Consider the following 116,171-nt stretch of genomic DNA (forward strand, 5'->3'; position numbering starts at 1 on the left):
AACAGCAAGAGGGATTGCTGCGCAGCGAAAGCAGCAATCCCTCTTGCTGTTCTGGCTTCTGGGATAGCTGCGCAGCCTGCATTCGCTCCATAAGACGCACACACATTTCCCCTTGCTTTTTAGGAGGGAAAAAGTGAGTCTTATAGAGCAAAAAATACGGTAATCTACATCTCTTCCAATGTCTGGTTTGATCCTAATTCTCACATTTTACTCAAGTGCTGTTGTTGGGGGTTTTTTGTATCCACAATCCACTCATACTTTTGGGGTTGTGCACAGGTGTAAATCATGTGGCCGTTACAAAACAGTTTTGCAGCATATGGTTATTTTGAGCTTGTGGTAAATACCTTAGGGGTGTGTAGCTACAAAATGGTGTTTGATGTGTGAAGTGAGCTTCCTAAAAACAGTGAGCCCACCCAGGAATGGCTGTGGGAGGGGACACTGTTTTTTGCAGTTCAGCCTACATAATCCTGGTAAGAGAATATTGGCAGCAATGCCATTCAGCTGTTTGGGAATTGGATTTAGTCTCTAAATCTTTCATTGAGAAAAGCAATGACAAACCTTGACAAACCTAGACAGCATCTTAAAAAGCAGAGACACCACCTTGCCAACAAAGGTCCGTATAGTCAAAGCTATGGTTTTCCCAGTAGTGATGTATGGAAGTGAGAGCTGGACCATAAAGAAGGCTGATCGCCGAAGAATTGATGCTTTTGAATTATGGTGCTGGAGGAGACTCTTGAGAGTCCCATGGACTGCAAGAAGATCAAACCTATCCATTCTGAAGGAAATCAGCCACTGGAAGGACAGATCCTGAAGCTGAGGCTCCAATACTTTGGCCACCTCATGAGAATAGAAGACTCCCTGGAAAAGACCCTGATGTTGGGAAAGATGGAGGGCACAAGGAGAAGGGGACGACAGAGGACGAGATGGTTGGACAGTGTTCTCGAAACTACCAGCATGAGTTTGACCAAACTGCAGGAGGCAGTGGAAGACAGGAGTGCCTGGCATCCTCTGGACAACAGTCTTTCGTTCCCCAAAACAGCAGGCTGGTGCCTTTCTCCTGACCTGGCTTGAATTGGAACAGCAACCCGAGCTGCAGCGTGTGAGGATTTGTGTGTTTCTGGATCAAAGCCTACAGGTTTCTTTTGATGAAGCAGAGACCATGTTACTTCTCGCTTTCCTTTAAATGTCAGCTTTCCCATGTTCTCCAAATGACCGTGTGCAGCCTTCTCCAACCTGATGCCCTTCGTTTCTTGTTGAAATCCAACTTCCATCAGCCCCACTCAGGGAAAATGGGAGATGTGGTCCAAAACACCTGGAAGACACCAGGTTGAGAGAAGAGTGACTCTGTGTAATGTTCCTAGCTGAATGAACTCTGTTGGATAAGCTTTGTTTCTTGAAGTACAAAGAAACCTTTTTGAAACATTAGGGACAGTTCTGCTGAAAGGAAGGAACCAGGATCGCCTTTTCTAGGAAATGTTGCAAGAGCTCTACCTGCTGCAATCAGGTGCAGATAAAGTCATAAGTATTTCCTCTTTGATGGGTGCCTGTGAGCTTCAAGGATGCATCATAATTTTAACAGGGATGACTTACTTAGCACTTACAGACGACAATTGTTGCTGACATCAGTTCGTAAGTTGCTATAGCAGCTGTTAGCCAGAGCAGTCAACACCTTCCCCAAACACATAAGCGATGTTCCCTGTGGCTTATTCCTCTCCCGAAGGCATGCCACAAGGCAGTGGAGGTTTAGGGTCAGTTTTCCTTCTCCTAGATTGGCGACCTCCCCAGGTTGACGAGCCACATCACTTCCCCCTACCGCACATGCAGAAACTGCTTTCTTGACTGTTCGGCCTACTAGGTAAAGGTAAAGGGACCCCTGACCATTAGGTCCAGTCGTGGCCGACTCTGGGGTTGGGGCGCTCATCTCGCTTTATTGGCTGAGGGAGCCAGCATACAGATTCCAAGTCATGTGGCCAGCATGACTAAGCCACTTCTGGCAAACCAGAGCAGTGCATGGAAACGCCGTTTACCCTCCCGCCGGAGCAGTACCTATTTATCTACTTGCACTTTGACATGCTTTCAAACAGCTAGGTTGGCAGGAGCAGGGACTGAGCAACGGGAGCTCACCCCATCACGGGGATTCGAACCACTGACCTTCTGATCGGCAAGCCCTAGGCTCTGTGGTTTAACCCACAGCACCACCCGCGTCCCGTTGGGCCTACAAGTGGTTGCTCAATCTGCCAGATCCTGTTTACGCATGCAAGGAAAGTCCCTAACTCACCAAGGATTTGAGACCAATCATCTGATTTAGCTGGAGTCAAAGCTGTTTCCTGGGGTGTGGCCACTGTCCCATTCTGACAGCTTCTAGGAGCCACAAGTGAAACATGAGTGGGGACCATAGGTGAACAAACTATACCAAAAGGAGTATGACATGCCCTCCACCAGAGTTCCTACCCCTCCCCTAACACTCCGTACACCCTGTGTGAAATATATATATAACAAACTTGCAGAAGCCCATGTTTCCATGTACTTGGGCTTCTGCAAGTTGGACCTTATGAGCAGTGCTATTTTTCTAGAAAAAGAGGTGCCGGAACTCACCATGACCACCTCCCTTGTTCTCTTAGAATGCCAATGGCGCCCACCTGAGAGGTGCTGGAACTGAGTTCCGGCAAGTTCCGGCTGGGAAAAAAGCCAAGTAAAGAGTATGAGCTTTGTGTGACATCATCATAACTAAGGTAAGCTGGATGCCTCATCCCATGATGTCAGGAACCAGACTAAAGGGTATTGCTCTGAGGAAGAATGGTGGGAGCACCCCTCTCCCTCTGCTCAAGGGCCTAATCTTGAAGCTCCTCTGGAGCAGGAGGATAGTATCGACCTAGAGCAATGGTTCGCGGAAGGACACAGTACGGGAACTGACAGTTGGGATGAGCTGGGAGAAGAGCAATCAAGGGGAGAGGAACAGGAAGAGAGAGAGCTGGCTGAATCTCCCTCACTAGAAAGTATGCATCCCAGGAGCCCAAGAGCCAGGCGTCTGGATGGGGCAGCCTCTCAGAAGGCTCAGGGGTGGAGGGATCACGTGGTGAGGAGACGGGAAGACGGAAGTAACTAGAGGGAAGTGGGAGGAACTCAATTGGGAGCACCTGCACTGTGAGAATGGATGCTGGATGTTTGTGCTGTGTTCAGTAAACCTCTCTGTTGCTGCAAAAGACTGCTTTCGCTTCGTGCTGTTATCTACAGAGAGGCGGAAGGTAAGCCTTGACACATAAGTAGAGTAGATGTCCTCCTCCCTGTTAAGTGGGGAGGTTGCCTCTTGGAGGCAAGATGACTTACTTGCCAACCCTGCAGAATGAGAAGAGCTGGGTGTGTGGCCACTGTGTACAAAACCTATTATCTCTCCATCACTTGCCATCCTGTGCTGCAATCGCTCAGGTGATAGCAGATCATTGTTTCCAAGGGAACAACACAGGGCGACTTGGCTTTCTGTCATTTTTATCCTGATAATCAGCCTGTGCTCTGCTGGCTCCAAAATCAGTTTCATTGAAAGTGCTTTGAGGCATGTCCAGCCAAGTGTCACTATGTCTTAATTTTAAGACATGACTGCCAAGAGGTGCGGCTTGGAAACACAAGGAAGCCCAAGCAAATCATGCTATATTACACAAGTTTACGTTAAGTTACAGCATGGATCAATAGCTTTTGTTTCAATGGAGTCATCCAGTTGCTTCTTATAAAGATTTGTATTATTAATATAGGATTATGAATGCATTGGTAAGATTACAAAGCTGACTGAAAGAACCCAGTTTGACTTCGTAGTCAGAACTGGCCAATTGTAACTGACCCTGCCATTAAATCAATTTTTAACACAGCGCTGCTCCTGCTTCTTGTTTTGAATAGTTTTCAGTGAGAATGTGAGACCTACATCAGCAAAAGTGCTCATTCAAATTTTGAACAGGATTAACCTGTGGACCTTAAGATGTAGATAATTTCAGCAGTATGGGTCACTGTTCACTCCCAATGCATTCTTTATTTTCTTAGGAGGAAAAGAAGGGGAAGTCCAGTCATGTAATGCTGGATACCATCCAAGGGGCATAGCCTTCTTCTTCTCCTCAGTATAACATTATTTGCCACTTCTTTTATTGGGGTGCTGGGCTCCCTCTGAGACAACCTGACCCTGCAGAAAATGTTCTCTGGGATCTTGTTGGCCATCTTTAGCATGGGGCAGCTGCAAAAATAGATGAATGCAGTCTTCTGTTCCACCAAGCGAGATACGATGAGACACTATTATGGTGATTTGGTCTTTGATAATATTTTGGATTTTTTTTCCAACAAAAGTTCCCCCTCTGCAGAGGTGACAGATTCAGAGACTGGCTTGTGCATCCCTAACGTTCCTGCGACAGCAGCAACCCTCTGTCCCGTGGGCTGCCCTACATTTGCTGTATCAAGGATGGGTGAATGATGATGGTTGTATTTTTATTCTTTGTAACCAGGCCGCGGGTGGTACTGTGGGTTAAACCACAGAGCCTAAGACTTGCCGATCAGAAGGTCGGCGGTTCGAATCCCCTCGATGGGGTGAGCTCCCGTTGCTCGGTCCCTGCTCCTGCCAACCTAGCAGTTCGAAAGCACGTCAAAGTGCAAGTAGATAAATAGGTACCGGCAGGAAGGTAAATGGTGTTTCCGTGCATTGCTCTGGTTCGCCAGAAGCGGCTAGGTCATGCTGGCCACATGACACGGAAGCTGTACGCCGGCTCCCTTGGCCAATAAAGCGAGATAAGCACCGCAACCCAGTCGACCACGACTAGACCTAATGGTCAGGGGTCCCTTTACCTTTACCTAACCAGGCCATCTGATTGGATTGCTGCAGCCACTCTGCCCAGTTTCCAACAAATATAATAAAACATCAAAGACTGAAAATTTCCCTACACATTATCCTGCTGGTCCAGCTCTGGATGCTGGAACCAGTAACTCCAAGATCCCCACACTCTCAACCTGTCTCAGGTTGCCAGAGGCATTTTCCTGCATTGCAGTTGGTTGGGCCAGATGACTCTCAGGGTACCTTCCATCTCTACAATTCTTCGATTCTCTCCGCTACCTTAATTTGAATATTGCTGTTCTCACCCCCTAAATAGTACTGCTTTTCTGTATTCCAAATATCAAAAGTCCCAGTACAGTAATACCTCGGGTTAAGTACTTAATTCATTCTGGAGGTCTGTTCTTAACCTGAAATGGTTCTTAACCTGAGGAACCACTTTAGCTAATGGGGCCTCCCGCTGCCGCTGCGCGATTTCTGTTCTCATCCTGAAGCAAAGTTCTTAACCCGAGGTACTATTTCTGGGTTAGCGGAGTCTGTAACCTGAAGCGTATGTAACCCGAGGTACCACTGTACATCTGAGGAAATGAAAGAAATGGCAAGAAAATAAGGTACTGACTAGGAGCAACTCCATACGAGAGAGAGGTTTCTCAGGGACAGCGGAGGGAGAATAACATTGTGAGCTCGTATAAAGTTCTCTGTAGCTGCAGAAAAGAGCACATAACACATCAACAGTTTGTTCTGTGCTCATGATATTGTTGACCAGATTTATCATAATCTGAAGACCAAAATGTAGATACAGTGGTACCTCGGGTTAAGTACTTAATTCGTTACGGAGGTCCGTTCTTAACCTGAAACTGTTCTTAACCTGAAGCACCACTTTAGCTAATAGGGCCTCCTGCTGCTGCCACGCCGCCGGAGCACGATTTCTGTTCTCATCCTGAAGCAAAGTTCTTAACCCGAGGTACTATTTCTGGGTTAGCGGAGTCTGTAACCTGAAGTGTATGTAACCTGAAGTGTATGTAACCCGAGGTACCACTGTACTTCAAGAGGAGAGCTCCTTCTGTCAGTGGATTATAACAGATTGCTAATTATCTGTATTTAACACATGAATGCCAGCAATTACTACTTCCTTGGCCTGGAGGATGTGAGGTTGCCAGCAAGCTATGCAATGAGGCAACGATGATTGGTACAAACAATAGTGAATACCTATAATCATTATTGTGTTAGCGTTTTAATGGCCATGGATGGAAGGCAAATTATGAAAGGGGTCTCCTGTCTTACCAACAGAGGAAGAGAAGTGATGCACAACGTAGGAATGTTCATCCTATTTCAGGGTTTGTCCATTTCCCTCCTCATCAAGGATATGCTGTGGTTCTCTAGAGATTAGCAGATCAAGTTGCCTTATATCTTGTGGGATAGCTCAGACAGCAGAGCATGAGACTCTGCATCTCAGGGTCCTGGGTTCGAGCCCCACGTTGGGCAAAAAGATTCCTGCATTGCAGGGGGTTGGACTAAATGACCCTCACGGTCCCTTACAATTCTATATTATCAGATCACTGGTCCACCAAGGCCCTGTGTTGCTGCACTGACTTTTAGTAGTCCTCCAAGGATTGGGGGAGACGGCCGGCGATTCTTTCCCAGCCCTATACAACAAAGGCTACAAAACAGAAGAGAATAATAAAAAATCACAAGAGCATTCACTTTAGTTTCCGTGCATGTCCCTTCATAGTCAATACTGGCTCCCCCTTCTCACAGCTTTATATATTTCACCTGGGAAAACAGGTTTAAAAAATAGTGACGAATGAAGAAACAATATGGGTAAGATCAACAGGAAATATTTGGGATATAGAACTCCTCTTGCGGCGGGGGGGGGGGCAATTATTGAATGTGTTAATTTGAATGGAAGTCAAAAACTCTGTAGCTGTCAATAAGGGATTAAGATCAAGACTGAATGTAATTGGATTAATTACCGTAAGACTCGGAAGCAGGATGAAATAAAATCATCTCACCTTGAAATCTAGCAGGCAGGAAGTCATGCAAAACGTATAATTGGCTTTATAATTGATATATATTTGAATTTGAATTGTAATTTGACATTGGTAAAATGTGGTTTATATTGGATTTTAATAATATTTATAAAATAAACAAATAAATACAGTCATACCTCAAGGTTAAAGTTGCTTCAGGTTGAGCGTTTTCGGGTTGCACTCCACAGTGACCCGGAAGTAATGAAACGCATTACTTCCAGGTTTCGCAGCTCGCGCTAACGCTCAAAATGATGTCACACGCATGCACAGAAGTGGTGAATTGCGATCCGCGCACACATGGGTTGCGTTCGCTTCAGGATGCAAACGGGGCTCCGGAACGGTACCCGTTCGCATCCAGAGGTACCACTGTAATAGTGAACTACTGCTATGGAAAGAAGAGATGGAAAGTTCCTGCTATTTCTCCCTCTCTCTTCCATAGCAACTTGGGTGAGAACAAGAGGAAGGACTCCAGTTGTCCCACCTGCCCTTACAGCCTTGACTGGGCTGGCCCTACTATTAGGCAGAGTGCAGTGACTGATGTGCTTGGTGGGGGAACTGGGTAACAATAGCAGCTCCAACCACTGCCCCCAAGCACCTTGAACTCGCAAGCCCTGTGCCCCCTAAACTAGGCTGCTGGCCTCAAGTGTTGATCTCAGTGCTGAAGTTAAGATTCAATGGCTGGTTGGGTTGCAATCTGTATGTGGACCAGGAAGGGGCTCCTTCTTATGCTTTGCATAAGACACCAAACATCTTGGGCGGCAACTCTCCAAAACCTGAAGAGTTATAACCAAGCTTCCTGAGCTTCTCTGAGCTGTTTGTGCAGGGAAGTTGTAGGAAAACAGAAGACCTGCTTGCATTTGCAAGAGAGAATGCCACTTGTCGCTCAACTTTTATTTCAACAGATGCCAAAAGAATTGCATTTAATCATATAAAATCTGAACAGTACAAAAGGAATATTTTAAAATCAGCATATGAATAATAATACAAAAGTTGATCATAACATCGATGCTGGTGTTTTGCTTTGGATTATTACAGACGTAAGAATTAACATGCTGGACCAGGCCAAGGTCTACATAGCCAAATGGACTGTTCCCACTGGGGCTGTCAACAATCCAGGGGGAAAAATGGAGCTCTCCTCCCCTCTTTCTGGCCACTGTTGCCAAGAAGAGAATAGGATGGGTAGCTCAATCAGTTAGAGTGTGGTGCTGATAACTCCAAGGCCGCATGTTTGATCCCCGTATGGGACAGTTGCACATTCCTGCATTGCAGAGGGTTGGACTGGATGATCCTCAGGGTCCCTTCCATCTCTACAATTTTATGGTTCTATGTATTCAGGGACAGGTGGGGGGTGAGGCTAAATAGCAAGTGCTGTCTTGTGGAGGAAGACCACAAAATTCCCTTTGGACATTGCTGAGGATTGCAGATTGAAGGCAAATAACGCAATGCAGGCATGTGGGAGGCAAAAAGAAGAAGTCATCTCTTCTGTGCTAGATGGCTGGAGTGAGCAAGCAGCAAGGAAGAGGATGAGGAACAGAGAACGAGGCTCAGGTAAGGGGCAGCCAGCCAGTATTGCATTTAGATTGCAGAGCCAAATGGATTCTAAATTCATAAATCTGTGCTTCGACAGCTATCATGATTAGTGTTACATGTGAAACATCTTTCTATCGCTAACGGTTTTTGAACACTGGCACAGAGTTGTAAAATGTGACAAAACATTTGCAGCTTGGGACGATCCAAGGTCTTGCCAATAGCTGCTGGACTAGATCAGTAATTTAAGGACAGCAAAACCATGGGAGAAAACATTAAGAGAGTAATGTGATTAATTTGGGGGTTGTCATAAATTAAATATATGCTGTGCTCCAGTAATTGTTCACTGATGAAAGAGCTCCCTAGCAGAACTCATGTCAAGAATGTGACCACAGATTGTGTTCTTCCTCTGAAATGAATGGAGCAGTCTGCAGAGGCGAGAGATCTGTGTTTATCTCCAATGCAGCCCACCACACAGGCACTGCAGTCTTAATCAGACATGCATTCCAAAGCAGCCAGTAGGGTTTACTTGCAAATAAATGTTTTCAGGGTTGCAGCCTCAGCATGGTAGAATGAGCATGTTGATTGTACTTGCATTTGTCAAGTTAAAGGGAGTACTAACGGAGCCTCTGTAGTACTTAGAATTTGTCTGAGAGTGAAATTGTAAATCCAGCCTTAAATTTAAAGTAACAGAATAACTGATTAAGATGGCATCACAAAAGAAGGGGGAGAGTTTCCCTTGCCGTGGCTTGAAAAAGAAACCCTACCAATATCCAATTGTTGATCAGGTACGTCAAAAATGGTCAGGACTAAAGATGCATTTCATGTCAACACACTCACGTACTCGCACCTGCCATATTTGGCTTCATTTGTAAATTAGTTTCCCTTAGAATCATTATCAGACAACTTTCATGATCAGTGTTGATGCCTTTCAACAAGTAGTCGGTACATCCAGGTAGACAATTGCACAGAGGAGGTTGGAAATTTCTGTCTAGGTAGAAAAAAAAGCAGAAGCCATTTTCGTTCTTCCTCCAAATGGGAAACCGATTTTAAGACCTTCCAATACCTATAAGCAGAGCTATTAAAAATGCCAGGTTGCCACACAGGTACAGCAGCAGCAGTATCACTTCACTTTTCACCTAGAAAGGAAACAAAATTAAAACAATGAAAATTCTGCTTAACAGTTATACGTTTTTGAATTTTATTTCCGCAGTTTGTACGCAGCTTAATCACAATCTCTACGTGATATACAGTTTGAGATCTTCCATGAGAAAGATCTGTTCACTATACAGGGGTACCTCAGGTTAAGAACTTAATTCGTTCTGGAGGTCTGTTCTTAATCTGAAACTGTTCTTAACCTGAAGCACCACTTTACCTAATGGGGCCTCCCGCTGCCGCTGCACAGCTACTGCGCGATTTCTGTTCTCATCCTGAAGCAAAGTTCTTAACCCGAGGTACTATATCTGGGTTAGCGGAGTCTGTAACCTGAAGCGTCTGTAACCCGAGGTACCACTGTATTCCTTTTGAACGGCTCATCAATGTTCATAAAAAAGAGAGAAGACCTAATAACTGTGGCCTGGCAAGTTTGTCAACACCATCTGGCTGCTTTGCCCCCTTCCTGAAGCAACTTGGCTTTTTTAGGCTTCCTCCAGACCTTTTTTTTGGGGGGGGGGTATTATTCTACAAAATGCCATTGATGCAATAATACTGCATTAGTGGTGGATTTATACGGGTCTGTCCACATGCCACTGCACATTATTAGTTTTTCTGTGATGCTGCCCCAATGTTGTTGGATTATTGCTGTCCGGAAGGGCACTCCTGTGCTATAGCGCAACAAAAGCAGGCCAAATAAATAAATAAATACCAGAATATTTGTGATTGCAAGGTTTCAACAGGAAGTTACAGGATATACGACTGGAAACAAAGTAGTATAACTGCCCCCAAACTTTTGGAGCTGCACATATAAGCAGTCCAATACTCTCATGAGCACAAATCATAATGCATGCATAATAAAAATAATGCCTGGAGGGTTCCTTGAAGTGGGGCGGAGGAGGACCGGGACCCCACACATATAGTTAGCTAGCAACATTTTCAATATTGTTTGGTTTTCCCAATAACCTTCTGGTTTGGAGCTTCCACACAAGTAGAAATCTAAGAAAACAAAACACTGATAATGCCTGCAAGAACAAAAAGATTACCTTGGTGTTTGAATCTTCATACATTTCTGTAAAATACAAAGCAAAACAAAAAACAGGAATGTTATTAATTCTTACTTGTGTGCTTTGTTAAGAAAAGCTTTCTAGACATAGATCCGAATCAAGCTTCACCTTTCTTTTTCAGCCACAGAGTTACATCCATCAGGATAGCAGCTAAGACTTCCCAGGCCACAAAGCCTCCCATTGTTTTAACCATCCATTGGCTAGGAGAGCTGCTGAGCATTCGCAGTCCCAGAAATATGGCAGCAACTGAAGAAAGAAGAGGTGAGACATTAGACCTTTCCATGATCTGGTGCTTCCAAGTGGAAACTTAACGCCACAAACAGGTTGCTTTAGCAACAGGGTTGGGACGTTGTTGTTTTTAACATCAAATTTTCCTAGCAAAGATAAAATCTGAATCAAATGGGGGGGGGGATTTAGGGGCGGCATATTGGCATCCATGACATTGTGTGAACATTGTTGCATGAATGAGGAACACTGACATCCACAGCATCTGGAAGCACCTACAAACGCATGTGGAAAAATAGCCTGTTGGAGACACACTGGCTGGTTATTTTTAATAAAAAAAAAACTAGGCGTAATATTCAATACATTTAGTCCCCCAGCTACAGGGGGCAATGGTACAGGAGAAGTTTTATCACCACCCCTATCGGGTTCATAAAGTGTCCCTGAAATCCTGCCTCCTTGAATTTTTATATTTTGGGTAGTGTTCAGCTAACACCTTGCGCACGTGGAATGACTTCCGCTTGCACAGTGGGAATGTTTCCACCTCTCTCTGTGCATGCCCTGCACCCTCCCCAAATCTGCTTGGGGGGGGCATTGTGAGAAAACTCCAGAACAAAATTAGGAGGCCCATTCTACAGGAAAGGGCACAAGCCTTGTACAAGCAAAAGGTCTTCTACACAGGCAAAGAGTGAGTTGAATACTGCCCTATAAACATACATGGGTTTTTTTTACCACTTAAAACTGTCAGGCCTTTCTATAGTCCGAAGATTCCTCCCCAGTCTACAGAATTTGCAGGACTCCCAGAAAATAAGTCGTAAAAATACAGTTATACCATTATCTCTAATATGGGTATACAGTATGTCCTCTCTGACTTTTGCAAACGTTAACTTGGAGCCTTTGCAACAGAAATGGCCCACTTGTACTTAGGTTTCTCTGGACAATGCAAAGCTGGAACCTTTCTTGTTCAAAACAAAAACAGATTCCCTGCAGCCTGATTTTGAACAGACGTGTTTGGAGCTAAGTCATGCCGAGTTTTGCTTATGTATATTACCTGCTATTGTGTTCCAGGTATCTACCTATTGCTGGAGTTTCTCAGTATGTGTCCTTAGGACTAGGGTGTTAACATTCCACTGCAGCTATCGGCCTAATTTTACTGAGGTGGGTGGCATCTCATTCTGTGCCGCATCACCTTAGCCTTGCGCCTTTCTAGACTGCCTTCCGCAATGGGAATCGAGCACCCTACTTGTAAGTTACAACAGAAGCACCCATCCACTTACCTGCCAAAACTTTGATGACTAATGCGTTTAGCATGTGAAACCAATTAAAAATAAACCTCCTGTTGGTGCAATGCAAAACACTGTTAGATATCTTTGCTCTCCCAAGGAGTAAACATCAGCTGGTTACATCATGCCTACTCTGTCCATTGCATTCTCCTCGTGGCGGAGCAGACTTTGAGAGGGCAGTAAGGTTCAGTTCCACTAAATAGGAGGTGGAGAACTCATCTAGCACACATATGGCTGCCACTGGGGGAAATGGAGCACAGCCATGCTGCTGTTAGCCTATTGAAACATGTTCAGAGGGCATGTGCCACTGACTACAAATTGGTGGGGTGCAACAGCAGCGAATGCTGGTGCCTTCAAGTTCTGCTTGAGGACTTCCTATAAAGTATCTGGCTGGTCTCTGCATGAAACACAATGATGAATGAGATGGCTCTTTATTCTGCTCCAGCAGGTCTCTTTTTATGCACACCAGTGTATTCAATTCACATTCCAGATTTGTTTTCTGTAAGTCCTAAAGGCACTGCACCAGAGCAAAGCATTATCTTTCCCAAATGCAATAGGGGTTGGTTTGTTTTTACCGTAAGCCAGAAAACAACAAGGCACTGGATGTCGTCAACAACAGTGGGCCTAGCTAACAGGCTTGAGTTACACAGCAGTGATTCTGACAATGCTGTCAGAGGGGGGCAGAATTAAAGCCACTTATAGTACATCTCACAGGGAGAGCGTAAGGGAGAGAGCATGCAAGACACCTACTAGTCCCTCTTCCCCAACATACATATGCATAGACACAGAGAGCTATCACACGACTGGAGAACCTGTGGCCCTGTAAACATGGTTGGACACCCAACTGCCATCATCCCTAACCACTGGCCATGCTGACTGGGGCTGATGGGAATTGGAGCCCAAGAACTTCTGATGGGTCAAACAGATTCCCCAACTCAGATTCACCTTCCACATTGGATGCCAAAAAGATCTTGCAAGCTGGCCACCATCCATGCCCTGTGCCAGGAATTCCATTGCTACTCCTGGCACACTGCACAGTGGGCAAAATACAGAGCTATGGAATCAGGATCTCATTGTTATCTAGTTCTAGAAGTGCCAAGGCCTTGCCTTCAGCCCCATTAGCTTTGCCTAATCCCAGATATGGTTGTGAACTGGTTTTGGTTGTAATAAATAACAAGATGAAAGGGGGAAAAAATATTAAAAGATGATCCAAAAAGAACTCCCTTAAGAGAATCAAGTCTTTTTGTCTTAAGACAGTTTTTAAAAGAATATTCCCCCCCCCCAAATTAAAAAAAATAATTCCAGTAGCACCTTAAAGACCAACTAAGTATAAGCTTTCTAGGTGTGAGCTTTCATGTGTATACACATTTCTTCAGATACTCTGAAACGGAGGTCGCTACAACCTTATAACTGTTGATGACTGTTAATGATGGCAGTTGGTTCCACAGGGAACGGCAAGGGATTTTTGAAGGGATAGATGACCAAAATTAGCTTTAGCGTGTATAACGGGACATGAATCCAATATCTCTATTCAGACCAGGTCTCTCCATAGTTTTTAGTTTGGTAATGAGTTGTAACTCAGCAACTTCTCTTTCAAGTGTATTTCTAAAATTCTTTTGCGATAAGACAGCTACTTTAAGATCTTGGAAAATGGAAGTGTTCTCCTGTTGGTTTCTCTGTTTTATGATTTCTGATGTCAGATTTATGTCCATTTATCCTTTGGCGTAAGGATTGTCCTGTTTGTCCAATATAGAGAGCTGAAGGGCACTGTTGGCATTTGATGGTTTTGGTTGCTCAGTGGCTATGCAGGTAGCTCACAAAACAGGTGCCAGAACACCCCTAAAAGGTGCCAGAACTCCGTTCCAGTGAGCTCTGGTTGAAAAAAAAGCTCTGACTATGAGAAATAAATGGCTAAAAATAACACTTGTCTGTATTTACAATTTTGCTCAGCACAATTAAAAATCAAGAAAACCCTGTAATTTCAGTGCTTCTGAAATGATAATGGGAAAGGGTAGCTTCTGCGAACCTCACTGAGATCTTACGATGAATATATTTTTACTCTGCCACAGGCAGTTCTGAAGTAGCTAGCATCCAGCTGTCACTGTGCTGAGTTACTGATGACCAACACATTGTGGTATTGCAGCTCAGAGCCAAAGCAGCTTTTTGAGGAAGGCTGTTCTGCCCATTTAGCGTATAATGCTTCTGCAATTCAAGGAAGCATTTATTTATTTTTTACCTCATTAATTACATTTGATGTACTGACCGGTTATCTTGAAGAGATGGTCGGAAGAAAGCTATGGCTGGTTGAATCAAAGAGATAATCATGACAATGCATCCAATAACAGCATGGGCTCCTGCACGCTGTCAGAGAGAAAAGGGTATGAGTCCTATTTACACTTTGCAAAAGCCACCTCTCCTTTAGAAAAGGCTGCATCTTAATTCTTCTTGTAGGAAATCCTTGTTCGCATTCAATGTCCTTGCAAAGGGACCGTGGGGCAGCAAAGAACATTGTATAACGAAAAAGGAAGCTGCCACCCATAGGTAGAAGTGTTCAGTCGGCTATTTCTCTGTACAGTCACTCAGGAAGGTTTGACATCTCTTAACATGCCACCATTTCCGGGGCATTTTTAGATGACATTTCCTTTTAAAAAAACCCAACCACTATTACTTAAAATTTAAACTGCAATCACAAAACACACAATTACGAGTAAGTCCCAATGAACAGTTCAGAAGCATGCTTGCTTATGAGTAAATATGCAGAGGATTGTGCTGAAAAAAATCCAACACTTTCTGCACCCTCAAGATACCATGTGGGTCCCTGCTGCTAACTCAGAGGTGTCTTACAGTATATGTGTGTTGCACGTCTTGTTGGCTTTGGCTATAGGCTGCTGGCAATCTGCTTTGGAAAGGGGTAGCAAATTGGACCCTGCTCTATCATCAGCCTCCTTCATCACCCTTCATCAAAGTAAGTTGTTCAGCAGGGATCTAGGCGCTGTAGAAATCAAGGAAAGCTAAACTTACTTCACTCCACCCATTTGCTGCCACAAAGCTTAATATGAAAGCGATTGCCGTTGCCACGACAGTTAGCAACATCATCAAAAAGTGGATCTGAAAGGGAAAAAATGTGCTTAAATTAGATTGCAAACCAGCGAAAAGTGAAGGATTAACTGGTCTATTGCCATTATATAGAATAGATATGTATAAAGCCATTTTTATTTTTTATTTTTAACCCTCATTCCCCCTCACAGAACAGCAGTTCTCAAAGTGGTACCCAGGATTCCTTGGAAGAAGCCATGACAGTTGAAAGTTGAATGTTACTGCCTTAAATATATAGTACAGATGGGGAAACAGTCTCTCAGTGGCCTTGGTTCCTTCTTTAAAATAGCCAATTCACTTTCACCATCTACAGGCAGCACAGGGTAAGACTCAAAAGTCTGAGGGCTTCTAGAAATCTGGGGAAGGATGAATCTTCCCGTTAGGGAAAATTGCAGCAATAATGATGAGTGCTTTGCCAAAGATACTATTTCTATTTCAGAAATAACAATATATCCTTCAAAAAATGGCAAAAAGATATTTCAAAATTTATCTAGAATGGGAAAAGACCAAGGATAAAACATAACATACTAACAGACTTAAGAGACAGAGGAGGCTTTTCTCTCCCAGATTTGAAATTGTATTTTGAAGCAGCATGTCTTGTATGGATAAGGGATTGGATAAATTGGAAAAAGAAGAAGAGTTAGAAGTTAGAACTAGAAGGACACAACACTAGATTTGGCTGGCACTCATATTTATGGTATGGGAAAGGGAAAATACATAAAGGTTTTTCAAACCATATAATAAGAAAGTCATTAATAAGAGTGTGGGAAAAATATAAAGATCTGTTAGAGTGGAAAACACCATGGTGACTGTCACCCACTGAAGCATTTTCACTTAAGTCGACCAAAAAAGTAAGCTGGTTGACATATAGAGAGTTGTTAACAAAAGAAGGTAAACTGAAACTAAAAGAGTATGATGAGCTGAAAGACTATTTTCAAAGTTGGTTACACCATAGGCAATTAAATGAAATTTTTAAGGAAGACAATAAAAAGGGGTTTAGTTATACAATCTCCAGATTTCAAAAAGAAATAGTGGAAGAGAATGTTAAATTGTTTAAAAAAGCATATAGTATTTTATTAGAGTGGGAAACCAAAGATGAAGAGGTTAAATCAGTTATGATTAAATGGGCTCAGGATGTGGGACACAACATCCAATTTGAAAGTTGGGGGAAATTATGGAAAGTTGATATAAAATTCACAGATTGCATACTATTAAGAGAATTACATAAAAATGATGTATAGATGGTATATCACACCAGTGAAAATGGCAACGATATTTAGGAAAGAAAATAACAGATGTTGGAGATGTAAGGAAAAGGAAGGAACGTTTTATCATATGTGGTGGGAATGCAAATGCATTAAAAAATATTGGGAAATGATATACAATGAATTGAAAAAAAATGTTTAAAATGAATTTGTCAAACACCCTGAAGCCTTTTTGTTAGGTATCTCAAATCAAGAGCTACCAAAAGAAAAATGGACATTATTTACATTTACATTTTTCGCCCTGTAGGGCGCACTTTCCCCCCTCCAGGCTTCGGGCTTCGCGCAGCTCTCCGCAAGCCGTGGGAGAGCTCTGTGAAGTCGCACAGCTCTCCCATGGCTTGCGGAGAGCTGCCTGCACCCAGAAGCCTGGGGCGCACTGAGCTCAGCACGCCCCAGGCTTCGAGCTTCGTACAGCTCTCCCACGGCTTGCGGATAGCAGCCTGTTTTGGGGGCTGGGGTTGGGGGAAGCTCGGGCTTCCCCCACCCCAGCCCCGCGCCTGGGGGGGAAAATAATTTTTTCCCCTTTATTTCCTCCCAAAAAAACTAGGTGCACCCTATGGGCCGGTGCACCCTATGGGGCGAAAAATACGGTATGTATGGTACAACAGTGGCAAGAATCTTGATTGCACAATATTGGAAGATGGAAGAAATACTATCAAAGGAACAATGGCAAGAAAAGTTGATGAACGATGCAGAATTGGCTAAGCTAACAGACAAACTACGAGAGAAGGACAAAAAGGACTTCAAAAGAGTCTGGGAACCATTTACAGTTTATTTGCAGAAACAATAGAATGGACTGGATTCACTGGCAGGATTTGAATAAACTTTCACAACTTCATTTGAGTAACAGATATTTTAGAGAAATGATAAGGGATTTTATTTTCGTGTAGGAAAAGCAGGATACGATAAATAAAACTAAATAACTCAGCAGAGGGGGAGTTGAGGGAAGTCCAGAGGAGGGGAGGGAGAATAATTGTAAATAACATGATGAATGAGATTTGTATCATTAATTGTTATAAAATTCAATAAATTAAAAAAAATCTGAGGGTTTATCCACACCTCCATTTGCTCTGCCTCTTTTCTCTGGAGAAACAGTAACTTTAGAGCAGAATCAGAACAAATGGCAGTGGTTGGATTGTGGTTACTGCTGCTGCTGCATTGAACTCAGAAAAAAAAACCCTGAAGATGTGCACACACTTCTATTACGATCTGTGCAATCCCAAAGCTTGAATGCGATTTCGCCAGCTGAAACTACTCTAGTCCCCTGTTTGTAGGGGCCAACCTAACAGTCCTCTCTACCCAACCATAGATCTATTAATGTGCGTACCTGAAACCAAATATCTTTACCCAAGAGAGGTTTCTTGATGGATTTCTTCAAGTACCTGGCAAATATCATTCCCACACTGCCTGTGGTCATCCAAGCGATCAACATGAGGGCTCCTTAGAACAGAAGCAAAGAAAACACATGGAGACAAAGAAAAACCAAATAATCAGTGGCCTGAGGAGCAGCAGCTCCATGGAACTTGCTTCAGCTGCTCCCTGCCAGAAAATTACAAGGTTTTCATTAAGTGTTCAAGAGTGTGGGGGGGGGAGTTTTCCCTCCTCTGTCCCAAACTCCTATCCTTTTGTGTTCTATCTTTTAGATTTTAAGCATGAAGGCAGGGGCCATCTTGTTTCGTGATTGTTGTGAGTCACTCTGAGAGCTCTTTTCCATTGAAGAGGAGTTGCAAGTACCTCAGATAAATAAGTGTACAGTGTGTTGTGTCTCACAAACACATTGGTATGCCCATCATTCTTCTACGCCAAAGGAACACAAGAAAAATAGAACATATATTTACTAATAAAAATAAATATATGTTTGGCAAAACTCTAGGAGCTATTCTGGAAGATGTACCATTTCTCTAGTAAACTGACATGTACTTTATTTTGTTTTTACAGGCAACGTAGGGTACTGCACCACCCATGTTTATAAGGGAAAGCAGCTCTCAAATTACTCAGCAAGCAGCTCGATCCTTAGTAGGAAATGGAAAGAAGAAGGTGTCCCAGCTAAAGATGATTGGCAAGTTAAATTAATGGAATATGCTGAAATGGCAAGACTGACATTGAAATTAAGAGGAAGAGACGACAACGAGTTTAAAGAAGACTGGAAGGACTTTGTTGCATATATACAGAAGCAATGTACACAGGTTAATACATTAGCAGGATTCTAGAAATATTTGTAAGGAAATATGAATGGACAATAAGTAATTTTAATGATTTTTAAAAATTAAAATGGACATGCAGGATGATGATAAATTGGGTCCTCCCTTAAAGAGGGCACATGTTGCGGTGAGACCTGGCAACCAAACCCTGTGTTGTGGGTGGGTTTAATTGAATAGCCACAACACCCAATTGGTAGGTCCCTTGATGCTGGGTTTAATCAGGCCAATGGGATGCAAGCTATATGGATCAAGGGACCTATATATACCCATGCACGTGACCCAGAGCTTCCTCTTTTGGCGTGTGCATTCGGAACACCCGCCCACCTCTCCCTATTTCGGGGGCTTTGTGCTTGACCTTGCTATGGCATCGTGTGTCGTCTTTCGTTGGGGCAGGGGCACGGCAGGAATTTTCCCCACTTGGCTGATTGGCTGTTGCCATTTGGGTTTTGCCTGCCGCGTAGCAAATCGTCACAACTTGTAAGGCTGCGGATAGGCTCTGGTTCAGGTGATAGGGATGGGAGAACGCTCTCGCCATCCGTATGTGAAGGGTATTCCATTAAAGGAATCCAGGGACTCAGTGGTTTGGTCAACCCCTGAGAGGGGGTTGTGCCCATGCCTGAGTCCAGGGGGACTTTTGGGTGGCGGAGTTAGCCCGATTCCAGCTTTCCGACTATCCAGGTGTTCACCCTTGGCTGACCTATGCTGGAACCCTGGGTCAGCGCTACCTGCATGGCAGGGAGCTAGTCGAACCAGAGCCTATGCAACCAATCACTTTCTGTAATCAATAAAGTTGTGGCCTAAATTCTACCAAAAACCAAAACCAAAATTTGAGTCATGTGTGAATTTACTTAGGCGGGAGGTTTCTGGGTCTGAACACGCAATGGGTGGCGCTGTGGGTTAAACCACAGAGCCTAGGACTTGCTGACCAGAAGGTCAGCGGTTTGAATCCCCGCGACAGGGTGAGCTCCCGTTGCTCGGTCCCTGCTCCTGCCAACCTAGCAGTTCGAAAGCACGTCAAAGTGCAAGTAGATAAATAGGTACTGCTCCGGCGGGAAGGTAAATGGCGTTTCCGTGCGCTGCTCTGGTTCGCCAGAAGCGGCTTAGTCATGTTGGCCACATGACCCGGAAGCTGTACGCCGGCTCCCTTGGCCAGTAAAGCGAGATGAGTGCCGCAGCCCCAGAGTCGGTCACGACTGGACCTAATGGTCAGGGTTCCCTTTACCTTTATCAGAACTTGAGAGGAGGGACAAACAAAGACACAAGGCAACTAATCCATCCCCGCTAAACTAGGCTCACTTAAACATGTACAGAATCTATCCACAAGACCAAGACCCACCAGGAGCATCTCTCACAGGAGGTACTGCAAGAGGTGGAATGGAAAGAAGAGACTTTGGGACTCCACTCTCAAAACAGTTACTTACCATGAGCTTTGATGATCAAGGGTGTAGAACTGGTGCCACCTACTGCTGCAAAGCTTGAAATGTTCACCTTCTGATCAGTAATGAAGGGGGTCCTGGGATGCTTCCGTATCGTCCCTCCAAGTGTTTTTGTTTTTTAAAAAAAGAAGAAGAACTAGTTATCACAGGACCTCTTGCTATAAAATGAATTCCTGCTTGTACAAAGCTATCGACAGTATTTAAAAATCAACAGGTCTCAAGTATGCAAGAAGGTTCTGTACAGGCAACGTTAAGGAAGATGACTGGGTCTTCCAAACTTAACACAGTATCATAGTAAGGTAGATAATACTGATAATGCAAAACAAGAATAAAATCTTCAGGAGAGGAACCACATATGGGCACCCCAGCCCCAGGCTACAGGTGCTAATATTTGCTTCACTAAGCTATGGACTATTTCCAAAAAATATCCAAAGTTACATTTAGGGCAAGTGTGGAGTATGGTTTTGGCACCACCACACTCTCTGACGTTTCCATTTCCACAACTCAAACTCTTTATACTTTTCAGAGCTGGTAAACTCTGGGTAGCCTAGAAATTTTGGTCTAAGCATGATCAGCTTTCTAAGAGAAGCACTGTGCACGAACTACGTAGGTACTGACTTGTATGTTAACCAAAACTGTGTTTAAATCTTCAGTTATGAGAAGGCAAGGTTATTTATGATTCGGAACGAATCATAAATTGTTCTTGTTTTTAAGCTAGACTTTGTGCTTTTAAAACCCCAACTTTGCTTGCATCTGATGAACCCGACCATCTCCTTAACCAGGGGCGGCCCTTCAATGAGGCAAGGTGAAGCCATCTGCTTCGGGTGGCAGATCTGTGCCCTCCCTGACCGTGGCACCACTGCCAGCTCCACCACAGTGCTGCTGCCCCCCTCACCTGCTGCACCCGAGTTGCCGACGCTGTGTCAGGGTGCCGTTGCAGTGGTGGGGTTGGCGATGGAAGCACACATGTGACAGCAGGGGCCGGGCAGGAGCTGGGATCAGCAACAGGGCATTGCTGGGGCGTTTTGCCTTCAGCGGCAAAATGGCTCAGGCCAGCCCTGTCCTTAACAAGGCAGTGGTAGTTCAGTTTCAAGCCTAGGACCCTCGTACCTACGGGACCATCTCTCCCAGTGTGCCCCACAGAGGACCTTAAGGTCCATAAATAGCAACACCCTAGAGGTCCCAGGCCCTAAGGAAGTTAGATTGGCTTCAACCAGAGCCAGGGCCTTTTCAACTCTGGCTCCGGTCTGGTGGAACGCTCTGTCTCATGAGACCAGGGCCCTGCAGGATCTGATTTCTTTCTGCAGGGCCTGTAAGACAGAGTTGTTCTGCCTGGCCTTTGGCTTGGAGTCAATTTGATTCCCTCCCCCTCTTTCTTTTTTCCTTTCTCCTCCTGTGATGAGGCTGCATTTTAATGTTTTTAATGTTTTAATGTTGTATTTTAATCTTGTTTTTAAGTTGTATTCATTCAACTCATTTTTATTATTGGTTGTTAGCCGCCCTGAGCCCGGCCTTGGCTGGGGAGAGCGAGGTATAAATAAAAATTATTATTATTATTAGTAAGCCTTACTTCAGATTACCATTCCACATATGGTTTTGCATCCTATCCTCAAGTCAGCAGTCCATGGCCACTGAGCATGCTTACCCCAGCAGGTTGTTTGCAGAGGAATCCCCACCCCTTGGGCTTTTTTCTAAAAGTTTTCTGTTCTTCTACAAAACTTAGCATTCCACCCAAGCTTGCTGGTAAGTCCTGTTTCCTTCTTCTTCTTTGCATAGGTAGGTTTTTTTTGGGGGGGGGTATATGAGCAACAACACTCACAGTCTGAGGATTAGGCAACAATCTAAGATCTCTTTGCATCTTATAACATGTTTTGGTTGGATACCATTAGCATTCTAAGTATTTGCAGACGATACTGGAGCGATACAAGCCTTCCAGCTATTATAAGTAAAGGCATTTGCTACAATTAGGCTCTTTAAGCCTTGAGCTCCAGAATTCTGTATGCGGTTGCTCTTGTAAACACTGTCCCTATTTCCAGTTTCTATGTGGAACTCACCATCAGCGTGCGATGGCCCAAAAGCCAGAAATATGTAGTACAAACTGTCAGTGCTTCTTGGCTGTGTTGATATGGGGTTTCTCGAGATGAAAGAACACCTGATAATTCCCTCGCTGAAGGATGTTGTCAGAATGTCCACGTTACCCTAAACACACACACACACACACACACACACACACAGCAAAGTTATCAGTCACAGTCATTTTGCCCATTATACATAAAATTATAGAAATAGACACAGTAGTAATTCATAAACTGATAATAATCAAGTAAAATAATGTGATGCTATTATAATATCTCTGCCTTTTCACCTAATTGTGGAGATACAATCCACAATTGTGTGTATCTACCTTCTTCCTATAAGAAAGAGCTAAAAAGGGATGAGTTTATACAAATCCAGAAGATTCATCATTATTGCACCTCAACCCCCCTGAAAAGAAAACCTATATTCTCTCCCATTCTTTGAAAAACCCGCCACTGCAACTCAGGAAGAAAAGGCACTATTCCCTTGTGCTTTTCCAGTTTGACTAGTTTGACTAGCATTTCCAGCATCAGACAAAAGGATCGAACTCTGGATGTTTCTGGCATAGGCTTCAAGCTTACTGACTTCCCTGAAAGGGATGGTCATCATCTAATTTTTGCCCTATTAAGCAGAGATCAAATCTTTTCAGCCAATGGGCCTTTAGATGTTGTCTGACTGCAAATCCCACTGCCTGCGGCCAGTGTTTGCGGTCTGGCATTATGAGGAACTTGCATTGTTTATTGTCTGTGGATATATTTTTTTTATGTACACCACATAGAAATACGAATTAAGTAAGTGGTGTAGAAATGCCTTAAATAAGGACAACTTTTAAAATTATCCATGGCAGCTGGGGCTGAGGAGAGCTGTTGTCTAATAAGAAATCATGGGGCACAGGTTTCCCACACCCCTGATAGTTTCACACCTATCATACTTTTAAAAAACAGAGGTAGCAGAAGACATTTCCAGTACCAGAGGCCTTGGGCTGGGACGACTACGTCCAGTTGAGAAGGCGTGTTGAACCTCTATGCGATCTGTTCCATTCTTACCACAGATATAATCATCATCATCTCCCTGGGAAAAGATACACAACAGTCTCCTGTTATTCAGAATGAGTGCATGCTATATTTGTTTATTCTAATGTTACTAGCCCACGGGAAATCTGCCAGTTTAGCTAAGGGGGTACCCTGGAAAGCCACTGCCATTCAGCGAAGAGAAAACTAAGCAAGATGGACCAATGGTATGATGGTATTTGGCTTCTTACTATATTCCTACATTCATGCTTGCTCTGGGGTCCATAAATGCTCTATGCTTTCATAACCACAGGGACTGCTTGTTAAGTTGGTGGTGAACATATCAGACGACACAGTGATTCTTCAAACAGCTCTTGTTTATTCACAGGCCAGAACAGAACTGAACTGAAGGGTTCAGCCAGCCTGCTTATATAGAGCTCCACTGCAACGCAACTGTAACACTTTCTGTAACTATCCAATCACTGAACGTCACTTTCAATCCCTTATTTGCATATGTGAACCTGAGTGAAAATATCTACAGTGTCCCCCTGCTGGCCCAGGGTGAGAACTTCAGTACATAACACTGCTGACTTTCAGCGACATGTAACGCAATACAAATAGTTTTTCTTACTTGTTTTTTTTTTAAGGGTTGCTTAATGTTTAGGGTTTTTTTAAAAAAATAGCGCTTTCAATTTTTGCAAGAACTAAAATCTTGCAAATTTGTATGCAGAATCAATGCAATGTGAACACCTGTGAAATTCTGTTGAAAACGACACAATTTTAACTTGTTCCTCTCTTATTACCTTTAGCTTTACCTTTGTCATGTTTGCTGCACCTAGGGCTACATTTTTTAAAAAAATTATGACATGGCTGCAAGCTTTGTACATTAAAGTAATATAGTTAGACCCTAAGCATCTTTTTTTAAAAAAAATTAAAAATCATTCAGTATCTCACCATTATGGTGTCATCAGAAAAGGCAATGGCTACATATCCGTCTGAAAGTCCACTGATTTCAAATTGGAAAGCATCGCTCCCTAATGCCGCGGATGACATGAAGTAACAGTTTGGGTTGCTTGGGCTGCAGCCTGCAGGGTTACTGAAACAGAACTTGTATTTGCCACACCCTTCCTCTGTGGAGATCTGCAAGGAAGAGTAGATCCCATCAACCATCAGCAATAAACATGGCTGTTAGTTATATCCCTAAAATATTAATTCCACCTCTAAGATAAGACTATGTTCGCCTGTCTAAAGGTACATGATAAATAAATAGAATCCTGTTTGAATGTGTATTCAGGGGTACATGTAAGTCCCAGGTAAGTCGATAGATTCATTGCAACCGCAATGAACACATTACACACAAGAGACACACACCTGGAGTGTATAAATGCTGCCAGGCCTTCTTGCATTTGTTTTTAGCATGATTTCGATACACAATCCTTGTGTCATTTCCACTGGAGGGATTCTCAGAGTTTGCCAAACTTACAGCACCCTTTAGACAGGCGAACATAGTCTTATCTTAGAGGTGGAATTAATATTTTAGGGATATAACTAACAGCCATGTTTATTCCATACATTACCTGGAAGCAAGTCTGGGTTTCGGACACAACAACTGTCCTCTCCAAAAGAAACATATTCAGGTTACATCTGACATGGAAGAAATGGGCTTGGATGAAGCGGGAAACAAGTCGCGTTAAAACAAAATGCAAAGCTCAAACACTTACTGTTGTGGAGGAGGAGGTCTGTGAAAGAAAAGAACATTGGTTACATAAAAAGTGGTTAAGGAAAAGGAATTTACTTCTCAGCTTTTCCGTCAAAAATCCTCGGAATGAGGAGGAGATTGTGAGCTATCTATATTGTTTTAATTGTTGTAACCTGCCCTGCCAGGAAATAAATGTCAGGGGAGTGTGTATGGTGTTAAGTTGTGGGTGAACATATCAGACGACACAGCGATTCTTCAAACAGCTCTTGTTTATTCACAGGCCAGAACAGAACTGAACTGAAGGGTTCAGCCAGCCTGCTTATATAGAGCTCCACTGCAACGCAACTGTAACACTTTCTGTAACTATCCAATCACTGAACGTCACTTTTAATCCCTTATTTGCATATGTGGACCTGAGTGAAAACTATCTACAGTATCCCCCTGCTGGCCCAGGGTGAAAACTTCAGTACATAACATAGGGCACTTGTTACTCTATATGTCTGCATTGTCTGTATACATTGCTGGTATTTGGCCTTCAGAGATGTGGGTTACAGTCAATGTAGTTTTCAGGCCAAAAAAAGGTTGGTCTCCTTTGTGCTTATGTGTGTGGTTTTTGCCCCCTACAGTTTTCAGCAATAGAATGTTTAAACTATTGACATGACCTGGTAGTCCTTACACCAAAAAATAAAGTTCTCTAAAAATAGTTTAAATTAAATGCACAGTATTATTATTACATGCTTGTAAAACAAGGTGGCCAGTAAACCAGATTAAAACTTACTGGAACAAGTGGTGAACTGGAAGACACGAGAACTTGACTTTGAACTTGAGTCCAGAATACCGAAAAATTATAGACTGCTGTTGCTCTGAAAATGGTGGAATACACAGCATGTAAATAATTTTAGAAAGCATTGACCAGGTACAGCCAACCAATTCTTCCAGACTGCACTATTCCATTTTTCAAATATAAAATTTGATTGATTATATAGCCTGGAATTTGTGAATTTAACAGCTTCAGTCTACATTGTTAATACCACCGCCACCCACCCTTTACCCAGGGTGAGTTATAACAACTTAAAACTCAGAATCAAAAACAGTTAAAACAGATTAAAGTCATGGGAATTATGCATGCTGCTTATTGTTTTCACTGCAGCAGTTCCCCGTGTCAAAGAGCCAAGCCACAGTGAAATTTAGAAAAATGCTTGGCCCTTCTGCAGCAGACACATGGATTCTTGTAGCCAGCAGGATGTAGGCTTCCTAGTCTAGTATACATTTACAACCATAAAGTAATTTAAGCCTTTGGGGGAAATTAAGGCATTAAGAAGTGCTGCTCTATTATACAGAGAAAACAAGCCTGTACCTGAACTCAACATGCCCTACACCAGGAGCAGCAATCCAAATTGCTGTTATGTTTTGCTTCTTTGCCTTGTTTGTGTGACTCAGGGAAGAATTCTACAGTGGAGGGGAAAGACAAAGAAAACCTGATGCAGAAGGAAATCAGGCACATTTCAGATGCTAAAAACAACTCAGAACAGTGGGCCCATGGAGTCCCTTGAGAAGCTGGGTGATTACAGAGAACCATTCCCCACCACCACCAACTTTCACTGCATACCCTTCAACTGTCCCAATTTGAGCAGGACACCCTAGGCTTCTGATTGGATCCGGAATATCCTGATTTTGGTTCAGCTTTCTGGTGTGAGTCAGCCGAGCACCGGACCAAAAGATGCTTGTTTTTTTATCTTGATCTCTGGTGCGAGTCAACTAACTCCTGTGAGAGATCAATATTTTTTAAAAAGAGAGTGTCCCAATTTTGATTAGCAGGATGTTGGACAAACAAGAACCATGCTGGCCTTGTAAACAAAATACAGTGGTACCTCGGGTTACATACGCTTCAGGTTACATACACTTCAGGTTACAGACTCCGCTAATCTAGAAATAGTACCTCAGGTTAAGAACTTTGCTTCAGGATGAGAACAGAAATCGTCCTCTGGCGGTGCGGCAGCAGCGGGAGGCCCCATTAGCTAAAGTGGTGCTTCAGATTAAGAACAGTTTCAGGTTCTAAGAACGGACCTCCGGAACAAATTAAGTACTTAACCTGAGGTACCACTGTAATACTGATATTGGGGTGATGGGGAAGTGGAGCAGTCTGGCTGACGGTCTGATTAGTCACACTGGAGGAGATGGGAAAGTGTCTCCCACTCCTCTAGGAACACAATTTTACACCCCTGCCAGTGGTGCAAAGATGGGGATATTGTGGCCCTCCAGATATTGTTGGGCTACAACACCCACCACCCCGACCACTGGCCATGTGCTGGCTGAGGGTGATGAGAAATGAAGTTCAGCAGCATTCAGAGAGCCAGAGGCCCCTTATCCCTTATAGACAACAAAGATACACTCTCCTTCTTCCCATGGGCTTGCTCTCCTGTGGAACTGGAAGGGGAGTATAAGAGTCTCAGAGCTGCTGGGTTGAGGACTACAGTCATACCTCGGGTTGAAGTAGCTTCGTGATAAGTATTTTCAGGTTGCGCACTGCAGCGACCCGGAAGAAGCGGAGCGCTTTAATTCCGGGTTTCGCCACTCACGCATGCGCAGACGGTCAAAATGATGTCATGTGCATGCGCAGAAGCGCGAGTTGCGATCCGCAGATGCGCGGACATGGGTTGCGTTCGCTTCTGGATGCAAATGGGGCTCTGGAACGGATCCCGTTCCAGGCTGCGCACCTGAAGGACCAAGTGCGCAGCCTGGGAGTCATTTTGGACTCATAGCTGTCCATGGAGGCGCAGGTCAATTCTGTATCCAGGGCAGCTGTCTACCAGCTCAATCTGGTACGCAGGCTGAGACCCTACCTGCCCGCGGACTCTCTCGCCAGAGTGGTGCATGCTCAAGTTATCCCCCGCTTGGACTACTGCAATGCGCTCTATGTGGGGCTACCTTTGAAGGTGACCCGGAAACTACAACTAATCCAGAATGCGGCAGCTAGACTGGTGACTGGGGGCGGCCGCCGAGACCACATAACACCGATCTTGAAACACCTACATTGGCTCCCAGTACGTTTCCGAGCACAATTCAAAGTGCTGGTGTTGACCTTTAAAGCCCTAAAGGGCCTTGGCTCTGTATACCTGAAGGAGCGTCTCAACCCCCATCGTTCTGCCCGGACGCTGAGGTCCAGCTCCGAGGGCCTTCTGGCGGTTCCCTCATTGCAAGAAGCAAAGCTACAGGGAACCAGGCAGAGGGCCTTCTCGGTAGTGGCGCCCGCCCTGTGGAACGCCCTCCCATCAGATGTCAAAGAGATAAACAACTACCTGACATTCAGAAGACATCTTAAGGCAGCTCTGTTCAGGGAAGTTTTTGTTGTGTATTGAGTCAAAGGATTTTATATCTGTATTATTATTGTCTGTATTTGCATTAGGGTAAAGTAACTGCCTTTTGGTTCCAGAGGGTACAGCTACTATTGGTTCATTTAAGCTACTGTATTTGGATCCTCTGTCTTATTGGTTTCCTCCAAAAGGCAGGACTGTGATTGCCTGATATTGTTCCCTCCAAAATGTATCCTTTCTAGCTAGTTCCCTGTCCCTATAAATGTAGCTCTCCCCTCCTCAGTTCTCAGTCTTGTTTGCTTTAATAAAGAAGTGTTACTACAGAACTGTCTCCAGCATATTATGTCAAGAGAGCTGAAATCACAAACCCCACGTCACAACAGTTTTAATGTATGACATCTTAGTGTAATTTTGGTCTTTGTGGAAGCCGCCCAGAGTGGCTGGGGAAACCCAGCCAGATGGGCGGGGTACAAATAATAAATTATTATATTATTTTTATCCAGAGGTACCACTGTAGAGCATTTTGAGCCCAGGAAAGAGCATTGGTGGTTGGGGGGGGGGAGAAAATATCCATCTCTTTCTACCAACTGAGGCTCATTGCTGTGATTGCAGCCCTGTCTTCTTCCTTCCTTCCAACCACATGCATCATGGCTAGGGTCAAAAAGAACCATGAAAATAGTTCTGTGCACCCAAGACACCTGCAGAGCTGCTGTTTGCCCAAGTAGCATTCCCCACTCCACACCTTTCACAGCCAACTGCATTTGAAAACAAAATACACCTTTAAAACGTGTGGGGAATCTTTTTTGACCTTCTAGAAGCCCCATGCCAGTCGTGGGCAGAGCAGGAGACAAAGGTGGGCAGAGCGATGAATGTCTACCATTGTAGAGTAGGCTAGGCTCTGCATTCACGCCTCTCTGTCCAGACAAGCCAGAGGCATTATCAGATTTCAAGGACACATTTCAGCCAGACAGAAATACTCAAGGAGGGGGTAGCCTGAGGAGAGTCCTGAGAGCCAGATAAAGAGGCCTTGGGAGGCCTAAAGTTTCCCATCACTGTTTTAAAAGCATATGTAGTAGGATATAGCGTGGGATTAGCTCTTCAGACAAAAAAACAGACTATCCCTGATCAACTTCAAGGCCATAGGATAGTTCCCTCAGTGTATATGAGTCTCTGCTCCGCAACCAAAGCTTGTTTTTGCATCGCAAAAGCTACTAACAAAAGAATTACCCAAGCCACACAAGTTACACATACCTGAATGTCGTTACATGCAAGGCCTTGTGAGTTAGGGTCTAGGATTCGAAAATGTCCCACAGCAACATTGCCTCCAACTGCTCGGGCCTGGAGTAAAAATCCCTCAAAACTGGAATCGCCGCTTGCTGTAAGAGATACTGAGCAGGAAAGATGTTGTAAAAAGTGTCAGTTTAAATGTTTTGCCACAACAAATATTAAGGGGAAAAAACAACAACAAATGAAAGTGCATTTATTACTACCATCACTTCAGTGTGAGAACCTACAAGGGCTGTGTACACACACCAGGGTGTGTCCCACCGATCTGATTTTAATTTGTGCACTTTTGTATACACCCGAGTGCTTTCAATTCAAATCTATCTTGATGTTTCCTGTCCACATTAGTAGGGTCTGCTTGATGAAATGTATTTGTGTTCTGTGTTGTTCTCCCCTGCCTTAAATGACTTTTCCTCCAGTCCCCCAAAATTCCAGACTAGGGATCTGTACTCACTCAACTATCTCTATCTATCTAGCCAGTGCATTTTTCTGGAGGAATGCAGGGGTACGGCATACCCCTAAACATTTTGTGAATCTTTGTACTTTAGTCCATTTACTGTATTTTTCCCAATTTGAACTGTAAAATGGTGATTTTCTTCAGTCAAAATGAGAGTACCCCTAAACATTTTTTAAAGAAAAAAATGACTATCTATTCATTCATCCATCCAAGACCATATAACACTGGTCCTGAAAGACCTACATTGGCTCCCAGTACGTTTCCAAGCACAATTCAAAGTGTTGTTGCTGACTTGTAAAGCCCTAAACGGTCTTGGCCCAGTATACCTGAAGGAGCATCTCCACCCCCATTGTTATGCCTGGACACTGAGGTCCAGCGCTGAGGGCCTTCTGGCAGTTCCCTCACTGCAAGAAGCTAAGCTACAGGGAACCAGGCAGAGGGCCTTCTCGGTAGTGCCGCCTGCCCTGTGGAACGCCCTCCCATCAGATGTCAAGGAAATAAACAACTATCTGACTTTTAGAAGACATCTGAAGGTAGCCCTGTTTAGGGAAGTTTTTAATGTTGGGTGTTTATTGTGTTTTTAATATTCTATTGGGAGCCCAGAGTGGCTGGGGAAATGATAATAATAATAATAATAATAATAATAATAATAATAATAATAATAATAATAATAATCACTACTATTATCTGTCTCTCCCTCCCATGCAATATCACAGTAACAAACTATAACCAAAGCCCAAATTCTGAACACATTTGAAAGTGGGCAAAATGGTCTCTTTAAAAAAACCACACACCTTATTTTTTTTATTTACCACAAAACAGCACCCAGCCCCACCAGGTAGAAAGCCTACTAAGTACTGCCTCTCTAGGCTGGGCATGCAGAGATATGAGTATCTCTGATCTCCAGACCCTCCCTCCCACTACAGTGTGACTCAGAGAAAAACAAACTGTACATTTCACAGACAAGCACACATGGCAAAGTACAAAAACATGTCTACTTTCTTTAGAGCAAACTGTAATGTGATTGAAATAGGAAACTCTTTCCATTGGACAAAGAATCCTTTTGTCTCTCCAGTGACGACTAATCCATGTGATCTTGCTGGCAAAAGATGACACACTTATAGCAGCTCTGAGCAATGATCCAAAAGGATCTAGCATGGCATTCAGCTGCCCCCCACCCCGCTCCAACAATCATTCACAACAGACTGAGATTGTCAAAAACCGAGAATCTAATGTGAAAGGCTACAGCAAAATGGGGGGCAGAGGGCAGGGAGGCATGGCATCAGTGCATATGCATGCACACCCACAGAGCAATTTGGACCCTGTTCATTTCACATTTGGGCTTAAACCAGGGATAGAGAACTTGCTGCCCTCCAGATATTGCTAGATTTTAATTCCCATCAGCCCCAGCCAGCATGGCCAATGGTCAGGAATGACGGTCACAGCTAGTTATGGAGTGCAACAGATTGCCCATCCTTGGCTTAGAGATAAAAAGTTATTTAACAAAGGTTTGATGTTAAGCAGAGACATTGGGCGGGGGGGCAGGGAGAGTGGGAAGGAAGCACTTCCTAGAGTGGACCTTTGACATCACTTTTGGTTTCCATCGCAGTCAACAAATGGTTCTGAATTCACCTATAATTTCATCTCCTGGGGCAAATGAAGTTTTGGAGGTGGAGATGGCATATGGCGGTGCAGAGTTCTGTGCAGTGAGTCCGTGTCCAGGAAACATAGAGCTACAAGCCGCACTGATTTTTCCATTTGAGTAGCCGAGGACTCTTGAAGAAAACGCTCCCCATAAAAGAAAGAAGCTAGCCAACTTTTCCATCTGTGAAGAAAGCAAAACATTTGAAACATTTAAGTGAGGATAACAGACGATTGTACAAGCAGGCTTAAAGGCAAATGGGGGAAGGATATCTCAATATCCTCTGTTACGGAGGTGGAGAACCTGCAAGCATGGTCAATGGCCAGCGATGATGGGATTTGTAGTCCAGCCGCACCTTGAAGGCCACAGGCTCCCCAGCCCTGCTCAGTTGCTTAGACTTTTGCAATAAAATTAAGCTTAAAGGAAACACACTTTCAGATGATAAGCCACAGAATAACACATTACTTCAGACAGCATATATTTTGCATCCATGAAGATGCAGACAGCAAATGCCTATTTATAATGATTCAGTCAAAGTTAGGCATTTTTACTCTGTTATAAACCGCTCTGGCATTTTTAAATTAGATGGAGGCATAGATACATTTTAATAAATAAAATCAAAATGTTAGTGTACTAAAATTATATTGTTGTTTCCAGTGGGGGAGTTAGGCATGTACTTAAACCTCTGCCCCTAATATTTTTAAAGTTTTAAAACTAATTAGCTTTGGATGACTCAAGATGACTTGCAGTTTTCTCAAATACCCAAGGAAATTCCTGGCAAGTGAAGTTGAGTAATAGTAATAATAATTTATTATTTGTACCCCAGCCACTCTGGGCGGCTTTCAACAAAGATTAAAAATGCATTAAAATGTCTCACATTAAAAACTTTCCTGAACAGGGCTGCCTTCAGATGTCTTCTAAATGTCAGGTAGTTGTTTATCTCTGACATCTGATGGGAGGGCGTTCCACCAGGCCGGCGCCACTACCAAGAAGGCCCTCAACCTGGTTCCCTGTAGCTTAGCTTCTCACAGTGAGGGAATCGCCAGAAGGCCCTCGGCGCTGAACCTCAGTGTCCGGGCAGAACGATGGGGGTGGAGATGCTCCTTCAGGTATACTGGGCCAAAGCCACTTAGGGCTTTAAAGGTCAACACCAGCACTTTGAATTGTGCTTGAAAACGTACTGGGAACCAATGTAGGTCTTTCAGGACCGGTGTTATATGGTCTCGGTGGCCGCCCCCACTCTCCAGTCAAGAGACCAGGGGAGCAATAATGCTATTTATGTAGTTTTCCACTGATACCAGAGACAAGGTGAATTACAGCAGCAGCCACTGTAAATCAGAGCAGTTATTTAGCAAGCTGGAACAAGCACATGCATTCATAGAGCAGCACACTGCAAGCCTCTGGGTGCAAGAAGCAATACACAGTGAGCCCAAAAATCCAAACCTTCCACCATGCCAATGAATTATTTTGGCTATTGTGCTGACATGCATCGGGTGGGGCTGAACAGGCAACGAGGTGGCAACAATACACTATGCACTAACTGATTTGCTTACTCCAACAACAAAGTTGTTGTACCTGGGAGACTGTCCTATACATTGTCATTAAGACCACCAGGGTCAGTCCTGCTATTAGAGTGATGAAGCTGCCTCAGGTGGCAGATGCAGGGGTTGGCAGGAGCCCCCAATTCATTTCTCTGAGTCCTGGAAACAGACACTGCTCATTGTGTGGGGAGACACCAGCAGCTGGGTCACCAAAGCAGAGCACGGTGAGGTGGCCAGGAGGCTGTTTTATTTCACAACATTTATATACTACTTGATGGTAACAAAACAATAAAACTAAGAGTGAGAAACAGTGAAAATCAAGCATTTAAAACTAAAAATAATTCAAAACCGCATTAAGCTAGAATTAAATAAAACACACGACGGCTTCTACATGTCAGAATAGCCTTGCTTGAACAAAAATGGTTTTAGAAAGTCCCAAAGGGAGATACAGTGAAGGCGCACATGGTTGAGGTCAATGGGCAGGGAGTTCCAGGGTAAAGGAGGAGTATAATACGGCAGGGTAAAGAAGGAGTACAATATGGCAGCTGCAACAGGGCCAGTTCTGCACTGTGTGATGGGTGTCCTCTGTTTTGGGGTTCCCCCCCCACCAGCATCCATAGGATGCCATTGTCCGCAAAACGTCAGTCCGTATTTCCCTACTCCACCCCCGTTTAATCTGGATTTATTACTTTTTCCAGGAAAAAAATCTAAATTTCTTAAAAGCTTGTTGCCAGCTACCCCTTTGGAAAAATGTAAATGACACTTGACCATGTTAGGTCTGCTGTCTGGAAGCCTGTATAGTCTCTGGGTACTCCTCACCAGGCCTGCCATAGATGTTAGCAAATTTCCACATTACACAGAATTCCAAGAGTGGTGCAAAGGTGGTGATGTCGGGGCTCGCATAGGTGCACCAGTAGATGTGCAAGATTGGCTCCATCAGCATATCATCACCGCCCAGCCCCATCCCACAGCTCACACGCAGCTCTTAAGTACGTGTGGGTGGTTCTCTTCTTAAACTTATCAGCTTTCAATTCATTCAGCATTTTTCATTGTTTCGGAGATTAAGACTTCAGGAATAGAGCCAAACCACTCCTGGCCGCACGTATCTCACGTAACCCATGCAGCCTTTTAAAATAAATAGCCATTTTTCTTCCAATTAAAAATGAACTTTGTCACAGGGTTCTTTTGCCTATTGATTTCTGACACATGAAAGTGAAACTTCAGACAAATATGAGAGCAAATTAAGGACCTGGAGGTTAGGGTGGGACAAAGAGAGAAATAGGGGAAATAATAATAATTTTCAAGTTTGGCATTTTTAAACTAAGGATGACTATTCAAAGCTATCCATAGTATCCTGGTCTGTCCTGCTCAATACTGTCAACACTGACCATCAGAGGCCAGGAGTGGGCAGCTGGAAGGAGCAGTGCAAACTCACTTACAGTGGTACCTCGGGTTACATACGCTTTAGGTTACAGACGCTTCAGGTTACAGACTCCGCTAACCCAGAAATATTACCTCGGGTTAAGAACTTTGCTTCAGGATCAGAACAGAAATCACGTGGCAGTGGCGCAGCAACAGTGGGAGACCCCCATTAGCTAAAGTGGCGCTTCAGGTTAAGAACAGTTTCAGGTTCAGAACGGACCTCTGGAACGAATTAAGTACGTAACCAGAGGTACCACTGTACTTGGCTTCCCAATGTGGAGATTGCTGCTGCCAGTAAAGGAAATGACAATGTCAGTGTGGTGTAGGCACAACGGCGGAGTCAATATGCAATTCCCTGTGTCCACACCTCACTGAACTCCCCACCTCTCTGCTCTCCCTTAAAGATAAAGGTAAAGGTAAAGGGACCCCTGACCATTAGGTCCGGTCGTGACCGGTTCTGGGGTTGCGGCGCACATCTCGCTTTATTGGCTGAGGGAGCCGGCGTACAGCTTCCGGGCCAGCATGACTAAGCCGCTTCTGGCAAACCAGAGCAGCGCACGGAAACGCCGTTTACCTTCCCGCCGGAACGGTACCTATTTATCTACTTGCACTTTGACGTGCTTTCGAACTGCTAGGTTGGCAGGAGCAGGGACCAAGCAACGGGAGCTCACCCCATTGCAGGGATTCGAACCACCGACCTTCTGATTGGCAAGCCCTAGCCTCTGTGGTTTAACCCACAGCGCCACCCGCACCCCCTGCTCTCCATTACCAGCAGTGATTTCTGTGCTGGGAAGCTGAGTAAGAAGCACTGCTCTGCTACACTGGCAGCTACTGACAAAAACTCTCCAGGGTTTCAGACAGGGGTCTCTCTCTCTCTCTCTCTCTCTGCCCTACCAGGTCATGCCAGGGATCGATCCTGGGACCTTCCACATGCCAAACATTGGTTCTACTGCTGAACCTCAGTTCTTCCCTTTGCAGATAACTCACCACAGAGCTTTTAGATCATTGATGTCCCCTCTCAGATCAGATACTTCTCATAGAATAGAATCATGGAATCATAGAATCATAGAGTTGGAAGAGACCACAAGGGCCATCGAGTCCAACCCCCTGCCAAGCAGGGAACACCATCAGAGCACTCCTGACATATGGTTGTCAAGCCTCTGCTTAAAGACCTCCAAAGAAGGAGACTCCACCACACTCCTTGGCAGCAAATTCCACTGTCGAACAGCTCTTACTGTCAGGAAGTTCTTCCTAATGTTTAGGTGGAATCTTCTTTCTTGTAGTTTGGATCCATTGCTCCGTGTCCGCTTCTCTGGAGCAGCAGAAAACAACCTTTCTCCCTCCTCTATGTGACATCCTTTTATATATTTGAACATGGCTATCATATCACCCCTTAACCTCCTCTTCTCCAGGCTAAACATGCCCAGCTCCCTTAGCCGTTCCTCATAAGGCATCGTTTCCAGGCCTTTGACCATTTTGGTTGCCCTCCTCTGGACACGTTCCAGTTTGTCAGTGTCCTTCTTGAACTGTGGTGCCCAGAACTGGACACAGTACTCCAGGTGAGGTCTGACCAGAGCAGAATACAGTGGCACTATTACTTCCCTTGATCTAGATGCTATACTCCTATTGATGCAGCCCAGAATTGCATTGGCTTTTTTAGCTGCCGCGTCACACTGTTGGCTCATGTCAAGTTTGTGGTCAACCAAGACTCCTAGATCCTTTTCACATGTACTGCTCTCAAGCCAGGTGTCACCCATCTTGTATTTGTGCCTCTCATTTTTTTTGCCCAAGTGCAATACTTTACATTTCTCCCTGTTAAAATTCATCTTGTTTGTTTTGGCCCAGTTCTCTAATCTGTCAAGGTTGTTTTGAAGTGTGATCCTGTCCTCTGGGGTGTTAGCCACCCCTCCCAGTTTGGTGTCATCTGCAAATTTGATCAGGATGCCCTTGAGTCCATCATCCAAGTCATTGATAAAGATGTTGAATAAGACCGGGCTCAAGACAGAACCCTGTGGCACCTCCACAGAGGCAGTTCAGAGATACCTACAAGATGCTGGGTGCTATGTCTCTCAGTGATTTCCACAGACGAGCCAGTTCTGGTTTAAGATCTACTATGACCAAATACCCTCTTTTTTAAACCACCCCTTATGAAACTGCTGGACCTTGTTAAGTGTTAGTAATACCCGAGGCACTCACCTGCAAGTCGATGCATTATAAAGGCAGATATCCATCACCTACCTTTCACCTATTCCTAAGAAGCATCTCTCTCCCTAACACTTCAAGATTTAAACTTTAAGTGATACCAAAGTGCTCCTTCAACAAAGCCTAGTGTGATTTGCTCACTGTTCTTCCACTCTCAGTAGGGGCACTTAAAGATATAACCAAAGCTGCCCTTCGTTCTTGGAGAAAGGTAGAGGCACAAATGTAAGATACACATAAAGTGATAAAATAAGTAGCTGCTACCCTATATGTGTCTACTCTGAAGTACGCCACAATGAAGTCCCAAGTAAGTACAGCAGGCGTAGCCAATACTGTGCTCTGCAGTTTTTGTTGGACTGCAATTCTCATTATTCCTGACCATTGGTCATGCTTGCTGGGACTGATAGAAGCTGTAGTCCCACAGCACCATGAGGGCAAAGTGCCTGGCATACAGGATTACAACCTTAGTTACCTGAGTGCTGGTAGCATCCATTTATTCCCCCTAAAAGAGTGCTGTGTTCTTTAATGCTTGGTGCTATGGGTAAAACCTCAGCGTCTAGGACTTGCCGATCGTATGGTCGGCGGTTCGAATCCCCCCGGCGAGGTGAGCTCCCGTCGTTCGGTCCCAGCTCCTGCCCACCTAGCAGTTCAAAAGCACTCAAGTGCAAGTAGATAAATAGGGACCGCTTTATAGCGGGAAGGTAAACGGCGTTTCCGTGTGCTGCGCTGGTGCAGGCTCGCCAGAGCAGCTTCGTCACGCTGGCCACGTGACCCGGAAGTGTCTCCGGACAGCGCTGGCCCCCGGCCTCTTAAGTGAGATGGGCATGCAACCCCAGAGTCGGTCACGACTGGCCCGTACAGGCAGGGGTACCTTTATCTTTACCTTTATGCAAATACAACAGAACACACAAATCTGACCTGTAATGAAATTAGCAAAATTAGGATTGGGGAACTGGGAGGTGAGCAGCATAATATAGATGTGTCTGCACTGGAGGTTGTAAGGTGTTCTGAATTCACCTTTAAGAATACAGTGGTACCTCTGGTTACGTACTTAATTCGTTCCGGAGGTCTGTTCTTAATCTGAAACTGTTTTTAACCTGAAGCACCACTTTAGCTAATGGGGCCTCCTGCTGCTGCCGTGCCGCCGGAGCACGATTTCTGTTCTCATCCTGAAGCAAAGTTCTTAACCCGAGGTACTATTTCTGGGTTAGCAGAGTCTGTAACCTGAAGCGTATGTAACCTGAAGTGTATGTAACCCGAGGTACCACTGTATAAAAAGAGCCTACGCACTCTCCCAAGTTGTGATTCCCTGTACTTCAACAGTGGAGGCATAACAAAGTCATTGTGGCTAGTAGCCACCAATAGCCTTACCCTTTTAAAGTCATCCAACTCAGTGCCTATCACTACCATTTCCTGTGGAAGCAAATTCTAGACCTTGCATTGCATAAACCACTGCTTTCTTTCATTAGCCAGGTACAATTTTCTCCACCTTGAAAGAAATGCAGCACTAAAATCATTGAAGGGTGCATTGAAGGCAGGCACAAACCTAGCACACTTGCCAGGATCGAGGCAGCGAGCCACTGCTTTTGCACGAGTAAAGCTACAGGCCCCAGCTTGGCCTCGTTCACACAACATTTTCAAACACATGAGCTCAAAGGAGCAAAGCTAACAAATCCCACATGCCAGCAATCTATAGGTATATAGTGAAGAGGCCAGTAAAACTGCATCCAGAGGTCCAACACACACCTCTCATTCTCTGTCTTGCTCCCCACTTCCTACATCCCATTAAGTGCACAGCTAAGAGTTGTGAGGCAGGCAGCCCATTCAACAGGTGCAGTTTTCATCAACCCCAAAATGCACTGACCGGAAAAGCTTCACCTAGTGAATATCAGGAATATAGGAAACTATGTTCTCCTCCTATAAAGATCACTGGTGCATTAGTGGGCGGTAGGTATAAAAAGGTTGACTACCCCTGGTCTACACTGACCGGCAGCAGCTGTCCAGAATTTCAGACCAGAGTCCATGGGCGTAGCCAGGATTTTTGTTTGGGAGGGGGCAGGCCTTTTGTTAGGGGAGCAGACCTTTTTTGGGGGGGAGAACCTCAGTTAGCTATGTATTTTTATTGATTTATAGGGGGGCAGCTGCCCCTCATTACCCCCCACCCCCTTGGCTACACCCATGCCAGAGTTTCTCTCTCAGCCCAACCTGGACTGAACCTGGGATGTTCTGCATGCAAGACAGACGCCCAAAGCTTGCCAACATTTCAGTCTCCAGCCCTACCTGGCTAGGTCAAGGAATGAACCCGGGACCTCCTCCTACGCGAAAGATGCAGCCGAGCAATGCCTCTTCCTCGAAGTCAGCTTCTTGAAGGCACAGGAGCCTTTTAAGACGGAAAGCGTGGCAAACTTAGGCGCATTCCGAATATTCCTGCTGCGGCCACTCCTCCTCGCCTTCGCTTCACCTTTCTTTGCAGCGCAGCCTTGGGATCCTGCGCACGAGTCGCCTGCCTGACCGCTGGATGCAAAGTGGAGCCTTTGCGCTCGCCCCTCCCTGCCTTTAAGACCGCGCCTGGGCCCTCTGCTGGCCAAGGTGGGCCACTGCCTTTCCCGCCGAGCTTTGTTTATTGCTGTGACCCGGCAACACGCGCTTATCAATAAGGCGCGCGGGGCGGGGGTGCCTTTATCTTCACGGCCACGCGGGAAACTTTAATTAGACATAAAGGGTTGGATCCGGACGTCAGCTGAACTTGGGTCCCCTTGAGTTCAGTGGGTCAAGTTAGTCGCGAAGAAAAAGGGAAGGAATCGAGATGTTGCTAGACCCACATTGAATGGTCCCGGAGACATCAAGTCGCGTCTAGGCTAAGGGTGCAATCCTAACCCCCACATCGTGTGTGTATTGTTGTTGTTGTTGTTGTTGTTGTTGTTTATTGAATGTATAAACTGCCCTATATGCAGGGGTCTCAGGGCGGTTCACAGAATAAAATCAAGATATAAAACCACAAAATGCATAATAAAAATAAAAACAACAACCCAATAGCCCCCCCCAAAAAACACATTTTAAAAGGGCATAGGGTGTAAATCAGATCAACCAAAAAGGTAAAGGGTAAAGGGACCCCTGACCATTAGGTCCAGTCGCAGACGACTCTGGGGTTGCGGCGCTCATCTCGCTTTATTGGCCGAGGGAGCTGGCATACAGCTTCTGGGTCATGTGGCCAGCATGACTAAGCTGCTTCTGGCGAACCAGAGCAGTGCACGGAAACGCCGTTTACCTTCCCGTCGGAGCGGTACCTGTTTATCTACTTGCACTTTGACGTGCTTTCGAACTGCTAGGTTGGCAGGAGCAGGGACCGAGCAATGGGAGCTCACCCCGTCCCGGGGATTTGAACCGCCAACCTTCTGATCAGCAAGTCCTAGGTTCTGTGGTTTAACCCACAGCGCCACCCGTGTCCCTCACAAAATACATAATAAAAATAAAAACAACAACCCAATAGCACCCCCCCACACACATTTTAAAAGGGCATAGGATGTAAATCAGATCAACCAAAGGCATGGTTAAAAAGGAATGTTTTCGCCTGGCGCCTAAAGGTGTATAATGAAGGCTCCAGATGAACTTCCCTGGGGAGAGCATTCCACAGATGGGGAGCCACTGCAGAGAAGGCCCATTCTCATGTTGCCCCCCTCTGCACCTCTCAGGAGGCACACGAAGAAAGGCCTCAGAAGATGATCTCAGGGTCCGGGTAGGTTCATATGGAAAGAGGCGGTCCTTGAGGTTTCTCAACATGGTTTTCTCCCCACGCCAATCTCCACCAAAGAATGCTACCAGTTGAGGAGGGGGCTTCACCATGGTGAAGGAAGGTCCCAGTGCCACAGCAGTTCCCCCTTTAGTGATAGCCAGTGGGGAGCCTCAAAGCAGAGATTTTCAGTGTAGGGCACTTCCACTGCCATTCCCAATGAAGTTCACTGTTACCTTGTCCAAGTTATGAAAAATATAAACAAGGGGGGGGAACACATTTGTCTTGGGCTTGTGTTGTACACGCTCCACCGATATGTGAATGGCAAATAGTTCCACAAGGACTTTTGTGGTTCGTGCAATTTGCCCCTACCCTTTTAATATGCTTGTTTCGTCCCACTGCTGTGAGGTTGGGAAATATTCCATTCCTTTTCTCCTCTCTACCCAACCCTCAGGCTTCCTTGCCTGACCCAATGTGAGGTAATATAGCCTTCCATATGCCTAATTACTTCCACAATCAGGATGTTTGTCTAAATCCTACCATAATGGGCAAGGGGGGGATTGCTCCCTGCCCCGGAACCATAGCCTCAGGTTCACAGCTTTCATTTCTTTTGAAAAAGTAAGTTTTCAGCATCTGTAGAATTCAAGGTGAGGCGCAATGTACAGGCACTACAAGTCTCATTTTTGTTTTGTTTTGTTTAAGAAGCTAGCCCCCTTTGCAGTGTTTCACTTTGCTCCCCACCCTCATCCACCCACCAAAAATTCCTGTGGACACCCATGAAGACAGTACAAATAGCCCACAATTACACTCAGCTGTGCTTTTGGAAGCTCCTCTCAGTCCTTCTAAATGTGGTATAAGATTTCTTTCTGCAGTTTAAAGGATGGGGCTTTAAAGGACACATATGCATTTTGGATAACGTCACATGAACATGAAGTAAAAACCTAGCACTGGAAACGCAATGAGTGCATAGTAAAATAGGACTGCAAACACAGTCTCTGAGAACACATGCTCCGAGGTGAGCATTCTCAATTGTTCTCTGGTGTCGGAGATGTCTGTTCAGGAGGCGCAGAATCAGCTGCATGGTTATTGTTAAGTTGTGGGTGAACATATCAGACGATACAGCGATTCTTCAGACAGCTCTTGTTTATTCACAGGCCAGAACAGAACAGGGCTGAAGGGTTCAGCCAACCTGCTTATATAGAGCTCAACTACATGGCAACAGTAACAACTTTCTGTAACTATCCAATCACTGAACGTCACTTTCAATTACTTATTTGCATATGCGGACCTGAGTGAAAACTATCTACAGTATCCCCCTGCTGGCCCAGGGTGAGAACTTCAGTACATAACAGTTATTTGCTCAGCTAGTTTGCTTCTCCCATGATAGCTCCCTGAAGAGGTTCAATACAAGCATGGATGGCCACCACAGCTCCTGTGAGCAACACAGATGCTTTCCCATGTGCCCAAACAAGCCTTCGGTTGTGCATGCTTGTATGTGCTCATGGTTACAATGTGTGCACAATTGTGGAGCATCACAGTTTACAGATGTTTCCAGTGGGCCCCCAAAAGTAGGCAAGCCCTGGTCAGGAAGATGTTTGCTCTTACAAACTGGCCCTAACATTCAAGTACAGTGGTACCTCGGATTAAGAACTTATTTTGTTCTGGAGGTCCGTTCCTAACCTGAAACTGTTCTTAACCTGAGGTACCACTTTAGCTAATGAGGCCTCCCGCTGCCGCCGCTGCACGATTTCTGTTCTCTCTCATCCTGAAGCAAAGTTCTTAACCCAAAGCACTATTTCTGGGTTAGCAGAGTCTGTAACCTGAAGCATCTGTAACCAGAAGCGTCTGTAACCTGAGGTACCACTGTAAATATGTGTGTCTGTGTGTGTGTGTGTGTGTGTGTGTGTGTGTGTGTAGATGTATAGAGATGTATATAAATACATGTATATAAATGTATTTATTTAGTTATGAAAATATTTCTATATATTTTATAAGTGTAGGATTTGGGGGGGGGGAATCAACAGATTCTTTTCCCCCCAACTATAAATGAGAAGTTTTTGTTTTTTTAAAAAAAGAACTGTATATTGCACAACCTAAAGAAAATGTGATACATGAGTGAGTGAGGTCCAGGATAGCATGAGCAGGCTTCCCCTTCCTCCTGCAGCCCCCACAATCTGCTCCAGATGATTGAGAAACCTGCTAGATTGGCTTTTGCGCCTATGGGGGTAGGGTAAAGATGTGTGGAGAAGAGAAACCAGAGGTTGTATTGCACAAGTGGAATTCCATTGCACAAGTGGGGAGACGTCACCGGATGCTACCCATAATTAGGAATCTCAAAAACAGACAACTTTTGACAAAGTGCTGCAATATACTTGGTGGTGGTGGTTGTTTTTAAATGAATAACAATAGAGCAACAACAGGGATTAGGGAAGAGTATAAGAATATCCTGTCCAGTCCAGCATTCTGTTCCCATTGTGGGCACCACATGTCCATGCGAAGCCTGCAAGCAGAAAATAAATGCATTAGCTCTCCCCGCAACCTGGACTCTATGGCAAGCGATATTCAGATGCATGGTGCCTCCAGTTCGGGAGATCATATTCATCAAGGTTAAACAACATTTGTCTAATCCCCTTTTAAAGCCATCCAAGTTGGCTTGTGGTTGCAAATTCCATAGTTGTGACTATGTGCTGTGTGAAGTGGTACTTCCTTTTGTCTGTTCTGAATCTTCTAGTATTCAGCTTTGCTGGATGGCCCCAGCTTCTTCTAGTATTTTGAGAAAGGGAGAAAAAGGCCTCCCTATTTACTTTATCCACAACATGCTTGGTTTCAGACACATCTATCATGTCCATCCCCCGTTACTCACTCCCCCCCCCAAAAAAGCCAGAAAATGTTAGGATCTTTCTTCATGTTCCAGCCTCATGATCACTGTGGTTTCCTTATTCAGAACCTTTCCAGCTCTTCAATACCTTGTCTGAGATGTGGCAATTAGAACTGTACACAGTATTCCAAGTGCGCTTGCACATGGTGAGATAACATTTCAGCTGTTATGGTCACCTAGAGTTTTCATCTTATCAAAGCACCAACATGAACAAATGAAATAATCAACTCTTGAAAGATTAAATATCCCTTAATACAGATGTAATGGCATTTATTCCTAACCTACCTGCATGCTTCTATAACCCAGAACTTTCCAAACTTTTCAAGTTGGTGACCAACTTTTTAGACATGCATCATTTCCCGACACAGTAATTCAGTTTTCCTCGCAAACCGGAGGTTAAATTACCCTTTTCCAACCCTGGGCAGATCTCAGGGAGCATTCTTGTGACACACCTACACATTGCAGCCGACACACTAAACATGTCACAACACACGGTTTGGAAAGCTCTGCTATAGCCAATGGCCACAGTCCTACTCAAGGTTAGGTACAGGGATACGTGCATTTACTTCAACTGGCTTAAATGCATCTACCGCTGTATTGAACTGTGGCCAGTATAACCTCAGCTAAACTCCACACAGTATGATTTTGCTCTGCAGATAAGCATTAGCAACACCGCTGAAATAATTAACCTTTGTGCTAGCTATAGTATGGCTCCAAAGTAAAAATAGCCAATCAGATCTGCAGTACAAACACATCATATTTTGAATCAGGCAAATCAGCATATTCTCCTGCAATGCTGAAGGTGTAACTGGCTAATCTCACTTTTGAGTGATTTATTGCACTGAGATAGTGGCACAGTTGGATATGAGACCAATCCATATTCTAAGTGCATAGAACAAGCACGGCTTATATATCATCAGCGGACTGAAGCCACTGTGTTCTTTGAGACAGAGCCTAGGACTCACCAATCCGAAGGTCAGTGGTTCGAATCCCTGTGACGGGGTGAGCTCCCATTGCTCGGTCCCTGCTCCTGCCAACCTAGCCGTTCAAAAGCATGTCAAAGTGCAAGTAGATAAATAGGTACCGCTCCGGCGGGAAGGTAAACGGCGTTTCCGTGCGCTGCTCTGGTTCGCCAGAAGCGGCTTAGTCATGCTGGCCACATGACCCGGAAGCTGTACGCTGGCTCCCTCGGCCAATAAAGCGAGATGAGCACCACAACCCCAGAGTCGGCCACAACTGGACCTATTGGTCAGGGGTCCCTTTACCTTTACTTTACCTTTACCAATAATAACGTGGGCATATATTGGACCACGTGAGCTCTGACTGTTTGTGTCTCCTTGCCAGAACTGGTCTAGGAGCTCAATTCCACTCCTTTGTGACCAGATTCTCCCCACAGGAAAATTGGCTTTGTTGTCAAGCTGAAATGAAGACATTCCTTGACTGGACCACCCTGCTGAAGGTAGCCTGGGAGCATTTCCACTCTTCTCTATTTGAATAACATTGCACAATCATCACACAAACATAACCTCCCTATCGGACTCTCTCATCTCCTTCCATCAATGAAGGAAGATAACAACATTGCAACCTTCCCTAGATAGAAAGCGACACAGTAAAAAGCTCCTCCTAATGCAGACTGAGTCTGGTTCATGGTAACACACCGACACTCACCCAGCCCTCCTTGCCCCATCTTTATTTGCGTTTCCATAATAGTTGAATTTGGCCTATTGGTAGTAGAAGTGGAGAAAGGGCTGTAGCCCTTGTGCCCCCTTTTGTAGGCTTCCCAGAAGCATCTAGTCAGCCAGTGTTAGGAACCATGATGTGGGAGCCACCAAATGTGCCTTGTTGGGCCTGATCCACTAGGGCAGGGGAGCAGAAACATATGGTTTTCTTATATGTGCTGGAACAGGCTTCCTCAACCTTGGCCCTCCAGATGTTTTTGGCCTACAACTCCCATGATTCCTTGCTAGCAAGAGCGGTGGTCAGGGATGATGGGAATTGTAGTCTCAAAACATCTGGAGGACCGAGTTTGAGGAAGCCTGTGCTGGAAGCTGCCCAGAGTGGCTGGGAAAACCCAGCCAGATGGGCAGGGTATAAATATTATTATTATTATTATTATTATTATTATTATTATGCCTCTCTGAGCTGAGGCAGGGACATGGAAGAGCAGCAGGGAGGCGACTGCAAAACACCTTCGCTAGGAATGCATTTTTATATTTCAGAGAAATATCCAGTACAGTGGTACCTCAGATTAAGTACTTAATTCATTCCGGAGGTCCGTACTTAACCTGAAACTGTTCTTAACCTGAAGCACCACTTTAGCTAATGGGGCCTCCTGCTGCCGCTGCGCCGCTGCTGCACAATTTCTGTTCTCATCCTGAAGCAAAGTTCTTAACCTGAAGCGCTATTTCTGGGTTAGCGGAGTCAGTAACCTGAAGCGTATGTAACCTGAAGCATATGTAACCTGAGGTACCACTGTATACAGTATAACCAGTGCTTTTTGGGCGGGGGGTACACAGGGGCACGCATACACCTAAACATTTTGTGAATCTTTGTACTTTTGTCCATTTACTGTATTCATTTTTCCTGATTCGAACTATAAAATGGTGATTTTCTTGAGTCAAAATGAGAGTACCCCTAAACTTTTTTTTAAAAGGAAAAAAAAAGAGCACCGAGTATTATCGCTGTTAGGCAAGAGCAGAAGCTGTCCACTTCGGTCTCGAAGCTAAACGCTCTGCCTACGCCTTGTTTCCTAAAAACACATTCCCGATTTCCTTCCAACACTCTCTACCCGCGCTGAAGAGTTCGCTAAAAAAGACGCGGAGGAGGAGGGAGCCGTGTCTCTCTCTAAAAATAATCCCTCTTTGTTCACCCGCAGACAAGGCACTCTCGCGGCCCCGTGTCCTTCCGCACGCAGCTAGAAGCGGGCGGGTTGGTTGGCTGGCTGGCTGCCTCTTGCTCTCGCGCTCCCTCGCCCCGCCCCTCGCCGAAGGTGATTCGGCGCGAGGCCGGGGCCGGCGCGTGGGAGGGGCCGCCGCCGCCGCCGTTGTTGCCGTTGGAAAGCGGCTCCTTTTGTGTTTTCCCCCACAATGCACCAGCGCCTCCTCCTCCTCCTCCTCCGCGGGAAAGCAAAATGGCGAAGGGCTGCGGTGGAGGCGAAGGGCTGCCTGTGAGGCTGCCTTGAGCTTCGTCCTCGTCCAGCCCACCCCCCTCCCCGGTCCAACGGCCCTATAGAGCTCCCCAGCACCACCCCCGTGAGGCGGTTGGTTCGCCGGCCGGCGGGAGGCTTCTCTCGGGAGGAGCGCGTTGAGCTCACTTGATTTCCCTGTATGAAGCGGGTGGCCCCACCGGAGAGACCGAATGAGGTGGGTGAAGGGAGCGGGGAGGGGGAGGGGGGTCCCGGGAAGGGGAAGGGAAGCCCCCCCCCCCGGCTGGCGCAGGGAGCGGGAGAAAGAGCTCGGCTCCGTCTCCCCTCCCCTCCGCGCCCTCAGTTTCCTCCGCTGGCTGGATTTCCTTTCTCTGTTCTCCCCAAATCCGGTTTTGTTGGGTGGAGGGAACCGACATCACGAAGGCCTCTCTCTCTCTCTCTCCCACCCCCACCCTCCACTCCGACCTTATTTTTAATTGTGCTTTGATAAAAGAAGGCGGGGAGGGGTGTGTTTGGGTAATATTACTGGCGACAGAAAAGCTGCATTTGTGGGTTTGAAGAGGCTTCTGGTTGTATTCCCCCTCCCCACCTCCCAACCTGGAGACCAAAACAAAGGCGAGGGCCTCCCGGGTGGGGGTGGGGAAGAGGGTGGCACTTTGATAGCTCGTGGCGACCTCGACTCCCAGAGAACGGGGAAGTTTCCTGGCTTTGTTGATCCGTACCTATGAACGAGCCGCGGCGTTTTGTTGTTTTTGTTTTTTTTTTTTTGTTATGATCGTCGCTCTTTGCCTGTGTAGATGTTTATGTGGCGTTTAGAAAATGAGGGGGTCCGGTAATTTTAGACTCTGGATTTGCAAAAAACCAAAACCCAACAACCCCCAATAAAGATGGTATTGCATATTATTTCAAAGGGGGCTCGTTACTCTCCTCCTTCTCTTCATCTCATGTTTATAGTTTTAACACATTTTAGCAGCCCTGAGATAGATAAATGGCCACACACACAGTGAGTCTTCTAAAGAGGTCCCGTGGAATATGTGTACTCTGTATCCGTGGGGCCTCTTTTAAAGGACTCACCCTGTGTGTGTGCGTGTGTGTGTGTGTGTGTGTGTTTGTGTACACATACACACATGCTTCTGATCATGCACAGAATTCCATGCCTTAAATAATTAACTGTGGCCATATAGGTTGATAGCTATATAGGTTGGTAGAGCACGAGACTTTTAATCTCAGGGTCATAGGCTCGATCCTCATGATGGGCAAAAGATTCCTGCATTGCAGGGGGTAGGACTAGATAATTCCTTGTAGTCCCTTCCTACTTGTGATTAATTGCAATTTCTGTCCAGCTGCTGTTTGCTTAGTGGTCTTGGTTGATGTCCTTCCGCTGTCACTTAACCGCTATTGCAATGCATTTTATGTTATTTTTTTCCTTTGATGTGGATAGCACAGATTACATTATTCTGGTTTTCAAATGTTACTGTGCCACTCATCTCAGTGTTTTGGTGGTTTGTTCCTTATGTGAAAAGCAGGTTCAGTTCATGAATTAAATTGAGGGTGTCCTTTCCTTTGGGGGAAAATCAGTTTTACAAGCTTTTAACTCATTTCTGGGATGCTAAATTCTCCACTATGACTGCCAGCCTCTCTTTAGAATTCCTGAACTCCAGGTGCTCTTGTGGCAGTATGGTGGAATTGGAGCAGCAGTGTGTAAGAAAACTATCTTGAGAAAGTCCAGATTAGTGGGGCATGGCAACCCTCCTGGTGAACAAAGGTAATAGGTGTATATATATCCCACCCTTTCTCTGAGGAGTTCAAGGCAGCATACATGGGTCTCTCCACACCCTTTTATCCTTGCAGTAACCCTGAAGATGGTTAGGCTGAGTAAGTATAGTGCGATCGCATCTTGCGCAGTGGGTACGTTTTGGGGATGGTGCGCATACACAAAAATACATATACAGTGGTACCTCGGGTTAAGTACTTAATTCGTTCTGAAGGTCCGTTCTTAAACTGAAACTGTTCTTATCCTGAAGCACCACTTTAGCTAATGGGGCCTCCTGCTGCTGCCGCGCCACTGGAGCATGATTTCTGTTCTCATCCTGAAGCAAAGTTCTTAACCTGAAGCACTATTTCTGGGTTAGCGGAGTCTGTAACCTGAAGCGTATGTAACCCAAGGTACCACTGTACTTTGAACCGCTTCGATGCAAGCAATCTTACCTTCTGGACCTGATGCACCAAATGGGTCTTACTCCAGCAAGCAAGGCAGAGCGCTTTTAAGTTGTCAGTCTTGCTTACCAGACTCTGGGAGGCTCTCAGAAGATCTCATGAGAGGCACCCATAGCCTGGTAAGCAAGACCAAGAGCTTAAAAACTTTCCACCCTAGGAAAACCCTGTGCAAGAAGAGCTTTTAAGCTCTTCAGCTTCCATGCATTTACATTGTGTGATTTCAACCAGCTGGCCTTCAACTGCATAAAGCTGAAATTGCATGTGTTAAATGTGTGTAAGTTGCAGGTTACCTGTACAGGCAGTCATTGTGACAGCCCAATGACCAAGCCTCCACTAACACTATACAATGAAAAATGTCAGTTATTCTTTGGTGAAGAAAAAAAGAGCCAGTATTGTGAAAGAGCAACATATCTCAACCTTGGGGCCCCAGATGTTGGACGACAACTCCCATCATCCCTAGCTAGCAGGACCAGTGGTCAGGGATGATGGGAGTTGTAGTCCCAGCAACATCTGGGGACCTAAGGTTGAGAAAGGCTGGTTAGAGGTTAAGAGTAGGAGGACTTTGGAGAGTTGGATTCAAGTGCTTCTTCAGCTGTGAAGATTACTGGGTTCCCATGAGCTAGCTCAGGGTCAGCAAGGTTTACCTTGCCTTGTCCGGTTCACTCCAGTGGAGATCCCACCGTGGGCCGGATTGTGCACGTGTGTGAGCGTGCATGCGATTTCCGGCACCGCGAAAATGAGTCCCCACACCGTGTTGCACTGGTTTAGCACAGCGTGGGGGCTCGCCAAGCGGGTGGCTCGGTTCGAGGGCAGCTCATGGGCCAGTTAAACAACCCCCATGGACCACTTGTGGCCCATGGGCCTTAGGTTTCCTACCCCTGGACTAGCTAGTCACTTAGTCTTCGCCTAATTTCTTCACAAGATTGTTGAGAAGAAGAGGAGTTTGGATTTGATATCCTGCTTTCTCACTACCCTAAGGAGCCTCAAAGCGGCTAACAATCTCCTTTCCCATCCTCCCCCACAACAAACACACTGTGAGATGAGTGGGGCTGAGAGACTTCAGAGAAATGTGACTAGCCCAAGGTCACCCAGCAGCTGCATGTGGAGGAGCGGGGAATCGAACCAGCCATGTAGGGTGCCTTGAGCTCCTTTCAAGAAATATAGTATATAATTAATTGATTAAAAAATATATTCCATATAGGTGTTATTTATCTACTGGAATGTTTTGGTAATCTCACTTGATTTAACAAGTGGTTGTGGGGACTGCAGTCTTACTGAGGGCACATTAGCATGGGACTGGGTATTGGGGAAGCATATTTTTTTCTGATATATTAATTGGTATAGTCAAGGTAAGTGAACCCCTGCATTGTCTACAAAAAATGAAATAAATTGTGGATTCAGTGATAGTAATAAAATCAACACATGGGAGCTTGGTTGCTTGTGAAGCCCACAAACCAGGGGTAGCATAGCAGCCTCAGACTTCTGTGTAAAAAAGTAAGGTAGTCACTTCCTACAAAGTTCATTGCACAGCGCACAGTTCCTTACCCACTCTATTTAGTTGTTTACACATTTATTATATCACTTTAACTACAGTAACCTCTAAGTAGTTTACACCCACACTGTCCTTGTTTTCCACTGAAGGGTTCTAGGTGGGGGTCTTCCTAGCTAGAATGCACACAATTGTTAGAACTAGAACTGCCTGGGACTGAACATGTTATTTTACATGCAAAAACATGAAATGTAATACAGCCTTTTTGTGCACATTCAAAGAATGTGGGCCGCTTTCAGACACAGAAGAGGGCAAAACAGGCACGGCAGGCTTATGCTCACTGTGGTGAGTGTAGTGGTGGTGTAGTGGTTAAGAGTGGTAGATTCATAATCTGGGGAACCGGGTTCGCTTCCCCTCTCCTCTACATGCAGTTGCTGGGTGACCTTGGGCTAGTCACACTTCTCTGAAGTCTCTCAGCCCCACTCACCTCACAGAGTGTTTGTTGTGGGGGAGGAAGGGAAAGGAGAATGTTAGCCGCTTTGAGACTCCTTCGGGTAGTGATAAAACGGGATATCAAATCCAAGCTGCTGCTACTACTACTACTACTACTACTACTACTACTACTACTACTCTTCTTCTTCTTCCAAGCACAATGACATATGAATGAACCTCACTTTTCAGTCCAAACTTTGGAAAAGGAAAAAAGAAACGCTCTACTCTGTTATCTGTATGTTTTCTTTATTTTAACTTGAAGACTAGTGGGCAGGTTGTTCCAATCCTCAAAATCCCTTGTGCTTCTTGTTGAAACAAGAGAAGGGTCTCCAGCTCTTATCTAAGCCTTACCTCTTCATTGAGGCATTGACTTCCTTCTGCAGAACAGAAGGATTGATGATTGCCATGTTCCATTCCTCATTACCTCACAGCTGCTTCCTGGCTGCTGTTCACATTCCCTGGAGCATGAGAAGTGGTCATTGGTGGCCAGTTAACATCTCATCTACCTTCAGTAGCCAGCGACCATTTGCATGGCAGACAAGTTGAGTCCCCATCACTTCTATATCATACAGCATGTAGAGCGGCTTCATTGCTGGGTCCTCATTATTAAGCCGTTGAAATGGGACTCTGAGCTAGCCCTACTCTGGAAGCAGGGCTGTGGCATCCTGTAGGTCTACTTGGAGTCCTGTAGAGTCAGTTGCAGCAAGCTCTTCTCAGAGCAGCGGCAACTCACAGAATTTTAACCTTTTCCTGCTTACCAACTTGCTCGAGCAGAAGAATACGTGTGGGAGCAAGCTCAACTTGCTTTGTGCAGTGGCGCTTCATCATCTTGTGTGCACAGTGTGAACATGTGTAAGTCTCAGTCTGCTGCATCTGTGTGTCGTGTTTTCTGATAGTTGTGGTGTGCAGAAAGGGGAAGTACCACCTTCTGGATTACCAGCATCAGTTGGTGGCAGAGTAGGAGGAAGTGGGGGTGGGGGTGGGGGTGGGGGAAGACCGCTTCTATTGCCATAATCTGCTCTAGACTTTGCCAGCTCTGTTTCTGCCCCCAGTTTAGTCTTGTCTAGCTACCTCTGCAGTATTTTACCATTTCGCCTCAGTGTTGCACTATTGCTCTTGTGGTTTGTTTGCACTGAGCTGAGAGCTAGATAGCAGTATCACTGATCAGCTGTGAACATCTACTCCTTATGCACTTCTTCCAAGCTACCAACCTCTTCCTGGTGCACTTCTAGTTCCATGTACATTTAGAAATCGTATGTACGTTTAGAAACCAATGTAACCAGCTTTGTGTTTTTGTTTGGAGAAAGTTGGGTATATATATAATTTTTTGTAATTCAGCCAGTTATTTGAGATCTAGATGAATGCAGATATATATCAACTGTGGGAGCAGAAGCCCACTTCCCTATGTGGATTTCCTATAGTTTCGCCTTCCATCACTAAGAAAGTAATTGCGTATTAAAAGGAAAATATTCTCTCATGTCATTGATGGTATGACGGAAGATTACCTTTTTTACTACTGTTTTCATAAGCATAACACTTGACGAACACAAAAACGTTGTCATAATTTGCTTATTTTGGAAAACGATTATACAAGTATTAGTGGTATATTGACTTTTCTTAATGATGACATTGCCTTTTAAAATTATTGGGGTATATTTGGGTATTGGCAACCAATTCAAGTTTGTAGTATTAGCATAAATTTAGAATTGCAGTTTGAATATCCTAAGTAGCCATGACCAGTGGATTATCACTTGGTAAAAAAGTAAAATGGGCCTTCTTGGTGATAGCACCCACTCTCCAGAACGCTGTCTCCCAGGTAATTGGGATGGAAGCAGCAATGATCTCTAAAACATATTCATCAAACCTTTACTCAAAAGTAGACCCATTAATTTCAGTGTTTGTTCTGAATAAAACTTAGCTGAATACCACCCTATATGTTTATCCAAGCTTTCCTGGACTCTGATTATTTTCTTTTTCTTTTTTTCTTTTTTAAAGTGGTTTTCTGCACTGCTCAGTTTTATTTGTGATACATGTTTTGCTTTTTTATCTAGTTTTTAGGAATTTTTAAATTGAATTTTGTGTTTTTATGTGGAGTGCTTAAAATATTTTTCCTACATTAAGTGGCCTAACAATTGTTTCCAATGTTACTCATGATATAGACATATTTCAGTGTGTCTGCTCAGAGTTTGATTAATGTTGGGTATCACCAGGTTCATTGATCAGCATATTTTTGTTTTAAATGTTGAAATTATAAGTGTTGAGTAGACTATCATAACCCAGATCTAATAGTTCTTCAAAGTAACTGTAACCAACCAAAACAGAAGTACGTTGCCTTCTACTTTACAAGTCTACTGCTACTGTTGCAACAGATTTTAAGGTTGCCATCTTGTTTGTGCTTTGGAGTAAGTCTCATTGGAATCAGTGGGATTCCAAATCAGTGTTTCTGGGAAATGGGTTATCTGTAAGACGGCAAACATAAGCTTATTTACTGTGGAGCAAGCCCCATTGAACACAGTGGGACTTCGTGCAGTCATACCTCGGGATAAATATGCTTCAGGATAAGTATTTTCGGGTTGCGCTCTGCAGTGACCTGGAAATAACAGAGTGCACTACTTCTGGGTTTCGCCGCTCGCGCATGCGCAGACGATCAAAATGACATCATGCGCGGAAGCGGTGAAATGCGACACGCAGTCGCGTCTTACGTTCTATTCAGGATGCAAACGGGGCTCCGGAACGGATCCCGTTTGCATCCCGAGGTACCACTAGTGAACATGAGTAGGATTATAATAATGCTAATTTTATTATTTGTAGCATACCCGCCTGACTGGGTTAACAGAACATTATGTTCTCTTTTAACACAATTATGTACTTGTCAAAATTAAGTTGTTGTGTTGTGTACAGCTGGTTTTGGGGGCTCTTCTATCAGTAGACATTTTCAATGGATGAGTTCCATCCCTCTATCCCAGGGTTCCCCAGTGGTTATAGGGAAGATGAGGCTAGCCTAATTCACTTATTAAAATTTGGTAGATAAATTATTGGGTGCAGGGGGACACCCTCTTTCATTAATACCACATTCTCCTTTTCACTGTGTGCTGAAAGTTGGAATTCATGGTTTACCTGGCACTGCATCCATCCCAAGATTTAGAAGCCAAGAGCAGTGTTTGCTCTATTTCCTTACAACTTTTTGTAAGTGCCTTGGTTATGGTTTTGTGTTCCGATGTGTTATGCAAATACTCGTTGAACAAGTACAACATCGCACTTGCAGAGTGAAAGGAAGCATTTTGCATTTGTTGCTGTACTGTAAATAGAAAATTTAAAATGACACTGGTTTTTATCATTACAAATGGCACCAAATGACCATTTTACTCGTTAGTTGTGCAAGTAATTCAGAGGATTATATTGACAGTAGAAATGGCAGAACTCTGATGTTTACCACTCAATCTTGACATCCAGGAATATGACCTACTTCCCCAGCCCTGTATTTTGATATTGCAGTAGCTACAATTCCCCAGGAGGAAGGCTAACTTCACCTTTCATATTCATATCTCAGATTTTTCTTCAGATAAGTTCTGTTTTCAGTCCCACTCCTATTTTGAGTACTCCCTTTTTATAATAATAATAATAATAATAATAATAATAATAATAATAATAATAATATCTTTATTGTCATTGCCCCCTCTCAGGGACAACGAAATTACTTGACTGCTCCATAAAAACACTAATTAAAACAATACAGTATAGTACAGCAAGGAAGATTAGATGACTTTCAAAGTCCAGGCTTCCCATTCAGGGCCGAGATCGCTCTGGAGAAGAAGCTGTTCTTAAGACGGCTCGTTCTTGTCTTCATCGTCCTGTATCTCCGTCCCGACGGCAGGAGCTCGAAGAGACAGTGACCAGGATGCGATGGATCTTTTACTATGTCCAGTGCCTTCCTATGGCACCTTGTGGCATAAATCTGCTCTAAGGTGGAGAGTGGGCAGCCAACAATGCTCTCTGCTGCCTTAACAACTCTGCACAACCCCATCCTGTCCTGGGTAGTACAGCTTCCGTACCACACACATAAGCCATAAGTGAGCACGCTCTCAATGGCACAGTGATAGAAGGCAAGCAGCAGTTTCTGCGGAAGATGGTTTTTCCTTAGAATTCTCAAAAAGTACAGTCTCTGCTGTATATTTTGTATATTCAGTATATTAACTTAATTAGATTGTATTTATTTGCATTTTGGTGTCACATGGCTTGTAGTTTTCTGATGGCTTTTAGCTGGAGGGTTGCAAGGTGCAAAGAGGGCTTTATATTTTTACTACAAGAAGAAGAGCAAGTGACATATTATTCATATTAATTCTACATTTATTTTTGTTCTTTAGAGACTCTACGGGGGTGGGTAATTCAGTGGTCCACAAGCGGTCTCCTTTACGCCGAAACCAAAAACCACCAACGTCCTTGACCAAACTGTCCTCGCGGGATGGACAGAAAACCAAAAAGCCAGTGTGCAAATTCGAAGAAGGTCAAGATGTCCTAGCTAGATGGTCAGATGGCTTGTTTTATCTTGGAACTATCAAAAAGGTAATTTGTGTCCAACAGCCTTGTAAAATGATCATACTTCTGAGGCTGTGCCACCTAAACACTAACATTTATTCTCCTTTTCAGATAAACAAACTTAAGCAGAGCTGCTTCATTATATTTGAAGACAGTTCCAAATCCTGGGTTCTCTGGAAGGACATACAAACAGGCAAGAACCTTACTTTATTTTTATTGACACTATGAAATTTCAGACCTCATCTATTTCCAGTCTTGTCCCAGTGAGAGACCCCATGGGAGGGAACAGAATAAAGTTAAAGGCTTGGTCAGGGAGTTTGCGTTAATAGACACTTTAGGTCCCTTTTTGACAACTCTGCATTGATCTTGGATGGGCAACATTTATCAGCATGGCCCTTAAAGCAGGCATAGGCAAACTCCAGCCCTCCAGGTGTTTGGGACTACAATTCCCATGATCCCTGACCACTGGTCCTGTTAGCTAGGGATGATGGGAATTGTAGTCCCAAACACCTGGAGGGCCAGAATTTGCCTATGCCTGCCTTAAAATCTTATCTCCTTCAATTTCTTATGTCTATGCTGGAAGCAAGACCTGGCTGAGCCATCTGTATAGCAGTGTCCTGTTTGAGGAACTTCCCCAGGGAAGTGCATCTGTTGCTGTTTAGATGTAAACAGCTGGCCCCCAAAACATGATTAGCTATTGCAATCATTTTTACACTGGTCATCATCCTGAGCTTTTATAGGAAAGAGGTGAAGAGGGTGATGTAAAAATGAATTTCATAATAACATGTAGTTTTATTCCGCGAGCTGGCTGGCGGTGCGTAGCTTCTCTCTCCCCCACCCCAGCTGCGGGCAGGAAACACCTCCCAGATAGCTTCCCACTTGCTACAGCATTGAGGGAAACCACACTTTCGCCAACCGGATGACTGACGTTGCCCTGCTCCCCCCCCCCATGCCATTATCGGTGTATTGGATGACCCCAGTTTTTTGATGTGATTTTTGAGTCAAAAAACCTTGTCCAATACATGGAAAAATACGGTAATACAACTGGTATCCATTTAGTCTATGTATTTTATTTATTTAATGTAAACCATAACATTTTATCTTTTTAGGAGCTACTGAAAGTGGGGAAATGGTCTGTACAATATGCCAGGAAGAATATTCAGAAGCACCCAATGAAATGGTTATTTGTGATAAGTGTGGTCAAGGTAAAGTGAACTTCTTAATGTGCAGAATTTTTTAAAAATTCAGGATTGTATTACACAGTGTCACTCAGCTGATGGCAAGGGTTCCATCAGCAAAAGAGGAAGGGGATTTTATCTATTTATCTATGTATCTGTTTATTTATTTAGCCAATTCACTATTCCCTCTACAGCCTTTCATATGCTCTTGAAGCTACTCCACAGGTTCCCTTAAAATTCTGGAGCAGATTGCTGGAGGCAGGGGCTTGCAGAAAATTGCTCCCCTTCCTATTTTGCTGATGGAAACCTTACCATCAGCCGAGTGACACAGTTAAGTTAGTGCTGTGTCCACTGTAAGTACACGGGGTGAGATCGAGTGTTGTGCCAGCAGACCTGACAGGTCTTCCTCGTCCTTCTCTTCCCTTCTCCAGCTAGAGGGTCCTCTAGCCCTTCAGAGCAGATTTGGATGGCAGAGGTGTGTGTGTGGTGTGTAGGAGAGGAATTGGAAGTTCTCTTGTAGGTCTGTTACATAAGCAGGCTGGCACTGTTACATGTTGTCCCGTTGATACGGTTGTGTACATATGGGATATGTATTGTACCTCTTGACATAAAATACATTTGAATTATAATGTAAATCAGAAGATGGATTGGGTTTTCTTTATTGTCACGTGCCATAAAGGTTAAGACGGCAAGGGTGTTTAGTAACCTTAGAGTAATAAAAAATTTAAAAAATCTTTTTAAATTCAGGTTATCACCAGCTGTGTCACACACCAAATATTGATTCCAGCGTGATAGATTCAGATGATAAATGGCTTTGCCGGCAGTGTGTCTTTGCAACAACAACAAAGGTAGGTTAGTTACTTAGTGAAGTGACTACAGTTTAAATTTGAACTTGATTTTGTATAGTAGTGGTCGCTGCTTCAATCTGTTTTATTCCAGAGAGGTGGCGCACTTAAGAAAGGACCAAATGCCAAAGCACTGCAAGTCATGAAGCAGACATTGCCTTACAATGTATCCGACCTTGAATGGGATGCAGGCCATAAAACAAATGCCCAACAGTGTTATTGCTACTGTGGAGGTCCTGGAGAGTAAGCATGTTGAAACTCTTATGAAAAGATTTTCTCTCAGATTTATTGCTGTATATTCTATTAAATACCAGTAATCTGTATGAGATGCTGTGTTCTGTTCCAGAAATATTATGTATATATTTATAAGGCAATTTTAGTACAGTAATGGCCATTGTATCAGCGACCCTAGGCTTTCATTACACTTTCTGTTCAGTTTTAAAGTCTGCATTCATAAAAATAGGATTGTTAAGCTCACGTTTCTACACGTTTAACTTGGGAGCAAGCCTCATTAAACACATTGGGTTGTATTCAACTAAGTCCTACTTGGAGTAGAGCAGATCCACAGAAATTAATGAACCTAGGGTTATGTTGATTACCTTAAGTGAGTCTGCTCTGAATAGGACTAGCATTGAATAGCACGCAGTGGGAGTTACTTTCAAGTAAACATGCATAATATTAAGCCACACATTTTCAGTTGGAGTAAAATTATGATAAAATTTCCTTCAGCTTTTTGCCCGCTAAGTGTCACTTTTCCATTTACTGAAATGGAATCGATTTCATCCAGATCTGCCATGCAGAACAGGCTTCCACTCATCACCTTTCTTTCTTCCCACCTACAGCCTCCTATGGGCCCTCAAAATCTCCTACGGGAGGTTGGGGGATTCTCCAGAGCAAGTTTTTTTGGGGAAGGGCTGCAGTGAGAAGGAGAGAAAGGTGAAATCATGTTCTATGAGCAGAAGTCTGTTTGCACAAATTTGGATTCTGCCCCATGTGTTTGCACTTCAGTAGGGAACATGTAACACATTCCAATTCAATTCTTTCCTTTCTCCCTTTCTGTTAATGAAGCTGGTATTTAAAGATGCTACAGTGCTGCAAATGCAAACAGTGGTTTCATGAGGCTTGTGTGCAGTGCCTCCAAAAGCCAATGCTGTTTGGTGACAGGTAAGGTGTATTTTCTTGATCCTACTTGTGTTTGTCAGGGTTTTATTCTGGGGGGCAGGCCAGGGGGAGAGACAAGGAAAGAATGCATTTATACCTATAGCATCATAATACTATTATTTTCTGCACACTTGCAGTTATGACATGTGGTGACGTTCTTATTGCTGTTCTTTATTAGGATTGTATTAGTCTATATTTTTATTTGTAATTTGTTACAGAAAGACAGAATATAACTGTCCCCATTTACCTAGCTATGTATTTAGTTAGCTTGTATAAATAAAGTTACCTAGATAAAGATTCAGTTATCTTAACAATTATATTTATAATAACCGCTTGTTATGCAAAAATTCAGTTATCCAAACATAAAGAATTATGCCCAAAGCTCACTATAAACGCCACAGATTCAGATATCCGAACAACCTTTTCCGTGCTTTGTTGGTTGACTGCAGCCATTTTTGGGCAGAAACTATGGAGGGAGTGGGGAATGAGACAAATGAGAGAGCAGGAAAGATCGGACAAATCAGTTTTTCCTTTGTCTCTCTTTTGCTGGTTGGCTGCAGGCATTTCGGGAAGAAACCATAGAGGGTAGGTGAAGAGGTCAATCAGATCCAGATTAGAAATGTTCCCATAAGAAACAATATTGACTTGTTTTGTGAACGCTCACTTAATGAACAATTTTCAGGGAATGCATTGTGCTTGGTAACCGGGACTTGCATGTATATAAAACAAAGGAAGCATTTTAAGTTCACAAATCTAGATAACTTTATTAATTATTGGATATGCTACTAAGTAGCATGTATTGGCTCCTTTGGGCTTTGAAGTCATAGACATCGTGCAAAGTGAATATGTTGCTACAAGTAAGTACCTTCTCAGCAATTACTTTTTTTGTTTATTTTTATTTTATTTTTAGGTTTTATACATTCATTTGTTCAGTTTGTAGTTCTGGACCAGAATACCTCAAACGTTTACCCTTGCAATGGTAAGTACAATGTTGCACTGGAGTAAATCATTCAGTAACCTAATAATTCAAAAGGGACACGGGTGGCGCTGTGGGTTAAACCACAGAGCCTAGGACTTGCCAATCAGAAGGTCAGTGGTTCGAATCCCCGTGACGGGGTGAGCGCCCGTTGTTCGGTCCCTGCTCCTGCCAACCTAGCAGTTCGAAAGCATGTCAAAGTGCAAGTAGATAAATAGGTACCACTCCGGCGGGAAGGTAAACGGCGTTTCCGTGCACTGTTCTGGTTTTCCTGAAGCGGCTTATTCATGCTGGCCACATGACCCAGAAGCTGTATGTCGGTTCCCTCGGCCAATAAAGCGAGATGAGCGCCGCAACCCCAGAGTCGGTCACGACTGGACCTAATGGTCAGGGGTCCCTTTACCTTTTAACCTAATAATTCAGTAAGTTGTTTATAGTTGGTTCTCATAACGTGCCTTTCGCTAATGTTTCTGGGGCAAGGGACCCATTGACTCATGATCAGGCTTCTAGGGGTCAGATGTCAAAGTTGGCATGGCCAAGGAAGGTGCAACAGTTTTAAAGGTTTTTCTAAGGGACATATTTGGGGATTTTGTAAGGTCACAAAAACGTTTTGGCAGCACAGAATTGCAGTAGGGTGCACATGAGAGTGGTCAGTTAAAATACTTTTTAAAAAATGGGTTAAGGGAGGTGACGTTGAAGGAATGCAAAAAACTGGGTATCGCAGCAGGGCACAGATTAGCTACCCTTGCTGTAAACAAAGCACAAATAGTCCTCTAGTAAGTTTGTGAACAATTACTGTTATTAGTGTATTCTTCCTCTCTGGCTTCATATTGAGAAACAGAAATAAAATGTCTAGTAAGTGGTCATTCTTAACATATAATAAAAAGGTAAGGCTGTTGTCAGTTTTCTTGGTCACCAACAGGTAGTGCTGTGCTGTGAAATATGGCATGACAACAGACTTCTGCAAGCTGCTAGGCCATCATATCATTGTTGGAGGGTGAGAAGGGATGTGGTGGAGAGAGAGGAAGGCTCTCCAGCTGTAGTCCTGTTCTTCTGTTGCCCTCACTTCCTACCTCTTCTGCTGAATCTCAAACAGTGTCATTGGTGTGAAGCAGGCAGTATGAGCAGGGGAGGGGAGAGCAGGGAATGGAGAAGGGGGGTTGTCAAGGGAGCGGGAGGTAGGCCTGTCTGGCAGGCAAAGCAAGCTGGGGCACGGCCCCAGTAGTTTATAAAGTTGTAAAGTTCCTTAATGTAGCACAATAAGCTGACTGATTTATGAAGAGCCACATCACTACTTTAGCCAGGTGGGGTTCATACCTATGAAATTTTTTAATTTCCTAATTGTTTTTATTAAAACCTTTTGAATTCTAGGGTAGATATAGCACACCTATGCCTTTACAACCTAAGTGTTATTCACAAAAAGAAATACTTTGATTCGGAGCTTGAACTCATGACATACATTAATGAAAACTGGGATCGACTCCACCCTGGTGAGGTAAGTTGTTGAAATGCTGTTGGTTATCAGGTCAAATTATTGTGGTCAGTAGACTTTTTAAAAATGGGTTAGTCTATTTACAGACTATTATCAAGTGTATACAATTCCTCTTCTAATGAAATGATAGCTGGTTTTCAGAGGATTACATTAGGGTTGTAAGCGAGGGACTTGAACGTGCACACCAGTAGCTACAAAAGGCTGTCATTTAGCACATTAAGCCATAGTTTAAAACAAACAATGGTTTAATGTAAATGAGCACTATGTTGGTGCAGACTGCCTGAGAGTTCCAGCCGTGCTCCTCCATTGTGGTTGCTGCACCACAGACAAAGCAAACCAGAGTGTGTGATTTTTTTCTCTTCAACAAATCAAGAATGGTGACCAAGGATTGTCCTTGGCTTACCACTCATTGTTTGTCTGGAAAGAAACAAGTGTGTTTAGACAACATTACAAGCCAAACACTGCAGGAACTTTGCACTGCTCATTCATAGTAAGCCACAGTTTTAAACAGTTGGTTTAAACTGATTGTGGTTTCATATGAGATGTGATCCAGGCCAGTAAGAAGCTCTTAGTGCAACTTGTGGACTGCATTGTGGCCTAATTCCACCCCCACCTTTCCCTCTTCTGTAATTACCAGTTGATCAAGCATTGTTGCCCAATGTGTTTTCCCATCATTGCACCACATAGCTGGCTGCTCTTGATGTATTGTGTAATGTTGATTTTTTGCATTGTGGTTCTAGTTTTGTTTTTGATGTTACATTTCTGTTAGCTATCCTGAGCTCTCATGAAAGGAAGGGTGGGGTATAAGGGGGAGGGGGAGGTTTATGAACGTGATCAAGTCATGGAAAAAGTTGTAATACCGGTTACAGAAAAGAGTGAAGAGAATTCAAGAAAGTCAGTGCATGAGTTGGTGGCAGCCCCATGGAATCATAGGGTTTTTTTTGCAGGTACAGCCTGATTTCCTTTATGCACAAAATTGAATGGAAACCATGACAGTGGCCTGAAACATAGTTGTACAAGATGACAGAGATCCCACGGCACTAGTAGAAAACCCCACAACTCCTTTATTGCATTTATTTGTGTAAAAAGTGTGCCAAACAAATCTGGCATCATTTTCTGTGCACTTACCTCTAATAAAAATTATTAACTCTATTTGTAAAATGCTTCTTTTCCTGTCATTATAATGATAGTTGAAGTAAATTCAGTACCAAAAATAACAGGCTGGTAGGTGATTACTTTTCTCTGATTTCACCTAATTTAGAAAAGATTGAGGATTTCAAAATTATTTTTAATAACAATGTTTTAAAAATTCATAAATGCACCATTAAAAAAACGCTGAGATGGAATAATGCACTATGCGTACAATCTCAATGAGACTTCATTCTCCTCTCCTCCCTCTGTAGCCCATCACACTCCAATATATCAAACAAAGCAGCTAAATAATGGAATGGTTAGTCAACAAAAGTTTATAGCTGATTTTTAAAAAGCAATCATATTCTAAATGTATTCCTTTCATACTCCTGTCATGTTCAGTTCCAGCATTTCATTAAAATGCAAGGAATTATAAGTCTAGTTCTGTCAAAGCTATTCATTGTACCTGATACAGAAGTAGCCTGTTGGTAATATGTAAATAAAATAAAGCATGTTATTTTATTAACATTTATTGCTTTATTTTATTAATAAAACACTCCTAAACATGAATGCTATGCTTAGTTATTTGAACAGATGTGGAAGTTAGGAATTCCCCCCTACAATTTCCGTACTATCTTGTTAGGATGTTGAAGTTAATCAGCATACTACTTTTTCAAATTTCATTGTCTTAATAGCCAAATGCAGTAGGTATTCTAGAATATTACTCTAGAATTCCTAATGCATGTAGGAATTCTAGAATACAAATACACTTTGTCTCTTTCAATGGCTGAAGGTAATAATTGTGATTAGAAGTTTTACTGTAACTTTTAGTAGGTTAAATCACTTCTTAATACTTTACAGCTGGCAGACACACCAAAATCTGAAAGATATGAGCATGTTCTGGAGGCATTAAATGATTACAAGACTATGTAAGTTGATAGGGTTTTTATACACTTTTCTCTTCTTGATTTTGTTCTGAGGTTTCTTTGAATGATTCCCTAAAAACATGTCCATGGTAGCAGCAGGAGGAGGCACTTCAAAATTGTTTAAAGTCAAATCTGTAGTTATTGAGATACAAGTTAGGTGTTTAGCTGTCCTTTCGCTGCATTGGAAGGGAATTAAAGAAGGGACATAATATTGGTACTAGTAAGTTAAATTGGGGTTTATGTGTATATTCAAAGAAACACTTGTAGCTTCATGTTCTGTGTTTAATGTTTAACAATGTAGGTTTATGTCTGGAAAGGAAATAAAGAAGAAAAAGCATTTGTTTGGTTTGAGAATTCGTGTTCCCCCTTGCCCCCCAAATGCTGCTTTTAAGGCTGAGAAAGAGCCTGAGGGAACTTCACACGAGTTCAAAATTAAAGGCAGAAAGTCATCTAAACCTGTGCCTGATCAGAGGTAAATCATGATTTGTTCTCTATTGGAGTAAATAAATTATTTGGCAAATAACTGGTAAATGCATTTCCTGATACTTTTAAGTATCCAGATATGCAAATATTTATTAATTCCAGATTAATTACCACTGATTTCAGTGGCAGTTTGCAGGAATTATTGGGGCGGGTGTTTTCTGTAGGATATCTTCAAATAGCACTGGTTAATATGTTACACTTTCTCTTTGAAACTGAAGTTTTGCTTAATAGAATTAGTTTCGGCCTAGAATATTAACTGTTGTGTATAAGCTAATACTATAAAATGTTGCTTTATAGTAATAATCCTTATATAATAAGCAAATTAAATCAATTGGTTGGGTTCATATCTGCTCAGAGAACAAAATGTCCCTCCTGAAGATGTCCTCCGTGGAATCTGCAGTATTAGGCAACAGTTGCCCAGTCTTAAATTTCTGTTTCTTGAGCAAAGTGACATGAGACATAGCATGTTTAGTGGTGGCAACCTGCCTATGAAACTCCTTCCCAAGTGAGATTCAGTCTTCCTCCACTCTAGAAGGTGAAAGACAATTTTATTTGTCCAGGCTTATTAATCATTGGATAAATTATGGTGCCGCTGCTGCTATTTTTCTGTTTTACTATGACTTTGTGGTTTTAATGATGATTTATTGATGTGTAATTTTATTCTTTCTCAGCCACTCTGAACTTCAGATTGGAAGAAGGGCAGGATATAAAAGTACCATATAAATAAAGCTTAAAGTCTGACCCAGATTGGGTACTACATCATATATTTCTAGAATGTTTCCCCATGTGAGTTATGGCCTTTATCGCATTGTGCTAGCCTAAAAGTAGATCAGTATGATGAGGATGAAGGGCTCCAACAACATCCTCCTGGTCCCAACGCTAAAATTCTTTCCCCATACTTCACAACTAACAAGAACAGCAATCTCTGCATTTCTGCTGCTTACATAGGGCAAGACCATGAAGAAAGGCTCTTCTTCCTTTGCTTCGATAAGTGGTAGCACTGCTAATGGGGATGCTTCTCTTTGGCAATAGCCATATTCATACATAAAGAAAGAACATAGTTTAAGACTACATGAACAAGTCTCTGTGCAGCCAAGCAAAGCCTCAGACTAATACACTCCCAATTCTCCTATGTATAGGAGAACTGGCAGAATTTAGCTTCTCTCTCAAAGAGTCTTGGCGTAGTCTTACAAATCAGGGATCCTGGTTTAACTGTTTTTTTGTTGTAGATAGAAAAGCCAGCTCCATAACTCGTTGTTAGCAGTTGGCTTATTTAGCAGCTAACGATGTTTGTGGTAAAACGGAATCCCTAGTTTGTATATAATGCTAAGCCAAGATGATTTTGAAAGGAAAACTAAACTCAGCAGAAGTCCTCATCCTGGCTGTGCAAGAGGAAGAGCAGGGAGAGCCTGACTGTGCTTGAACCTATCCACAAGGCATTAGCCATAGTTCAGTTTTGCATGTTAATGGGGCCAGTATGTCTTTAAGTGCTCTATTCAAAGACATGCATGCGTTCCTGCAGTGGTTATCTTCTGGGTCCTATTAGTGTGTAACAAAAAGTCACAACGTGAGTTTCTTATAGAGAAAGAACTATATAGGTTCAGTGAATATATATTCAGGGTAGTAATCATGTTTGATAAATGATGATGGTAAAATGAAATCATAAACAATACTCAAACATACATTCTTTGGGGGTATCTTTTAAAAATGACTGTGGGCATCCTTCTAGGGAAGTTACTAATGGTGTAGAACGAAAGGGGAAGAAAAAATCTGTAGGCCGTCCACCGGGCCCATATACCAGAAAAATGATCCAGAAGATGTCTGAGCCATCTATTTTAGTAAGTGGCATTTTCATTTACTCGCTGATTACTTTATTGACTTAAAAATGGCCAATGTGTTAAACTGTATTTAAAAATAAAAAGCTATATCTCCTTGAAAAGGCAAGTATTTGCACAGCCTGAAAAGTTCTGTTCTTTTTTTTTTCCTTCCCCTTGGGAAAAGGAACCTGTTGTAGTGCAAGAATCTCCTCCTTTGGATTTACCTAGCACTACTGGGTGAGTAGGGGAAATGTACTCTTAAATTTGTGTTGTTCTTGCTTGGCTAATGTCTGATCAGATCAGATTTTAATATTTGATTACTTTTATCACATGGCAACATGAAATGGCTCAGATCTGATGGAACTGCACATTCATCCAATACCTCAGATGTGGAATCCACAGGTGCTGCCAGTACAAAAGAAACTACCTCAAACAGTATTTCCAAGCATTACAGGTACACTGCCATTTGCTTTATGCCGTGTGAGTGAAATGATGGATTGCAGCTGTTACTGGAAAGGTGACCCAATTATATGAAACACGTTGGCTCGGATTCTAATATAACTTCTTTCTGGAATGTTGGCAAGTCTCAACCATGGGGGGCTGCTGGAGGAAGAGGAGGTAATTGCACAAAATAGGGTCCCGAGAAATTAGAAAGGTCACAGAAAAGTTTTCCATCCCTTCCTTTCAGCAGTCTCCTTTTCCACACCCACCATTTGTCATTTTGTTAAAATTCTTTTACCACCCTTCATTCTTTTCAGGGTTTCAAGGTAGTATACAGTCGTAATACAAATACAGTAATAGAACAACCAATGCAGTCAATCAAATTGGCTTGAAACAGAGTAGCAAACTACCTGATACTAGAAGAATTGCAACGGTTGCCACCAGGTAGACTGTTCTAGGAATGTCTCAAAGTTTGGGGGTGTCAGCAGTTCAAGTCCCGTGTTGTTTTTTGAGTACCATATCTGATAAGGAAGGCACATGGAGGGGAAAAGATCTTAAAACACATACAGATTGCTTTGTATTTGGGTCTCAAGTTGTGCAGGATATAGATATATACCCACACCTATACAGAAAACAAGAGAAAGTAGAAAAATACAAACCAGAAGGAAAGGGGCATACAAAGGGTAGACTCCCATGGTTCAGGGTTTTATTGGTAATTACCAGCATCTTGAATTGGGCCCGGAAGCAAACAACAATCAGTGATATGTGTAAATTTTGCACAAACTGAAGCTTTGATCACTTTAAAGGATAGCCCCTTGGAGGATAGTGATACAACAGATGTATTGCTATAATCCGACTTGAAAATTACTAGGCCATGGATGCAAATTATATTATGAGGATGGACCTCAACTATTGCTATGCTGCAAGGATTTCCACTGGTGCAACAGGACATTTCCCCACAATTCCACCCTGTCATAGGTTTGGGGGAATCCCTGGAACAGATTTTAGGTATGCACAGGGGAAGAACATTATGTAAGGAGAAATAGTTGCTCTGAAGGAAAGTTCACTTAAACACTATGTTGAATACAACCCTCAACCTTAAATTATTGTTTCTTATCTTCCGTAGTTTGTCTGAATCCAGGAAAAGGACACGAACAGGAAGAACTTGGCCAGCTGCAATCCCACACTTAAGGAGAAGAGGGCGCCTTCCACGTAAAGCACTCCAGATTCAGAATTCCGAAATTGTGAAAGATGACGAAGGCAAAGATGATTACCAGTATGATGAACTTAATACAGAAATACTTAATAACTTGGCAGATCAGGAGTTACAACTTAACCATCTTAAAAACTCCATTACCAGTTACTTTGGTGCAGCAGGTAGGATAGCTTGTGGTGAAAAATACCGTGTTTTGGCACGTCGAGTGACACTCGATGGAAAAGTGCAGTATCTTGTGGAGTGGGAAGGAGCAACTGCCTCCTGACTGTAGTACTGAACATGTTTGCTGCACTGTTTATTTATAGGCACTGTTTATATAAATCAGGAGTGCAGAAGGAAACTTCTTTTGACATTTCTAAAAATAGAAACCAAGTTAGCCTTAACATTTCTTTCTTAACAGTACAAAACATTGTGCTGAAAATTCTACCATTTTTTAAATGAGGCTGGATTTTTTTAAGATAAGGATTTAGATTGTTTAGGGCGGGAATCTGGGATTTCATTTGCTTTTAAATGTGCACGACTTCAGAAGAGACTTGTCTAGAGAACATTCCATGTGGGTAGAGAATATTTTCTGTAGCTAGAGCAAATTTTTAGTAAGATTTCGTAATCTTTTCTTACCCAAATGTTTGCAAAAGTGTATTTCTACTTTGACAACCCTAGATTTTCATAAGGTGCAGTGTATATAATTCCTACTGAGGACTGTAAAATATTGAAATATTTCAAGCAAAGTGTAAAAAAAATATATTGAGCTTGTAAATTGCTCTGTGACTAGACTTCGTTGTCTTTTTAATATATTCTTTGCATGTGTGTATATATACACATACGTGTGCATGTGTATATATGTGTGTGATTGTGACCTATGCAATATAAATTATGGGATTGGGCAGCTTTTGACTATATATCCCATAATTCTTTTATCAGGAATAGTTGCAGTATTTACACAGCAGCATTTCTTCTCAGGCTTTAATGGGTGCTGTTGTTTGCCACATACTACAGAATATGTGTCAAATGAGTGCTGTGTGTTTTGGCAGTGAGTGCAGTCGTTAATGTCTTATGCCTTCAGAAAATAATTCAGGCTGCAATCCTCCACATAGAGGCCCAGTGATGAAAAGATTTGGTATACCTTTCAGGTTCACATAATCCCTCCCTGTCTCTCCTGTGCAGATTCCCCTTCCTTTCAGCATTAAGATATGTTTCAGCACTACATATACATAGTGCTAGAGATCCATGTATAGTTGCCTCAAACCAGAGTTTGCAAACTAGTTACAGCGAACAGTGGTTAGTGTTTATCTTGATGCAGATGTAATGTACATCACTAGAAAGAGAAGGGATTAGCAGGAGTACTTTTGCTATATCTTAGCCAAGGTTAAGAAATATGGGAATAATTTCATCTATTGTGGACCAGGTTGCTTTGAGGCTGCAATCCTGTACTCACTTACCTGGGAGTAAGCCCTAGTGAGCTCCATGGGACAAACTGCTGAGCAGACATGCCGAGGATTGTGGTGTAAACCTTCTTGATCTAAGCAGCCTGGCTGCACAGTATTGCAGCCTCAGTTAATGTTGGAGAAAGTTAGCTGTCTGACACAAATCTGAACTTGAAAATTTGAACATAAACTCTGGCTAGGAGAAAAAAGGATTTGTGACACATTGATTGTAAATTTTGTCTCCCAGTTAATTAAAAAGTCTGCAGGAATCACAATATTCCTTTTGTATGTAATGTTTTGTAGTCATGTTTGATAAACATAGTTGGAGCAAAGTGTTTAATTGCACAGGGTCAACAAACAGTATGTTGCCACTTGAAGTAACAATACTGCTTTTATTACAATATTACCTCTTCTGTTCTTATAAATATGAATCAAGTTTTAAATGAGTAACTTTATTTTACTTGTAAAATAACAAGTGTTTTTGTCGGGGCTAGATGTATTTTCTTTATTGGTTTTGAGTTGTTCTTTGTTTTTTGTTTTGCCAAAGAGTGTAAACAACTACTTTTTCTGATGGTTTCTCATTTTACTGCCTAATGGTTTACTGTCAGACACGAGCTTGCCAACAAAACAAAAAATATGACTTTAAATAGTGAGAGGCTATATGGCTAAACCTAATTGTACTAAAATTGACTTAAAAACAAAATGCTGTTATGATTGTTAAGGGAAATAAATCTTTTGTCACCACCTTATATAGCCAAAGGAAGCATAGACAAAATATGTTGTTCTGTGCTTGTGGCTGGCCAGTAAACTTACAAGCTTTACAAAGGTGATAATTTAAGTATACTTTTCTTTGCCTTCACTAGAAACATGAATCTCTTTTCCCCTCACACAGTCTTGGCTATTAAGTTAAAGTTGCCTTGCCTATAGCTGCAATATTTTGATAAGACCCAGGTTACTTTTTGAATGTTGGTCTCTTGGGACAATGCAAATTGTAGTTGTGATGTTAACAACCAGATTTTCATTAATTTTCTTTTTCACAATCTTTGTACTTCACATCAAGCACCAGCAGTATTTGCAGTAGGGCTTCCATACAAAGACAGCAGTTGGAATTTAGTTGGGGAGAGAAATTGACAAACTATCAACATATTTTTAGCTGTTTTTGTTCTCATTTTGTCACAGTGGTTGACATGTTTGTATTGCTGAAACTGTTCTCACGTTTTTAAAATCAACATTAAATGTGTGTATTTTTAAGAAGTTGTCCCTATTTTTGTTATACAGGTGTGAACTGTAGTTATATCTTAAAGCCTGATTTAAGTGTTTTTCCTTAAGTAAATTCAATGGGACTTTATAAACATGTTCTGGATTTAAGCAATGTGGATTGTAGCCCAGTCCCAAGGTTTCCTACTCCAATCTTCAGTGCAGCTTTCTTCCAAGTGATTTAGGCAACAGCACAATCCTAGGCATGTTCAGACAAGTGCAAATGCAAGAATACAACAGCTTGGCAATGCAGTCTCCTTTAACTCAGTGGGATTGATTTTGGCATAAATATGGGAATGAGGCTAATTATCTGAACATTGCTCCTCCCTTTCTAGTGCCTGAAAGAGCATTCTTGCATGTTGACTACTATATAACCTCCTTCAGCTTTTATAAACTGCAGGACATCAAATTTGGCAGTGTAGGTGACAAATGTGAAAAAACTATTTAGACCACTAAATAATGGCCCATTCTAAGCCACCAAGTCAGATAGGTGGATAATGATGATGATTGTTGTTATTATTTAATCTTTAGACTGAGTAGTCCACAATTCAGTATTGGTTTTAGCACCTGTATGCCATAGTTGAGACCACATTAATTGGATCCATTTCTGTTATTAGTTCAGAATCTCTAGTGAGACTCTTTTCAAACAAACTAGTGAATTATATTCTGCTGTACAAAATTAGAATGCTTGTTTGCGTTTTTATAGAGTTGTATTCTTAAAGATGTTATCTTTGCATAGTTTTGCTTCATTAATTAGGTATTCTCAGTAGCTTCCAGATAACTAGTGTAATTTTCAATGGTCTGCATAAGTTGCAGTGCTAAAAATAGTGACCCCGCGTTTAGCAAGCAGATGGAACTAAATCACCCAGTATCAGTTTTTATGGAGGCAGCTGCTATACTTTGTTTTGAGGTCATAGCATTGGAGCAAGGGAATTGCCCGTCCTTCCGTGAAGTAAATGTAACCAGTGTTTGTCCGCTCCACCGGCAGAGGCTATATGAACAAATTGAGGTGAGAGGGAAAATGGCACAGGAATTTTATATTGCCAGGGGTCACAAGAACAGCCTTGTTAATAATGCAGACATTAGTTAGTACTAATCTTGCCTGGCTGTTATGGCTGTTCAACATTTCTCCTATTTCAGATGGAACTCCTCATATGAGATAGAGTCATTGCTCCCAGTTTGTTTTGTCTACTAACCAATTAAACTATGCTGTTCACAGCTTACTACACCATGCAGTTGCTGGACTATAGTGCTTCAGAATTAAGAGAATATCCCATTTAGTGCAGATTTTTGAGGGTAGAAAATATTGTCCAACCCGAAATTGGAGATGGCACAGCCCACAATCAGTTTGAAAACTAAGCCATGCTTGTATAATACTTGATTTTGTAGCAGCCTGTTTTGTATTATTTGCCCTAACTTCAAAGACTAAGTGGAAAAAATTATTTATCTATATAGCATTTCTGCTTGCTGCTTACCTTCTTGCTATAAATCAGATATTCCACTTGTAAAAAAAAAGGGGGGGGGAATTATTAATCAGATTCTGTTGCCAAGTACTGCTGTGCTTGCTTACTTGTCAGTAGTTAAAATAAGTCTGGTTGCTTCGTGAGTATATAATGATTGTGCATATTTGAATTTTCTAAATTTTGCAGTCTAAATGGGATGAATTGATAATATACACAACAGGGATGTGGAATCTATGGCCCGAGAGCCAATATTGTGTCCCCAATTTGGCCTGCCAGGCAATTTCAACTAAGCCATGCCCACCTGCTTACAGCAGTAAATGGGGTGGCAGGACATGGTTTAGTCCTGCCGGAACAGGATTGTGCACCCCAGGCAGCAGGATTTAAAAAGAGATGCGCAATCTTGCTGTAGTCTTATTTGTTGGGGGAGATAAATTTGCCCTTGAGGCAGATTCTGATAAGGATCTGTGCCGTGGAGTCAAAAAGGTTTTCCACTTCTATACACCATGCCCAATGTATACTAATGAATAGGGTGCTCGCTTTAGTGTCTGCGGCAGTGGCAGGGATATCACTGTCCTGTAGGCAAAAGATGCATTTGAATGTTGCATGTCTTACCACGAAGTTGTTATGACCTGCCCTTGGGACTTTAGGTGAAATGGGTAAGAAATCAAATAATAAACACTGAATGCACATTAAGTTTAGAATTCCTTTATTAAATCCATTTCATAGCCAGAAATTTATTCATTTACCGTCGTGTTCATTTTTACTGCTGTGTTCATTCTTACCTGTGGAATTGCACACACTATTCTGCAGCATTATGAAAATGTACAGCACAACCATGAGTGCCATAGTAGACAACTTTGTTAAGTCCCCAGCAATGTGGATGGTATCCAACTAACTTAAGTTCTCTGGGTCTACTGAGGATGACTGAGAATGGGTACGATGCAGTTGGCTATCACCCTATTTTATATACATGTAATGTTTTGTTGGAAACCAGAACTGCAAAGGACAGCTCGATTGGCATTAGCATAAACTGAGAGAGGTAGAAGGCTTAGTCACAGCTTTTTGGTGAAGATACTTTTTAACATTACAGTGCTAACAGATCGTATATTTTGAAACCTTGGCATCCACATTTGCATGACATATTTAATACTATGTTGCCTCAAATTGGGAATAATTCTCATCTAATTGGCTTTAAGACTTCGTTTCTGCTGATATTTAGTAGATAACTACAGCCAGCTAGAGATCCCATTGCTGCAGCCTCAAAATGTATAGCAATGGGTCACTAGTACTAAGACTCATTTAAATCAGCCCAATTATTTGACCCATTGGTATGTAAAAAATATGAATATGGGCAGAAGAGGATAAGCATAGATGCTACCACTGTAGCAGCTATAAATAATTACTTGGTCTGCTACCTGTAACTTAATATGCTTATATGTTCACATAATAATTTTTACATTTATAAACTGGTAACAATTTATGTATCATTAGCCACACCAGTATTAACTTTATGGCAAAAGTACCGTATGTGACATCTAATACTGTTGGAAAATAGGTTCAAGTTCACAAGAATTATTACCTGGTGGTTCAAAACCTTGAGCTATGTTTGAGGTGCATTTCTATGCTTACCCCCACATAAGCTGCTTAGCATAATGGGAATTGAATTAATATCTGCATATCAACTTCAGCAGCTGACATGTTATTTGTGTAGTTTCAAGCAAAAAAACAAACCCAAAACATGTTAACCATGCTAAGCATGGAATATATACACATAATGCATGTTCAGAAATCAGTTTGGGACATCCAGGTTTGCTGGATTACAGCCATAGGAGCCATCTCAGCATGCAAACATGCATGGCATTTTGATGAGCAACTGTTAACTGCTTTAATCAAAGTTTGTAACCCTTAGCCCATTAACTAGGAACCAAGTTCCACTGCATAATAGGATTTGCTTCTGAGTATGGCTTCATAAATCACAGTGCAAGTTTTCCAGCTATTTTTAAGTTGTAAATTTAAATTTTCAAGCTAAAATTTAAAAGTGAAAACTTGCTGTTTTTTAAAAATCACAATAAGGGAAACTGGGCTTTTAGCTGTAAGTCAATTTCAGCTACCCTACCCAGCAACCATGAAAATTGGAGCATTCTATCTCCATCCTCTCTCACATATTCAGAACTACAGTATCTAGGGCATAGCTGTCAACTTTTCCCTTTTCCTCCGAGGAATCCTATTCGGAATAAGGGAATTTCCCTTTTAAAAAAAGGGAAACGTTGACAGCTATGAATTCTAGCCTTCTAAATGTTGCTGTATGACAACTCCTGTTATCTCTAACAATGGAGTATACCGGCTGTAGCTAATGGAAGCGAGACATTGGCAAAGCAACAGATTGACCACCCCTCTGGTGTATGAGGGGAATGTGCTATCATAGTAAACCTGGTTTGAAACACATTAGATGTGCCCGTGTATAAAAAACTCAAATGTTATTAATTTGTGTAGTAGAGTAAAAGCGATTCACGAAGTCCCCCAAATTGGATATAATGAGTCCTTTTACAAACATGTATGCTACATGGCCTCAAAACTGGTTGCTAATATGCCTAGGCACTTGCAGGGTTCGTGTTACATAAATAATCCAGAGGGGAAAGCTGGTGCCTTTCAGCACTCTTGAGCTTGTGTTTTTGCAGTTTTGAATTATGAAGGCTAGCTACAACAAACAAACAAACCCTGATCTGAACTTAAAATTAATTCACAAAGTGAGAAAAATTTGGAAGCAATATACATTTTAGATGCCAGTTAATTTTTGTTGAATAAGTTTGTTAATTAGTACAAATAAGGCACAAGAGTCTTCACTTACACCCATTTTAAAATATTGTCTAAATAACAGCATAGTTTGCCGTAGCAAATATTCCATTTAACTGACATATCCAAGGCAGGACTCAAATACTAAATACACAATTCAATTCATAACTTCATGAATCTTTTTTCTTTTTAAAATATTACCTTTAGGCTAGCAGTCATTAAGACATAGTATCAAATATTGGTAAATATAAAATCTGAATTTGTTGCAAAAAAAAAATTGTGCAGTATAGATGGCTGAGGAGATTCAGGCAAGTTTTAAGTTATCCACCATCTTAATAAACCAAGTTATTGCAATTTATTGGAGCAAAGAAAAGCATTCTGCTCATATTAAAAAGTCACATACAAATGTTAAAAACTGTTCATTCAAAACAAGCTGGGAAGAAACATCAATCTCCTTTTTCTTTAGCAGTGTATTGCATTTCCCCCTGTTTAATGCTGTTTAAGACTGTGGTGTTACGTTCTAGTTTTCCTTTTATCTTCAAAAAGACTCTTCAGCATGTAAACTTGAACAGCTGACACCACCACCATTATTGCAAGGTTGACCATGGACCAGAAGTTTACCCTGTCAAAGTTGCTTTCTTGTATGTTTCTATCACGAGCTTCAAATGCTTTGAGCAGGGTCTGAATATGGATACTTTTGCTTAGCCTGGACTTCACACTGTTGACCGATTCCTGATAAAGATCAAAACACTCGTTTTAGAAAAATAAAAGAGAAGCACACAATTCAACACAGCAGACTCATCTACAAAATATTGCAGTGACCTTGTGAGCCCCAACTCCTTGCCACCATGCTTAGTTCCAAAGCCTCAAAATGAGAACTTGCATCTGTTACTTCCAAAGCTGAGGTATGTACACTTCCCTTTCTTTTCACATGCTACAGAATTTAGGCTATATGTTTAATCAATAATACACTTATCACAATTAAGGCCACTAGAGATAATTGTGCAGCTTTCAATAGGGTGATCATTACCAGATAGTAGTAGCAGAGGAGAGCAAGTAAATTCCTAGCGTACAGAGCCATTCACTCCATAGCTTTTTTAAAAAGGATTGTAGATACATACCAGAATATCTTCTAGCTTCATATCCAGAAGATCTGTGCCAGTGATATACTTCTTCCAATCTTCCTCTTCATCTCCCATGTTATCCAATATCAGTTCAAAGAAAATCACCTTATCTGACAGAGTGCTGAATGTGTTGTCAAAGCAGAACATATAGTCACCATCCTCTGTCTCCACCCTGTAAACACAAAAGACATTACACTTTAATGAGTGCTGGAAGGGAAGAGGGAACAGAAAAATCCCCTCCGGTGAAGTCTCATTCATACATTTCAGGAATGAAGTCTTAATTACTAAGCTCTTAGAATGCCACTAAAAATGGTTTAATTAACATTTAATGAAATCATTTAAAAACTTACGTATGGACTCCATCCGATTTTCTCTGTTCAAAAACTAGTGCTTCACCTTTTGGTGATAATAGATGGAAATCAATATCTAAACCTGCTCCATCAAGAACCTGTAAAGTCAACAAACAGCGTATATGAGCAAAGTGTAATTTCTGTTGAAAAAGGCAAACCTAAATGAAACACGTTTAATATTCAAATCTTACTTGAAGACAAATCCACATGAATCTATATGCACACTGAGGTGTTATCTAAGATTACTACTATGTATTTTAGCTTTTTAGGAAACTATAGATACAGTTGGCAAAAGTAGTTTGTTTAAAGATTTTTTTTACCCTGCTCTTTGGCCAAAAAGTATCCCACAGCAGCTTAGAGATCAATAAAAATCAGGACTATCCTTGCCCTCAAGCTTACAATTTAAAAAGCTGTGACACAAAAGGAAAAAGGATGGGGAGGAACAAAATAGCAAACCAGCTGGAATGGAAACAGTTCAGGAACATAAATCAAAAGGAGGTGGGTGATCTCTCAGCAGAGCTGATTGAGAGCTGCTTCCCATTTCTCTATATTGTAATTTTATTCAATGCATTCAGATAGTGCTTGGTACTTCAGTACTCACTATCAACCACACCACTAAAGAACAAATGGCTGCATTCATGGACAAGAAAGAATGTCAGTGTACATAAGACCTTACACCTTTGAGTAGCAACTGTGATCTCCAGGAATATTTAACACAGTTTCTAGATTACAATTTGAAGACCTCTTCATTTTTTTAATAAACATTACCTGCCTTTGGAAGATATGCTGACAAAAAGGATGAAATCAAGTAAAAATAAACGCACTCATTATTATTATAGTGGACACTCCGGTTGCGAACGTGATCCGTGTGGGATGCACATTCGCAACCCGCGTCTTTGCACGCACGGGTTCTGGTTCAGCATTTCTGGGCATGCGCAAAGCGCAATTTAGCGCTTCTGCGCATGCGCGACCACTGAATCCTGGAAGTAACCTGTTCCGATACTTCGGGTTTCGGCGGTCCGCAACCTGAAAAAACGCAATCTGAAGCGGCTGTAACCCGAGGTATGAGTGTATAATTATTTACTTCCCAATGTGATGATGGAATCCTCAGGCTCCTCTGAATGCAGCCCTCCATGCTCTTCTATCTGGTCCTTGGGCCTCTCTCCAATGCATGCCCCCTCCTCACACCCCTAATTTCTACACCCATACATCATGCTCCATTAAATAACACCATAGGAACATGTACCAGTTGCATTCCATGCAACTAGAGCAGAAATGCTGCTCATTTCCACCTTGTCTCAAACCTCCATTCAGCACTATTTCAACATATTTGGCTTACGTGGCTCTAAATAAATTTCAGAAGTCCTCTGTTTGGCTAAGGTCATCAGATCAAGCTCCCAAACCAGTTTGACCCAGCCTTTCATGACATTTATCTAGCCTGTTTCCTCCATGTAAAAACAACAACAAAGAATTGTCATTCTGAAGCTAGAGGGAAGTAATACTCACATGGCTTTCTTTCTGGCCCTTCAGAACTACAGTGGTACCTTGGGCTACATCCATTTCAGGTTACAGACTCCGCTAACCCAGAAATATTATCTCGGGTTAAGAAATTTGCTTCAGGATGAGAACAGAAATCGTGCTGCTCTGGTGGTGTGGCAGCAGCAGGAGGCCCCATTAGCTAAAGTGGTGCTTCAGGTTAAGAACGGACCTCCGGAAGGAATTAAGTACTTAACCCGAGGTAGCACTGTATACCCTAATGTTCTGATCCTGCAGGTATATCCAAATATTCAGGTTGGTACTTTGAGGCTAAAGGTGACTTTCATGCCATCCCACCCCATCTTTTATAGTTAAGGTCCCATTTTACTTCACGGCAACAGAAAACACAGTATATGGCCTTCCTCTTAAGGACCCAGTGTTACTACCTCTACCAGACTATGGAAAAACAAAATTCAAATTACAATCCGAAGCAGGCTTCCCTGGACATAAGCCTCTGCATACAGTGTTAACAGACACATATCTGCATATTGGAGCCCCAAACAATACCTCCCAGGAGTGATGGTGGATTCCTCGGTGGTTTTAAAGCAGAGGTTGGCTCGCCATCTGTCACGTATGAGATTCTCGCCTTGCACGGGGGGTGGACTTGATGACCCTTGGGGTCCCCTTTCCAACTCTATGATTCTATGCGGCTGTGCAGCAAGTAAGGGAGGTTCAGAAAAGGCACACACACTTTTCTGACATGCAGGGCGTTTGTGTGCGTTTCCACTCGCTTTGCAGGAGGCAACCCCGACTGCAGCCGAGGGAATGGATTTCCCTACGACTCGAACACGCGAGCTGGTCCTCTCCCGGACACGAGATTGCACGCTGGGCGCGGGTGCCCGCGTTCACACGTGCGCTCCTACCCCAAGCAGTTGAGGAAACTCGGAAGGGCACCGGTTCCCTCCCTCACCTGATACTCGATCTCCAGAGAGGCCTCCTTCTGCATGCTCTGGAAGAAGCACTCCTTGCGGCCGGCGGGCAGGGTGAAAGTGAAGTCGCTGTCCAAGGCGGTGGCGAAAGCCGAGGCGCCCGGCGGAAGCAGCAGCAAGAGCAGCGGCAGGAGGGAGGCCAGCAGGCACCGCCGCATCTCCGCCTCCATCGCCGCCGAGCCCTCGAAACCCATGAAGCGGGAAATTCCGGAGGAGACGGCACCTCCTCACCGTCCGCTCTCGTTCGCTCGCTCGACTCAGGTCTTCTGAGGCGAAGAACGAGGCTGGGTACCCACAATGCACGGCGCGCCGCAGCTCCGCCTAGAGGAGGAAAAAGCGCGAGGGGAGCGACTTCCCCTCGTTTTGAAAAAAACGCGTGCCCGCCGCTGCCGATAGGAGGGTCCTCGCCGCAAGGCACTGCGGGAAATGTAGTTGAGGGCAGGGAAGGAAGCGGAAGGGGCGAAGCGGGGAGGGCGGGGAGGAGAGACTACGGCTCCCGAGAGCTTTAGCGCGGAAGGATTTAAGTAGCCGCTTCGCCCGCAACCGTCTCCTCCCCCCACCTGTCAGGTTACGGCCCGCGCAGTTCGAACGCAGGAGAGACGGGTCGCCCCGAGGGCCGCGATTCGGAACGCGCGAAGCGACAGGGCCGCACTGATTGAAAGAGGCGTTTCCTCAGAGAGGGGCTGGTAAGCAAGGGCTGCCGCTCTGGCTGAAGGGATTGAGTTCGGAGCGGAGTGCAGTAGCTAAACGGTTAGGGCTGGTTATAATGGGGAAACCAAGGGGACGCGCCTTCGCTTTGTGGGACGGTGTGAGGCCTATATGCTTGAGGGGGAGAGGCGTGGAGGCAGCGTTGCTAAGCAACGCGAAGCGCTCTGGCCTGGAACCCGCGCGGCTGAGGCGGTTCCTTGGAAAAATGCCGCCGCCTGCTAGAGAGAAGGGTGGCCCCTGAGGCGAGAAGGTCAGCCTGCCTCCGGGGCAGAAGCTGTGCAGGGTTGGTGCTCTCTGGGACTGGCAGAGTGGAGAGCAGCAGCAGCAGCAGCAGGTGGGGGCCGGGGAACAAGACTGAATGGCTATAAATAAGTAGGTGAGGCCTGAGGCTGGTTGGTAGTGATTCTGGACTCCAGCTCCCATGAGCTCCAGCCAGCGCGACCAACGTTGGGTCAGGGGTGATGGGAGTTGCAGTCCAGTAAAACCTCAGGAAGGAGAGGCACAGCTTTAGTGCTTCTCAAGCTTGGCTCCCCTCAGCTGCTGTTGGACTACAGCTCCATTCACCCCCCAACCCCTGGTCCCTGCTAGCTAGTAATGATGGGGTTTGTAGTCCCCACAGCAGCTGGGGACCCAAACTTGAGAAAACGCTGCTAGTAACGGGTCAACTTCAGCTAGGCAAAGGGGAGTACTGGAATAGCACATCACACATGGCAATGCTTTGCCTTGGAGATGCCGGAGTCGCAGCAGACCACTGAAGAGCTGGGTATAAGAAATGAGCTGTTCCAGATGCTGTAAAAGGCAGCATTGCAGTCGGCAAAAGACTGGGTCACCATTGGGTGGTAGGGTAGCGGGGAGCCTGTTATCACCCTGGTGTTCTTGGTCTCCCAACACCTTTGTTTATGGAAATGCACCCTCAAAAATGTCATTTTAAAATTTGGATTTAAAATGCTCTTTTCAGAAGAGCAAGGAGCAGCTAAGCCATGCTGCATTGGCATACAGATCAGCAAGCAAAAAACAAACAAACAAAACCTTACTTGAGTGCTGCTATAGCTTTCTGCAAAATACAGTTTGCAAGTGAATTTAATTCTCACCCCTTGCCTTCCCCCAGAACAATTCAATTTCCAAAGTTAACCTTACTTTTCTTTGTGTTTGGAATGCAGAGGCACAAACCACAGTTCCTTTACAAACTTTATAATCTTATCTGAAGCTTGTTTGCAAATAGTGTTTATGAGGGGGATTTTCTCCCCTGAGGGTTAGCTGTGTTTGTCTGTTGTGACAAAACAGCATTGACTTGTGGCACCTGCAAAACTAACACATTTTATCATGGGGAAAGTGTTTGCAGACCGCCCTCTTCATCAGATGTCAAAAGTGTAATCTTAAATTAGTGTATATAGGCGCACTGTGGTGCAAATGGAGAGGTCTGAGGTCTGAAATGAAATGTAAAGAGGACAGTGGTAATTACGTGAAAGTAAAATAGCCAAAATGACAGTAGACAAAGCAGTATTGGAGGAAGCCTGAATTGATCTGGCCATTGTGAATGCCTGGAAGGGGAGAGTGTTAGGGAAGTACATGTTCAAGAGGCCAACTCCAAATTTGCAAACTGGTTGCAGGAAGCATTATATCGCGATTCTGTCATACTATAAAGCCAAAATCTGAAAAAGAGGGCTATTTTCTGTCTTTTTAAAGGGGTTCTTCTTCAAAAAGTGGAAGGTGCTTTATTGATATGTTTTTCGTAGTTATCTTTTACATTAGACAAATGTATAATATCAATGGAACGTAACTTATGGACTTCTCATGACCACAATACGGATGAGGAAGACTTGTTTGCAAATGTTGTGTCATTAAGGAGTCAGCTAAAGAAAACGGAAAGAAATTTACAAGACTTAGGAGAAGAGCTTTATGTATGTGTCCAAAGGTAAAACTTACTGTGTTTGTTTACAAATATATTTGTTGCAAATTGTCCTAATTTTGATAGTCTGTTGGAAAAATTGCTGCAAAAATCAAGGGAAGGTATTGATATTTGTTTTGTTTTCCTCTAGTACCAATTCATATGATAATTCTGATGACACGCTTGAGATTTTAACCATGGAAGATCTCACTGATCCTAGTGAATTACATAATTGTTCAACTCAATCTTCTGTGAGCAGAATGCCTTGGCATAACAGGGATTCTTCAAGGAAACACAGGAACAAAGTAATTATTCAGAATTTGATGAACATTTGTTTGTTCTTTCTGGCAGTTTGTATATAATATTTTTATGGAGTTAGTTTTATAGGTCAGTTCATAATGTTAATCATAAAAAAATAAGATGAATGAATCACTTTGGTTGGTATTTGTTGCAAATATTGTTCTCTGCGTTCTAGTGTTACTCGCTGTCTTTGGATAAAAGCCTGGAAGAAGAAAATGAAATACTAAGGGATAAATTGAATATAGTCCGCGAAAAAAATGCATCCTTGACTTCTCAGAACCATCATCTAATGAATAAAATTGAAACAATTAACTATGAACTGAATCAATCAAGAGCACGGGTAGGTATTTGAATAAGATAAAATTTTGAGGCATTCTGATTTGCTAAAGATTTTGTTGTCGTTTAGTCGTGTCCGACTCTTCGTGACCCCATGGACCAGAGCACGCCAGGCACTCCTGTCTTCCACTGCCTCCCGCAGTTTGGTCAGACTCATGTTTGTAGCTTCAAGAACACTGTCCAACCATCTCGTCCTCTGTCGTCCCCTTCTTCTTGTGCCCTCAACCTTTCCCAACATCAGGGTCTTTTCCAGGGAGTCTTCTCTTCTCATGAGGTGGCCAAAGTATTGGAGCCTCAGCTTCACGATCTGTCCTTCCAGTGAGCACTCAGGGCTGATTTCCTTAAGAGTGGATACGTTTGATCTTCTTGCAGTCCATGGGACTCTCAAGAGTCTCCTCCAGCACCATAATTCAAAAGCATCAATTCTTCGGCGATCAGCCTTCTTTATGGTCCAGGTCTCACTTCCATACTAAAGATACTATTAAAAGATACTGCTAAAGATACTATTCTAATATAACTTGAGTTAAGGAGCTAGTTCTATATTCAGGGGTATTGGGGTTGTGGGATGTGAAACACAGGAGCAGTCAATTACAACATTCCTAGAGTGTACGTGTTTAGACATGGGGAGGGATGTTTGTCCAGCCAGCAGGTAAACTTCCTGGGACAGACTTTCTCCGCATGTGACTAGAGGTGGGTGTGGCCTCACCTGTGCAGGTAATGATAAAAGCACAGGGCAGGGGCAGCCAACTCTCTCTCTCTCTCTCTTCTCTTCTCTTCCTTCAAAGAAACAACATCTGCTAAGATGCCCTCTTGGCTCCCAGCCAAGAGAGGACAAAGGGACTATCTTCTTATAAGATAGATTCTAAATGTATATTACTGTATTAAGCTGTCTGCCTTCTGGGATCCGATTGTGAACAGAATGTGAGTAAACTCTTTTTATACTTTTGTAAAGGACTGTGTCGTATCTTCTATTTTAATAGGGAACAAAGGGGAAATTACCAGAGTGATTATTATAGAGGTTCTAGCGAACCTGAGCACACGTTACCATTGCGAACTTAAAGGGGAATGTCTTACTCTGCTGATATTTTGGGAACTTGTTAGCACAAGTAGGATAAGGATATAATCAGTCAATATATCCTCTCCTGCATCCCTGAACATTCCCACAGGGGTGACAATCATTAAAACATGTTATGAAAGTAAACCTGTGAGCCATATGTTCAGATCATGAAATTATTACTTCAGGGGTGTTACCCAAAAGTTGTATTGCACAAAGTTAGAAGGCAATTATGCACATGTGGATTTGCAGCATTATGCATACATGATTGGGAATTGTATGTTACATGTTCATCTCATTCACAGCTTTTATTTTAGGCTTACATTTAAATCTTAGGTATGTGCCTAAGAAATCTGTGAAGCAATAATAACTTGTGAATTTTTACAGTTTTATTTTATAGTATGGCAATTAATTAAGTGTTGCTTTCCCTGCATAGCAGAAAGGATTGCATATGTTAAGAAATTATAAATAATGTTGCTCAAGCATCATCCACCGCCCTAGAAATATTTTAAGCATGTGAAGGCATACTTTGAGCCCTACTGTTTGAGGGAAAGCGCTTCAGATATCCAAATTCTTAGATAACCCCTCTTCCCTCAGGCTTATCAAATACCAGCTTTCTAGCTAACATTAGAGTAACACTATCATTTTGGGGGACAGTTGGAATCCTCAGTTTTGGGGAAGAAATGCATAAATATCCTGTTCTCAAATTACTTCCCAACCCCTTCCTAGTAGTTATGTGTGCCTTGGACTATGTAGATAAACAAATTTCAGATCTCTGGCTCATGGTTTTGATAATGAATGTTAGTGAGTGATTACTAATTACTAACAATACTGGGTAGATACAATGAAGTGAGAAATACAGAAAAATATTTGCGTTCTGGTCAATAACATATAATTGAACAGTGTTCATTTCAATGATTGGACTATTTGTAATTTTCTTTAATTAAAAAAACCCCCGCAGTATAGCAAAGAGAGCTTTTTGGGAACTAATGAAGGAATAGCCTTCTTCAAAAGAAACTCCTATTTCAAATGGCTGTGTGTGTGACTATGATGTTCAGAAGTCAAGAGACAACTCACTAATGGATTCTCCTTATTGTATTTATATTTTAGATATCTTTCCTTGAATCTACTTTGAGTACACACTCTGTCAGCATTCCAATGTTAGAAGAACAGATAGCAAGTTTGGAAGCAGAAGTTCAAGCACAAGATAAAGCTCTAAAGTAATGAACCCTTTGTGTGTTTTTTTAGTTTTTTTCTAATATTCAGGGTTGGTTCATCCATTTTTTTGGCATGGGTCTCAGATGCACACATGATCCTTTTCCTTGCCATGGGAAGTAATGACAGAATGGGGCTATATAATGCTTGTTTGAATGTGGTACCTTCATCCTAAAATAGATAGCCTAGCTCACTTATGGCACCTCATAGTGAGGGTGAGTAAAGAGTCTTGGATTTCATGTGATTTATCTCCTAAAAACAGGAGTGTTTATGCTATTTTTTCAAATTTGGAAAACTCACAGCAAAATTAGAATTACTTGTACACTTATCTCCAACCTCTGACTTAGAATTCTATTGACCTCAGTGAAATTAACTCATTGCAAACAGGTTCATAGTGTTAGGCAGGCAAATGCAATTAGGTCCAGTTAAGACACAATGGTAAACCATGGTTTTTGACTACACTTGGTTGTAGCTCACCAAAGCCATGGTGAGCTGCAGGCTTGTGTACTCTATTCTTCACCTCTTTCACAATCCGGATGCGGAGATCAGAAAGATCTGCTGTGTTGCTCTGATCATACTTTTTTCTTATTATTGTTATTCAAAAAGGTTTCCCCCCATACTTTCCATAGTAGGACATAAAACACCACAATGGCTTAAAAGCATTCAACATAGCACGATAGTTTTAGTTGGCTACTCAGCACAGCTTTAAATTAACATAACAAAATTCTAAATTGTAATAATTACTCACAAAACTCCTTGATATTTAATAAATAATACAATGATATTTCCTTAAACCCATCAAATTTAACTATGCTATTCTATTCTATCCCACCAAACAACTAATATGATATTTGTTATATTTTTATTTTCCCCAATAACTTATGCAGATTGATTGCATCTTGAACTTGCTGTTTTTCCAATAGAAATTAAGTTCTATATTTATTAGTTTTGATCAGGTTTTTCGATTTTTAAAATCTCTTGTTAGGAGGAATAAAGGAGAAAGTTTGCGGCTTGCTTGCTTTGGGCAAAATGCTTAGTAAAACTTGTTTGTTCATTCAGGCAAGCACTTGGTATAGCTAACAAGATCCAAACCATCCGTATATACCCACCAAAAAAATAATAGTTTGAATTTAAAAAACCTGATCTGTAGGATATCTGATTGGCCACTTCCCTCAAATTTGTGTTCTAGAGGAAGGGGGAAATGCTCTCCATTACCTGATGATCTTAAACAGATACGTTCATGTTATTTGTGTGTGTGTACACACGCACACAATTATGCATACACATCTGTGAGTATTATGTGTTGTTTAAAATGCTGTTTTCTGATTTGTTTTTAGAGAAGCAGAAGATAAATTAGAGGAAAGCCAGAAAAGGCTAATGGAAAAAGAATATTCTTTCCAGAAGCTGAAGGAGGAATATAAAGAAATTAGATTTGATTTAATTGAACAATGCAAGCAAGGAAAGAGGTAACAAATTACACAAGAGCTTGATTTTTATTCTGATAGCTTGATGACATATCTCCTTGCTCCAAATTTTTTGTTTTAAGATGCTTTGTCTGATGTTAAACAAAACCCACAACATTCTTTCAGAATTAATCCTAATTAAATAAGAAAAAAGTTGAATGACTGGCAGTACAGTGGTACCTCGGGTTACATACGCTTCAGGTTACAGACGCTTCAGGTTACAGATTCCACTAACCCAGAAATAGTATTTCGGGTTAAGAACTTTGCTTCAGGATGAGAACAGAAATTGTGCTCCAGCGGCGTGGCAGCAGCAGGAGGCCCCATTAGCTAAAGTGGTGCTTCAGGTTAAGAACAGTTTCAGGTTAAGAACGGACCTCCGGAACGAATTAAGTACTTAACCCGAGGTACCACTGTACAAGGATGCGGGTGGTGCTGTGGGTAAAACCTCAGCGCCTAGGACTTGCTGATCGCATGGTCGGCGGTTCGAATCCCCGCAGCGGGGTGCGCTCCCGTCGTTCGGTCCCAGCGCCTGCCAACCTAGCAGTTCGAAAGCACCCCCGGGTGCAAGTAGATAAATAGGGACCGCTTACCAGCGGGAAGGTAAACGGCGTTCTGTGTGCTGCGCTGGCTCGCCAGATGCAGCTTATCACGCTGGCCACGTGACCCGGAAGTGTCTGCGGACAGCTCTGGCTCCCGGCCTATAGAGTGAGATGAGCGCACAACCCTAGAGTCTGTCAAGACTGGCCCATACGGGCAGGGGTACCTTTACCTTTACCTTTTTACCACTGTACTGGTACCATGTCATGTAGATGTATATGACTTTTTTTTACCGTTAAACAAATTTTCAGGTTGGTTGCTTTTGGAACAGATTAAAACAACTTCTCAAATTGAATAGAAATAAGTATTTGCAAGAATGCTTTCTCATTTATATTACATTTAGTAAATCCTAGTTTAAGCATTTCAAACCTTGATCCAAAAAGGCCTGAACTGAAATATAGTTGCCTATGCATAGATACATCAAGGCTGTTAAGAGGTCATTTCCTCCTGGAGAGATACTGGAAGTAGTCTGTGGTAGATGAGTGGTATTCAAATAAATAATTGCACAAGTGGAACTACTTCACTTGCACAATGGGACTCTCTCCCCTTCCTCTCATAGGCACTGCATTCTATCCCAAAACCTATTCTGGAGGCTTGGTAGACCCCTCCCCAGAACAAATTTAAGAGGTATGTGGGGAGGGGGGAAAAGACTCCTGGCACAAGCTGAGGTCATTTCACTGGTGCAAGAAGTTACTTAGCTCTATTTTTGAGTACACCCCTGTGTGTTTCTACCTCTGCCCTATTCTGCTCCCTATGGGGAGAAGTGAATGACTGAACCAATAGATTCCATATTAAGTTGACCACTGAGTCTCCCTTACAGTGCAACATGAATGGATCAGGGATATATCAAGTTAAAGTTATCTTCTCCTGGTTTCTTCTTGTGTCAGGAGCAAGGAAGGAACTGCATAAAAGCATGTTCCTGAAGCCCACTCCCAATTTCTAGGAAATAAATCATGTCAGAACAAAACCTTAGAACAGAGGTGGGGAGCCTTTTTTTATGTGAATGGCCATTGAGCCATGGGAAAAGTCAATTGGGTTGGAGCCAGTGGTAGGCAGAGACAGAGCCAAAAGTGGGTGGTTTACAATAATACTTAATTTGTGCTCTGTGTGTGCACAGGAGATGGCAGTCAAGGTGCAATTTGAGTTCCACTTGCTGCTTTGCCTTTTGTGCCCTCCTGTGTGCCAAGTGAAGCATGCCAGCCAAATTGTTGCTTGGCTTTCAGCCCACTCTTGGCTTCCCAGATGCTATAGGTTGAGGGACAAGTTGTGCCAATGGACAGGCTGAGTGGAGGAGCCCAGAAGGAGTTACGGAGATGAGCGTCCGGCTGTGGCCCAATGTTTACCACAGGCAGAACCCAGAGTGGATCAGATGTTGTTGTAGCCAGAGTGTCCCTTTTAATGAAGGAAAAATCATGCTGGATGAAATTGATCAGCAGGGTGAATGTGACCCATAGGCTGTGAGTTCCCCAGCCTTAGACAGAGTAGATCAGGGTTCTTGCAGCGTTCCTTGTTAGCTTTAACTATGTTTGCATATCCCCATTACCTCTATATATCTGTCAGTGCTGTGGAAATAAATTAGCAGTGCATAATTATCATAATTAGAGTTTTATTTTTTCAGTATTACAGGGAGTATTCTCATATTTTAGATGTGATGTATTTCACCTTTAACTTTAGTGGTTGAATCATTTATTGCTTGGAAAATGGTGAAGAAATAAAATGCACCCAGTCTACTTAATGCATTGCTGTCATTCAGTGAAGGGCATACTTGTTTTTCTCAGCGTTCAAACTGGAGAACGCTGTTGTGCTTCATGACATTCAAATGCTTAACTGTTCCTATGAAGGAAATGCTCAGCAAATACTAATTTTCACTGTTAATGCTCCATCTGTAAACCTTGTCGTGTAAAATATCTATAATGCCATTTATTAAGGTGCAGTTGAATGAAACTAAAGGCTAAAAGCAAATGTCTGTTACCGTGTGTTGTTTTTTTTTACAATGTTTTACGTTCCAAACCTTTGATATTGTGAGTATAATATTATACCATTACTTCACTTGGTTTGTTTAAAACTGACATACCTTTTTCATTTAAAGAACTGAATGTCAAAGAAATGAAGCTTTGTTTAATGCTGAGGAGCTGACAAGAACTTTTAAAAAATACAAAGAGAAAATAAGTGAGAAACTGGAAAAGGTAAGATTTGACTAGAAAATGTCAATCATTTTAATAGTGTTTTATGTGTATTTGTCTCCGTGTTAAGATCATGTCTCAGTGCTATGATTATTCATGTTCTTCTAGCATGCTCCTATGTCTTTAGCTATAGCCTGACCAGCAGAAATCATCTTTGTGCCAAGAAGAGCATAATTCCCTTAATTTAACCACCAGGTTCACTGTTAAGGGCAGAGGAGCACAACCTAGTCCTGGAGGGAAGCAACTCTTGCTAAAACAGCCCATTCAGTTGCATTGGAAGAAATGGTTTTCTTTACACATATTATGAATAATTATAGTTTTAGACAGCTTGTAACTTTAATTATTGCTGAGCAAATTCAGTGCTGACACAACCTTTTGAGTCTTAGTACCAATAAAATTTGAATCAATATTATGTCATAGCTACAAAAGCAAAATTATATTTATAGGCAAAGGCAATCCTGTTCCTGCTCCAGTGATATCTTGGAGGTCAGGGGGCGGGGGAACCCTTCATTTACATCAAATAGCAAAATAGCATCATGCAGCACCTGAAAACCTTTTTGTCCAGGTTTTGGATTATACTAATTCAAATGTGTTTCTTATGCAATCAATAGCCAAGTGGCAAAAGGTAAATTATCTGGTTGCTGTCTCCTGACCTGGACAAACACAGAGACCAATTCTCTGATCTTTGCACATCTTAGGTTCCAGTTGTAGTTATATAATTTGGGTAGTGGGAACATTGGGACAGAACATTTCTATTTCCCTCCCACACCAGTGTAGATTTTCCCTGAAGAAGATGCTGCAAACAGGTCCGTAGCCTTAACATTTTCCCTCTAATAACATATTATATATTGCTGATAACTGTCTTCTTTTTACTCAGGTTCAGGCAGAAGAGCAAACTTTAGAAAGAAATTTAATGAACTGTGTGAAAGAGAAAGAAAAATTGCACGCAAAATGCAATAGCTACAGAAGTGAGCTTGAAAGCACAAAGGAACAAGTGAGGTAAAACGTTTCACCTTTGACACCTCGACATGGAAAACATTGATACATGATCATTTTATTAATAGGTATTTGGATCATGAAATACTCTGACCTTGAGCTAATGGCACAACACTATGTGACCAGCTCAATCCATGTGACAGATGACAAAGCAGCAAAGCTGTAATGTGATTGATTTTTCCAAACAAAGTTTTCTCAACCCATCTCACATTGGGAGGGATCAGTTTGACTGCACAGTGGAACAACTGGATGACTGTTTAGTCCAACAGTCGGCATGTATTTTTACTAGAAGTGATTTGTTTTCTCAGTTCTTGTCTGTTCTGCAGCTAGGCAGCAGCCACGAGGTCACTCTCAAGTGGGTAATAAGTTTATCCTGTTGCTTGAGGCAGGAAACATAATCAATCCATGGAACCTCTCATTGACCCTTCCCTACAGTGACACTCCCCGCCCCCCCAGCTTGATGCTTCCTTTATCTTCCGATAGAAATTATAGGTTTCAGAATTTTAATAAGGAATCACAGATTGTATCCAATGGTGGCTTGATGCTTCCACCAGTGCAGCACAAGGCACCCCATCTTCATATTGTCCTAAAGAAAGCAAAAGTCTGGCCTATTTCTCAAAAGCTTTTTTTTTTTAATCCATTCTGTAAGATAACAAATGCAAAAATAATTGAAACCCCATAGATTTCAACATTTGAAACAAGAAACTTAAACAGTTTTTCTAGCTTAAAATGGCTTGTGGAAGCTGAACTTAATACTGTTGAGATGCTCCAGCTCATTATCCATTTCACTTTTTTATTTATGCTCAAATTTTCCCTATGGTTTTGATCACCCTATATTTTTGTTTTAAATTTTAGTTTTTAAATCCATGGTGTTTGCAGTTAGAAAATATGCAGAATTAAATCCAGAAACATGCTAGTTTTTTAAAAAATAAAGTATTTCTGGTGCAGTAGATTTTCTTGGTCCCCCCACCCCCACCCTGAACCTTTCTCCTTTTGTATTTGTTTAGACAATTAACTGAAGAGAATAGTATTGGAAAAGAAAATCTCAGAGGTGTGGAAGCCAAATGTGCTGAAATGGAAGTGCAACTGAAGCACTCTCAGCAGAATATCCTGAAGCTCGAAAATAAACTTCAGGTCCAAGACACAGTACTTGAAGAAAAAAATACCCTATTGCATGAAATTGCTAGCTTAAAAGCTCTTGTTGCACAGCAAAATGATCACCTCAAGTTGTATCATCAAGAAATTGAGAATTCAAGAACTGAACTAAAAACCTTAGAAAATATTATTTCCCAGTTGTCTCAAAGTTCACCAAGAGAGGTACAGTAACCTTTTTGTTTTTTGTTACTGTCAGCAGACTAAATATACACTGGATGAAATGCAAAGCCTGTGTGTGCAAGGAAGGAGCACTTCTATTTATGCACAGAGGAAGGGGCAAAAATGTCTCCTAATGGTAATTTATGCAAGGCATTTCACAGGGACCTCAAACTTGGAAGTGAACTGTGGGAGGATACAGAGGGCAGCTTCTTAAAAGGGAAGCTTTATAAGCACCTCTGCATACAAGAACATCAGTACTCCAGTGTTTGTTAAAGTTTTTATAGTTCATTATTGAAGAAGAAGAAGAAGAATACATTTTAAAGGGACCTCTGCTTGAACAGAACATTCATCTAAATTCCAGGCACTGGACTGACTATTGCTGTGTTAAAAGAATATAGAGTAACCTGTTTTATTGGATCTTACACTGGAACAGTGTTCATTGATTTCTACTCTTATTAAGGGTTGTTTCAAGCACTGCAATCTATCTACATAGTAAATACATTGATGTCAGAACTGGTTTGTTAGTTTGGATTTTGGTTATATAGTCTAGGAAGCGATAATTGAGCAATGACTGGTCTCCAGAATAGACCACAATTTCTTCCTTGAGGGAGGGCTGCTGCTGATACTTCACATACTCATGTTGAGTAACTCTTCTCATTGTCCCCTGAAAGGTTTGCCTCAAAGGAAAAATTCCCACGTTTCTCATTTTTACCTAGCTTTGTGCGCTACACATCCTTCCCTTACTTGAATAGGGCTTCTATAACTCTAAAATAGAGCAGTGCACCCTGAACAAGTTCTTAGGATGCATTACATCAGTGGTTGCAACTGAATGCAACTGTCTGAAAAGCCAATCTGCTAATCAAGAGGCAGAGATGATGGAATATCAACCACAATCCCAGTCCCTTGGTCACACAGATGTTGATTTATATTCTTGGCATAGGTGCGAAAGCTAATAATGGGGGAAGTAGATCAGAAATGACAATGGTGGAGAAAGCTAAGCAATTTTCTTTCCCATCTATGTCACATTTTATGTTAATTTTGAAACATCGCCCAAGTTTTGCAGTACTGAAAAGCGGCTTGCAATTTGATGGCCTGTTGCATAACCTTGGGTCTTCACTAGAGTTAAGCACTTTTAATTCCTGCCAGGTTCAGTGGAAGAGCATGTGCTTAACCCTAACTCTGTTGAGATAAGGAGAATTTAAACATTTTTAGTTTGGGTTGGGTGGTAGGGATTAAAGTTCCTCAAATAATGACCGATTATGCCATAAACAACATTTTTATGTGTCTTTCCCCCCTAAACTTGCAGGCTAGTCATTCCATGCATCATTCTAAAGAAGCATCATGTCCCAATTGCTGTGATTTAAGTAGATCCCTGATAGAAGAGCTAAGGTATTATATTTTAAGCTGAAGTAATTGCGTGCATTTGTAACGAGTGTCAAAAAAGAAAGGAAGAATAAAACTGCTCTCCCTTCTTTCTTTTTCCTAGATTAAAGCTGACAGTGAAAGAAGCATTGATTCAGCAATTTCAGGCAGAAACTAAGACCAGTAATCCATGTCAAGATCTCTTTGATGAAAGTGAGAGACAAGAATTGAATGGCCTAGAAATTGAACCAGTAAAATTGACAGGAAACCAAACAGGTATGCCATACTATAATATACAATAGTTGAAGCTGTACAGTTTCTTCTGGTATGGATTGTTGCTTCCGAACAATCCGCTGAGCAAAAAGAGCATGCACGCCTGTTCCTGTAATTTAAAGATTTTATAAATCAGTACCCTTAGACACATGTGTTTCTTTTGTGAAGAGAGAAAACACCAACAACTGGAACTTGTCGCTAAGCAGTTTGAAAAGGTCAAGCAAAGATTACATGGACAGTTAGAAGAACTACGTACTAAACTGGAAAAATGTGAAGCTGAGAATTCATTTTTGAAGGAGACCATGGCCCAGCGAACTAGTCAGTTTCAAACAATACAGGATGAACTGTTGGAGAAAGCTGCAAAATCTAGTAGCTTGGAACGAGAAGTAAGTAGAAATGAAGAAGTCTGTATTCTTAGGAGCTCTCTAGAGCCTTATCCAGTGCTGCAGCCATGTGTTTCCTCTTCCTCTCCTGTCCCCTCCAGCCCACTATATACCCTTAAAATCAGTGCTGGAGGGTGTGGAGACCTTCCAGAGATTCTGGAGGTGCATGTTGGAAAACAAGTTCTTTTTATGTTGTGAACTGCCCTGAGATCTACAGATGGAGGGCAGTATACAAATTTAATAGATGATGATGATTATGACAACAACAACAACGATTTTGCTACTGGAACTATAATACTGTAATAACATATTTTTTATTAGTACTCCACCCATCTGACTGGGTTGTCCCAGCTGCTTTGGGTGGCTTCCAACATATATAAAAAAATAAAACATGACACATTAAAAAGCTTCCCTATACAGGGATGTCTTCTAATGGTTATAAAGTTACTCATTTCCTTGGCATCTGTTGGAAGGGGGTTCCACAGGGTGGGTGCCACTATCGAAAAGGCCCTCTGCATGTACACGTACAAAGCCTTAGGTACAGCCCAGCGTTTTTAATTTCATATAGTTCCTACTGTGAAAGGCTATGCTGTTTTTCCAGGAAATGACAGCATACAAATCAATATGGCTAATTTGACCCAACATCCTCCCCCCCCCCCCCCGCCACAAAAGTCACTGCAATCAACTGTATGCAACCAGCCATGATCTGGGCTCTCCAATCTCTTGCACCGCCAACAAAAACAACCAACCAATCAACCTATTTATGTGATGCTGAGACAAAAACTCTGCACATACACTATGCAATGGAATGAAAAATCACTAGCCCCCTTCTTTCTCCCACCTCTCTCTCCCCACTTCCCTCCCCAACCTCACAATGCCTATGATAGCAGTGTTTCACACCCAATGTAAACGACCCGTAGAAAGGACTCTGAATTGAAACAGATATGATATACGTACCTTTGTTATCCATGAAAATCTTTTAATAAAAACATTTTTTAAGGCCCTAATCATATAGTGGCACCTCTTTGATTGTTACAGGAAAAGCGCCTCTGCAGCACCCTAAAGGGCTCCATTGTTATAGAAACATGCCTTCTATAAATCTCTTTTTCATCAGTAATTCATCTAGAGATCCTATCCTTGGAACATTCCTTCTTTCACAGTGATAGTTCCTCTTGGAATTGGATTGCTGAGGTTGGCACCTGAAATCCAGCTAGAAGCTAACTTGATGCATTCTTGACAAAGAATGCCCAAAGTACATTGTAGTGTTTGTGGCATAGTCCCACAAGACCCAATGCAGTACAGTAGCAATATATTTTGTTTGCATGTCATGCCAGGGAGCAGGGTGCAATCCATTTCATGCATGATACTTGATTGTGGGAAATGGAAAATGTCTAGTGAAACAATAGAGCATTCCTGGGTGATGAGGTGACTTGTGAATGTGCATTGCACAAAGTTTTTTCTTTAAGGTTTGGGCAGAAGGAGTTGTATTATCATTGACATTTTATGAAGCGCATGTGACATTCATGGAAACACTTTCAATAATTTCACCATTTCTGCTGAAAATCTTTTTTTTAGACTGTGTATTCTCAGTTTATATATTTCTTTGTAGGCAGCAAGGAAATCATCTAGGCTCTCAGCCCTTGAAAAACAGTTGGAAGAAAAGACTCTTGCTTACACAACTGCTGCTGAAAAAAATACTGAGCTGGAACGGGAATTAGTGGTAAAACTCCTATTACCTATTCACAGCTTCTTGGGATGGAAGGAGATGTATTTACATATGTAATGTTATATTAAATACGCCAACAGGCATTAGTGTTTTCAGAGTTTACCTCTAATGTGATTTTTAACAAGCAAATTGTTTTTCCTTAAGTGCTTTCAAACAGTTCAGTACAATGCGATTTCTGTTTATACTGTTTTCTAGCTGCACTTTGGTTTGTAATATGACATAACGTGGCCCTGAAAGATCCATATAATTTTCCACTGAAGCATTAATTTATGCAGCTCAATAATGAAGTTGTTTTTCCTAGGAAGTGAATGCTCAGCTTCAAAGCTTAGAAAGAAACTTTAATGAGGAACATGGGCACTTAGCCGCAGTGCTTAAAAAAACAAAGACGATTCATCACGAGCATCAGAAAGAATTGGAAAAGCAGATTGAATTGGTAAGCTTCTAATTTGTATAGTATTTTCCCCCCAGTTCCTAAATATTTTGGTGATCTCTTAATAAAAGATTCAGTGTCTCTTCCATGCTGCCTTTGTGCTCGATGCATACATATAAGATCAGTCACATGTAAGAGGCCACTTGAAATTTAAGTGTAAGGAAGTTGCTTCAGGTGGCAAGTTGTTTCTGAGAGTTAGCTCAGATTTTGCCCTGGTGTTCTTTCCAGCTACAAAAACAATTCTGAAGCAGCAATAGGCTGCGGACATTGAGCTGGGTCAAGGGAAAGCCTTCCCAAAAATGTTCATAAAGGCACAAACCTATTTCCATTGAGGGATACAGTGGTACCTTGGGTTACAGATGCTTCAGGTTACAGACTCCGCTAACCCAGAAATAGTACCTCTGGTTAAGAACTTTGCTTCAGGATAAGAACAGAAATCATGCTCCGGTGGCCCGGCAGCAGCAGGAGGCCCCATTAGCTAAAGTGGTGCTTCAGGTTAAGAACAGTTTCAGGTTAAGAATGGACCTCCGGAATGAATTAAATACTTAACCTGAGGTACCACTGTATTTTGTTATCTCTCCTGCACTTTTAAGAAGCAACTCCATCAAAAATTGAAAATGTCAGGGAGGACTTTCAGCTCTCTCTCTAAATTCAGTAAACCACATGTCCTAGAACTTATAGCTGCAGAACTTTTTTAGTAAGTAGCTCCAGACATACAGTTTTACTCAGAGTAGACTTACTGAAATTAATGAACATGGCTTGTTTAGGCCCATTAGTTTCAACAGGTCTACTCAAAACTTACTTGAATGCCACTCATAAATATATTGTTGGCGACCCTGTTATAATGAGTATCATGTCAATGTAGCCAATAAATGTAACCAATTGTTGCAGCTATATTATTTGTCATTCTCTAACAAATACTTTATGGGTCAATAACTAATTCTTCTTTTTAATAGCTTGAGTCTCGACTAGAAACGAGATGCCAGCAATTCCATGAGCAGGAGAACACAATGTCACTTTTACAGCAAGATATCTTATGTAAACAACGTCAGATTGAATCACTAGATCTAATGCTAATAGAAAGCAAAGAGGTATCTTTTTTGTCTTGTTTTTTGAGGGCTGCTTGCAAAATACCCAGGGTTTTTTTTTTCATATGGTCATTCCCAGTGCTGTGTGTTGTTGCTTCAGAAAGTGCTGCTGGCATGCTCTGTGGCAGCAGCAAAATCTTAAGATTTCCTCAGGGAGGGGAGATGAGTTTACACAGTCCTTGCGCAGGGCTTCTGCTGTCAGGATTTATTAGTTCCATCACTCCTGCTGAGTTTATTTTTCTTGGTGGACTCGTATTTTTTAAAAGTGAACTGTAAAATCATGTTTTAAGGTGGTATGTTTTCTTCTTTTGATGCTGTATTCAAACAGGAAATGGAAAATCAGAAAACCAAGAAAGAGGAAGCAATAAGGATATTACAGAGCCAATTTACTGAGGAAACAATCAAGGTATGTACACTTCCTTTTCTTTTTTGTCTTCTTGTGACTTCTCATGTCTTGCAATATTTTATTTCATAAAATTTATACACCTCTGATCCTAAAAAAAACACCTCAAAATGATTTACAAGAAGTTTAAGCAATAAAATCAAGAAACGTTTGCGAATGCATTTTGAAACCTGCAAAAGTTAACATACAAACAGATTAAAAGTGACTTATTAATTTAATTAGCTTCTTAAGCATCTTGGTAGGCTTTCTGTTCCTTTCTTTGACCAAAATTTTAAAATATTTATACTGAAGGCTCTCTTTCCCATCAATTATTCTCCTTATTTCATTATGAAAGGGAAGAATTTAAGAGTGAGTACCTTGAAATGATTTTTCCTTAGGCACCAAAGCAATGTTTGAGCTATTTAAATTTGTAAAGAAAAACCCTTTGTGAGTCTATGTTTATACTTATATCTGTTATCGTTTATTAAACTAATCCTTAATATTATTATTTTCCAAAAAAAATATTGGTTTTCACAAAATTATAAACAAACAAATAGACAAACAAACATAAATCATAATCTTATTAAAATTACTCTTATTAACATTGTTAAGTGACTTCCTCACTTCCCCTTGGTTGAATTTCAATGTATATCCTTTTAACGGTTTTCCAAATCAAAGTTCTTATAGACTTAATCAGTTAACATCATTCTATCACATCAATTCAGCATTAAACATATTAATTCATCACTTAACTTGAATATAAATCCTGAGCCGATATAGTACTTGCAAGCTATTTCCAATTAATTTACGTATTTAACTAAATAATCATTAAATTTCGTCCATTCTTCCTGATCTCCTCCTTCTGGTCGCAGACTCTTCTGGTCAGGTCAGCTAGCTCCGAAAAATCCATCATCTTCATCTGCCATTCTTCTACAGTTGGTACTTCTTGCATTTTCCACTTCTTAGCTAGTAAAATTCAAGCAGCAGTTGTGGCATTCCCAAATTGTTTAACATCTTTCTTGGGCAATTCCAGACCAGTTATTCCAAGAAGAAAGGCCTCTGGTTTCTTTATGAATGTATATTTCAACATTTTTTTCAATTCATTATAAATCTTTTCCCAGAAGTCTTTCACCTTGGGGCAGGTCCACCACATGTGAGAAAAGGTTCCTTCCTTTTCTTTAAATTTCCAACATAGATTATCACAATTATGATAGATCTTTGCTAGTTTAACAGGAGTCAAATACCATCTATACATCATTTTCAGTTAATATTGTTATTTATATAGCATGATCACAGTACAAAACACTATACATGCTAACAATCATCACAGGCAGGCCTCTGCCCCGAAGAGCTTACAATCTAGATTTTTAATCATGGAGCTGGCAACAAAAAACGGGGAGGGAAGAAAGGCAAGGATGATTAAGAATGAATATGAACAAATGTACACATACATTTATTTTCCTTATGGGCTAAATAACCAATAGGGTTCTTGAGGAAAGATGGATTTAAGGATCAGGCAGAGAGTTCCAAACATAATTACATGATACTTTTGCCCCATTTCCCACAACCCACAGAAAAGTATGTTTGAGGGAGAGAATGAGACATCCTATAACATTCTGTCTGTATAACCTACAGACAAGAATCACAACATTAGGGTTCTTGTAATTTTAATTTATTGCACTGATGAGATTATGCCAGGGTTATTTTTGAGTCCCTGGAATACTGCACTGTGAAAAGCTACTCCTGATGAATTCCTTCTGCTGCATAGCTATTAGAGGTGCAGGTGAGCTACAGCTGAAATGTTTCTTTTTCTCCGAGGTATAATAAATTAATAAGTACTGCACCACATTCAACTTTAATTTGTGAAAAACATTTGTGGTGTGGGTGTGCAAACATGCAATTACTTTCTTATGGCTTCATTTTAAAATGTTGTGCTGTTCAAAGATGTACTCAGATATTGTTATTTTAAAGAACTGGTTTACATTTCTGCCAGTATATTAACTAAAACTGCATTGGCTTTGTACCCATAACAAAAAATAGCATATTTTATTGCTATTTTAGGTTCTGGGGGTGTTTCAGAAGAGCAATTCTTTCCTAAATTTTATCTCCCTTTGATTCTCATTAGGTCAGACAGCTACAAGCCGCGCTAGATGACTGCAAGGAAGATCTCGCGGTATATTTAAGTAATCTCGAAGAAAGTAAAGTGTTATTTGAAAAACAGCTGGCGAAGAAAAATGACGAGGTAAACTTTTTTGATGCCTATGTCATTAATGCCTACATTAGAGCATTAATGTGTGCATGGGCCATTTTTATGTGAGCACATTTGTGCAGGTTCATCTACCTGTGAGTGCTTTCAATTTTATGTTTCCAAAATCTGTCAAAATGTTTCTCATTCAAATTAGTGAGAGGTGCTTGCTGGGGTGTATTCATGCTATCTGCTGTTTCTTCCCCTCGCTCAGTACTTTCCCACCCTCTGCGAGTTCAGGAAACCCTAGGTCCATTGTGGGTGTGCACATGGGTATTTGTTTATGCACAAGACAAAGACATTGCTCTTAGATTGTTAACAACTTTGTGTTCTTCTGGACATTTTAACTGTCACCCCTCTTTCAGATGGTTCTGATTATGTTAACGTTTTGCAGAGGAGGTGGGGGTGCTTTGCTTCTTAGAATTGTACATTACAATTTGTTTAGTTTTAATTGTTGTGTTTTATATATTGTGTTTTTATATCGTAAGTCCTCTCAAAACTATTTTAGTAGTAAGTGTATAATAAATTTACACACACACACATACATTATATTATATTTATATCCCGCCTAAAGGTGGCAGACATGTAGTTGGCCATAATCATGGTAGCTCCATGTGGTGGCATTTGAATCTTTGTTCAGAAAAAAGCTTTACTTGAGAATTGGCTTAATTGTGGTAAATATTTTACTCATAGGACATGTAAGCAAATACAGAAGCATTAAAATCTTCAGTGTGGTTTAGGATAGAAAGTGTGCCAGCAGTGTGCAGATATAATAATTTAGGAGGATTTATTTTAAAATATAAGTAGGTCTTTCCCAAAGTTACTCCTTTTTTTTTAGATGGAAGCATATTTTTAAATATAGACCATACTATATGAATTTGATTTTATACTATAATGAAATTCTGTGATGATGTGTGTTTTAGTAGTAGCTTATGTATGTTGTCAGGCTGCTCTCCTATGAATGATGAAATGGGAGCAAGCTGAGAATGTATCTCAAAGTTAATACTTCATCCTTTTTATTTGTTTCCAGATACAGCGGTTGCACAAAGAAATAAAGTTGAAAAATAACAATCTTCAGTCAACTAGTGAACAAAACTTCATTCTGCAGCAAACACTGCAGCAGCAGCAGCAAATGTTAAACCAAGAAACCATTAGGAATTGTGAATTAGAAGACAGCCAAATTAAGCTCCAGCAGCAGGTACATAATGATCAGTAAAGGATTTATATTGTCCATGTTACACTTTCATGTACCATGTATATTTGAAAAACAAAATGATGTTGTGGCATATGCTGCTCTTGAAAATGCTTTCTCTATCAAAATAGTTTCCTATGAAGTGTGAGGGACTACTGTTTGAGGAACACGTGCCTAAAGCCCTCTTGGCCATATAGAATTAGTTTGTTTATTTAGATATTTGCCACTGGATGTGTTCTATAAAGGCACAAGTGCAGCATAGGTCTGTACACATATCCTGCAGTCAGATTTGCAAAATTCACGTACACAGGATTAGGCAAATGGCACAACTTTTTTTTATTTCTGAAGTTTGTAAAAGCTTATTTGCACACTAATAGCCTGTTGCTATAGTTACAGTACAATCTTATGCATGATTATTTAGAAGTCCCACTGTGTTCGATGGAGCTTATTCCTTAGTTAAGGGTTTTTAGGAATGTACAAATATGCACTTCCCTGCTTTACTTTCATTTTGTTTGAGTGATGTTTTACAATCCATATAATGCATTGTGTCCATTATATGGAAGCTTTATACTTATCATTCATACCAATAAAAATTGACTTTAGGGTAGTGGTACCACTTGAGCAGGGACGCGGGTGGCGCTGTGGGTTAAACCACAGAGCCTAGGACTTGCCGATCAGAAGGTCAGCGGTTTGAATCCCCGCGACGGGGTGAGCTCCCATTGTTCGGTCCCTGCTCCTGCCAACCTAGCAGTTCAAAAGCAAGTCAAAGTGCAAGTAGATAAATAGGTACCGCTCCGGCAGGAAGGTAAACAGCGTTTCCGTGTGCTGCTCTGGTTTGCCAGAAGCGGCTTAGTCATGCTGGCCACATGACCCAGAAGCTGTACGCCGGCTCTCTCAGCCAATAAAGCGAGATGAACGCCGCAACCCCAGAGTCGGCCACGACTGGACCTAATGGTCAGGGGTCCCTTTACCTTTACCTTTACCACTTGAGCAGTCTCCAAGCCATCAGTTCCACAGCAGTCTTGTTACATTAAAAATAACTTCTCTGTTTCAACTGGTTTCTGGTGGCTCCAATCTGGTGGAACGCTCTGTCACAGGAGACTAGGGCCCTGCGGGACTTGACATCTTTCTGCAGGGCCTGCAAGACAGAGCTGTTCCACCAGGCCTTTGGCCAAGGCACAGCCTGACCCCCTCCTTTGGTAACTCTTCACAGGTCTCTAGCCCAATAGTTGCCATCAATTTGATTTGAACTGATTTTATAATGAATTGATTTTAGAATGCTGTATTATTTTACTGTTGTTAGCCGCTCTGAACCCAGCTTTGGCTTGGGAGGGCGGGATATAAATAAAATGTATTATTATTATTATTATTATTATTATTATTATTATTATTCAGTAATTTTATGCCTTAGTTGCCTTTTTACTGGAGATTTATGCTCTATACCTGCGAATCAGAAGGTGAACGGACATTTATTTTTTGTTATTGGACACATATCTTGAAAACAATTATTTCCAAAGGAGAGGAACTATATCCATTGGGCAAACAGTAATCAAAGGCCTTTAAGATAAAGCTAGATACACAACTTGCACACTTGTATATGTGTTTGTAGTTTCTTGGGATGTATACCTGCAAATGCTCTTTCTTGGCTTTCTCTCTAACCTTTGGATAAGTAAATAAATATTGAATAACCTAACAGTGCTGTTCTGTTTATGTCAACACACTTACCTTTATTAAATCCTTTTAAAAATAGGTATTAAAATTAGAGCAAGAACTTCAAAAACAGAAGGAAATTATGGAGGAAGAGTTGAGAAAAACTACCGAGAATCTCCATTTAGTCTCTGAAGAAGCTGATTTGAAAAGACAAAAAATAGCAGAGCTCACAGGTACAATCAGGTAGGTTCAGAATACTCTTCCGTGGATGGGTCCTTTTAAATCTGTATACTGCGTATATCATTACTTTTAAATTCTTTTTCTGAATGTATCATCTTTTGAAAGAAGAGGTTTCCAGAACAGAACTTTTTAAGCAAGTTAGTTCAAGCATTAAGGGCCTGGTAGCTTAAGCCCACCTTCCTCAACTTGCTGCCCTCCAGACATCAAGGACTACAACTCCCATAAGTTGTGCAGGCTGGGGGTGATGGGAGTTATGGTCCAAAACATATAGAGGGCAACAGTTTGGGGAAGGCTGGTATAAGCCATTGTGCTGTTACATACCCATCTTATTTGGAGACAGATACATAGTTCCAACTTCTTAAATACTCAAGTTCAAACTCAGTGTGCCGTAGATCTATATTTTGCTCAGAATAGCATTAAGAACACGCTTATTTCAGTTACTGATTGAGATTTTCTAATTCTGCTTGTTTAGGCAAATTAAGATAGAGATGGATCAATGTAAAGATGAGCTAATAGACATGGAGAAAGAGTTAGTTCACTTAAGACGAGATGGTCACGCTAAAGCATCGCAGCTGGGCCACTTGGAAATTACTTTGGAGGAGAAACATGAAGAACTGCAGAAAAAGACGCAGCAAGGTAGTCTCTTTACTGTGCTTTTTCAATGCGAAGGCCACTTTGAAATGAATGTGATGTGTTTCTCATGGATAATATACATTGGAATGGTAAGCCTACATGAAAGAAACTAAGAGAGAACAGGGCTTTAGAATCTTTGCAGAGCTGTCTAATATGTATGACTAGCACAGATGCTAGCTTTTTCACTGCTAGAACACAGCCGTGAATTCAGTATGTAGTCCTCAGTCCACACACACACACACACACACACACACACACTTAACATCCTTTTCTGCTTTCCATATTCACTACAGTGAAACAGTTAGAAGATAAATTGCTTCAAGCTGAGACACAGCAAAAGGATTCTGAGCAGAAAATAGGAACGCTGGAGACTGACCTGCAGAATGCCACTGGGAAGCTAAAAACTAGTTTGAGACAACTGCAAGAACTTCGGAATATGCTACAGGAAACACAGTTGGCTCTGGAGGAGAAGTATGCTGCTATCGAGAATTTAACAGAAGAACTAAGGTAGGCTGAACCCTTGTTACTGAGCTGCATCACCATTGCGAACTAGTACTTTGGAAACCTTATGCTTTATTTTTAAATTGAAATTGCAGAGACTGCAAGGATGAACTTGAGAACAAAAGGCAAGAACTCCTTGAGATGGAAAAGATATTAAAAGAAAGGAATTGGGATTTGAAACAAAGAGCAGCTCAGGTTAGAACTTTATCAGTATAATTTATGAATTTGGAGAAGCCTCATACATGTTTTGGGGGTCTAAGTGATAACCACAACTCTGTGGTGCATAATTTTATACATGGTAAGCAACTTCTAATTCTTGTTTCATGTTTCTGCCTTCTCTCTCTCTCCCTTTTTAGGTTACACAGTTGGATATGTCAATTCGTGAGCACAGGGGAGAATTGGAACAAAAAATAATTAAATTAGAAGGAAATTTGGAAAAAGCAGAGTTGCAGATCAAGGAATACAACAGACAGGTGCTTTGATTATCTGTTGTTTTTTAAAAAAATAATATTGTATTGAAGTCAAATGTAACCCTTACTAATATAATAGCTTGTGGAAGTTTTGAAGCATGAAACAGGATATGGGCTGTGTCTTAACTAACAATATAGTTTTTTAAACATAGCAATACATGTTGTGCCATTAATGTACATAAAATTATAACAGTTGCACAGTGCCATAATCACAAGTGAGTTACAAGAAGGCTCACAGCACATGTTACCTGCCTGTACACAATCAGTGCATTTTACCACTGCATTAGTGGGACAGACAAAACAGTTACATGAAACACATTGGTGCTGCAACATGCTTTTGTACCAACCACATAGGTGACCCCCTTCTCCTTTTATTGGTGTCAACAGTTTCAGCCCCTGCCCATTCTGTGGATGCCTTTTCTGAAACTACATATGTATGAGGGTAAAAAATGGAAGGGAAGGAGCCAACTTGAACCACAATTAATGAAAAATACTATTGCATTAACTAAAGTGGAAGAGTTAAATACTGTCACAGAATCTGCGCAACTGACCAACTGTTGATTTTAATCAGAAGTTGTAGAGTTTAATTCCCATAATGTATATAAGATGTGCTGTGGGGCTTTTGTTACAATTCCTAAAATAGATAATTCTCTTAATAAGTAATTCTGTCCTACACCCTGTTGCCAGATTGAGAATTTAGAGAGCAAGCTACAGCATTCCAAAGGTGAACTTCAGGAGAAAGAGTTGAACATCCTCCAACAAGATCAAGAGATACATCGTCTTAAAAAGGAAACTGGAAGAAAACAGGAAAAAGTAACAGATATTGAGAAAGTAAGTTTTTTATTTGCATAATGGTTTTTGTCTGTGACTATAGTCACTATCTGATTTTTTCATCAGCCTAAACCATAATGGATAGAGAGAAATGCTTCCTGTTCATAAGGGGTTGAATCCAGATTTGCTCTTCTGTAAACAGAAGGCTCCTGCTGGAGGAAGCAAGGGGTGTCTGAATTTTTATTTATTTAATTATTGCTGAATATGCACACACACACCTCTCTCTCCCATTCTTCACAGCAGATTTTTATAAGTGCAAGGGCTGTGATGTGGGGAGAAGTAATTAGCAAATATTACTTCCCATGCAAGCAGCTTTTTGTACTCCTAATCCATCAATTTGACAGTAAGTGTCTATATAGGATTGTGGCCTCATTGTTTGTTTCCCTTCATCTCATGGTGGTCGTTTAAGTCTCATAATATGCTACTGATTATTTATCATAGTGAGGACAGAAGGCTACACAGATAATGGATCTGATAAGGCATGGCAGCAGAATGCTATGTTAAAAATGAAAAAAAAGAATGTAAAAATGCTTAAGTTTTGTTAATGCACATTGTTTACCCCTTTTAGAAGGTGGAGGAACAGGAAAGGTTCATGGCAGAACAGCACAAAGAAATACTTGATTTGGGTCAGCAGCTGAGGCTAGAACGTGAACAGATGAAAAAGGTCCATTTGGAGCTACTGGAAAGTCGCCGTCAACAGGCTCAAGCTCAGAGAGATGTGGATAGGCTCTCTCTTGAACTGGAAGAAGTGAACCACCTCTCGCATGAAAAAGTAACCGTTTTTCATAGTTCTTCCTGTCAACAGAATTGGCCCAATACAGGAGTGTTCCTGTACCCAATTTAATGTGTATTGGGCAACAATGGCTTCCTCACTTTAATGGGGGTTCATTGGTTCCCTGCAAGCAGAAAGGGAAAGGAGGAAGGAGGACTATATACTACATGCTTAAAAATATTGTTGCTGGTATTATTCATTTCATAATTGCCTTTTAGGAAAGTCGTACAAATCATTTGGCAGAACAACTAGGGGCAGCTCAGGCACGGGAAGCCCAGTTAGAAGCAAGAATGCAAACGGAGATTAGGAGGCTCTCAGCAGAAATACACTCACTAAAGCAGTCTTACACGTCAGAGGTAAAAACAAAATTGCTCTTACCAACATGTGTTGTATTTTTAGATGTATTAGAACTGAACAGTTAATTTTTATCTTGGAATGTTAGAAATTGGCCGTAGGTTTTGCTTGGCACCTTGGTTTAAAAGGAAAACTTTTGATTCTGGCATTGCAAATAAGGGAGAACATAGGAAGGTCCATTGGCCAACCTACAGTGATTGGCAGTGGCTCTCCAGGGTTTTAGGCAGCATTCTCTCCCAGCCCTACCTAGAGTTGCTGGGGATTAAATCTGTAACCTTTTGCATGCAAAGCAGATGCTGTACTACTCAGCAATAGGCATTCCCCAATGCTTCAGGACCATTCATCTTTCTCATCCCTTCCCAAACTTAAGTTCAGCTACCTTCATCAAATGACTAAATCAGCACTGATAGACGTGACTTTAACAGCAGAATATTTGATTTTGGGTACCGTCATTTGAACAAGGAAGTCCATAATTATGTATCAATTGGGACATTAGCTTAATAAGGCTATTTGTTCCATGCCTCTATTATAAGTTTAAATAAACGGATCATAAAGTTTTGAATACATTTTGTTGTCTTACCTTTATCTCTTCAGAAACTCTTACATGAAACAGAGGAAACAAAACGGAAGGAGTCGATATCTAAATCTCATCACCTTTATGGGCAGTTGCAGCAGCTGAAGCTAGACCTGGAAGATGCACAAGGCACTGTCTGTAATCTACAAGAACAGCTTCAGTCCAGAAATGACATGATTGATGCAGCAAACGAAGCTCTGCTTCTCAAAGTGAGTAAGCACAAGAATGTGTTTTCTTGACATACAAGGCAGCATGGCAAAAATCTCCTGTACAAGGAGAAATTAATAAAATTATCCAACTTCACTGATACTTACTACCAAAGATTATTAGCAATTAGGCTTTTGTGAGACTTGAGGGCCAAAGATGGTCCTCCGAGCCTATTTGGCTACTAAGACTCTCCCCAGACCACATCCTGTCTCCCCAGAACCTGCCTCTCACTGGCCGTACTCTGTATCATCCTAGAGTGCCTTTGCTTGGCTGGAATGTGTCCTTGATGATGCCTCTTGCTTGGCTAGATGGAAAGGTTAGGGGTGTGTGCAAACCTCTGGTTTTTGCATGATGGAATCCAAAGCTAAGAGTCCCATCCTTTGCTGTGCTTAGTTCTATCTTGGACCACCCCCACTTTTGCCTCTAGCTGCACTCGTGATGGGTGTTCAACCCCAGGGAATGCAACTATGGGACTTAAAATTTTCCCACCCCTGGTTTGGAGCCTGACTAGACATTTTTAGGGGGTGGCTGTTGTTGACCTATGTGCTCCCATTTTCTGGATAATATCTAGAATAAGAAATAGGAAGCCCAATCATGTTCAGTGTCTTCCTGCCCTCTGTAGATGGCAGCCAATGAAGTGGGACAGGGAAATGCTGAAAACATTGTCACCGAATGAAGTGCTAAGCTAATGTGAAAGGCATAATATTTTCTTAATAAAAGTGTTGAGTTATTTGTTTTTATTACATTTTTAGGAATCTGAAGTAACAAGACTACAAGCTAGAATTGCAGGCCATGAAAGAACAGAAAGCATCAAGCAACTATCAGCCCCACAAAACATATCCAATTATCAATGGTTAGATCAAGAGCCAGACTTTGACAGGCATTCTCAGAGAAAATCTGCAAGCACTAATGATCCAAGTTTTAAAGATGATGGAAATCTATTAAAACCGAAAAACATTTTTACAACCAATTCTTTGGTAATTTGTAGGAAGCCAAAAGACACAATTCACGACTCACCAAAAAGTCCAGATGAGTCGTCCTTTGATCCTTTGACACACATTGTGGAGGAGGATGAGACTTGTGATAGCAGTGACTTCCAAACTCTTAGTGGCATGCTAAAATATATCAACAAAGAGATGAGTTCTGAAAATTCTCCATAATTTTCACCTGATGTAAAGGACAATTCAAGTATGTATTTCTGTACCATAGTATTTCTTAGGCAAATAGGACACAGTTCACTTTGTCTGGTGGTGGGGCAGGGAAATGATAATATTGTTCCCTCTTTGAGTTACATTTTGTGGAGCAAGCATGACTACTAAGATGTATTAACTAATTAATGTACCTCTAGGACAGACTTTACAAATGTATCAAGAGTGCATATAGGGTCCCCTTTTTTTTTTTAAGGACACAAGCTCAATCAAAAATAAAAAGCATGATCCTTTGCAGAAGTTCCACTGTTCAATGCTTACCTATCAGGTGAGTGTGCATAGGAGTGCAGCCTAAACCTGAAAACCATTTTGAGGAATTTTCTTCAGGACTAGTTTTTACCTGATGGTAATTGCAAACAGAGCATTATGAATAATGTAATTCAATGCTTTTGATAGATATTAGGATATCATCAAGTGCATAAGTTCTGATTTAGACCAGTTAATGCTGTCTCCCAAGAGGTGTCCAAAATCATATATGAGAGCTGTCAAGGTAGGGATGGAGCTCTCTGGGTTTGTGATAGTGTGTAGCATGTCATCCACAAGTATGACTATCTCTTGTTCCCTAACAGCTGCATGGATACTGTTGATCTCACTACTGTATATCCATGGGTTGCACAGGTCAGAGGTTCCAAACACAAATAAAAAAATAAGGCTTATTCCATTCCTTACCAGGAATGAGTGGGGCAGGGGAAAGTATCCTATTTGTAAATTACCCAGGAAGACCATAGGATCCTATCAAAGGCCTTCTCTGTATCAAATAGGGGGAGGGCAGTTGGGTGATTATTATGCTTGTTCAAGTCCTTAGTGTGAGACCAGTAATTCATTTTAACTAGAACTTGAGGTCTGCATGAATTTCACATTTGTTAATGCCTATGTTAATATATGTTTCAGGAACAAAGATTGTGAAGTAAGAGTGTGCTGGCAAACAGTCAACCACAGATGGATTTGTTGTCTTCATGAATATAATGATGTGCCATTTTATCCAATCCCTGTATATATTTGAGAAACATAGTGACTCATAATCCCTTCCTATTTATCCCAATTCTATTTTTTTATTACTGCTTTGAAGTAATTTGTACAGTAATAAAGGTGTGGTGTTTTTTTTTCTCTCAAAGAGAAATCTGAAGGATCTGGTTTTTTAAAAACTATTTTCCTGATACTTGAATATTTCATCTAAATGTATTATTATTGAATTAATAAAAAACAATACACATTGTGTTGCTTGCTTTTTCTGTTACATATCCACTACTGTAGTTACCACGTGAGGAAAAAAAATCCATAAATTTGTCCAATTTTTATTTTTTTTAAAAACTGAAAGGCACCAGCTTACCTTGTGGTATTGAATTTTGGGATTGTGTTGTGTGAATAAGTCCTTTCTTTTGTTTTTCTGAACCCAATACAAATTAATATTATTGGGTGACCCACAGTTATGAGAAAGAGATCAGAGGAATGTATCTTTGGACAAGCCATGGTATTCATAATTCTATAAGCCTCTCATGTCTGCCTCTCCCTTAGCAATAACGTTCAGATCAAGGGCTATTACATATGTCCTTTTGCTCCTAACAAGCCCCCTTTACTCATGATGAATCACTTTTTTAAATACACGGCATTTAAAAAAATGTCAACAGGTATATCTAACAGAAAACAGATATTGCAGCACATAACAGAAGGCAAGTTGTTTCCTCTTCTAGATGCTGAATGTGAAGTGTTACATAGTGCATGTTTAAATTGGGAAGTCCAGGAAACCCCCATCCCGGCCTGCCTCCACCATACATTCTTTGATAGCCTTGACGGTGTCTCCCTGCTGTGGAACCCCTTGTTTCTGCTAGTTTGTGCTATGTTTCTGCTAGTCCTTCAGTGTCCAAGCAGCCATCAACACCAGTACTGCCTGAAACAAAGGATAGCTTCAGCAAGAACGTAATTTGGCCACAATGTTTGTGCCCAACAATGGGGATTGCCAAGACTGAGGCCCCAATTGAGTTTCTTTTAAGGAGGCAACTGACTTTGAGTTACCTCAGATCTTTTGGATTTAAGCACCTATTTGAAGGATGCATGGTATTTGCAAATACAACTTGGGCAAAGTATTGTCCTCTAGGTTTTGGTATAATTGATCTCCAGTCCTGTTACCTGTTTAAATTATGATAACTCACCCTTCATATTTTGTTGTTCAGATTTTCAGTTTAAAAACTGCTGAAACCTTGAAGCCTAACTTCCCTACAATGCATTATCAAGCCAGATTATGCAACCTTTATATATAACCATGCCCAAACATCTATTTTTGTTTATTGCTGTCCATACGGAGATTATCTTCTTAGCTCTGTAATGCATAGGTATGCACCTTTAGATTTGCTGACACCCAAAGTCCTGTGGATAAAAGCATCCAGGGGAGTATTAAGCTTTTGTCCTGCAAAGCTACCAGACTATCCACAGACTGTCTAAGGTAAACCTTCCAGCGCATCTGCTACCATCCACAATGGCTCAGAAAACTGTGCTCATCACAGGTTGCTCCTCAGGAATTGGGCTGGCGTTGGCTGTAAAAATGGCCACTGATGAACAGAAAAGATTCAAAGGTAACACCTCTCTTTAATTTTGCTCACCTGTGTTGCTGAACATTACCTAGTGTGAGCTATGTTGAGTAGTAAAGCTTTACATAGCGCGACAGATGCAACTTTGCATCCTTGCAGGCTTTGCAATTTAATTTTAGAAAGAAAAGTGTAAGGGTTTTTCTTTTTTGGAGAAGCCAAATGTCACTAGCCTCCATTATTTTACAGCCTGGTCCTATGCTTATTAAGAAGTAAGTCCCACTCAGTTCAGTGGGGCTTGCTCTTAAAACAGAGCTACACAGGAGCTGTTTATTTTGATCTATATGTTTAAATTAGAATTGATGGAATATTTCTATTTTTAATGTCAGCTGATTATTTTTCTTTCTCTTTTCTTAAAAAACAGCCACAATCCTCTATCCACTTGTATGGAAGTAAGCCATTTTTTAAAAAGAGAGAAAAACCAACTGGTTGCAGTGTTCAGGAAGTGGAATTCTATACATGTCTGTTCAAAAAGAAGCCCTGAACACTGCAACCAGTTGGTTTCAATGGGTTAATTGTGTGTTGGGTTCTGACCATGCTGTTTTATTTTCTTCTAATCTGGAGCCTCTATCAAATGGAAATATATTCGGGTTTCTCTGACCTTAGAGTCTGGAGCTGAAGGTTTATGTAATCGGTGTTCTAATTTTCATAACCCTTCTGAAAGGAAAGGCTAAATACTGCTGTTTGTGATATTTATTTTCCTTTTTTTTCTTTTTTCTTTTTTTTTGCAGTTTATGCTACAATGCGGGATCTGGCCAAACAGGATAAACTGATAGAAGCTGCAGGCAATACTGTTGGAAACACCTTAGAGATTAAACAGCTGGATGTGTGCAGTGATGAATCTATTAAAATGTGTGTCAGTAGCATCCCAGGAAGGCGGATTGATGTCCTAGGCAAGTAATGAATACCAATGAAACATTCATTATATATATATATATATATATATATATATATATATATATATTAATGTAAAAAATAATATTTATTTATTTATTTATTGCATTTATATCCCACCAATCCTCCAAGAAGCTCAAGGTAGTTCTCTTCCTACTCATTTCATGCTCACAATAACTGGCCTGTTCTGGTAACTCCTGATTGTATTACTGCCCTAGGTTGATGCAAATTTCAGCTGGTCCAAAACAGGGCAACTAGGTGAGGGATGGGGGCTGGAGACCCTTCAGGTCATCTGGTCTCCAGGCATTTAAGGCGTCAAACTTTAGAACAAGTACTTTGAATCAGGCCTGGGAATAGGCTGGAAGCCAGTGCAAATGGCAAATCACTGGTATGTTGGGATCCGGTCTCCCATAGTCACCTGCTTAGTCCTTGAGATGGTCATCAGAAGAGCCTTTGTCCTGGTTCCTCTGCTTAATGGACTGAGGTGGGTGGTGACAAGGGGGAAGGCCTCTTTGGTGGTGGTGCCTAGTTTATGGAATAGTAAAGGTAAAGGGACCCCTGACCGTTAGGTCCAGTCGTGGACAACTCTGAGGTTGCGGCGCCCATCTCAATTTACTAGCCGAGGGAGCCAGCGTACAGCTTCCGGGTCATGTGGCCAGCATGACTAAGCCACTTCTGGCGAAACCAGAGCAGCGTACGGAAACAGCGTTTACCTTCCCGCCGGAGCGGTACCTATTTATCTACTTGCACTTTGACGTGCTTTCGAACTGCTAGTTTGGCAGGAGCAGGGACCGAGCAACGGGAGCTCACCCCATCGCAGGGATTCAAACCGCTGACCTTCTGATTGGCAAGTCCTAGGCTCTGTGGTTTAACCCACAGCACCACCTGCATCCCAGTTTATGGAATACCCTCCCCATAAAGCCATAATGGTACCTACATTATAGTCTTTTAGGCAGCCAAGGAAAAGATTTTTATTCCCTTTTCAAGTTAGACATTTAATGCTTTTAATTCCCCCCCCCCCTTGCTTGTTTTAAATTGATTTTATGCTGCTGGGTTCATACTAGCTTTTTGATGCTGATTTGCAATGGTGCTTATTGTTTTACACTTTTTATTTATGGCCAGAGACCTGGGTTAATGGGTGGTCCCACACGTTTGTTGCACATGAAAAAAATTAAGAGCAACTTGAGTGGCAAGTGATGGCTGGTCGTTGTTGTTGTTGTTTTGCATTTATACAGTTAGCAATGCCGGCATGGGACTCATTGGACCTATTGAATGCCAGACCATCAAAGAGATGCAAAACGTGATGGATACAAACTTCTTTGGGTTGGTCCGACTGCTGAAGGAGATTTTACCTGACATGAAGAAGAGAAAAAGCGGCCATATCGTGATTATTAGCAGTGTCATGGGAGTACAAGGCAAAGTAATATTGCATCTAATTAGTTAATGCAGCGTGTATTGCAGTTTAATGATGGCTATGCTCTGATCCCACAGCTGGAGGTAGTTATGCTTCTGAATGTCAGTTGCTGGAAACCTCAGGAGAGGAGTCTTGCAATAGGTTATGGGCATCTAACATAGGCGTCTGGTTAGCCACAGTGAGAACAGGGTGCTGGACTCAATGATCCAGAAGGCTCTTATGTTCCCATATTCAAGAGCCATCTCATCCTACATTTTTGTCCCATTTTAAGTGGCAACACTAGCTTTAGATTTGCCCTTTGTGCTTCCCCAGAATTACCGTATTTTTTTGCTCTATAAGACTCACTTTTTCTCTCCTAAAAAGTAAGGGGAAATGTGTGTGCGTCTTATGGAGCGAATGCAGGCTGTGCAGCTATCACAGAAGCCAGAACAGCAAGAGGGATTGCTGCTTTCGCTGCGCAGCGATCCCTCTTGCTGTTCTGGCTTCTGAGATTCAGAACATTTTTTTTCTTGTTTTCCTCCTCCAAAAACTAGGTGTGTCGTATGGTCTGGTGCGTCTTATAGAGCGAAAAATACGGTACTTCTGCATCAGCCAGTGTTTGAAACTCCCATTGTTCTAGGACGGCGCATTTTGCATCAGGGAGTTTCATTAGCACGAGCAGTTTCTGAGCTCTGGGCGCAGAACTGCACCTAAGATTTCAGATTAAAATTGCAGAGTGGAAGGGAAAGAGGACCTTTTTCTGTCTCCCCACTTCCAGCTACTCACGGAAGACTGGAGAAAAGACCCTCGTAGAATATTGGGGGGGGGGGTGGGCAGGGGAAGGACTAGATCATGTGAAAAATGAACATAATGTTTTAGCTGCAGTTCATTCATTTTCAGCTTTGTATTCTTGTTACAAAAATGTGCCTAGACATTCCATTGTTGCACCCATAACCTAGATTTAAGATGCCCTTTAGCTCCTAGCTTTCATACCTCAGTTTTTAACACTGGCATCAGCTGAAGTTTTGCTAACGCTGAAACATCTCAGCCCTGGTTACTTCTGCTCCTGATTCAGCGGAAAGTGATTTTTGTGGCTTTTCCTCCCTCCTTTATTCAAGTAAAGGAATGCCAGATAGCTGGCTTGTGGTTTTCGGGCAAGAAACAAGATCAATGACGACAATGATTTTAGTCCTATAGGCAACTGAGCTGCAATCTGCAGCTAAAGAGCAAAGTCTGCTCTTGCAACACAATGCCCTTATTTGTGGCATTGTAACCCAGAACATTGTGTCAATGGAGTTGTGCCACAGTGTGTAGCAACAGCAAAGACTGTACAGAAGTGTTGTGTCTAGCCCTTCTGGGGGAAAGGACTGGGCTGGAGATTTATGGTGAAGCAACGGCAAGACTGAAGTTTACTTGCCTGCGTGTTATCCAAAATGTTATCTGAAACGCTTTCGGTTTGCATGGACTTAGAAACATTTGCCTAACCTAAGGGATGGGAACCATCTGGTGCCTTTTCCATCCCCTTTCCTGAAAACTGGATGTGATTTGAAAGAGGGATGGCATGTGCATTCATCCCATTTAGTAAATGAGCTTTGTCGCAAAATCTTTTGGGCAAGAGGTGAAAGAGGGGCAAAATAAATGTGCGTTCGTTGTTCCTTCTTCTGGGCCTTGACAGTGATTCACTCTAATTTTCATTAAATAAAAAAACATTTGTAATGCTGACAGCCTAAAATGATGTTGATCTGATGTTGTGTATAGTACACAGGAGACTCTTACACGATGGTTTCATCATCAGCCCAGGGTATATTAAGATTAGCAACTCACTATTTTTTTTAATCTATAGGGATTTTGTTCAATGATGTTTATGCTGCATCTAAATTTGCGGTGGAAGGATTCTGTGAAAGTTTAGCCATACAAGCACTCAAGTTTAAACTTAAGTAAGTATCAGCCTGGCTCATTTATTACTTTAACTTAAATTTACTTCAGTGCTGCTAAAGCAGCTGTTTAACTTCACCCCAGGAGGTGCACTCCATTGTCTCGTGAGACAGATGGATGTTGACTGGCAGAGTGTCTAGGACAGGGGTCTGCAAGGTTTACCCCGCCTGGGCCGGTTCACTCCAACGGAGATTCCTCCGTGGGCTGGATCGTGCACGCGATTTCTGGCATCTGCAGACGCGATTTCCAGCGCCACGGAAATGAGTCCCCGTGCCGTGCTGCGCCAGTTTAGCGCAGCACGCGGGGACTCGTCGATCAGGGGGCTCAATTCGGGGGGCGGCTCATGAGCCAGTTAAACGAACCCCTTAGGTTTCCGACCCCTGGTCTGGAAACCACGTTATACCACTCGTATACAATATTCAGATCGTATAAATCTTTAGCCTTTTACTAAGGATATCCAAGGGTGAAATGCAAGATGCAAATGCAAGAAAACAAACATGTCGTTTTGAATGTTCAGTTCTGGATGTGGATTAAAATTAATGCTAAAATCAAGCACTATGTTGCATGGCTTTACTCTTTGCCAATTTATGCCCAGTAACTAAGGGTTTGCATCTACCATCTTATGCGTATAGTAGATGACTTACACAATATATCCTGTTTCTTTATTTTCCCAAACAGTCTAAGTTTAATAGAACCAGGGCCCGTGGTTACAGAGTTTGAAAGAAAAGTGTTTGAAGATGGGATGAACATGGATCTTTCGGCTGCAGATAAAGAAACAGCGGACATGTTTGTAAATATTTACCTGAAAAATTACAAGCAAATTTTCCAGACCCTGGGACAAACAGCTGAAGACATAGCAGAGGTAATGCATTAGAAGGTTTTTGTGGAATTTAAGACTGGGTTACATAATTATGGTTCGCCAGCTATGAGGCATTATGCGACTGGCAATTGCTCAGCATCAGCTTCTGATGAAATTACAATCCAATGAAAGTGGGGGGAAGCGACAGACAAGTCTAAAAATATCTGTACTCACAAGGCTCTGTTAATGTGAGTAATAACATTTTAGGCAGGAAGAGTCTAGCCAACGCCAAATGTAACTAGGCAATGGGCCAACCTTTGTTTGAGCATCTTACCGAAATCACTTGCATGTTCAGGATGAGCTCAAGTGGATAATATCTTCATTGCATATCTTTAGGCGCCAGGCAAAAACATTCCTCTTCTCCCAAGTTTTTGACTAATTAACAGTCTATGACCTTTTTAAAGGGTGGTATGTGTGTGTTACTATGTTATGTACCATATTTTCCCGTGTATAAGATGATGTTTTTTGCCTTAAAATGTTAGGCAAAAATTGAGGGTCGTCTTATACACGGATACTGAATGCAGAGTGGGGCATGGTGGCGATTTTCTGCAGCAAGTGGGCGGGCAGGGGATCAGTTGTGACCCCCCAAAAAAGCTCAATAACTTTAGCGATTGTTGGTGATGACTGGCAAAAGCACGTTTGGCGGCAAGTAAGTGTGCGGGGGATTGCTGGTTGTGGTGGTGAGCAGACGGGAGATTGGCAGTGGCCAATAACTTTGGCGATTGTTAGCAACGGTTGTGGTGAGCACACGATTGGTGGTGAGTGGGCGGGTGATAGTGGAAGCTTCATTCCATTTCTTTGGTCTAAATTTTTCCAGAAACAAATAACACATTTGAAACTAGGAGTACTCTATTACTGGTAGGGGACACTTATCTTGAAGGAATGTTCTGAGAGTGTCACTGATATAGCAGTTTCAGATTAAAAATAGTCAGAGGTGTGTGTGTGTGTGTGTGTGTTTGGTTTTTTTTAAAACTGTTCCTCCTCTTCCAGTAAGCTCACTTTCAAAACATCATTGCTGGAACAATGTAAGCAACCCAAACAGCAATATTGAGTTAAAGTGCTGATTTTATTCCCCTGTTTTTTCTTTTTGCGTTCTCCACCCCCATTCCAAATATATTTACACACACACTCTCGGTCTGGTGCAATTCCAGAATGTTATCATGTCTTCTTTTCTCATTCTTACAGCATACAGTGAAGATAATTCTGGCCGAAAACCCTCCTTTTCGCCACCAGACCAACACATTATACACTCCAATTACAACACTGAAATATGCTGATCCAAATGGAGACCTGCCTATTGATACCTTCTACAAAATGGTTTTTCAGCATGATAAGGTTTTCAGTGCGAGTCTTAACTTCATTAAAATGCTGCGTTGGAAAAGCAGAAAAAGTTTTGACTTGGGAGGAGGAAGATCCTCCCAATGAGCAAATGGGTGATTTCAGCTGCCATGTGGGCTATTTCACACACTTCCATGTTTCCTTATGTGTAAGTGCTTGTGTGGGATGGGAGACATCTTAAATAGCCCTGACTGAAGCTACAGTCCTATACACAATCCTTACTTGGGGGCAAGTCCAACTGAAGTTGGTGGGGCTTACTTCTTTTTTTAAATAATATTTATTAAGTTTTCCAATTTAAAAATCCAATAAAAGCTACATTAAAAACATTCCAAATTATAAAATAATCAAACAGTCCAAATATTATGTCAAATTGTAAATCTTTGTTTGACTTCCCATGCTCTGAGGTCAGGGGGTGGCGATCATCTCACATTTCTTCTGCTTCTAAGTTAGTCCAGGTGATTCCCACAAATCAATCCAATGTTAATCCTTCGTTCATTTCCCACAGCCTCTGAGTTCATCTAGCAAGCAAGTTAAATCAAACAATATGTTCCTGTGTGGGTGTTTATCTTCTTCCATGTCTTTCGCTTTCATTTCTTAATGAATGAAATTATAAGCTACATGTCCCAAAATGGAGGAAATCTGGCTTTCTGCCAATTGTACCAGGCATATGTCCAAATCTCTTCATTTTAAGTCTGTCCATATACTATTCTGACCACCTCAATATTTTTCCAACACATACTTTCATTTACCTGCAAAATTGGGTAGGCGTAATGTGAAATCTATTGAAAGATCAAATAGCGCTTTTGTGTAAATTATCTGCTTAAGGGCAACATACACCACTT

General features: G+C 42.0%; 5 protein-coding genes across 7 annotated transcripts; 3 read left to right on the plus strand and 2 right to left on the minus strand.

Annotated features, from left to right (window-relative positions):
* Positions 1-7,707: 7,707 nt before the first annotated feature.
* LOC310765477 (putative ferric-chelate reductase 1) lies at positions 7,708-39,281 on the minus strand. The gene is made up of 17 exons (XM_083620483.1): positions 39,005-39,281; positions 31,553-31,745; positions 29,431-29,567; positions 26,223-26,314; positions 25,644-25,728; positions 24,888-24,905; positions 24,121-24,306; positions 23,126-23,227; positions 22,135-22,279; positions 20,066-20,179; positions 17,771-17,883; positions 15,104-15,190; positions 14,346-14,443; positions 12,077-12,135; positions 10,686-10,823; positions 10,557-10,582; positions 7,708-9,497 (listed from the first exon to the last, which is right to left on the minus strand). The coding sequence occupies exons 2-17, from the start codon at positions 31,743-31,745 to the stop codon at positions 9,408-9,410; spliced, it is 1,683 nt and encodes a 560-aa protein (XP_083476609.1). The 5' UTR covers positions 39,005-39,281; the 3' UTR covers positions 7,708-9,407.
* Positions 39,282-46,307: 7,026 nt separating this feature from the next.
* MTF2 (metal response element binding transcription factor 2) lies at positions 46,308-69,555 on the plus strand. Its single transcript, XM_083620677.1, has 15 exons — positions 46,308-46,694; positions 55,040-55,238; positions 55,323-55,404; positions 56,321-56,416; positions 57,137-57,237; positions 57,329-57,477; positions 58,303-58,398; positions 59,306-59,374; positions 60,743-60,866; positions 62,856-62,923; positions 63,222-63,392; positions 65,133-65,241; positions 65,405-65,457; positions 65,573-65,674; positions 66,788-69,555. Exons 1-15 carry the CDS (start codon positions 46,690-46,692, stop codon positions 67,140-67,142), a joined length of 1,779 nt encoding a protein of 592 aa, XP_083476803.1. The 5' UTR covers positions 46,308-46,689; the 3' UTR covers positions 67,143-69,555.
* A 2,155-nt stretch (positions 69,556-71,710) lies between these two features.
* On the minus strand, positions 71,711-77,947 carry TMED5 (transmembrane p24 trafficking protein 5; the record flags this gene model as incomplete). Its single annotated transcript, XM_083620763.1, has 4 exons — positions 71,711-74,546; positions 74,936-75,110; positions 75,289-75,386; positions 77,735-77,947. The coding sequence occupies 4 exons, from the start codon at positions 77,945-77,947 to the stop codon at positions 74,328-74,330; spliced, it is 705 nt and encodes a 234-aa protein (XP_083476889.1). The 3' UTR covers positions 71,711-74,327.
* Positions 77,948-78,265: 318 nt separating this feature from the next.
* Positions 78,266-107,543, plus strand: CCDC18 (coiled-coil domain containing 18). 3 transcript variants are annotated; one of them, XM_083620552.1, is made up of 29 exons: positions 78,266-78,965; positions 79,081-80,376; positions 80,501-80,654; positions 80,825-80,989; positions 83,150-83,259; positions 84,592-84,720; positions 87,404-87,500; positions 88,375-88,496; positions 89,501-89,810; positions 91,114-91,196; positions 91,294-91,445; positions 91,611-91,828; positions 93,435-93,545; positions 93,853-93,984; positions 94,938-95,072; positions 95,398-95,475; positions 97,577-97,693; positions 98,727-98,894; positions 100,639-100,781; positions 101,251-101,414; positions 101,705-101,918; positions 102,008-102,107; positions 102,269-102,385; positions 103,070-103,213; positions 103,782-103,985; positions 104,204-104,341; positions 104,934-105,122; positions 105,873-106,308; positions 107,220-107,543. In XM_083620552.1, exons 2-28 carry the CDS (start codon positions 80,231-80,233, stop codon positions 106,278-106,280), a joined length of 4,248 nt encoding a protein of 1,415 aa, XP_083476678.1. In that variant the 5' UTR covers positions 78,266-78,965; positions 79,081-80,230; the 3' UTR covers positions 106,281-106,308; positions 107,220-107,543. The 3 variants fall into 3 exon arrangements, with proteins under 3 accessions (XP_083476678.1, XP_083476679.1, XP_083476680.1); XM_083620553.1 differs by having other exon boundaries at positions 78,303-78,439; positions 80,198-80,376; XM_083620554.1 differs by having other exon boundaries at positions 78,390-78,711; positions 80,198-80,376.
* A 944-nt stretch (positions 107,544-108,487) lies between these two features.
* Positions 108,488-115,420, plus strand: LOC310765564 (retinol dehydrogenase 8-like). The gene is made up of 6 exons (XM_083620729.1): positions 108,488-108,898; positions 109,642-109,807; positions 111,044-111,219; positions 113,041-113,134; positions 113,811-113,994; positions 115,177-115,420. Exons 1-6 carry the CDS (start codon positions 108,802-108,804, stop codon positions 115,414-115,416), a joined length of 957 nt encoding a protein of 318 aa, XP_083476855.1. The 5' UTR covers positions 108,488-108,801; the 3' UTR covers positions 115,417-115,420.
* The last annotated feature ends 751 nt before the right edge of the window (positions 115,421-116,171 follow it).

Source organism: Podarcis filfolensis, assembly GCF_964270895.1.
Source record: "Podarcis filfolensis genome assembly, chromosome: 6".
Classification (NCBI taxonomy): Eukaryota; Metazoa; Chordata; class Lepidosauria; order Squamata; family Lacertidae; genus Podarcis; species Podarcis filfolensis.

Excerpts from the sequence above, each read along its gene's own strand:
- LOC310765477 (XM_083620483.1), bottom strand. The coding sequence starts at position 31,745 with ATGGAAAAGTTGGCTAGCTTCTTTCTTTTATGGGGAGCGTTTTCTTCA. Across the intron at positions 25,729-26,222 it reads GTAGGGCATGTTGAGTTCAG|AGCAACAGCAGTCTATAATT; the intron begins GTACAGGCTTGT and ends CACCATTTTCAG. Across the intron at positions 20,180-22,134 it reads TGGGCCATCGCACGCTGATG|GGACGATACGGAAGCATCCC; the intron begins GTGAGTTCCACA and ends AAACACTTGGAG.
- MTF2 (XM_083620677.1), top strand. Across the intron at positions 57,238-57,328 it reads TCTTTGCAACAACAACAAAG|AGAGGTGGCGCACTTAAGAA; the intron begins GTAGGTTAGTTA and ends GTTTTATTCCAG. Across the intron at positions 59,375-60,742 it reads AAACGTTTACCCTTGCAATG|GGTAGATATAGCACACCTAT; the intron begins GTAAGTACAATG and ends TTTGAATTCTAG.
- CCDC18 (XM_083620552.1), top strand. The coding sequence starts at position 80,231 with ATGGAACGTAACTTATGGACTTCTCATGACCACAATACGGATGAGGAA. Across the intron at positions 89,811-91,113 it reads CTCAAAGTTCACCAAGAGAG|GCTAGTCATTCCATGCATCA; the intron begins GTACAGTAACCT and ends CTAAACTTGCAG. Across the intron at positions 93,546-93,852 it reads AGCTGGAACGGGAATTAGTG|GAAGTGAATGCTCAGCTTCA; the intron begins GTAAAACTCCTA and ends TGTTTTTCCTAG.
- LOC310765564 (XM_083620729.1), top strand. The coding sequence starts at position 108,802 with ATGGCTCAGAAAACTGTGCTCATCACAGGTTGCTCCTCAGGAATTGGG. Across the intron at positions 109,808-111,043 it reads CGGATTGATGTCCTAGGCAA|CAATGCCGGCATGGGACTCA; the intron begins GTAATGAATACC and ends TTATACAGTTAG. Across the intron at positions 113,995-115,176 it reads CAGCTGAAGACATAGCAGAG|CATACAGTGAAGATAATTCT; the intron begins GTAATGCATTAG and ends TCATTCTTACAG.